Source organism: Pinus tabuliformis, chromosome 7, assembly GCF_031772625.1.
Source record: "Pinus tabuliformis cultivar Carrire ecotype Pingquan chromosome 7, CPIR1, whole genome shotgun sequence".
In the NCBI taxonomy this organism is placed as follows: Eukaryota; Viridiplantae; Streptophyta; class Pinopsida; order Pinales; family Pinaceae; genus Pinus; species Pinus tabuliformis.
The window spans coordinates 1,980,579,580-1,980,723,758 of NC_142293.1; the positions used below are offsets into that span (position 1 = coordinate 1,980,579,580).

Sequence of the window (144,179 nt, forward strand, 5' to 3'; positions counted from 1 at the left end):
CACGACAACTATTTTAATTATGTTTTGGAGCTTTGGGAGTGGGATTTAATGCATTTTAAGGGAGAGGATAATTATGGGAAGTAAGCAAAAGGTTATGGGCAATTATTTCTTTGGTAAATTTCTTCTCAAAATGGTGTTGTTCATGTCCCTTAGGTAAAATTCATGGCTTTTCAATGTTTTGCTTTTTCCATGTCTTTAGATTTAGTTTATCCGTGTGGTTTGGATAGTGTTCTAACCATAATGCTCTTCTTTTAGGAGGGTTGTAGTTAGAACACTGTATAATAGTTTTAAGTATAATAAACAATGGCATCCTCTAGTAGTTTGTACAATAGTGTTGAGGGTAGACTAGTATTTGTGGAGAGAAATGGTGCTCTAGGGTACACTAGTGCTCTCTTTTCCATATACTATCATAGGTGCACAAATACAAATTCACTCTTCTTTTTAACTGGATAAGCAGAAGATGACAACTTTGTAGATAAATATCTTTCGGATTAATCACATTTTCATGATTGAGTCGACATTTCAAACCAACTAATATGGTTCATCCTCAAGACAAGGTGGAAAAAATCATACCACCTTCATGAATAAATAGTAAGGATGCATCATTGTCCAGGGTTAAAACTAGCCATTGAAAACTAGCCATTGAGGACTAGCTGTTGAGAACTAGCCGTTTGAGATTAGGTAGCTAGAAATCCTAAAAGGGAATGATTAGTTATAAATTATATTTAATAAAATATTATAATTATGGTTATAAAATTGGTTTAGCAATATTAACAATAAAGTTAGGAAAAATAAAAAAGGGGAATAAGAATAAAAATAGTTGTTAGGATATAATATTAAATCATAATAAATTATAAGAAACATAGTTATATAATTAAATTAAAAAGGGGTGCGAAGAGGCTTTAAAAAAAAAAACCTTTTTTTTTAAGCCCTCTTCGTACTTAAAAAAAAAGGTTTTTTTTTTTTAAAGCCTCTTCGCACCCCTTTTTAGTTTAATTATATAACTATGTTTCTTATAATTTATTATGATTTAATATTATATCCTAACAACTATTTTTATTCTTATTCCCCTTATTAATTTTTCCTAACTTTATTATTAATATTGGTAAACCAATTTTATAACTATATTTATAATATTTTATTAAATATAATTTATAACTAATAAATATTAAATAATTCCCTTTTAGGATTTCTAGCTACCTAATCTCCAACGGCTAGTTTTAACCCTGCACAATGATTCATCCTTACTATTTATTCATGAAGATTGTATGATTTTTTCCACCTTGTCCGGAGGATGAACCACATTATTTGGTTCGAAACGTCAACCCAATACTGAAAATGTGATTAATCCGAAAGACATTTATCTACATTATGGATCACAAAAGTCTCAGATCTAACATGCAACTTTGTATTTTGCAGTGACAAGGATAACTATGTATTGGAGCTAGATCTTGAGCCCTTCAATGCATCCTTTCCTTGCCCAACATGACCATCTTCCATTGGTAACGAAGTTCATTTTTTGAACCAACATTTGTCTTCAATACTATTTCATGATAAAGAAAGTATGCAACCATTGTTGGATTTCCTTCGAGCACACGAATACCACAACCATGCTATTTTTATTTCCTTGGTTAATGTATTGCATCATTGTGTTTGATAGTTAATTCATTATTCTTATATGCACAATAAATCTCTATCAAATAGCAGAGAAGGATGGCATGACTGTTTTAGAGATATATAATATGAATTGATTAAAAATTCACAGGGCTATTTTGATTCTCATCTTTCTATTTCACTTATTTAGAGAAAACTATATATTCAAATACAAACTCAACTAAAATCAAACTAAAATTGAGAAGCCTTATTATGAATATGTTGCTCTCTCCACTACCTTGCAATGACATTGTTTTTCTAAATTATACTTGAATTTCATTGATAATAATATGGATTTATATACTGCTTTTAACACCAAAATGACATCATGGTAAACATACAAATATCCCATTAAATATGACCTAAATATGATTCAAAGAATCTCACCTTTAGCCTAAGCATGTAGCAGGGTAATTTATGAGGTGTGAAGTTTTATTAGAGGCATTGTTTGTTTATTTGTTTGGTTATAAAATGATCCAGATTTAAGCAGGAACACAATAAAGTACAAAAATAACCAGAAATACAAAGATGCAACAGAAATAATACTTCATTTCATTAATGTAAAATATTGAAATATGCTTACAAAGAGAAATGGAAATAAACTAGCTTGGGCGATGGTAGCTTGTCTTTGAGGAGAGATGTGGTGGCTACATGCCTTTGAAATCTGTTACAATGAGGCTCAAGGGCCTTTTTATTACTGAACAATAAGAGAAAACCCTAAGCAACCAAACCCTAACCCAAGGAGATGTAACACCAAGAGTTTATGGGCCCCATTGGGGTTAGTTGGACAACGAACTTCTTGAGGTCGTGACTTGGTCATATTATCTCTGTTTGACATGCATGATACCCTGTTGGAAAGATCTCTCTGAGGACTATGACAGAAAAGACAATTTTAATAAAAATTTGCTAGCAACAGATTGCCAAAAAAACGTCGTTTAGGGCCTAAAAACAACTCCTAAAGTTTAGGACCTGAAAAACTGCTAAAAATAGTAAACTGTGCTACAATTAAGGAAACTAAAAAACTAAAAGAGATAGTTGTGGGGGTCCAAGTGGGATAGGTGGGTAGCCACCAACATCCACTTGGATCAGAAAAGGGGTTGCTCTTGGTTTTATGTGACTTTCAATTTATCATATGTAGCATGTTTAGAAATGGGAAAGAATAATGTGTGATATGTATCTTGCATAAATTGATGCTGAATGAAAGGATACAAAGTTTAACCAAGCTACAGTATGCTTTGGTAAAGGTAGAGGAACATCTTAAAAATATTCCTAAGAATACACCATATACAAAGTTTAAACATAAGTAATATATGACTTTCTATTTTGCATATACGTTCTTCTTCTACCCAAGATATCACAACAAGAAAAATATTGATATTGTAGAAATTGTTTGAGGACCTCATTGAGGTTGATTTTTCTGATGTCCTACTTGATTGATACCTTCTCATGATAGGAAGACTTTAAATATGAATTAATATGTTCCTAAAACAAATCATATTCAAAGTTTATAGATATAACAGATAAAAACAAATGTCAATGCCTTCGTTTGATTGTTACTTGACTCTGGTGTGGACAACTTACAAGATGTGTGATTGGAAAAAGGATGGGGAGACAATGCAAAGCATATCTTGGATATGATTCATTTGTTGTTGGAGGTCCATCAGGCACCTGAGCCATCGACTTTGGAAATGTTTCTAGTAGGGATTCCTATGGTTTTTAATATTGTAATTCTTTTACCTCATGGTTGTTTTTATCACAAAATCTGACCTTGATAGGCTGTTGATCAAGCAAACTCTGAGTAACTCTTTCAAACCAATATTTTGGTTGAGGCTTAACCTCCTCAACCTGAGAGGGCTCTCTCACTAGGTTTAGGGTTTTTGATTAATGATTAAATGGCTAACTCTAGGAACAAAATGAACAAAAGCACAACTTGTTGGTTGGTTGAAACTATGATTAGCAAATATCTATTGGGCTATGGAGTCAAAATAGTCTTCAACAAAACAACATTATTAGCAAAACATGGAAGTCAAGGCACTTAGAGTTTAAATTTATGAATAAAATAGTAACACAGTGAAACAACACAGTTTACAAGCATGTGAAGGAAGTTAGAGATTTTTCCAATGAATTCTAAGTATCACAAGCTCATACCACTACAAATAAGTAATTGGACAAATCCATAAAGACATCAAACACATAAAATCTTTGTGAATCTTGAGTAGTCAAACTGATCTCTGCATTAAGTATGAAAAACATAGTTTCTTACAGTAACACAATCTTTCCTTTACTAATGAAATTCCCAACCCCAAGGAATTCGATTTTCAAGCTTAATATAGAACTTTACATCATTGGATACTATCATCCATCTTTGGAGGAATTCGAATTCCTAACTTAGACACCTATCTATTCAAAAACCAACTATTTAATTACAACTTGATAGCTAGCTGTCCTTTAAGAGTCCTAATACAACTAGGACTAAAACTCCTAAAACAAGCCTTCAACACCCTTTTCTAAAACTTTAATACACTTTTTAATCAGCTTCCAACCCTGTCCTCGAGTTTGATGATTACCAGATACTATTGCAAAACCTGTTTAATTATGCCTTAACTGCGCTAAAAATTAGGAAACAAAGTTCCTCTTTTTTAGGCCCTTAATTCTTTGTGTTTATCTTCAAACAGTTTCCTACTGGTGTATAGGTGTCATGCATTAATAATTTGTTGAAACATCATTTTCCACTTGTGCAAAAAGGAACTCAAGCATGTGGATGAAAACATGACTGTGCTTATGAAAATACTCTGTTTTCGTAGCACAACCTTCATTTTACCTATGAAGTACTCCTTGAAGCTTTGCTACCTGCACCCCTGCCATCTGAGAGTTCACACATGAGCCCATATCCATTATAAACTTCAAAATTTGGAACTGATCCAACATTCCCTTCACAATGCATCTATAAGAGCCAAATGATCATCTTCAGCAGTTTCGTAGTGCGCTACGAAACTGCTGTGTGTGCTCTTTTTCAGCACAACCTTCAAAAATTAGTGATTTGGGAGCTTTTTCCAAAATTTTTAGAAGACTGATGTATTAACAAAAAATAAAAATCACATCCCTTCATAAATGTTTTTCTTTGCAGCTGCCCTTCCTTTATATGCCAAAATTCTTTTATGTGCCAAAACTGTTTCAATACATCTCCTTCACTGCTTTTCTTCAACACCTTGTTTCATCATTGTTGTAGATCCCTTTTCTAGAGTAGTTAGTTGTATTTCCAGATCTTCAATTTTCCTCTTCAATCCCTTGTTTGTAGCTCTGAGCTGAGTATTAATTTTTCTCACAAATTTGGCTTCTTTGATTGCAGGGACAGTCCAGGTAAAGTATTGTTGTTCACTGCTAACTATTTCTGATTTGGGCACTCTTTCAGCCTCCCAGAGAGCCTTCATCCTTTTGAAGTTTGTCTTTTTAGCTACATGTTCTCTTGCTCTCGCCCTTAGCTTAGAAATCTCATTGTTGGCAGCTTCTAACCTTCTTTCCATGACTTCATAACTGGCCTTTTGCGTTTGAGTAGCAGGAACCGTATTTTTGTCTCCTTCAGGTCTTGAAGATGGTAATTCTAACTCTTCTTGAACAACCAAGGTTTCTTCTATTCTCTCCAATTCAACATTGGACTCCTGTAGCTTCTTGGATTGCTGGGTTAAAGGTTTTCTGGGTTTGAAAACAAAAGCTGCAACCTCATCCTTAAATTCCAGTTTTTTGGAGGATTTCACTTTCTTCGACTTCCTTAGATCAACTTCTGTCACATCTGCCTGCACCAAAGGGGATTCCGTAATGTCAATGGCCCTTAAGATATCACTTAAGTCACCCTTCAAGCTTGAACCTTCTCTTGAAATCACTATTTTCCCCTTTTCCTTTGCAATATGGCTCCTAGTAAGTCTCCTTTGAACTAGTTTGTTGGATGACTGTTCTGGTGTTTCTCCTTTAAGCTCAGATCTCTTTCCCTTGGCAGATTTAGGAGACTGTTCAGGTGTTTCTCCTTTAAGCTCAGATATCTTTCCCTTGGCAGATTTAGGAGTTTCAAGAATGACTGTTGGACTTTTAACTGTTGAGGTTTTGCTTGCTTGTTCTTTCACCTGCTTCCTTGGCTTTAATTTAGCAAACCTTTTTGCCTTGGTCATTGCAGATTTGCTAGCTTCTACTGATGAAGTTTCTTTGACCCCAGAGCTAGTACCTTCACCTTGATTTTCTATTCCAAAGTCACATACAAACAAAAACGAAGACCAATCTTTTTTGACCCTTTTGAGTTCATGTAACACTATCAATTTAATTAGGCCATGATGAAACAGGGAAGTCTCACACCCTTGGGATTTTAGCTGAATTTTATCTGCCATCTTAGCTATACTTTGAAATAAGAAGTAAGGAAAATCTAGAGAAATCATACCAGTAAAATGTAGAAGAAGTTTAAAATGATATGAATAGACCTTCTGATATCTGCCTTCACAGGTGAAATAATGCTGAATGTTGAAGAGCAGGTTGGTGTAGTTGTCCTTGATGTAGTCTTTGGGAACTGCTTTGGTTAAGTCGGTTTCTGAAAACTGTGGCTTCAGGAACACCTTGCATGGTTCCATGTTGAATCTAAAGTTCTTGAACCAGGCCTCTTGTCCCCTAGGAATTTCGGTCACCAACGCTATAACCTCTGGAGAAACTTGCATATCAAGCATTCCGACCTTTGTCTTTAAACCATCAAAATGAAGTGCAAACTCTTTGGTTACTTGGGTATGCCCTCCTTGCAATTTTTTACAAAACTTCCAGCACCCTACTTTCTTGAAGGCCTCTATAACTGCTTTGTCTCTGCTTAGGACTTCAGTGTTTTCTGGCTCGGTTCTCAAACAATGGCCAGACCTGTGGCATTTCTTCTCCTCTGTCATCTTTTCTTCTGAGTTCCTGTAACAAAATTGGCTTCTTTTGAAACTCAATTGATCAGCCTCACTTGAATGATGATCAGCCTCGCCTGAATGATGGATGAGGAAAACCTTGGTGAATAATTCCCAAAGTTTATTGTCGAAAACAACTTTGTTTCACAGGTTTGCATGCAAACTAAGATGATGAGACTAGCCAACTTCTTTGAATTTTGAAATTATCATTCATAAAGACCCCTAAATTCAAAATGATGAGTTTGGAGTGGTGGCATGCTTGTGGACTAACTTGTAATTGACACCTATTCATGAAAATTCTAATGGGTTTTTACCGGATTGATGTTTGACAAGACTGTTTTTACGAATCCGCGCTTTCGTAGCACGCTACGCATAGTTTCAGGACTAATTTCAAAGTTTTCAAATTTTCCTTGAGCTATGAGTTTCTAACAGGGCTGTGGGACTCATGAAACATAGGAAAGGGATGTTAGACTTTATTTGGACATAAAAGAAAAACTAAACCTTTGAGACATCTTAACCTAACACCTACCCACTAAAGCATAAGATGACTTGACACTCATCTAAGACCATGAAAAAGAAAAAGTAAACTCATGTTTTGGTGATAACTGTTGTTTTGGGCAAGCAAATGTTTTAGGAATGCTAAACAAGACATCAATGGATAGGTAAACACATTTTTTATAATTGCAATGTCCATTCCATGATATCCTCTCTTTATTGTTTGATTGTACTTTGAAAGTTTCTTTTGACTTTGTTTCATCTTTTAACTATGAAATTGAAAATACTTGGTATCATGTCCATTTAAACAACAAGCTAAGCTTGAAGATGAAATTAGTATTACACGATAATGATTGAAATCCTTTTAGCTGTTTTGTGTTATAAAATTTTCATGGCTATTAGAAAAGTTTATTTTCATTTTGTTATTTGAGCAAATGTTGTTTATATACTTTACCAATTTCATGCGTTAGAGAATGAAATCTTGTTCCAAATAAAATGACAAGGATGAGACATCACACCTAAGATTATTTGTTTTCACAAGTTATCTACAACTTGAGATTTTTAGCATGTAAATTAGTTGACATGATTGTGGTTAAGCTTTCCCTGAAGGTTGAATACTAAGTTACTAAGGTGTTATTTTCTATGGTGATGATTTATATGCTTTTTTTATACAGGTCATCTAGCCACATAGTGGTCACTATCGCTCAACTGAAGAAAAATTGTTCGAGTTTCTTGCTTTTATGGGGAAAAATGAATTTGACATTGTTGAAGTTAATGTATATGTCGTAAAAATCCTTTATAGTCTACTTTAGTTTATATTATAGTATTCATCGTCTTTCATGTCTTACAATATGCATTGTATCTTCTTTTGTTTTCAGAAAGGGAACTCATTATTGATGGTAAGAAGCAGGAATTGAAGAAAGAGGAGAACAATAACATTGGAGTGACAAATGCGAAAAGAGAGAGAGAAGAGAAGTGGTCTAGTGATACCGTTAGAGCCAATATATCACATAAGACACACATATAAAGACTGATGGTCAAATTTTCAGAGTTGGTAAATTCACCTGTAATGTATTGGCAACACAATGATAATGTTTTGAAGTGATGAAAAAATATTTCATCTGTAAATTGTAGTCCAACCAATATTAAGTTGAAAAATCATATTGTAATACTTAACATTTCATATAATATAATTTATGTGGTTGAAACTATTTATAGTTGCACTTGATATTGTTTTGTATTGTAATTAACATATGTAGCTTTGCATTTTCATATTAGATGAACATGCACATTGTATTACCTTTTTTAAATTTAGTCGCAAAATCGTATTATCAATTTATGTTGATTAATAATGAACACATAAAATCAATCTCAAACTACTAAATCATAAATAAAATGAATATACGACTAACTTAGTCGTTTATAAAGATTATTAATGAAAGTAAATGAAATGAATATAAACTACTAAATTAGTTTTTTATATGATGAATATGAAACTACCAAAAAAATATAAATGACTACTACAAATGATAAATTTGTGATTACAAATAACGACTAAATTTTTCATATATACGACTATTAGTAGCTAATTGACAATATCTTATAACATGACTAAAATTTAGTTATATTTATTTGGTTTCAAACAATGACTAAAATTTGCATATATATATATATATATATATATATATATATATATATATATATATAATATATATATATGTATTATAACATGATTAACATTTTGGTCATACCAACATTTTGGTCATATTTATTTGGTTATTAATTGGTTTTCTCGGGTGATCATATAGTAATATATTTTGTTATATATTTGGTCATTAATTATGGCAATTAATGACTTAATCAATGACTAAATTAATGACCAAATTAATGACTAAATATATTATTATACAATTAAATTGAGCCAACCAATTAATCACTAAGCTAGAAATGACTAAAAGTTGGGTGCGTTATAAGCTACGTTAAATTAGCTACTATTGGTCACCGACTGAAAAATGGTCGTTTATATGGAAATTTTAGTCATTTTTTTAGTAACTAATTAACAATTTTGTACTATTGATAAGTTGAGCAAGATAACTCATTTTGTAGCTATTAAATCCATTGATAAGGAAAGTGGTATTACTCATTTTTTTATAAAATAAATAGTGAGATTGCACAGTGTACCCAAGACGATCATCTCAGATAGGGATGCTAAGTTTAGATCTAAGTTTAGGGAGGTGTTGTTTGTTGGTTTTGGGACAGAGATAACCTTCAAAACAACGTACCATCCTTAAACATATGAGCAGACTAAATTAAGAGTTAACAAAGTGTTGGAAGATATGTTGAGAATGTATGTCATGCATCAACCTAAGAGTTGGGAATAGTTCCTACCACTGGTAGAATTTTCCTACAACAATGGGTACTAGGAATAATTAAAAATGAGTCCTTTTAAGGCTCTTTATGGAAAAAAATGCAATACACCTATAAGTTGGAATGATCTAGTGAACATGGTGCATATCAGGCCTAATATGTTGAAGGAAATGGAACATGAGGTAATCATTATCAGACAACAAATGGAAAGATCTCAAGATAGGAAAAAGAGCTACGCAGATAAACAAATAATGGACAAAGAATTACCAGTGGGGGAATATGTTTACCTTTGCGTCAAACCAAGGAAAGGTTTATTAAGATTAGATCTTGTGCTAAATTAGCACCAAGATTCTATGGGCCATTTCAGATTTTAGAAATAGTGGGGTCAATGGCATATAGATTGGCCTTGCCACCTATAGTGAAGGCACATGATGTTTTCCATATATATTTGATTAAAAAGTATATACATTATGTTAATCATGTTGTTGAATGATTGTGATACAGATGGAATATTGGGGAGAATTCCAACTAGGGCCACTATGTATTTTGGATTGGAGGTAGATCACACTCTAGAATCGAGTAATCGAATAGGTCAAGGTGCAATCGAGGCACTTTGGACTAGATGAAGCCACTAGGGAGATGGTTGAGAAAATGAGGGTATTTTTCCCATTTTTGTTTATTGTGTAAGTAACGTAAATGAATGTAGTAGCTATGCATATAAATCTCACTATTGAATTTTGTGTTCGGTTTAGAAAATTGTTGAATTTTGTGTTCGGTTTACCGAATTGTTGAATTTTTTGTTCAATATAGAGCATTGATGATTTGCGTTCGGGTATAGAACATCGAAGATGGTTTTCCTCTAAGGGGGTGGGATCTATAACAACCCTTTTGGCTACCCTCTTGTAATTGTTATATGAATTATACTTCATGTAAATATTTTGGAAATGTAAACACAATGAATGGCTAAGAGGAGTGGACACAAAATCAGAGTTTGGGGAGGAGTTGATTATGAATTGGTTAATTTAAGGTTGTTCATTTAATTGCCACCAATTTTTTTGACTAGGTTTAATGGCCTACATGGTAGGAAGGGAGGTGGATTATGGGCTTCCCGAATGGAGGACAAGCCCATACCACCTTTGTTTCCTCATGGGTTGTGTTGTGTGGTCAACATACAAGAGGAAACAAGGGGGTCAAAGGGGAAAGAAGAGTCAATGGGGAAGAACAGGGGAGACATGATTTGAATTGGCATTAAGACAACATTTGGGAAACACTCAAGGAGTGAAATACATGCAAGAACTACATGGTTGATATTCGAAAGGTTTAAAGACATGAGCTTGTGTTTTGTTGGTGCGTGTATGATGGGTTAGGCATACCGAATTATTAGTGAAATCGTGGGGCAGAAGAAGAACATTGGTGATCTAGGTGGATATTGGTGGCCACCTGCCAAGTCCACCTGGACCCCCACCATTGTTTCTCTCATCATTTTCAGTTTCCTTAGTTGTAGCACAACTTACTATTTTTAGCAGTTTTTCGGGTCCTGAACTTCCGGAGCCGTTTTGAGGCCCTAAATGATGTTTTTTTGGGAAATATGGGGGCAACATGGGTCCATGGACCGATGTTGCCCTTCCCAAACTTGTAGTGCTCGGATAGATATTTCTAACGAGCTATTATACGCGTCAAACGAAGATCGTATGCCAAGTTACGACCCTAGGAAGTTGATGTACCAACTTACCCAAAACGGGGCCCACAATTTGGCATTTCATCTTCTAGGGTTAGGTTTTGGGATGTGAAGGATTTTCCATTGTTTCTCAACAATAAATAGCCCTTCAAGCCTCATTTTAACACAGTTCAGAGGCATGTAGCTGCCACATCTCTTCTCAGAGATAAGCTCCCATCGCCCTAGCTGGTTTATTTCCATTACTATTTGTAAGCATATTTCAATATTTTACATTAATGAAATGAAGTATTATTTCCACTGCATCTCTGTGTTTATGGTTATGTTTGTAATTTGTTGCATTCCTGTTTAAATCTAGATCAGTGGTATCAGAGCGGTCTGATTTTTCTCTGTTTTTCTTTGCATGTCCCCAACAAGGTTGGGATATAAGGAGTTAGGGCTTGAACTGGTCAAACCTTTGCAAGACCAGCCTCGCAAATCCCGACAACCTCCCATGACAGATGAGAAGAAAGATGATCAGGTAGGAGATCCTATCAAAATCTTGCTTGAAGAAGCCCTTGAGCGACAAAGGAACACGATGATGGACAACTTTGCCCAGATCCTTCAGCGGCTACCCAGAAGCGACGCATCGGCTTCCAACAGCTACACTGGAAACGCCACGCCCTTTAAGGTACAAGTTAATTTTGAAATCCCCATATTTGAGGTTCAGATAGATGCAGATGCCGTAGATAAATGGTTAAATCTGCTAGAGGGTTATTTTTCCAGTTAATGAATTTTTGAGTCGGGAAAAGATTGTTTTCGCTCTTCTCAAAGCAACCCCCCATGTCAAGGACTGGTGGGAAACCTACTGCGAGCAGAAGAATGAAAGTACCAGCTCACTATTTTCAGCCTCACCCACCTGGAATTCATTCCGGGATGCCATCAAGGAGCAGTACTACCCTGTCGGAAGCTATGAGGATTAATACATAAATTGGACCACGCTGCGGCAGGGAAGGGACCAAGACATGCCGGAGTTCACTAATATTTCCCATACCCTTCGCACAAAGTTGGGTATCAAGGATTTAGAGCAACATTTGATACTCAAATACCGCGGCTACCTACACAAGTAAATCTAGGAAGAAATAGAATTCCTAAACATCTCCTTGCTCGGCACAACATACCGATATGCCGTCAAGGTCGGGCAGAAGTTTAAATAGAAGAAGCGAGACTTTGGATCTGCGAATCCAAAGCAAGCGAAAGGTGCCCCTAAACCATAGAACAAAGGACAAAGCCAAGGCAGGGCAACCCAAGACAACCCACCAAAGCTACAAGCAAAGAACAACACCATGAAGCCAAAAAAGGACACGGGAAAATGGTGTGAGTTCCATAAGAGCTCCACCCACAACACAAGTGAGTGTCGAGCCAAGTAGTCACTGGTGGCTGAGCTAAAGGTTTCAGAATTAGATGCATGTTCCAACTCCGAGTCAGAACCTAACAAGGGGAATGACAAAGGGAAGCAGATTATTAATGTGGAGCCCAACACCACCATTGCCGCCACGAAGATACAGAAGGAGGAACCCAACGATCCAGAGGAGGAGGAGCATCTCTTCCACTCCCAGATGTGGGTAAAGGGTTCCCCGCTACAGTTCATTGTTGATATCGGGAGCCAAAAGAACCTCATTTCGGCAGAGGTCGTGAAGCAGTTGGGCTTACCGACCACAGCACATCCACATCCGTACACCATCAGGTGGCTTCACCAAGGACGAGATCTTCGCGTGAGCCAGCAGTGTCGCCTTCCATACAACATCAAGCCCTTCACGGATGAGGTATTATGTGACATTGCTCCTCTTGAAGATTATTAGGACAACCATACTTGTGGAAGCGACATGTTGTGTATGAATCAAGGCCCCGTGCTGTTATTATTACATTGGGAAATAAGTTGTACAGGATACCAAAGGTAGCACCGCCTACCGCCATCTCTTTGATTATTGCAAAACAATGCAATAAGCTCATTTCCAAAACCAGGAAATTTGTTTTCTTGATGATACGCCCTCAAGGAAAGAAGAAGACAGTGGCCACAACCTTCAGACAGGGCCCCTCTGCACGACAACTACAAATGGACAAGGTCGTGGAGGAGTACGAGGACATCTTCACCTCCCCCGCAGGGGCTCCTCTGCACTGTCAGGTCAAGCACTCCATCGATCTGACCCTAGGTGCATCGCTACCCAATGGACCAATTTATCGGCGCTCCATTCTAGAGAACAATGAAATAAAGAGGCAGATGTTGGGTGTGGAGCCTGATTATCTTCTATATTCAAAGGTATCGCCACATAGGACCCCAGTTCGAAATGGGGGCGGCAACACCGCCCGTAAAATATTTGCTGCAGGGGGGGTCCACGGGGGGCAGCTGTGACCTTTGGGAGCCCCCCCCTGGCGGGGGGTTTCGGGGGAAGCGCCCCCGAAGCTAAAAACAACTGTAAAATTTCCTTGTAAAAGTATAGTAATTTCTAGTCAATCTGGGCCATTCATTAGGCGGATGATCTGACAGTAGAACTTATGTTTAGTTTAGGGTTTTTTGCCCTAGAAGGCAACCCCTCTCTTTGTATGAGGGTATTGTATTTGAGGCTGTGAGATAGATGTGTATTCTGTGAGCGAGAAATAGAGAGGTGAGACTGTGAGAGAAAACAGAGGATATTACAACGGATTTGTTGTAGGTTGTGTCTCTTCATTTTGCTGGATAATAGAAAGGAAGGACTGGCTGTTCGGGGTGGACGTAGCCCAAACTGGGTGAACCACATATATCTGTGTCTCTCTTGTTTTGTGTGTTTTCTGTGTTTATATTTCTGCAATATTTTATGTGTTCCATTGCTCCGTAATATATAATTTTCTAACAGCAGATTCAGGAGCTGCTGCAGAAAGGTCACATCCGTCTGAGTTCATTGCCTTGTGGGAGCCTGATTGTGTTGGTACAGAAGAAGGATGGGACTTGGAGACTCTATATTAACTATCGGATGCTGAACAAGATCACTGTTTGTAATAGGTACCTGATCCCGTGGATTGATGACCTCCTGGACCAACTAAAGGGGGAAAAATATTTCAGCAAGATTGATCTGAAGTCAAGATATCACCAGGTACCAATCGAACCCTCTGATGTGTGGAAGACTGCCTTCAAAGCCAAGGAGGGCCTTTTCAATGGTTGGTTATGCCTTTTGGATTGATGAATGCTCCTACAACCTTCATGAGGCTAATGGATGACATCTTGCGGCCATTCACCAACTCATTTGTAGTGGTATACTTGGATGACATTCTGATCTTCAGCCAGAGTTGGGAAGAGCACCTCCACCACATCCGACAGGTTCTCCAAACACTGCGACAACACAAGCTATGTGCCAATTTGGAGAAATGCACTTTTGGCATGACCCAGGTTCAGTATTTTGGATACATTATTGATGAACAGGGGGTGCATGTGGATCCATCCAAGATCCAAGTCATTGAGGATTGGCCATCTCCAACCACTCTGACAGAGCTCCGCAACTTTCTAGGTCTTGCCAACTTCTACCACAGGTTTGTGTTGGGGTTTTCTCATATCACTTGGCCCTTGAGTCAAGTCACCAAGGGAGGAGTGAAAGAAAAAATATTTTGGTCTGAATCTCAACAGAAGGCATTCATAGAGTTGAAAGATCGCCTCTGCATGGCACCAGTGCTCGTGTTACTAGATTTGCAACAACCATTTGAGGTCGAGACAGATGCCTCTGACTATGCTATTGGGGCAGTCCTTACTCAACACGGGCATCCAGTGGCATATCACAGTGAAACACTTTCAGAAACAGTCCGGAAGTATCCCACTTATGACAAAGAGATGTATTCCATTGTGCAGTCTTGCCGACAATGGAAGCATTACATTTTAGGGAGGGAAACGGTCATCCACACAGACCACCGACCCCTGCAGTTCATACAAACCCAAGGGAAATTGCAGAATGATCGCCATCAGAATTGGTCTACATACCTGCAACAGTTCCATTTGAATATCAAGTATAAGAAGAGCAGCACCAATAATTTCGCAGATTGCCTCAGTCGACCACCGATTGTGGCGTTAACCACCGTGCTCAAATCTTGTGGGCACGAGACTTCTGATTGGCCACTTCTCTATAAAAGCGACCCATAATTCGGCCACACATACCAGACACTCTTGGAGGGTTGGCATGTTCCATATTTTCACCTCCAGGATGCCCTGTTATGCCACCTGGGTCACCCTCGTGTTCCTTCAAGCGAGCGTGCCAAGATGATTTGGGAAGCACACTACAGTCGGGTTGCTGGGCATTTCAGGGTCAAGAAAATGGTGGCAGCATTGCAAAAGTATTTCTATTGGTCGAATCTTCGACAGGATGTCGGGGAGTACATCAGATCATGTACTGCATGCATTATTGCCAAACCGACCATCAAGAAGAAAGGCCTCTATACCCTGTTGCCTACCCCTAGTCGACCTTGGGAATCCATCTCCATGGATTACATGTCAGGCCTTCCTTCCACTAAGCATGGAAATGACTGTGTTTTTGTGGTCCTCGATAGGTTCTCGAAGATGGCCATTATGGCGGCCTGCAAGAAGAATATCACAGCAGAAGCCACTACTAAACTCTTCTTTGAACGAGTGTGGGTGCACTTTGGGATCCCACAGTCTATCATCTCAGATCAGGACAATCAGTTCCTCAGTACATTTTGGTCTAGTCTCTGGTCAATGTTGGACACCAAACTCACTAAGTCCACAACCTTCCATCCTCAAACTGATGGCCAGACAGAGGTTGTCAATAGGATGATTGTACACATTTTGTGCATGTACAACCCAAAGCATCCACAAACATGGGACGAGAGCCTCCCCTATGTTCAACACAACTACAACTGAGCTCTTCATAGCTCGACTGGCCACAACCCTTTTCAGGTGGGCTTGGGATTCCAGCCACTATGCCCCATTGATGTGGCCATGCCACTTGCAAATACTCACACAGATTCGGCTCATGTCCAGTCCGAAACAGACAAGGCAACCAGCTTCCTTGAGCACATCCAACATATTTGCCAGTAGGTCTCAGCATTTTCAGTTTCCTTAGTTGTAGCACAACTTACAATTTTTAGCAGTTTTTCGGGTCCTGAACTTTCGGAGCCGTTTTGAGGCACTAAACAACGTTTTTTGGGAAATTTGGGGGCAACATGGGTCCATGGACCCATGTGTTTCCCTTCCCAAAGTCGTAGTGCTCGGATAGATCTTTCTAACGAGCTATTGTACGTGTCAAACAGAGATCATATGCCAAAGTTACGACCCCGGGAAGTTGATGTACCAACTTACCCAAAGCGGGGCCCACAATTTGGCATTTCATCTTCTAGGCTTAGGTTTTGGGATGTGAAGGGTTTTACATTGTTTCTCAACAATAAATAGGCGTTCGAGCCTCATTGTAACACAGTTCAGAGGCATGTAGCCGCCACATCTCTTCTTAGAGATAAGCTACCATCGCCCTAGCTGGTTTATTTCCATTACTGTTTGTAAGCATATTTCAATATTTTACATTAATGAAATGAAGTATTATTTCCATTGGATCTCTGTGTTTATGGTTATCTTTGTAATTTGTTGCGTTGCTGTTTAAATCTGGATCAATTGGACACAAGCATTGGTGCAGGAGTGGGATAATTTTGAGGAGCGTAGTTGAAGAGAAGAGAATAAGTAGGTGGAGGCATTGTGCAATCTGGAATCTTGCAGGTTGGATCAGGTGGAACATAGTGTGCTCTAGATCCTTGGTTAGAAAAGGGAAAACCATGTGTTTTTCTGATATCTGTGGGGTTAGAAGATAGAGTTTTGGTGGACTATAGATTCCTAGTTGAATAAGTGGAGACACTTGGGGTGTAATATTGTACTAAGTAGGTGGAGATGGGGTGGTCTCTAGATTCTTATGTGATCATATTGATTGGAATTAGTTTAAATTCCCTTGAGAACTTACTCCTTGGACTCTGAATCTGGATCGGGGGTGGTCAACAATAAGAAATATTACAATGCAGTTTGCCTATGGATGGGTGGAGAGTGGAAGTACCTCCCTCAATTGCCAATCATTAAGCTATAAAAATAAGTGTGTTCACTTGTATTTATATTGCATATGAGTATGGAATGATGTTATGATGGTATATAACAATGGTTGTATCAACATTGTCAATGTAGAAATTGTGTTATTCCTCTCTTTCTTTAATGAGATGTATATGTGACTATTCTCATGGGTTGAGGGGTTTGGAGACCCTTGGGTTTGTTAATACTTTTCTAGTTACAAAGCTAAGTTATAATGTGTGGATTCCATTGTTGGCATGGCCAAGGTTGATTATTGGTTAATTCCATTCACATATTGTATGCTTCAGTGCATGTTTTATCATCAAGTATGATGGTATTGTGTTGCACCCATCATGGGGTGTGGTGTGCTATTGTTTTGCTTAAACTACAAAGTAATGTTAACCACTGCTTGGCTTGTCTAGTGCTTGGTAAAGACATGTTTATAATATTTATTGGACTGGATTATGTCCATGGCAATGTTTAAATGCTGATATGGAAATGAGGGACACATTTCTGTAAGGAACAATGTTTTGAGAAACATTAGGCTCCAAGGAAGCTTGGGAAAGTCCCTAAAATCCTTAAGTTCCTAAGACGTGTGTCGTAGGGCAATGAGCTCGTGTTTAGGATGAATGAGCTTGATTAAACAATAAAGGAAAATCATGGAATTTGTAAGGGTGCAAAGTTAGTAGGCAAGTGAGATGGGAAAATCTTCGTTACCTATTGTGGCATATTTACATCATGTTGCACTGGGGTTGCCAAGAGGTATTAGTGAAGCGGGGCATAATCAATAGAAGGATGTAGAAATTAGACCATAGATTTGAAATTTCTCATGAAGTTTTAATCAAAATCACAAGACTCAAATCTACTATAATGCTCTAAGGAAATTAATTCACAATTTAGAACAAAAATCTCAGACATGCAAGAAGAAATAACACACATGCAACAAGTATTTTTATATGGGGAAAGTAATCTGCTAAAAACCCAATGCCTGCTTGCATTAATCAAATGAATAGAGATGTATTATAATTGTTTTGCTCAACTGAGCACACCCTGCAAGTGCATAACCTATCTCTTTTTTCACTAAAGGCCTCTGACCCAAACTTAGTCAAAATTTTCCTCTTCTTGAGCTCCTATTTCCTTGCGTTGTTCCTTGAGGAATTAGACCCTTATTATTTAGGAAATTTCTCAAATTGAATTGTGCAATTCCTTAGGCTAATCATCTAACTGCATGCAACACGTGTACACTAAAGACTAGTCTACAACTAATGTTACACTGCCTTGGAATCTCCACCAAGCCAGGGGAACTCGAATTCTTTGCATGCACTAGCTATTTTGGGTTGATTGATCAGTTAACTGGATGATCACTGAGTTTGACTGAAGTCCCACTACACAAATTGACGCTCCACTAGTTCCTCCAATAGATGAAACTAGTTTAGCTGAAAACAACCTTAAATAGTTGAGCTTGATTACTGCGAATTAGCAATCACACATGATTAACTGAACTCTAACTCCTCCAACTCGAATTTTCTGAGTGAATTGGGTGACACAACCCATGTCACACAAGTTAACATCATCCAAGTTCTCTGTTGATGTGGAAATTCAAAATTTTTCAATTTAATCAAGGCAAAATCAAATTGAGAATTTCTTGCTGCATTTTTCAACGCTCCCTCTCAGCAAGAAAGGGATTATCAACCACCCATATCTTGCACCTGTGGAACTTGAACTTCCCTCTTGACAAGGCCTTTGTTAAAATATCATCATCTTGTTCCTCTGTCAGAATGTACTATAACAACATTATCCACCTCTGCACACAATCTTGCAAATAGTGATACTAGATATCTATATGCTTGGATCGATCGTAAAAAATAAGATTTTTAGAGAGCTTGATGAAACTTTGATTATCATAGTAGATCACAGTTGGATTGATTACCTGACAAAACAATCCAACGAGTATCTTTCTCATCCATATCACCTCACATGATGCTTAACTTGCAACCATGTATTCTGCTTCTGTCGAGCTAAGCACCACAGATATTTGCTTCCTGTTGTACTAGGAAACTACTGTGGAACCAATACTAAAAATTCCACCTCATGTCTTTCGGTCTAATGGACTCCCCACCCAATCTGCACATGTGAAGCCAGATAACTTCACTCCCTATGTCCATTTGTACCATATTCCAAGCTAGGTAGTGCCTCTGAGGTACCGTAGAACATGCTTAGCTACCTTCCAAAATAATTTGGTTGGCCTAAACGTAGCTTGGCTCAGTTGGTTGACTGCATAACACATATCTGGGCGTATGTTCACAAGATACATGAGTGAACCCACTAGCTACTGATATATGGCAGCATCCACTTTCTCACCTGAAGTGGCATCCTCCTTACTCCAGTTGGTCTCTAGAGGTGTCTCCATGGGTTTGCAACTTCTATATGGAACCTCTGAAGTATCTTATTAGCATACTTGCTCTGAGAGATAAATAGTTCCCCATCGCCTTGCCATACTTCCAATCCAAGGAAGTAGTGCATGAGACCCATGTCCTTCATTTCAAACTGTCTTGCAAGGTCCTCCTTACAAGATCTGATCAACTACTCATCACAAGTTAAAATCAAATCATCAACATATAAGACAATAATCAACAATTTACCTTCTACCAAGATATGATGGAGGTTTGCATTTGCTTCAATTTTTGTGAAGTCCAAACCAGTGAGATAGTTATCGATCCTAGTGTACCAAGTATAGGGTGCTTGCTTGGCATTAGGGGAATTTTGAGGTCTAAAATGGGCCTCATAAGGAAATTATAAAATAATAGTGGAAATAATAAAATAAGATTACATTACATCATCAAAATTTAGAGGGAAAAAAGAAAAAACTAATTTTCCAACTCGTATTTTCAACTTATCTCCCTAATGGTTTACTCAAATTTCGAGTGGGAACACTCGTTGGATGTAGAATTTGATTCCTCATCTAAGATTACCCATGATTCATACTTTTGATGGACCCTGCTACAAAAAAATTAGAAATACGTGAAAAACATTATTTCAATCACGTTTTTTCATGTATTTCTCATTTTTCGTGTAACAGGGTTTATTGAAGTATTCAACATGGGTACTCCTTGGATGAGGAATTAAACTTTGCATCCAACGAGTACTCCCACTTGAAATTTGAGTAAAACCATAGGGATATAAGTTGAAAATACAAGTTCAAAAATTAGTATTACTATTTTATTATTTTTTAATCTTTTTTACTTTTTTACCCCAAAAATGGTGAATCATCCCCCATGGTTGGTATCATCATCTTGAATCTTATTGGTTCTTATAAAGTTTATTTTGGTTGTACATTTTTCTTACGACACCCATTTTAGGCCTCAAAATTTCTCTATGGATTGTACAACACTCATTTGAGTTTGCACACATGAGACTCCCGATAAAAATTCTTGAAGCCTTTTTTATGCTCGATATGCACCTCCTCTTCAATAACTTCATTGAGGAATGTTGTTTTCACATCCATTTGGCGGATCTGTTACACAAAATTTTGGCATTTTCCCTGTACTCCCCGTTCCTTGATCCTGGAGGACCTCTACAGTGAACCCCGCATGCTTTGCCTTCATGAAGAAACTCTCATTATGTCCCTCTTCATGAGCAGATCATTTCCCTTTTGCACCATTTCCCCTGAAACTTCTGTTTTTCCCAGTTCACAAGACCGACACTAATGGCCTTTGTCTCCCCCACAACGATGTGCAAAGATTAGCACTATTCCCCACGTCGACTGGTGTGACTGAGCTGTGTTCCAGTCGCGTCGGTCCTGTTATGGAGTTTTTTTTAAATTAGAGCCAAATATTCTAGCTCTAGAAGCTCTCTTACGGAAGTATGGTAAATGGTTTGGCCAAATGGGGTTGAGGATGACAGTTTGGGCTCCTTTTCCCTATAATGATGGAACTACCTCAAGGGAAAAGTCCTTCTCCCATGAGAAGAGGATCCATCTCCCATCCATATTTCCTATATAAACCTCCCTTCTTCCCAAGCACAAACTAGTCACAGTTAGAGTTTTGGCTGAATGTGAGTATACTATTTTGGATTAGACAAGAAAGCTATTACTAGTTGTAGCCATCTAGCTGTGTGAGGGAGAAGTGCGTTTGGTTTCAAGTGAAGCCTAAAGGGAAGAGCCTTTAAACTATTGTTGTTTGAAGCCATCATGGAGTGTTAGCAGAAGTGTGTGGGAACCCGATCTTGTCAGAGGAAGACTGCAACATAAAGACGAATGGTTGTAATCTCTCTTTGATATTAATATATGCAACTATAGATTGATTTCGTACATGTTTTGTAATATTACATATTCGCGTCTTAATGCTTCTTGACTCATTAAGTAGGTTGAATTTCAATTTATCTATGATTGTGTTTGTGTGTTGTTGTTGTTTACTTGTTTCAGGAGCCTGAAGAAGGAAGCGAGAGATTGCTGGGACGAGTACGCGAGGACATCATCAAGCAGGATAAGTGGCCAAGAGGTAGGCCCTCTTGATTTATTCTAACCTAAGGAAATCTTCCATAGAATGTATCTGTTGTGACTAGACCCATTATCAGGCTAGAGGAATTCGTTCGTGTCTGCATAAAAGAAGAAAATTCACCTGTTGAAAAAAAACTGGATGCTATAATCAAAGGTAAGGAAACACTAGGAGATAGAGTGGAAACCATAGAAAGAAAATCTCCTTGGGATGGACAACCATCCAATACAGCAAGAAATCCAAATTTCCGGAAAAACCAGAAACTGAACATTGGAAAGATTGGCCCAAATCAAAACATTAGACCTCCTTTTCAGGAAAATTATGTAGAAGATTCTAGTTCTGAAGAGCCACCAGAAGACACTCAGATAAATCTAATGGGACTCAACAATGAAGAAGAAAGTTTCCTAACTCAAGATGATCAAGAGGCCCATATTCTCAAACAATTTCAAACTCAGTCAGGAGAATCTTTTAACTTCAGGGAAGGAACATAGCTACCTATGAAGTACACATGCAATATAACTTAAGGAGTAGAAGAATTGATGTTCCTGAAGCCAACAAACAGAAAGCTCCAAAACACCCTATCAAAGGTAAAACAGTTCCCCCACATGTACAAATTTTGTCTAGATCTAACAATAACCCCTCTAATCCAATAATTGAAGATGTTTCTGATAGTCAACAAAACAATAAACATTCTTCCACTCCTCCTCCCAAAGGAAATGTAGAAGAACCCCCAGAAGTTGATTTAGAAGAAACAGTTGGTCATAACCCAACTCCTAAAAAGGAGAAAAACACAGAAAATATGGAAAGTAAAGAGAATCCCACTCTCCGAAACACAAAAATTCAAACTGAAAAACCTTTCAATCTGGAAACTGAAGTAGGAAAAATAAAGATTGTTGTTCCACTGTCAAAATTAGCCAAACATGATGCCAACCGAAGTCAAATCAATAGATCATTGAACCTCACTGGAACTGAAGATTCTGTAAATGTTTTTGACGATCAACCAGAACTAATCTTTGGACCTGAAGTAAATGGTAAAAATTTAGAAGGATGTGTTCCTCCTTTCTATGTAAGCCTAAATATTCACGATAAGACCCTTCATAATGCTATGTTTGATTTTGGGGCATCTCACAACTTAATGCCCAAGTTAGTAATGGAGAAATTGGATCTTGATATTACTAGGCCTTATAAAGATCTCTTTTCTTTTGATTCAAGTCAAGTGAGATGCTTAGGATTAATAAAAGACTTGTGTGTTTCTTTAGTTCAATACCCTGCCAAAACAATCTTGATGGATATAGTAGTAGCAGATATACCTCCAAAATATGGAATGTTATTATCCAGGTCCTGGGGTGCCAAGCTTCAAGGATCACTTCAATTGGACATGTCTTATGCTACTATTTCTATTTTCGGCCAACCTAAAAAGCTATACAGAGAGACTTTAATGAAATATGTAGTAAGTAGTCAGGAAAAACCACAAAATTTTCCTATCTACTCAGTACATTCAGATATGGATTCATTTATTTTGTACAATGCCGAAACCAATCCTGCCAACAATGAACAAGCTTTAGCAGTAGAACCAAAAGAAATTACAAAAGGAAAAACAAGTGTTCTGATTCAGGAAATCTCAGATACCAACAAAGAAAAACCAGATGAGAACAACAAACTAAATCCCCCTGCTAAACAAATTCCCATCACTCCTGACACTGATTATGTCCATGAGATTTTGTGGCACTTAGAATTTGATGGTTCAGTCAATAAATTAGGGGCAGGAGTAGGAATTTGGGTGCACAACTTAGAAAATGATCATGCTGAAGGCCATGCCTACAGACTAAATTTCAAGTGCACCAACAACATGGCAGAGTATGAAGCTCTTTTGCTAGGACTTAAACTTGTAAAAAGATTAGGAGCAATTAGGGTTTCCATCATAGGAGATTCAGAGTTAATCGTAAAACAAATCAATGGGAAGTATTCAACTAGGGATCCTAGATTAGGATACTATAGAGGAACAGTTGTAGAGATTCTTAATACTTTTTTGGAAACTCAGCTTATTGTAGTACCTAGGAAACACAACTTACATGCTCACAGTCTGGCCATGTTTTCCAGCACCTGTAAACTACCTTTCGAACCTAATCACCAGTTCACTGTTGAAATTAGGCACAGGCCAGCCATCCTTGACAATTTGAAGAACTGGCAAGTTTTCGAAAGTGATGAACAGATTAATAATTTTTTAACTTTAGATCAAGAATTTTCTCATAGTCATATAGATATGGATACAAAAATAGGTGATGTAGATGCCAACATTTTTGAAGAGAGTTCAATTCAAATGCTTCATCCCACAACTTTCACCAAGAAAGAAGTACAAGACCTAAAACAGATGGACCTTGATGAGATAAATGAAGAAGAAACAGAGGTCATTGAGTTAAAAGACAATCATCTGCCTAAGGGATTAACCCCTCTAGAAGACCTCTTTGATTCCAATGACATTCCTAAAAAACCAAAGATGGAACCATTGAAGGCAGATATTGAGGAATATAACTTAGGAATAGAAGACAATCCAAAGATGATCAAACTATCAAAGTCTTTACCACATGATCAGAAGATAAAATATGTTGAACTCATGAGAGAATTCCAGGATGTTTTTGCCTGGAGTTATGAGGATTTGAAATCTTATGATACCTCAATAATTCAGCATACCATACCTTTGAAGGAAGACCAAAAACTGTTTAAACAAAAACTCAGAAGAATCAACCCTGTATTACTACCACTGATTGAAAAAGAAATTAAACGTATGTATGAGGCAAGGATAATTGCACCTATAAGATTTTCAGAATGGGTATCAAATTTAGTACCTACTAGGAAGAAAACTGGTGAAATCAGAGTATGTGTAGACCTGAGAAATGTGAACAAGGTTTCTCTAAAGGATAATTACCCTTTACCCAAGATGGACCATATTTTGCAAAGGGTAGTAGGTTCTTCAAGAATTTCTTTGTTAGATGGATTTTCAGGGTATAACCAAATTCTAGTTCACCCTGATGATCAAGAAAAAACTTCCTTTATCACACCATGGGGCACATTTATGTATATTAAAATGCCTTTTGGACTTAAAAATGTAGGAGCTACTTTTCAGAGAGAAATGGACATTGCATTTGCTAAAGAGATTCATGATTTTCTTGTCATATATCTAGATGACTTAACTATTTTTTCTAAATCAGATAAGCAGCATTTAGATCATCTCAGACAGGTGTTTCTCAAATGCAGAAAGTATGGTATCTCTTTAAATCCCAAAAAGTATTTATTTGGCCTGGAAGAAGGTAAGCTCTTAGGTCACATTATCTCAAAGGATGGCATTCAGATTGATCCTGCCAGAATAGAAGCAATTTTGCAGATACCTCATCCTAGAAGTATCAAAGAACTTCAAGCTTTCTTAGGAAAGATAAACTTTTTGAGAAGATTCATATCTAATTTAGCATAACTAATTAGGTTACTCAATAATATGTTAAGAAAGGATTCAAGTATAAAATGGACAGTAGAAGCCAAACAAGCATTTGAAGAAATTAAAATGGCTTTGACCAGAACACCGGTCCTTACAAGTCCCCAATTTGACAGAGATTTCATAATTTTTTCTTTCGCCTCAGAGCACACTATCGTTTTGTTTTACTACAAAAGGATGACCAAGGATGTGAGAAACCCATAGCCTTTTTTAGTAAAGCACTAAGAGATGCATCACTGAACTACAAGATCATGGAAAAACAAGCATTTTCACTTGTTAAAGCAATTAAGGACTTTAGAGTTTATATATTATATTCTCATGTGATAGCCTATGTACCAAATGCTGTTGTCAAGGACATCCTGACTCAGGATGGAATTGAGGGCAAAAGGGGCAAATGGATTGCTACCATTTTAGAGTATGATATTGAAATAAAACCTACAAAATTGATAAAAGGACAGGGGTTGGCTAAACTCATGGCAGAAACAAATTGTCAAGCCTTGGACATAAATGAACTGGATGACGAATAGGAGATGGTGACTCCACAAATCAGCCAGGCCTTTTTAGATTCACCTTGGTATGCTGATATAATCTATGTGTTACAAAACCTGTAGGCTCCTCCAAGGTTATCCAGAACAAAAAATAGGTTTTTAAAGATGAAAGCTTTAAATTTTTGTATTTTAGATAATGCTCTTTTTTGGAAGAATCATGAAGGAATCTTATTAAATTGTTTGTTAAAAGATGAAGCTGACAAGGCACTACAAGAATTTCATGCAGGAGATTGTGGTGGACACCTCTACTGGAAATCAACTGCAGATAAGATCTTAAGGGCTGGTTTCTACTGGCCTACCTTATTTGCCGATGTAAAGAAATTTGTTACTTCATGCCATAAATCCAAATTTTTGAAGGCAAGAGAAAACTATTACCTTTACCCTTGAAACCAATCTCTACTGAAAAACCATTTCAACGATGGTGTCTTGACTTCATTGTAGAAATGCATCCTCCCTCCTCTGGCCAGCATAAATGGATTCTTACTGCCACTGATTATTTTACCAAATCGATAGAAGCTATCCCCTCCAGACAAGCCAATGACATTGTAATCATAGGTTTCCTAGAAACCAACATATTGTCCAGATTTGGCTGCCCTACTAAAATCATAACTAATAATGCTACAGCTTTTTAATCAAGAAATATGATCAGTTTTTGCAACAAGTACCATGTTACCCTAGGCCATTCCACAGCCTATTATCCACAAGGGAATGATTTAGCTGAGTCTTCCAACAAAAGCCTCATTAATATCATTAAGAAACTATTGGAAGAAAATAAAAAGACTTGGCATAAGAAACTGATAAATGCACTATGGGCAGACAGATTGACAACTAAAAAATCCATTGGCACCAGTCCTTATGAGTTAGTGTATGGTATGGAGGCTGTATTTCCTTCATCATTAGGAGTTCCTGTTATGAAATTACTTCAAGAAGATCAAGTGGAACCTAATGATATCCAAAGGAGAATAAATCAGACCATCAATTTACAGTAGGCCAGAGAGGAAGTGTATCAGAGATCCCAAATATGGCAGGAAAAGCTCAAAAAGATATTTGATAGAAGAACTAAAGTAGAAGATTTCCACCCTGGAGACAAAGTGCTGAGATGGGATTCTAGAAGAGAGGACAAGGGGAAACATGGGAAGTTTGACTTCCTATGGAAAGGTCCATACATTATCCAAGCTCTACAAGGAAACAATACATATTATTTGAAGAACTTGGATGGTACAACATCAAAAGAAGGACCAGTCAATGGTCGAATGATAAAACATTACTTTGATCCTACCTATTAAGCTCACCATGATGACTAACTTGTACATACTATATCCTTGGTAATGTCACAGTTTTGATTGGACAATGACTTTGGAGTTGCATCCCGAAGAGAAGGCCCTAAGCTTCAGAAGTATCACTATCATATATACAATGAAGCAACAGGAAAAAGAAGATTGCAGAGCATAGTCAAAGTCACTCAGAGGCCATTTGATCTACTGTTCTTGACTTTCCACCAGGGAAAGCCATCCCCAAGTGGAGCCATTGTTAGGCCCCTATACCAATAGGTGTCATATGCCATGATTGACTTGATGAGCTATGTAATATGTTCATACCTTTTCTTGTTGCAAAGGTTTTCCATATTTTCAAAAAATCAAAAAATTTAAAAAATGTAAAGAGGGTTTACCCTAAAAGAAAAATCAAAGGGTAAAAAAAAATAAAGATGGTCAAAAAATGAAAGAAAATGAACCCAAAACAAAAAAGACCAGGAAAGTGTGCAAGTCTAAATGCCACTACTTTTTCATTTTGTGTAATAAACAATTGTGTGCAGCTTGTCACTTATGCCACAATTCATGAATAGTCAAACTTTTTAAACTTGGCTAATTCATTTTTCAATTTCATGTTGTAGACCAAACAGTGTAATCTTGGCAGATAAGTAGATAGGTAGAGTAAATAAAAGGAGCTCAATAGTTTGATCTGATCCCTTGGATGTAATAAGTGTAGACTTAGGTAGGCTTACCATGTAAAAGAAAAGGAAGATTTGACAAGGGTTTGCCAGTCTAAGTGCACCCAAATAAAGAAGGAAAAAATGCTAGGTTAAAGTAGGTAGGGTAGGTAGATGATGTTGCAGAATGATACATGTGATGAATAATGTCTCTAAATGTGTTAATCTTTTATTTTTCATTGCAAGACCAAGGCATACACTACATTAAAGACATCGCAAGCAAAGCAAAGTCATGATGATTAACTCCCCTTCTCATTTTCCCTAATTATTCACTAATTTCCCTAAGCACTAAGGTATTTGCTAAATTGGAGGGGTTCAGAGCATTTCTCTGACTTCTGGAGGGACTGGACCCTCACCCCAATAATTTAAAAAGCCTAAGTACTTAGAATCATACATAAAACATTCATTCACTTTCATAAGTCTTTTTACACAATATCACAGAAAAACCCCTTTTTCCACATTTAAGCCTAAGTAAAATACACAATAGTAATGTTTTACTTGGTGCTTTTCATTACATTGTCATATTAACTATTAACCTATGTATTATATAAATCCCAAAAATTTCACCCTTTCCCATAATATGTAAATATATATAAAAACCCCGAAACATTAATATCCTGCCCCATTGGTTAATTATAACCATAAGTATGTTTTAACAGGGATTAACTAGTTAACCCGTAACTAGTTAATATCCCAATCCTTCGCTGCATTAATTGGGATTAATTAACCCTCACGGTTAATTAAGAACCCCCCAACCAATCATATAACCCCTGATCTGATTAATCAAATTCTTAAATGTGTCGGGCCCTCTCACATTAAACCTCGTCCGATCGCGCCTCCCGTCTGTCGTCTGATCACGCTTCCCCCATCCAACGGTCATTATCCATATCGTGCCCCCCTTGGTGACAACGTGTTAACATGCGATCACCAAGCGGTTTCCACCCCGTACCTCCGCCACGCATCAAGTGACTAGTGGAATTGCTAGCTCCCGACCGAATACCGCCCGACCCCAAAAGCGGTGCGACACCATACCACTTACCACCCTCCGCATATGACAAAATGTCTTTTCCCACACACGTCATCCACTTGAATAACAAAAAAACCCCCGCCAACTTTGACTTTGTTAAATAAAATCGACGAAATTTCATTTTCATTGTTTCATACGACAAACTGTGTTCCCATGAAAAGAATGTCCAAGTCAACTGTACAAGCTTTCCAACTGCCACCTGGTTAAGAGACTCGCAACGACGCAACCCGAAACCTGTTAGGCATCCTATCATTGCACTGTTTACTTCCCCAACACAGGTATTTATATAATTTCTGCCGAAACCCTGCAAGTTTTGGTTTTACATTGTAAATTCCACAGAGAAAGGCCAAATTCAGTTCTAATTCAGTCTGTGTTTTTCCATATAAGTCCCCACACCTGCTGTTTTGCCCATTTTTTACAGAAAACCCAAATTCCTTTCTGAATCCACAAGAACCAGAAATGGAAACCCCCGCTGTTTTGAATGTCGCACCAATCAATGCCCCTCATAAGGACCAAGACTATCTGCCTCTTGCAGATAAAGACTTCCAAATAAAAGACCTATCCACTGACCAGAATCACCTTAAGGCCTTTTTCCAAGCCAGAGACAACTACCTAAATGGCTCAGACATCCTGGGACTGTGGGAATCCAACCTTCCCAGATATTTTCTCCCCTCAGTCCATGTTTTCCCTGATATAATTCATCAATGTTGTGCCAATTATGATCCTAACCGAAGAGTTGTTATGTCCCCAAGTCAAACAGTCTTATTCCCCATAACAGCTGCATCCATTAATGAAATGTTGCAATTTTCCCCTGGTCAAGCTCTCACTCCCCTTTCTATGGGATATTTACTTGAGAAATCCACTGGACTATCACAATCAGAACTTATTCGCCTTTGTCAGACCTTCATGTTAGAAAAACATCAGCCCAAAGGCCCACCCCATATGAACGGACCTTCTTCATAGATATGGGAAGACTTATAGTGGATATGATATCTTTAGTTATGGGATTTAACACTAGTGAATATGTTGATGAGGTAACCCTAGTGTTATTGTCAATTTTTACTCCTGGACAACCCCCTGCTGTTAAATATGACTATGCCTCCTATATTGCCAATAAAATTCATGACCAATTCTTGAGACTGGACAATAAAGGAGTCTTCAAATACACCACTTTCATCTATCATCTTATGTTGTATTATCAATTAGACAACTTCCCTTTCCATGTCAAGAAACTTGACACAAAAGGAAATCCAAGGTCTGTTATCTTTTGGAGTCCCATTTTCCATAAATCCCTTGAGACCCCTTACACCTACAATGAGTTCATTGATCTATTTGTGCATCCAGCAACCACCTTATTAACAGGTGTTTCCCCTCCTAGGATCAGTGGTGATATAAAGAAGATCCTCCAACTCTCCAAGCAGTACATAATAGGTGATTGGTACCTATACAGGAAACATACATAAATCAGGATTTATGGGTGTGAGCTCTGCCCTTTTAAACTACCCAAGTACATTCCAATGAGACTGTTTGCATTGGAATACTTCAGGCAAATGATAAATTCAGACTTAGTTCATTTCTATAATGCCAAGAAGAAAACTCATCTTAGAATCAAGAATTAGTTAGGCCCTTTTGTCTGCGACACTAGGGAAGCATGGAGAGAAGCATAAATAATTTTAGAAGATCATCTTAAGTTACAAAAGAGTTTTGGGTGGATACCTTATGACCCTAATAGCTTTATATGTGATAGAAGAATGAAGAACGGATTGTCACCATACATTCACCATAGGATTCCAGAGATTGAACAATTTGCAAACATGGATGAATGGAGGGAAGGGACCCTAGTAGAAAATGATAGTGAACAGGTCAATTTTGAGAATGCTATGAGAGATCTTGAGAAAACACTTGACCTGGATTATTTTGGGTAGGTACAAATATCAGGAATTGGTGCATCTATTGCTGGAACCTCTCAACAACCTTCACAGGAAACCAGCATACCAGCCACAGGAACAACAAAAGGCAAGGAATTAGAAACCACATAACAATCTACAATGTTTAAGCAGCCTAAAACTTCCAAAGAACAGGCCCAAATACATACTTCTCCCACTCAAGGTAATGTGGGAGAACCTCCAGTTTTGCAAACTCCTCTAAACGAGGAAAGAAACAAAAAGAGATACAGGGAAACAACTACCCCTACCAGTGGACCTTCAAGACAGCCTGGAACAAAAAGGCAAAGACTAAATCCCCTTTCAAAGGAGGAATTTGTTGAAGAGACTATAGATAGTCAGAGAGAAGAAAGGGTAGTTAGCCAACAAACTTTTCCATTGGGAGGAACATCCACTAGCTCACAGAGACAGGAGCTAGAAAGGCAACAAAGTGCAGAGGTATCATCTTTCAGGCCACCAGGGTAAGATGCCTTAGACGCCAAGAAAACATTTACAGAAATAAAAGCCAGGAATGATCCATTGACGCTTCAAATTTACAATCAATATTTGAAAATGGCCCACACAAATCAATAGAGATTAATGTCAGCCTATGACATTAAAGAGGGAAAAATGATAATGAGCTACTTCAAGCCTAAGGTACAACAACCTCAATCAACAACATATTAGCTCAGAACAAATTTTGAAGTCATGGAAAAGGATATTCATCCTATGGACCAGATTGAATTGCATAAACAAATTGGAGAAATGATTTATTCAACCTTGAATGGTAAGGCAATGATGGCCCATAGGCTACAAAATTCTTTGGATAATACAACTACCCAACTACACTTGGAAAAAGCCTCATCCCAAGCTAAAGATAACAGAATAAAGTCTTTAGAAGAAATTATTATTGGATTGGGACATGATCCAAAATATGTGAAGGGTGTAGAAGCAGTAATCAAAAAGAAAGATGAAGATATTGCTGCCTTGAGGAAGCAGCTAAAGCTGCCTCCTTCAAGGCATCCACAGACTGATGAGATCCTGAAGCAAAAATATGAAGAAGAGCTGATGGATTTACTCTTAAAACTTAATGAACGATTGAATGAGATAGAGCAAGCATTAGAAAAATTATTGAAGGATAAGCAGAAGGAGTCGACCTCTCAGCCTCCTGATGTAATATCAGTAGTTTCTATAGCAGTCCCTTCTACACTTGGGATAGCACTAGCACCAAACATCCTAGCAGCCACAGTAGAAGTGGTCACAGGTATAGCAGGAACAGTAGGACTAGCACAGGGCAGCAGTGCCATATTGAGCACAGAGGAATTAATAAAGTCAATGGAGGACATGAGACTACAAGTTTCAGAGCTAAAACAGGTAAAAGAACAGTTTGCTAAGCTGGAACAAAGCTATGATCTCTCAAAGATAAATGTTGCAGAAAAAACAAGAGAGATTAAAGGATTGGAAAATAAAGTGAAATCATTAGAAAAGGATCTTACTTTTGACAAACCTCTGGTAGAAATTAAGAAAATTCTTTGGGCCAACATCACTCAATCCATAAATGATGTTTGGCCATCCATCCAAGTAATTTTTTAGCAGATTGATCTAGTAAAGGTAGCCCAAGAAGAAATCCAAAGGACAAAAGCAGAATTAGGAAGAATGCCTGAGGAAGCCAACAGGCTCATACATTTTTTGAATACTAAGAATAAGGAACAACTGGAAGAACTTGGCATTAAAGATAGAACAGAAACCATTTTAGAAGTCAAAAGGGTACTAACCAAAAGAACTTTGATGCAAAATTTAGAAAGAAGATGCCATGACATGCAGGCAGAGATCAATGCTTTTATGGAGAAATTTTCCATTTTGCATAATAAAGGGCTACCCAATCCTTTAGTGATTAATGACAGATTAATGAGGCATAAAGATTATGTGGATAAATTGAATCAATATGCAGGCAATCAAGCAAGTTCATCAACAAGTGTATCAGGAATAAAAGCACTCCCTACAGGCAGAGTTCTCTATGATAGCCTAGAGAACTTATTCTATGTCGAGCATGAACTGAAGCACTTGTTCCCAATTCAGCCTACATTCTTCAGGTATACAGAAACAGATGAAACCCTTCGAAAACTCCAGAAAACCAGAATACCACAGCCACAATGGTGGGAAGAAATGCTTGAAATTTTGTAATTTATCTTTGGTAAAAGGTAAATTTTGATTTTTACTACAGTTAATGAGGATAAAGAGGATGAACAAAGATCAAATAGGTAAAGAGTATCAGATCTTTGGTTTGTTGTCCCTATTCTCAAGAATAGGGACAACAAACCATTCGATTGCCTTATCTGTCATTTACGAGGTCTTCTGGCCCTATTTTCTTGAAAAATATGATTAGTCATCTCAGTTTATATCTGACTTGGTTATGAGATATTTCATCTTAAAGTTTTTTTTATAAATACACCCCCATTCGGAGTATTGGGTGTGGATTCTTTGACATTGCTGTAAAACTGATTATTTTGGAATAAAAAGTGTTGTTGGACAAATTTTTCATGGCTGGTTGGATGAAGGATTGATGTAAAGGACCTTTCACAGGATTCATGTGTTGAACATCAAACAAATAAGTATCTCATATCTCATGTGTTAATTTTTTCTGGTTTATTATATTCATTATGTTCCATATCTGAATATTAAAACGAAAAAGAATAATTCAGAAAGTGCTTAAGTGCAATCCGTCTTCAATCATTTTTGTTCTCAATGTTTTCTTATAAACTAACATAAACAATGAATTCTCAATTGCTCCTGTTTCCTAGTTTATTCATTTTAATCATTTAGTAAAGAATTCTTAATTGCTCTTTATTGATGGTTATTCATATTCTACTCTCATAAAGTTGTTAAAGGATTCTTAATTGCCCTTTAACCCTTTAAGTCCATCCCATCTTTTTAAGTCGCTATTTGCTCCTTGTTTAGCTATCTTGCCCTATGAAGCCATCCTTTATTGAGAAACCAAATCCAGTTGAGCCATTTTCCCTGACTCCATTAGCCCAATGGACTAAACTATTCATTTCCACCCCTCTGCTATTGAACTTCACCACCAAATTCAAACAAAACCCCAAAGCTCTAATAACTAGCCTAATATCTTCCAAAACAAAGCTAAACCTTAAAAAGAGAGCCCTCTCTGGATACATATTGGCTAGATTCTATATCTAAAATATTGGTTTGTGGTTACCTCGGACACCTTTCCTCTTTTTACAACTTCTAGGAAAGTCTGAGTGATAATAGGGGCACTTAGTTTCAGGCACACCTAGTGCCTCATCACTATACCATAATCCTATATGGGCATCAGGCGTCAAGCCTACATCAGGTCTATTCATCATGAACATGACTTCCCAGTAGGCTGTTACTTCAGTCCCGGTTCAACCCACTGTTCTGAATACTCTTGTATCATCGATCCCAATTACATGTCAGACACAACTGAAAATTTCAAAGATTGTCTCTATCAGTTCTTCTGTCCCATTAGTCAGTGGCCAGATTGTGCCACCACCTAGGGGACAAAACCCAAATGTCTCCATAGCGTCAGGTGCCACTAATGTGAGTGTCTCACAAGCTCACATGCTTGGTATAAACCAACCCCTTTCTGGTATTGTTTATAACCCTACTGACCCTATTGGATCAAGCAATGTCTAGTATCAACAAGTTTAGAATCTCATTGGTCCGTCTGGATCGAGCAATGTTCAGTATCAGCAGCCCTATGGGGCTCAAGTCCAATACCAAAATCCTTACGTTCCATATGGTTCTCAAGGATTGGTTAATCAACCTTACACCCTCCAATCTGGGCAGTACATCTAGCCTAGCTACGACCAAATTCAGTTCGGTAATTTCTCGGGTACTATTCAAGTACCCTTGGAACAGTAAGGAAATCCTTTACAACAACCATGGCAACCTTTGTTAGCGCAAGGGCAACCTTTGTTGCAGCAAGGGCTCTCTGCGCAACAACAAGGGAAAATTATCCCGCAGTAAGGTCTCTTGCAACAACCGCAAGGCCAATCCTTATAGCAGTTGTAGTAAGCCACGTAGCAGTAGATGTAATATGATCCGCATAACTCTCAACCCATACCCTTGCAGGGCCAACCTCTGTAACCCCAGGGACAAATTTTACAACTGCAAGGTCAACCCTTGCAATAGAAAAACCAACCAAGGCAACAACAACCCTTGTATAAATATCAACAAGGTCAACCCTTGCAGGGGCAAGGTTAAGGTCAAGTCTTGTAGCAATAGGCCTAGAATACTCTTGTCCTAGGTCAACAGGTTCATAATGTTGTCGGCCAAGGGCACCAGGTACAAAACCCGTATGTCCAAGGGAAACAAGTGTATCAACCTTATGCCCAAGGACTACAAGTCCAAAACCCTCTTGTTTAGGGACAACAAGTTCATCAGCCCTATGTTTCAGGACACCAGGTCCCATATCCATATGGCCAAAATCCCCCACTATGGAGCCAAAATCCTTACTAGCAGCGATGGGTTCCTCCCTATGGGCCCGCTTATCGACCTCCCATGCCTTTTAACACTCAATTACCTTTCTTGGCTACACTTGAGTTTCCAGATGTATTGAGCCTTACGAATGATCCGATCCTTCATTTGTCGTACTGGCCTCTGGTGTCATCCAAGATACCAAGTGATTTCCTAAAATTTGATGGAAAATCTACAGAAGATCCTTAGGCCCATGTGATGACATATAACCTCTGGTGCTCGTCGAACTCATACGTGGATGATTCCATTCGTCTTCGTCTTTTCCAATGAACCCTCACAAGTACTGCAGTGAAATGGTACATCGAGCTACCTCAAAGTACTTTCCATGACTTCAATTCATTAGCCATGGCTTTCCTCATGCACTTTCCACTGTCAGTTCACTATGAAACTATCACCTATTTTCTCACATCACTTAAGAAAGACACTGTGATGTACATCTTTGATCATATCCATGAATGGAGATGTAGGCGTTGCCTAATCAAATTCGAGATAGCTGATCAGTTTCTCACTGAATGGTTTACCAAATCATTCGTAGCCCCAATTACTCAGGATATAGATATGGGTGGATGCGTCACTGAAGAGCAAGCCATTGCCCGTGCCCAGTACTTGGATCTAGTTTACTTTCATTCTAGCACTTTATATGAGTTGTTACCCAATGCTCCGTGGCCATCAACGGATCCTGCAACATCAAAGTCACCAGTTGTTCCTCTCGTCAATGGAGTTATTGGTTCAATATCCCAGACCCCTACTAAAACTTCTTCCAAACAAAAGCCGATCTCGAATGCTGCTCCTAATATTTCATCTTAGAATCTTCCCGGCCCTAGTAAAACCTCAAAGGTCCATGTTGTCCAGTCTACCGCAACAGACAATCCTCAAAAGGAAAGAAGAAAGGTAAAGGCAAAGCTAAAGCCGATGCTCCGAAACAGGGTCCTCCCAAAACGTTTGCTGGCAAATATTTGCAATAGAAACCTAAGTATCCCTACCTCATTTGCGAGGAGGATCACTACACTAAGGATTTTCTTCGACGATCCAAAGTTAGTTGCCTGCTCAAAGGGACCCCTGTTGTCCTTAAAGAGCCATTTTTGTCTCAGTAGACCCAAATGGTAGACCAACCCCGATTTTCTTCCTCTGCATCTCAATTGTTCATGGTGAGCACGCCCATTAATGTGGACACCCGATTGAAAGATTATCAAACTCCAACTTTGGCAGCTGGGAAAGAAAAAGAAGTTGCACCTTCTTCTTCTACCCTGAGTTTTGGCCCTCTGCAAATCGAGCGCCCTAACCCTGATTCTGCTACACGGCCACCCTCTTGAGGTGTGCTGCGGAAATCCTCGTATAATCCCAATGCTCGAGCCGCTCAACACTAAAATATTTTTGAGGATTTGTCTCAGGAACTATTAGCCATGTCGGCTCTCAAGGTACTCCAAAGCTGCCCATCGTAGTGGAAATCTTTGTTGTTAGCTATCGGGAGCATCAATCCCACCATTTCTAATTTGATATGTTTCGATTTGGAGAACCATGTTCCATGGCTCCCTCATCAAATTACCTTTCTTATTTAGGTAATCATCAACGAGAAGACCATCCATCGCACCCTCATCAATGAAGGTGCTTCCACCTGCATCATGTCAATTTCATGTTGGAAGGCTATTGGTTCCCCTACACTGAACCAGTCTCTGAACACTTTGGAAGCTTTTGATGGGCGCGATTCATGACCCTTCGATGTCTTACCTAACCTTGCCATTGTTGGCTTGTTGGGGCCTAACCCAAGTTCGAAGTTAATTAGCAAAACAAATCCCTGTACTACTGGCCCTTTCAGCAACAGTACACGGAGCGCACACTGAGGTATCACTTGAAGTAGTGTGGGAGGGTGCTAGAACCAAGTTTCCGCACCCTAAAGATGTCTGATGAGTTTGACTGGTCCACTGTTTGTCCCTGCACGCAGGTGTCTTCACGCATCTTCCGTTCCTCGCGACCTGATACCCTGCCTTTGCGCAGCCCTAATCAGGGGGTTGTGCCACATTTTGCACTATTACCTGAGATCTTATTTATCTTCCAGTATCAATTAATCACCTTCACCTACTTAAATGTCTTAAGTTATACTTAACAATATACAACATTCATACAGGTTCGCATAGTAAATAAGCAGTATACTCATAAATTATATTAAATCATACATTAAACCAGAGAAAGATACACAAAATTATAGCAAAACTTCTCTTTACTGATTCTTCCAATGATTACAGACTCTACTTGCCATGCCCAATCAGCTGCAGTGGTTCGTGCACTGAGTTGCAAACTACTAGGCCTCTGCGCACATAGTTGTAGAGCCTTCTCCTAATCTATGACCCACAGACACACTTTACACTTTGACTCAATCACTTAGACTTCTCCTCCTGTCATCTCTCTGTTCTGCTGACGTTGTTTTGACAGCAAGGCTGGTGAAAGGGTACCAACCTAAGGAGGGCACACCTGTAATTCCTGCAACTATGCTCTGAGAGCCCCCAACACAATATGGTTCTACTGCATGAAAGCTTGGAGAGCCTCAGAGGTGACATCACGCACTATCTCGTCGATGTCGTGCAAATCACCCTTGGTTAGAGTGATCGGGTCAATAGATAACTTTGATGCCTTGAACTTCTTATGCGACCCTACCCGCTCTGTTGGGTGTTGGTACTTCAACTGCATTGACACAGTTTGTGGGTCCGCGCCTCCCTATTCTATTTCTGCTTCCTCTACTTCCTACCCCTGCGAAGGCGTTGTTTGGCCCTTGCTCACCTTCACGGCTGCCTCCCGTGCTATTGCTGCTACTTGTTCCTGCTCATGTGCTGTCTATGCAACATCCCACGCTGCCCGCACTTCTACTACTGCTGCTTCCTTCCTTCGCTTTTCGGCCAACTGTGCAATGCGCGGCTTGGCCTCGTCTTTCTTTCTTTGTGCTACCGACTTCTTGATCTCCACAACATCTGGGGCACGCCACTCTAGCGGCCATGCCTCTAGTACATTAAAAATGATGTCGTCTGTAGCTACGAAGGGTAGCTTTATCCATTGTTTGGTCAGATCCTTGCACACTCTGATATAAATGTTGTGGATGTCTGCTTTGAATTCCACAAAACTCTACAAGCTGTTGTAGACAGTGGGCGACAACCGCGACTTGCGGTTGATCTCCATTCTAAGGTTCATCTCCATGAGCACCCAGAATATTTTATTGTCGCGGATCCTCTTGGCATTGTTTGTGGCCTAGAGCGAAGCATACTTCGCAGCCTCTTGGAGGTACCTGTCAATTATGGGGAATTGACTATCCTCTAGTAATCCATTGCCATGAGCACTATGGACAGAAGAAGCCATGCATAGTGGAACATTTTGCTCTGTTCCTGGGCTTCACGACAATTATCTAAAAACTCCTTCCAAAGGAACTTAGACCAGTTAAACTGGACCCCCTTAGAGCACTGCTCAGCCAGTACAACCACCGACACGGGTACTTCGTCTGCACGACACTTGTGCATAACCTTACCAGCCAAGATTTAGGTCGCCACGCGTAATACTTTGTCCTTGATGCTGGAGATGGCATAGCCCCTCTTCTTCTTTTCCAGCTTGTACTTTTTCTTCATGGCCTCTGTGACCGCCAAGTCACTGCTCTTTCCTTCCAATATGACTGCGGGGTCCTCTCCTTTGCATGGGAGCAGGGAGATATGGTGAATCAAGTCTGCCATGATGGGGATGGGCTCCTCCAGCCACAAACACCCATCATGCACCAAGAATAGCAGCTGCCTGATGACGAAAATGGTTATTGGGGCACAGTGGAAATGCGGCACCCAGAGCAGGTTCAGTAGCCCAACCTTTTCCACTCCGCACAACCACTTTTGTGGCTCTAGTTCTGTAACCCCTGCCGCGGTGTTCTGCTTGGGCTTCATGAGGTGCTTGGTCTCAAGGTGAGGGAACTTCTCGTGGTCAGCAAGGTCCCAATCTTCGAATTTTAGGCTCCGTACCTGTCATAGGTGCGTGCCCTAAAAAATAATGTTGTCTGGGAGGAGATGGGTATGGAGCGAGCTCTTGGTCTCGTCCAGGTCCTTGGGCACTTTAACCTTCCCTCTTCGTGGGGGGACATAGGTGGGAAACTTTGTCGGGGGGTTCACAGGCTAAGTTTCCTCCTCCATGCCTTCATCCTCATCTTTTGCGATGATTAGGTCCTCCAGGTCTTCCTCTTCTTCATCGGTCTCTATGGTGACGACTTTCCCCTTCTCCTCTATTGACAGCTTAGTGCGCAGTGGGTTCCATAGGGACACACGTACAGAAATCATTGCTTGTTTGTTCTTCTTGGGTCTTGGTGTGCACAGTGATTTCGGGATTTCTTCCATAATCGTGGCGTCTTCTGGAGCATCCCCCACAGTCAGGACCTGCGCAGCGTCTTCGGCGGTCATTTCGGTTATGTCCATAATGTCTGGAGTTGTTGCCATTGTGTTAGTCCAGGAATCTAGCACTCTCAAACTCAGGGGTTCAATCAACGCTCAACTCACAACAATTAAGGCTTTGCTCAATGTTTCAATTCACAAATGAACAAGTGTTGTTTGCTGGGAAACCCTTTGTATTTTATAGCACTTTTTGAATTTGAATTCGATTGTTCCCCCCAAATCCAGTTCATTAATGCTCCCTTGGCGTTATATTTTTCCAAATCTTGCCCATAAATCGCGTCTTGAATTCCTGCCGCCCGCTCCATTTGACCTCAAGTCGAGCATCCCATCATGAATAGTGACTTCAATGGTCACTTTTTGGCCAACCTGCGTGGCAGCACTGCCCCACGTGCACGGTCGTGGACCTTGTGACTCTTTGTTTTTGAACGCAGCTCCAACATCGTGCTGCTCCCGGGAAGAGTAGTTTATAGTCCTGCCCTTCCTTTCAACTGCGTGGAGCACTAAGACTATAATTCTCGTAGGTAGTCTGGTGGTCGCACCACCCGGGTATGGTTTCCTCTGGTCATCCATCATTCTCCCTGGGAAATACCCAACTTTCTCTGTTACTGTTAGCGTCGCGTACCTTATCATCTGCAGTGTGCCACCTGGGTTACTTTGCTTAGTAATATGCGGTTGAAGCCAAGGCATTAAACTGATCAATCCGCGACAACAATCCTCAAACTTGTCAGCGTGATCATGCACATCCAGTCTTATCATCCTGGTCTTTTTATCGAGGAAATCTTCCCTTATTTTGTCCTCCAACTTCTTGAGTTCCACGTCCATCAGAGTGCTTTTCTTTCTTAATCATACCCTTTCTTTTTCAAGTTCCTGGAGACTAGAGTTTCCCAGTTGGATTTCTTCTTCCAGGGTTCCGTGAATCGCTGTATCTACCAGTGCTAGTATGTGTGGTCCAACATTTCCTTGTATTATAGCATTTACAGTGGTTCCTTGATACTTGAGCCCTAGGGGTGCCTACGGGGTTAGGTGCTTGCATGTGATCCTATAAGCCCATAGAACCGCTGGTACACGCAGGTCCCAGTTAGTCCACTTCGTATTGTGGTCCTTGTTCATCGCTTTCGTATACTTGGTTAAAGGCTTCTGTGTGGATATCCTTTTGTGCACCTAGTCTTTCCATACTTCATGGTCCCAGCCGGAGGGATTGCTCGTGCCATTGTCTTGCCCGCACCTGCTTACCGATCGTGTCTCCTACCTCTAGTACTATGCGCATTCCGGCAAGTTTCGCACCATATTCTTGTATCCACCTGGAAAGGTGGGTGTGCGGGCCATTTTGTCTATCATACTTGTCTTTTAACCACATCTAAGGCTTCCCAATTCATAGGCACATCATCCTTTGGCAGTCGCGCTAGTCCTCAAAACTCTTCTGGTGCGTACCCCACCACCTTGCAGGCATAGCGCACAGTACCCATTTTAGAGTGTCGAAACGTTGTTGTTCTGGCACTTCTCTCTCAAAGTTGTTCAGGAACTCCTCCACTTCACCTAACCCATCATACATAGGCAGATCTCTTCTCTCTGTTGTTACATAGCGCAACGATCTCGTCATCATGTTACAATTGAGCGTGGTTACCTCGTGTAACCGGTTCTGCCATTGTTCTCTCTCTTTGTCAGAATCTGATATACAGGAGCTTTCACACTTCCATGCGATTTGGCCATCCATGGTTGGATTTACCCAGTCTTTCTCTCACGCATTTATCTTGTAGATGTAGTCTAGATCATCGTCGCTGTCGTAGTCATGCACGGGCTCCATGTAGCACGATCCTTCCGTAGGGTCTAAAGGTACCACCACGCGTAGTGAATTTTTCTCAAAAATCATCTTGTGCTTCTTTATATTTATCACTCCATTCATGTCAGTGGCCCAATCTATTCCCAGTAGCACAAGGTAGGGATTGTTGTCATCAACAATCTCTATCACTTCAAAATCTGCTAGCGCACTTACTCCTTCAACATCTACTGTGATTCCTTGTAGCCTCCCCATAGGTAGGATATTTTTTTGGTTTACCATTCGTAGTTGGATAGGATACCATTGTAGCGTAGGCCTTCCCATTCGCTCCCATGTTTGTTTTGGCAGGAAATTCGTGTCCGATCCTAGATCTAGAATCACTTGATCCATCTCATATTCCCCTATCTGCACGGTCAATCTCATCTCCCTTCCTGTTCGCATCATGTGCTTCCTGAGCTTCCGGACTACGTGTGGTTCTCTTAGCGCGGTCCCAGTGCATCTAGTTATGAGTTCTTGCAACCCCTTTATAGCCTTGCTGTCGCACAGTAGCTTCATGCATGTTTCTAAGAATGTAGTGAGCATCGATGGGTTCATTTCCGGCTCTAGTCTGTCTTTACTTCTTGAAGTGGAGGCATCCACAAAGCTCTTCTTAGCTTCCATGAAGGTCTCCTTAGTGCGCTCCAAATCAAAATTTGGTTCCTTTGTTGGAGCCTTACGAACCTAGGTACTTTCTTCAGGCTACTTGCCTTTGTCATCCCTTATCATAATAGCACTCGAGAGCACAATATTTACATTAGGGTCTTCCTCGCGCGGCTCAGACCTCATCATTTGCAGGTTCTGAGTCGGGAGAGGCTGGAGTGCTCCTTTATCGCACAACCTCGCTATCAGTGTGGGACAATCCTCCATCTCATGATCAAACTGCGTACAATATAAGCATGATGGTCTCATTTGATTTGTACATTTGCGGGCATAATGCCCCAGCCCTCCACAATTGTAACATATCAGCTGTCCGTGACATCTCCCTAGTCCCATTCCACCTCAGCCTTGTTCGCGCCCCTGAATTCCAATGCGCACCATTCCTACATTTTGATCGAGGGGCCGTGTTTTGGCCTGAACTCTTTAGGTAGGAGTCTGATCCATCATCAATTCATAACTTCTACAAGTGTGCTCATCATGGCCTACTGACCTGCAGAAATTATAGAACAATTGTTGGGAACTCTGCATATACTTCTATAGTAGATGGCAGTGATCTGTATCATGTTTTCCTCCTATCTGACAAATAACCCACCATAATGCAGGCACGATGCTTGGTCCTGATTGTGCCTCTGTCTTAATGGCATTGGTCCTCCTCCCGCAAGGTAATTCGTGAACACCAGGAAATGGTCCTTGTCGTGCCCCTATCCCTTGCACTTTATGCACCATACCTTGTCACACACTTCTGGATGAGATGTCCTGTCTTGTTTCAAACTCTACATCTCAAGGCACAATTTTTTCAACTGCGTATGAATCTGTTGGACTCCCAGGTTAGGATCTTGTATCAAAGTATTGTGCAATCTCATTGTGACCTCCAAAGCCTCACCCTGAGTGGTTAGCCTTTGTTGTGACAGCCCGTTCCATAGACGCAACGTTAACGATGCTACAAACCATTCGCGGTGTTGCCCATCTGTTAATGTCATGTTCGCTTCACAAATTGTGCACTTCAGTCTTTGATCGAAATCCCACGGGGTTTCACCTGGTAGCATTTTGATTTCCTTGAATCCAATAATCAACTGTGCCTCCGATTTTGGCTTGCTAAATTCCTTGTTTAGCGCAGCTTGGATATCCGCTATCCTCGCATTTGGATTGTCATTGGAATGCTTAATGTACTAGGTTAGAGCAGGATCCTGTAGAGCACTTACCAACATTTCCTTCTTTATATTTTCGTTTATGACATTGTGTGCTTCCCATATAAGTTTTATCACGAACCAAAACTAGTCCGCATCTTCATTCCCTACTCCCTTGAACATTGGAAGCTTTATTGCACTGGGCATACTGCTTCGCGGTGGTGGTGGAGGTGGTATGGGTGAAGTCAGGGGTGAAGATGGTGAAATCGGTGGTGGTGTGGGTGGGGGTGGTATGTGTTATCACTGTAAAACTTCCTTAAAAAATTTGGACAACTTACATGGTTTCTCAATTCTTGTATCAGTCATGGTCAAGCCATGGTCAAGTTATTTTTATGTTTTAAAGTCTAAGTCATAGGGTTAGAGTCTCATGTCCATCTTCAAATAAAGTTTGATAGCCTCATTCCATGTCCTAGAAGCCTCACCATGTGTTTAGAAGACATATCTCACATAATTTCAGAGAAATTTTGTACGAATCCACGTTTTCGTAGCGCAGACAGTGTAAAAATCCTGTTTTGCGCTACGAAATCAGTGTTTTCGCAGCGCGCTGTGAAACCCCTGTAGCAGCCTGTTTCAACAGAAAAAACTGTTTTACTAGGTAACTTCCAGAAGCTTTCCAGAGCAGCTGAGAACTCAATTTTGCAAACTGAAAGAGGCTTTTCTTCATAACATGTTGAATTAAAAAAACCTCTTTCAGTTTCTTCAATTCCATTCTGAGGTGGGAGAAATGTGTGGTTAAACTTGCGCTACTAAAACTACTGTAGCTGCCTATTTTGCTGTAGCTGCCTATTTTGATGTAGTTAACCAATTTTGAGGGACAAAAGGGAAACCTTTTTTGAAAGGGAGTTTCTGAAGAATGATCATTTGCACAATGCAAGCATCCAGCAAGAGAAAAACGGGCAAAGGAAAAGCATATATGAACCATAAGCCATTTGTTATAAAAGTGATCACAGCTACTATTGTTCATCATACTTCAGGCAGCGTTGAAGAGGTTTTATTTTCACAGGGATGCATGAACAAGGTCTACAGCACATGAAGAACATGGCACTTCAATACATTTTTGTGCAATCAAAGAAGATCCTTGTGGAGACCAAAAGCAAAAAAGGAGAGACATTTTTGAACTCCAAACTTCATCAGTCAACTTATCAGTCAAACTGTCTTCTTGTTTTTACCAGTCAACGTCTAGAAGAGTTTCTGAGCAGTTGAAAACTTATCTCTGAAAAGTGAAAGAGGTTTTCATTCCTAAGATACTAAAGTGCAAAAACCTCTTCCACTTTCTTCAAATTGATTATGATCTGGGAGAAAAGGGTGACCAAAGTTGCGCTACGAAACTGTTGTAGGTGCAGTTTTTCATCTCCTGTTTGACAACTGTTTTTCAAAGACTTATTCTGGGCAGCTGGAGTAGTGTTTCAAAAAAAAGAAGAGGTTTTTGTTCAGCATGAATTGTTTCACAAAAACCTCCTTCAGTTTTTCCAAATACATTTTTTACGAGAAGTTATGACCTCTGTCCCAAGACCTATTTTTCAGCCAGAACAGAGCAAGGGACAGTTTCCTGTTTGACACGTGTTTTTCAAGGATAGATTCTGAACAGTTGGAGGAATGTTTTAAAAAACCAGGAGAGGTTTTTGTTCTAGACAACATGGGATACAAAAAACTCCTTCATTTTCGTAAAATGTGTCATGGATGAGGAGATAAAGGCTCTGTCCCACGTGCCATTTTCAAGGGTTCTAAACCTAAAAACAAGGAAACATGTTCCCTAATTTCTAGGGTTTGTCTTCAGCAGTCAGATGACCACGTGGGAGGCTTCATCAAATTCGACTTCATGGAGTGTTAGGTGTCAAAGAATGCTTTAAATGTTTAGATAAGGTTGTTTTAGTCATAATAAGGAGTTACACTCCTAGTTGTATTAGGTCACTAGCACTCCTAGTTAACAGCTAGTTCTAATTAATGGTTGGTTTTATGGTTAGAATAGGTGTCACTGATGGCAAATTCGAATTCTCTTGATGAGGGATGATGGAATCCTAATTGTAAATGCTTTATATAGAGCAGGAGGTCGAATTAGCAAAGGGTTGGAGAATTTTTGGCTCAGCTGCTGCTCTATGTGCAGACTGTGTATATTTTGAACCTAATGCAGATTTCTACTTAGACAACTCAAGATTCATGAAGAGTTCTTGTATGTTCTTGTTGTGATGGCATCTTCCAATACTTACATTGCAGTGGTGTTTACTTATGATACTCAGAATTCATCACTGATGCTCTGACTTCTTTCATAGATAAACTTACTATGTTTCACTATTTTGTATTGTCATTTCTACACTTGAACTCTATAATGCCTTGACTTCCATGCTAGGTAGAATGCTTTGGCTTCACTACTCAGGATTCATGAAGGATTTCTTATATTCAGAATGTGTGTTGTCCTTTCCTTAGTTTTGTTTACAGTTGCATAGGTGTACAATCACTCAGAATTCACTGATTGTGCTCTGACTTCCTGTGTGCACTTATGAGCTGTGGTTCCATATGTGTGTTGTGTTCTGAATATTCAAATGCTGAATGCCCTGACTTCATGTTAAGCTGATCTTGTTGTGGTACTGAAACATACTTTGACTCCATAGCCCAATGGTAGCCAGCCTTCATCTTTCAACCTATAAACATATACAATTACAAACCATAGAGTTAGCCATCTATTTATATCTTTAATCTAAATCATTAACCCTTTGAGAGAGCCCTCTCAGGCTGAGGAGGCTAAGCCTTAGCTAAAAGATTGGTTTGAAACAGTTACTTGAAGTCTTCCTGGTCTGCAGCCTTCCAGGGCTTGATTTTGAGATAACATTTTGGTGCGTCTGCCGGGAGTCTGAAGGTTATTCATTCCCGAAATCTATGGTTGAACTTCTGAAGGTAGCAGGAGCTCAGACATCTTTTTGAGGCTGCAAAACTACCTTGGCGACTCCACACATCAAATAAGAAATTTGAAGGTGACTCCACTGCTAGAAGATCAGTAGCTTGATGAAGTTTCAAGATGAATTCCACTGCAAGAATGAATGCCAGGTATGCTCCTATGAATCGGTCTCATATCCCTGGTTTTCCAAATCCTATGCCAAAGGTTGATTGGTCAGAGGATCTTCCGATATTCAAAGATGAAAAGAAAGACAATGCTGCTCTTCATTTGGTTAGGTTTCATATGCATGTACGCAGTCTTAAGGTTCACTTTCCTGAGGATTGTCTCATGAAGATGTTTATGACCACTTTAGAAGGAAAAGCATGGTCTTGGTATAAAAGTTTGGAAAATGGTTCATTATATTCTCTTGCTGATTTCCATGATGTGTTCTATGACATGTATAAAGAATGTCATCCTTCCTTATTGTTGCTCAAAGATTGTTGTAGACATTCTTTAAGTCTTATTCAGTACTTGGAGGATTGTTATGATGATGATGAATTTATGGATGAAGAAATTTTAGAGGCTCTTCATAACAATGCATTTCAGCACCAAGAAGAAAGTATAACATCTCATGAAATGCAGCATGAAGATCAGCAGGGGTTTACTTATGAAAATCATATTACATCCTCTGAGACTGATGTAGAGATGCAGCGGACTTCTCAGTCTTCGAATCATAATGAAGATGAAATACTGGAGGAAATTTCCTATGACCCTCAGGCGGAGGAAAAGGTTGTTCATTTTTGTGATTCCTTGCAGCAGCTTGCATCAAAGAATGATCTTTATAATGAAGAAAATTACATTGTTTGTGGGCATCATTTAGAAAGGCAGTTGGATAGCATATCAAATAAATTCGGTGTGGTTGAGGATCAGTTGTTTGAAGATATAGAATTCTATGAGAATCATCAAACTAACCATGTGTTTTTTGACCCTATAGCTGACTACATGGAAAAGATTTACTGTTCAGGCTTCCAATTATATGTTCATCTTGAAGAACAATTACACCTCATGCTTCCTTGGTTATTTCAGTATCTGGTTTATTTATGCTTCAAGCACAGTAAAGAGATCCAAGTTTCAGATCAGATTGATGATTGGCTTCATTGGAAGTTTCATGTTCCTTGAGCTACAATTGGAGAATGCAACTGATAAGGTAGGTAGGAATGTGCAAATAAGCTCAGGGTAGGTTGACTGAGCATCTGTTTCAGTAGGTGCAGTTGGAATTCTTCATTCAGAAATAATTAAAGGCTTGAGGAGCAAATTGGGCAGAAGTTCAAAGTTTTCTTCTAAAGGATGGATAGCGGCACTGGAGCTGCAGGTTCTTAGTGTACCACAAGGGCACACTATCCCAAGTGGAGCCACTGTTATCACTGTAAAACTTCCTTAAAAAATTTGGACAACTTACATGGTTTCTCAATTCTTGTATCAGTCATGGTCAAGCAATGGTCAAGTCATTTTTATGTTTTAAAGTCTAAGTCATAGGGTTAGAGTCTCATGTCCATCTTCAAATAAAGTTTGATAGCCTCATTCCATGTCCTAGAAGCCTCACCATGTGTTTAGAAGACATATCTCACATAATTTCAGAGAAATTTTGTACGAATCCACGTTTTCGTAGCGCAGACAGTGTAAAAATCCTGTTTTGCGCTACGAAATCAGTGTTTTCGCAGCGCGCTGTGAAACCCCTGTAGCAGCCTGTTTCAGCAGAAAAAACTGTTTTACTAGGTAACTTCCAGAAGCTTTCCAGAGCAGCTGAGAACTCAATTTTGCAAACTGAAAGAGGCTTTTCTTCCTAACATGTTGAATTACAAAAACCTCTTTCAGTTTCTTCAATTCCATTCTGAGGTGGGAGAAATGTGTGGTTAAACTTGCGCTACTAAAACTGCTGTAGCTGCCTATTTTGCTGTAGCTGCCTATTTTGATGTAGTTAACCAATTTTGAGGGACAAAAGGGAAACCTTTTTTGAAAGGGAGTTTCTGAAGAATGATCATTTGCACAATGCAAGCATCCAGCAAGAGAAAAACGGGCAAAGGAAAAGCATATATGAACCATAAGCCATTTGTTATAAAAGTGATCACAGCTACTATTGTTCATCATACTTCAGGCAGCGTTGAAGAGGTTTTATTTTCACAGGGATGCATGAACAAGGTCTACAGCACATGAAGAACATGGCACTTCAATACATTTTTGTTTAATCAAATAAGATCCTTGTGGAGACCAAAAGCAAAAAAGGAGAGACATTTTTGAACTCCAAACTTCATCAGTCAACTTATCAGTCAAACTGTCTTCTTGTTTTTACCAGTCAACGTCTAGAAGAGTTTCTGAGCAGTTGAAAACTTATCTCTGAAAAGTGAAAGAGGTTTTCATTCCTAAGATACTAAAGTGAAAAAACATCTTCCACTTTCTTCAAATTGATTATGAGCTGGGAGAAAAGGGTGACCAAAGTTGCGCTACGAAACTGCTGTAGGTGCAGTTTTTCATCTCCTGTTTGACAACTGTTTTTCAAAGACTTATTCTGGGCAGCTGGAGTAGTGTTTCAAAAAACAAAAATAGGTTTTTGTTCAGCATGAATTTTTTCACAAAAACCTCCTTCATTTTTTCCAAATACATTTTGTACGAGAAGTTATGGCCTCTGTCCCAAGACCTATTTTTCAGCCAGAACAGAGCAAGGGACAGTTTCCTGTTTGACACGTGTTTTTCAAGGACAGATTCTGAACAGCTGGAGGAATGTTTTAAAAAACCAGGAGAGGCTTTTGTTCTAGACAACATGGTATACAAAAACCTCCTTCAGTTTCGTAAAATGTGTCATGGATGAGGAGATAAAGGCTCTGTCCCACGTGCCATTTTCAAGGGTTCTAAACCTAAAAACAAGGAAACATGTTCCCTAATTTCTAGGGTTTGTCTTTAGCAGTCAGATGACCACGTGGGAGGCTTCATAAAATTCGACTTCATGGAGTGTTAGGTGTCAAAGAATGCTTTAAATGTTTATATAAGGTTGTTTTAGTCATAATAAGGAGTTACACTCCTAGTTGTATTAGGTCACTAGCACTCCTAGTTAACAGCTAGTTCTAATTAATGGTTGGTTTTATGGTTAGAATAGGTGTCACTGATGGAAAATTCGAATTCTCTTGATGAGGGATGATGGAATCCTAATTGTAAATGCTTTATATAGAGCAGGAGGTCGAATTAGCAAAGGGTTGGAGAATTTTTGGCTCAGCTGCTGCTCTATGTGCAGACTGTGTATATTTTTAACCTAATGCAGATTTCTACTTAGACAACTCAAGATTCATGAAGAGTTCTTGTATGTTCTTGTTGTGATGGCATCTTCCAATACTTACATTGCAGTGGTGTTTACTTATGATACTCAGAATTCATCATTGATGCTCTGACTTCTTTCATAGATAAACTTACTATGTTTCACTGTTTTGTATTGTCATTTCTACACTTGAACTCTATAATGCCTTGACTTCCATGCTAGGTAGAATGCTTTGGCTACACTACTCAGGATTCATGAAGGATTTCTTATATTCAGAATGTGTGTTGTCCTTTCCTTAGTTTTGTTTACAGTTGCATAGGTGTACAATCACTCAGAATTCACTGAGTGTGCTCTGACTTCCTGTGTGCACTTATGAGCTGTGGTTCCATATGTGTGTTGTGTTCTGAATATTCAAATGCTGAATGCCCTGACTTCATGTTAAGCTGATCTTGTTGTGGTACTGAAACATACTTTGACTCCATAGCCCAATGGTAGCCAGCCTTCATCTTTCAACCTATAAACATATACAATTACAAACCATAGAGTTAGCCATCTATTTATATCTTTAATCTAAATCATTAACCCTTTGAGAGAGCCCTCTCAGGCTGAGGAGGCTAAGCCTTAGCTAAAAGATTGGTTTGAAACAGTTACTTGAAGTCTTCCTGGTCTGCAGCCTTCCAGGGCTTGATTTTGAGATAACATTTTGGTGCGTCTGCCGGGAGTCTGAAGGTTATTCATTCCCGAAATCTATGGTTGAACTTCTGAAGGTAGCAGGAGCTCAGACATCTTTTTGAGGCTGCAAAACTACCTTGGCGACTCCACACATCAAATAAGAAATTTGAAGGTGACTCCACTGCTAGAAGATCAGTAGTTTGATGAAGTTTCAAGATGAATTCCACTGCAAGAATGAATGCCAGGTATGCTCCTATGAATCGGTCTCATATCCCTGGTTTTCCAAATCCTATGCCAAAGGTTGATTGGTCAGAGGATCTTCCGATATTCAAAGATGAAAAGAAAGACAATGCTGCTCTTCATTTGGTTAGGTTTCATATGCATGTACGCAGTCTTAAGGTTCACTTTCCTGAGGATTGTCTCATGAAGATGTTTATGACCACTTTAGAAGGAAAAGCATGGTCTTGGTATAAAAGTTTGGAAAATGGTTCATTATATTCTCTTGCTGATTTCCATGATGTGTTCTATGACATGTATAAAGAATGTCATCCTTCCTTATTGTTGCTCAAAGATTGCTGTAGACATTCTTTAAGTCTTATTCAGTACTTGGAGGATTGTTATGATGATGATGAATTTATGGATGAAGAAATTTTAGAGGCTCTTCATAACAATGCATTTCAGCACCAAGAAGAAAGTATAACATCTCATGAAATGCAGCATGAAGATCAGCAGGGGTTTACTTATGAAAATCATATTACATCCTCTGAGACTGATGTAGAGATGCAGCGGACTTCTCAGTCTTCGAATCATAATGAAGATGAAATACTGGAGGAAATTTCCTATGACCCTCAGGCGGAGGAAAAGGTTGTTCATTTTTGTGATTCCTTGCAGCAGCTTGCATCAAAGAATGATCTTTATAATGAAGAAAATTACATTGTTTGTGGGCATCATTTAGAAAGGCAGTTGGATAGCATATCAAATAAATTCGGTGTGGTTGAGGATCAGTTGTTTGAAGATATAGAATTCTATGAGAATCATCAAACTAACCATGTGTTTTTTGACCCTATAGCTGACTACATGGAAAAGATTTACTGTTCAGGCTTCCAATTATATGTTCATCTTGAAGAACAGTTACACCTCATGCTTCCTTGGTTATTTCAGTATCTGGTTTATTTATGCTTCAAGCACAGTAAGGAGATCCAAGTTTCAGATCAGATTGATGATTGGCTTCATTGGAAGTTTCATGTTCCTTGAGCTACAATTGGAGAATGCAGCTGATAGGGTAGGTAGGAATGTGCAAATAAGCTCAGGGTAGGTTGACTGAGCATCTGTTTCAGTAGGTGCAGTTGGAATTCTTCATTCAGAAATAATTAAAGGCTTGAGGAGCAAATTGGGCAGAAGTTCAAAGTTTTCTTCTAAAGGATGGATAGCTGCACTGGAGCTGCAGGTTCTTAGTGTACCACAAGGGCACACTATCCCAAGTGGAGCCACTGTTATCACTGTAAAACTTCCTTAAAAAATTTGGACAACTTACATGGTTTCTCAATTCTTGTATCAGTCATGGTCAAGCAATGGTCAAGTCATTTTTATGTTTTAAAGTCTAAGTCATAGGGTTAGAGTCTCATGTCCATCTTCAAATAAAGTTTGATAGCCTCATTCCATGTCCTAGAAGCCTCACCATGTGTTTAGAAGACATATCTCACATAATTTCAGAGAAATTTTGTACGAATCCACGTTTTCGTAGCACAGACAGTGTAAAAATCCTGTTTTGCGCTACGAAATCAGTGTTTTCGCAGCGCGCTGTGAAACCCCTGTAGCAGCCTGTTTCAGCAGAAAAAACTGTTTTACTAGGTAACTTCCAGAAGCTTTCCAGAGCAGCTGAGAACTCAATTTTGCAAACTGAAAGAGGCTTTTCTTCCTAACATGTTGAATTACAAAAACCTCTTTCAGTTTCTTCAATTCCATTCTGAGGTGGGAGAAATGTGTGGTTAAACTTGCGCTACTAAAACTGCTGTAGCTGCCTATTTTGCTGTAGCTGCCTATTTTGATGTAGTTAACCAATTTTGAGGGACAAAAGGGAAACCTTTTTTGAAAGGGAGTTTCTGAAGAATGATCATTTGCACAATGCAAGCATCCAGCAAGAGAAAAACGGGTAAAGGAAAAGCATATATGAACCATAAGCCATTTGTTATAAAAGTGATCACAACTACTATTGTTCATCATACTTCAGGCAGCGTTGAAGAGGTTTTATTTTCACAGGGATGCATGAACAAGGTCTACAGCACATGAAGAACATGGCACTTCAATACATTTTTGTGCAATCAAAGAAGATCCTTGTGGAGACCAAAAGCAAAAAAGGAGAGACATTTTTGAACTCCAAACTTCATCAGTCAACTTATCAGTCAAACTGTCTTCTTGTTTTTACCAGTCAACGTCTAGAAGCGTTTCTGAGCAGTTGAAAACTTATCTCTGAAAAGTGAAAGAGGTTTTCATTCCTAAGATACTAAAGTGAAAAAACCTCTTCCACTTTCTTCAAATTGATTATGAGCTGGGAGAAAAGGGTGACCAAAGTTGCGCTACGAAACTGCTGTAGGTGCAGTTTTTCATCTCCTGTTTGACAACTGTTTTTCAAAGACTTATTCTGGGCAGCTGGAGTAGTGTTTCAAAAAACCAAAATAGGTTTTTGTTCAGCATGAATTTTTTCACAAAAACCTCCTTCATTTTTTCCAAATAAATTTTGTACGAGAAGTTATGACCTCTGTCCCAAGACCTATTTTTCAGCCAGAACAGAGCAAGGGACAATTTCCTGTTTGACACGTGTTTTTCAAGGACAGATTCTGAACAGCTGGAGGAATGTTTTAAAAAACCAGGAGAGGTTTTTGTTCTAGAAAACATGGGATACAAAAACCTCCTTCAGTTTCATAAAATGTGTCATGGATGAGGAGATAAAGGCTCTGTCCCACGTGCCATTTTCAAGGGTTCTAAACCTAAAAACAAGGAAACATGTTCCCTAATTTCTAGGGTTTGTCTTCAGCAGTCAGATGACCACGTGGGAGGCTTCATCAAATTCGACTTCATGGAGTGTTCGGTGTCAAATAATGCTTTAAATGTTTAGATAAGGTTGTTTTAGTCATAATAAGGAGTTACACTCCTAGTTGTATTAGGTCACTAGCACTCCTAGTTAACAGCTAGTTCTAATTAATGGTTGGTTTTATGGTTAGAATAGGTGTCACTGATGGCAAATTCGAATTCTCTTGATGAGGGATGATGGAATCCTAATTGTAAATGCTTTATATAGAGCAGGAGGTCGAATTAGCAAAGGGTTGGAGAATTTTTGGCTCAGCTGCTGCTCTATGTGCAGACTGTGTATATTTTGAACCTAATGCAGATTTCTACTTAGACAACTCAAGATTCATGAAGAGTTCTTGTATGTTCTTGTTGTGATGGCATCTTCCAATACTTACATTGCAGTGGTGTTTACTTATGATACTCAGAATTCATCACTGATGCTCTGACTTCTTTCATAGATAAACTTACTATGTTTCACTGTTTTGTATTGTCATTTCTACACTTGAACTCTATAATGCCTTGACTTCCATGCTAGGTAGAATGCTTTGGCTTCACTACTCAGGATTCATGAAGGATTTCTTATATTCAGAATGTGTGTTGTCCTTTCCTTAGTTTTGTTTACAGTTGCATAGGTGTACAATCACTCAGAATTCACTGATTGTGCTCTGACTTCCTGTGTGCACTTATGAGCTGTGGTTCCATATGTGTGTTGTGTTCTGAATATTCAAATGCTGAATGCCCTGACTTCATGTTAAGCTGATCTTGTTGTGGTACTGAAACATACTTTGACTCCATAGCCCAATGGTAGCCAGCCTTCATCTTTCAACCTATAAACATATACAATTACAAACCATAGAGTTAGCCATCTATTTATATCTTTAATCTAAATCATTAACCCTTTGAGAGAGCCCTCTCAGGCTGAGGAGGCTAAGCCTTAGCTAAAAGATTGGTTTGAAACAGTTACTTGAAGTCTTCCTGGTCTGTAGCCTTCCAGGGCTTGATTTTGAGATAACAGTATGCACGGAATTCTCTGCCTTATTAGATTGATCGCACTTCTTGGTGAAACCTTCGCGAGATCTTCTTCGCCTCCTCGCGGAGGTGAAGTCAAGGGGCTAGTATCTAGTTTTGTGCTACCTTCATTTCTATAGATTCTCCCACTTCTCGTAGCCCCAAACATTAATTTATTCACATAACCCACTTTTCACACTGTAGCATTTTAATCCAATTGTTCAAAGATTTAATGTACTTACCTCGCGGTATCTTGAGCAAGCGTCGTTCTATCTCGCTATAGCTGACTGAAGTATATACCGCAAATTCGGTGATGAATCCTCCTATAATTCGATTGAGCCAATGATTGATAACATGTGCAATCTTATCTTCCGATGCTTCCTCTCTGCACCAATTCTAGAGTCCACACAATAGGTTTGTCGATTTTACACCTTCCTTGGCTATATTCTAGCTTCGTGATCCACTCGTACAAATCAGTAGGGAAGGATGCAAAGAAAATTTCATGGATCTCCATATACAAGTATAAATCTAACCACTCTTCTTTTGATAATCGCAAATTCCTGTTTTCTTGTGCCGCGAACTCGTGAATCTTTCTGTCCAACCACTCTTCAATTCCTTTCTTTGTCGGATTCCAGTGATACGACATCAGACATCTCTATGCAGATCCCGGTCCTGACAACAGAACCATTTGTTGGCTTGTTGGGGCCTGACCCAGGTTCGGAGTTAATTACCCAAACAAATCCCTGTACTACTAGCCCTTTCGGCAACAGTCCATAGAGCGCGGACTAAGGTCTCACCCGAAGTAGTATGGGAGGGTGCTAGAACCAAGTTTCCGCACCTTGGAGATGTCTGATGAGTTTGATTGGTCCATTGTTTGTCCTCCTCGAATGGAAATGTTCCGTACATCAAGCACTATGGTGCTCCCTATGAGAGTGTGGTGGAGGGTCTCTTCAAATATTCTGCGTTAATGGGAATTTTTCCACTCCCACCTCCTCATGTTGCCTCTGCCATCATTATCTCAGTCAAATTTGATCCCTGGGTCATACCTGCACCAGATCTTGTTGATACTTGGGGCAAGGTTATGCCGCTTAGACCCGCCGAAGTCAATTACGTGGAAATTGTTTTGGCTTCGAACACCACATCCTCTGATTCTCATATGTCGAAGGCCTCTCTCGATATGTACTCTCAATCCCCCTGGCTTGGCACTTTGGAATCATTTTATCGCTTAGCCGAGACCTTCCTCGCTGATGAAGGTATCATGGAAATCATGTTTCTCGAGGAACTACCATGGATCGATACTCATCATCGATCCTCATTCCTGCCTCGCTCGGTGGTTATGTCTACCACTTTCTAAGAGTCTTCTTCTCCATTTCCGCCACCGACCATTACTCATGAAGTATGGTTGGAAGGAAATCTGGGTAATATTTACCCAAACGATGCCGATTGACATTTCTATCAAACCCAGTGTCGTTGAACATGTTCATATTGGGGTATCTTTTTCTCTAAATGAGATCAAGACATATACTCGCTTATTTCAGGAATTCCATGATGTGTTTGCATGGTCTTACGAAAAAATGCCTGGCATTGATCCTAGTATTGTGGTACATGAAATACCAATGTATCCACATGCAAATCCCGTTCGCCAACGGCTTCGACCGGTGCACCCTAGGAAGGCCGCTGCTATTAAGGGTGAAGTCGAAAAGCTTCTCAAAGCTGGGTTCATTTATCCCATTCCCCTTATAGTCTGGGTGTCCAATATTGTCCTGATGACTAGAAAACAAGTCATTATCCACATTTGCGTGTATTATCGAGATCTTAATCGTGCCTATCCTAAAGACAACTACCCTACTCCCTTCATTGACCAAATCATTGATGAATGTGCCGGGAGCGAGATCTTTTCCTTTATGGATGGTTTTTCTGGTTATAACTAGATTAACATCGCATTGTCTGACCAAGAGAAGATAGCCTTTATCTGCCCATGGGGTACATTCACGTACAACAAGCTCCCTTTCGGCCTCAAAAATGCTGGAGCCACGTTTCAACAGGAAATGTCCTACGCGTTTCATGATATTTGCAACATTGTCCAGCCTTACTTGGATGACCTTCCCACCCATTCTCATAAGCGCCAAGATCACCCAAACCATCTTCAACATATTTTTCTATGCTGCAGACACTATAAAATTTGATTGAATCCAAACAAATGTGTTTTCTGTGTGGAATCAGGATGACTTCTTGGCTTCATCGTTTCCAAGGATGGTATTCACCTAGATCTGCTAAAAGTCGAGGCCATTGTAAATTTACCCTTCCATCTTCACTACACCAACTCTAGAGCCTACAACGAAAAGCCAACTTTCTCCGTCGTTTTATACCCAACTACGCCGGGCTAGCCACAAGATTTACCTAGTTGCTGAAACAAGGAATGCCCTTTGCGTGGGATAAGGTGGCCCAAAAATATTTTGATGATCTTAAGTTCGTCCTCATAAATGCTCCTCTATTGCTTCCACCGAACTATTATCGAGATTACTTCCTTTACCTAGCCGTAGCCCCTAGCACCATTGCTATGGTGTTGGTCCAAGATGATGATGAAGACAGCAAACATGTGATCTACTACCTTAGTCAGAATCTCCTCGACACTGAAACGCATTATGCACATGTCAAGAAGTTGTCTTTGGCTACCGTTTAGGCTATTCAATGGTTTTGGCACTATATCCTTTTACGTACGACTACAGTGGTTTCTGAATGCAACCCTATGACCTATATCCTGACTCGTTAGTTGCTAGGGGGCAAGTATTCTAAATGGATCGTTATCTTGCAAGAATTCGATTTGGTCTTCACTACAGCCAAATCTAAGAAGTAACTTATTTTTGATGAATTGATTTGTTCCCTTCCCTCAAAAGCTCTCCCTGTTGGTGTAGATGAACAGCTTCCGGATGAGACCCTTTTCCTGATTAGCACCCTTGATCCATGGTTCAGTGATATCATCGTGTATCTCCAAACCTCCATGTTTTGTTCCGCATTGACCAAGGATGATCGTCAAAGGATTCAACATCATTCCCAACCTTACCGTATTATTGGAGATACTTTATACCGTGTCAGTGTCGATTCTGTTCTTCGATGATGCCTCATGATTGAGGAAGCTGAAAGAGCTCTCAATGATTGCCACTCCGAGGCATGTGGTGGTCATATGTCTGGTTACGCTATAGCTCAAAAAATCCTTCATGTTGGTTATTTCTGGCCATCTATCTTCAAAGACTGCATTCTTATTATCTGCAAGTGTCACAAATGCCAAATTTACCAATGCAAGATGCGTGCCCCACCTGCTCACCTACACCCCATCATTACCGTTGGTCCCTTTGCCAAATGGGGCATTGATTATATGACATGTAACCTTGTTCGGCAAGGGGGCATGGCTATATTATCATCGCTATGGATTATTTTACCAAATGGGGTGAAGCGATGCCTACATATTCTGCAGATGGTAAGACGGTGACTCAATTCCTTTTTAACCATGTTATTTCCAGGTTCGACGTACCCCAAGCCATTGTCACCGACCATGGCTCCCATTTTAGAGATTACATGATGGCAGAACTGACATCTACATTGGGCTTGCGCCACGATGCCTCGACCCCATATTACCCTCAAGCCAATGGCCAAGTTGAAACCGTGAACAAGGTTTTGGTCACCATGCTTCAACGTACTATTGGGATGCACAAGTCAAATTGGCATCTCATGCTCTTTTCAGCTCTGTGGGCGTACCGAGCTTCAACTAAAGATGCAACTATTTTCACACAATTCCAGCTGGTCTATGGCCTGGAAGCAACATTGTCGATCGAATACAAGATTCCTTCACTCAAGTTCCTCATTGAACTCCTCCCCAAAACATCACCTCAAGAGGAACGCCTCTTATATTTAGAACGACTGGACGACACTCATTGTTTCGCTGCCTTGGTCATCGAAGCACAAAAGAAAAGGGTCAAATCCCATTTCAATCAGTCGATCTCCCATTGCACTTTCTATGAGGGTAATTTGGTCCTGCTATATGACCAAGCTAAATGATAAGCCGGGGTAGGCAAGTTTGAACATATGTGGCATGGGCCCTATATTGTAAAATGCTTCTTGCAGAAAGGAGCCTATGAGCTTATTGATTATGAAGGAAATCCTTTCGATAAGCCCCGAAACGGGTTTTACCTAAAAAAGTACTATGCTTAGGTCATCTTTCATGGTTACTTATGTACATTAGTGTGTGATTCATTTTTGTACAGCATGGTTTTGTGTGATAGTCTTCAAACAACTTTCCCGTTTACTATGCTTTTCTTGCTTTGCAGATGTCTGCAACTCCTCACGTTGGTTTCGCTAATGGTGCTTGTCGTAGTACCCATAACCTATCATCCATGGCATGGGTTATCTATGACCCTAACGGTGAGTTGATTGACCTTCAAGGTATCTGCCTGGGTCGTACAACCAACAACATTGTTGAATAAAGTGCAGTCATCGAACTATTGTCAGAAGCCATAGCTTTGGGCATCACAGAATTAGTTTTCAACCTGGATTCATAGCTTGTTTTCCTTCAACTCAACAGGCAATATTCCATCAGGAACCCTCAAATATTATGAATGTATCTCCGTATCCATCTATTGGAAAGACATTTTGATTATATTACATATCATCATATTCCTAGACGCATGAATACATTGACAGATGCATTAGCTAATTACGTGTTGGATAGACATTTATGAAACATGTAAAAGATAAGACAAACCATTTGTACCATAATAGACAGGAAAATACAACACATATGTGTGTGTGTGTGTGTGTGAATGTTTGATACATCAGAACCCCAAAAGATAATATGTGTGTCTATAAAAACATCAGCAGCTCGCATGCCTCATACATTCGTGGCGCGCAGGCCTTAAAAAATATGTAAATGTTGGACCTAGGAACTACTCAGCATGGTGGTCATCGTAGCATGAAACAACTCGTTCAACACAACTCAGCAGTCGGTGGATCCGATCTGAGACTCCCACTGTGTGCCTTTGGTACCGCTAAGGCATGTCTCCTATCTGAGCATACTTCGGGATACCGTGAGTAAACCCCTCAAGGTTCCTCGCGATCTCCTCCTTGTTTTCACTCCCTTCCGGATAAGGGGCGACAACATCAATAGGATGGGGGACGCGCCTGGTTATCGGGGACATCCCGGCTTGTCACTCTGGTCCAACATCTGCATAAACAAGAGAAATTTTATAAGCATGCATATACCCAAAAAAATTAAAAAATATCAAAATTAAAAATTTGATGTTTTTACCTTCTTCATCGAAGTCCTCTCCATCTAGTAAGGGCATATCTGGGTCTCCACGGAAATTAGTGCCGCTATACGACTAGTCCTCCATGACCACCTTCTCTCGTCATAGCTGTTGTAGCACTCATTGTCCATTGTTACTTAAATCTTATTTTCAGTTTATTATGAAATGAGAGAAAAATCGAAAACCTGAAAGAATGTTTGATTTTATATTTTTAAGGGCTTTGAAAGTAATAAACCCGCGAGAAGATCTCAGCCGTCCAATCAACAGGCCACAGATCCAATGACAATCGCATAATTAACTAGAATGGGTTCATTTCAGATATTAGATGCAACGATGTATTAAACACAGTTTAAATTTGTTGAAGTCCGGGTTAATCTCATCCATCCATCGGAAGAGGTGGGATCTGTCAAATATCGGGTCGCAATTTCAGATCGGAAAGTGATCAGTTTTCATCTTTTGACCGGACCCGATAAATTATCAAATCCTGTTTTATTTCCTATCAGGTCCGGAGACAGGGTCGGCAAAGTCATTGGGTATTGTCTTTAATATCAGACCCGATGAATTATTAAATACAGTTTATGTCCTATCGGGTCTGGAGATCAGGTCGGCAAAGTCATCGGGTTTAGTCCTTAATATCGGACCCGATGAATCATTAAATTCAATTTTATGCCATATTGGGTCTGGATATCGGGTCGACAAATCGTTGGGTTCAGTCTTTAAATGTCAGACATGATGAATTATCAAAAACAATTTTATGTCCTATCGAGCCCATAAGGGAGTCAAAGGCGCATTGAAAAGGTGTATGTGACATGTTTTATGAACCAGTGTTAATTATTTTTAAGTTCCGTGGGCTTGCGATCGTTTAAATGTCATACAAGTTCGACAATTGCAATCAAGTGATAGTTTGATAAGTCTTTTAAGGTGCGTTGTAGGGAAACAATGAGCACGAAGGTTAAACAGAGCTCTACCTCCGTAGTTGATCGTGACGTTAGCTCGACTGACTAGAATGTGTGTCCAGAAATTAGTGTAGGGGTTCAACCTCGTTGATGTTGTCACACACTCTTTAACCCCCATGGTGCTCCCAAAGCCTTCCGCCCTTCATCCACTGCTTCATTAAGGCTCAAGAAGTTTCGAACAGAGAACGGCCATAATCTTCTAAGTTCTGTTATTTCCTATTATTTTATGTTCTTTGAGGTGTTTTTTACCCTCTATGTAATATTCTGTAATAGTTTTTACTTAGACAGTTAGGGAAAAAGTTAAGTAGTTTGACAGCTTTGGAGACCACCAACTGTTTCATAATGTATAAAAAGAGGAAAATTTACAAAGAAAGGGTTCGAGCTTTGGAGAACCTGGGTACTAGGCCACTAAATTCCTGATACAACTGATTGATTAATGAAAGAATTAGAAGTTTTCCATACATTGTTGGGTATGATTTTGTGACTTCTCTGTTATGTGTCTTCTTATGTTTGCTTCCTTTAAGTATAGTAATGAAGCTGCATGTCTTTATTTACTTATTTAAATGAAGTTAAAATCCCTATACTTGAAGTTCACACCTCTGCAATTCTTCTAAGTTATAGATAATAGTTTCTGTGTAAGACAACATATTATTTATAACTTCTCTAAGTGTCACAGATAGTAGATCTTGTGTAAAACAACATATTGTCTATGACTAATTCATGTTTTCTTCATTCATCATTTATATTCAACAATCAAATGGAATTATGATATGTTTTGGTCACTTACGTATTGCAGGATAAAAACCAAGTCTTTCAGGTCTTTCATTTAAGGACATAACATACAATTAAGTGACAAGTAAGTGACAATAACTATTAACATTAATGTCTTAAGCACAATTTCTACACCACCACGAAATTGGTTTCTTAAGTTACAACAGTAGCCATGAGAAGAATGCAAATCAGTATGACATATGCTGACCCCCAGTGATCCTGGGCATTAAACGACTCCAACGGGCCATCCACGAATCGGGTCGCGCAGGAGGATTGACCTCAGTCAACTGATACTGGAATAGTGGAACTCGTTCCAGGAAAAAGGTCACAAGTACTGATTCGAAGCCAAATTGCTTCAAATTCCCCACCTTGGCCTTGAACAACTGGCGCTTGATGTTCATCCTCATGGCCTCTACCCAATTGAAGATCGTAGGAGTTGTGTAGTCAATAGCATAAAGGAACTTCGACTTGTTAGTCTCATGTTCCACCTGGGACCCCGCCACTCTGTTGATAGTCAACAGAAGCACCCTCAGTGTCAAATCCCTCACACTGGAAATCTCTATCTTCCCACTCTTAGATTTCAGGGCCTCAGGGCAGTGTTTGGCAAGCAAGGAAGTAATGCTTGCCCCGATCGGATGTGACCATACAAGTTCACTAGCTCACCTCTACGAGACAGTCCAGTGATGAAGTAGATATCTGAAGTTGTCAACTCCAGTTTCTGGTCCCCAATGACAAAAATCTCACGATTAATGTCCCAAAGGCTTATCAAGTATCGAAGCAACTTGAGATGCGCCCGCATCCCTAGTGTAAGGAAAAATTTGAGGAGCCCGCAAGCCCTCAAAGAATCCAGGCAATTTGGATCATTCAATGCCTGGGTGTCAACATCTTCATGTTCTCTTTCCTTCCAATCCATCATTTTCGACAATTTTTCTCCTGCAAAAGCCATCAATTTGAGTCAATTATCAATTTTGGCACATAAAATTCAAGTTTTAACGGTCAAATTTTGAGAAAAAATGGTTTTTACCTATCCACAGCGTCGGCATGCCTGTTTTAGAAATAGTCGCACCGGTCGGCACAGATGGTTATGAAAATCACCCTTGGCTGGTGCAATCCCGTGCTAAGAAATCACGCCGATCGAGGGAAATTTTTTTCTCAAAAACCTCCCTAAAAACACAAAAAGTGGCTAAAAACATAAATGAATGGCATGAAAATGGAGCTTAGGGCTTCGACTATTACCTGGAACTGATAGCTCACCGATTCACCTCCTAGATCTCCCGCAATCTACTTCGAAACAACTAGGGAAAAAGTGGGTAAAAATCCTTCACTGCAAAGGTAAAATGGTAAATGGTAAAAATATATTTACTTTTTCCCTTTTTATTCATTTTTTCATGAAAATATCAGGTTTTGTAAATATTTTTGACCTATTTTGCCTCAAGGACTCGAAAATACACTTTGCCTTACTTGTGCAGCAACAGGTGATTTATGTTTGACGACGATGATGAGTCACATTTTAGTTCTTTTCTCGACTCATTAAACTCATTTGAAAATATTGCCAAGTATTGTTTCCCTTTTTGACTCGTTAAAGAGAATAAAAATGGGTGGTCCTCTTTTAATGCTTTTCCGACCCTTTAAAAGCAAAAATATGGCCAAGCCCTTGTCGTTTTGAACTCATTAATGGATGTGAAACATCATGCGCCCAGTATAAGTTTACCCCTTTTTCGGGTTGGGAGGCACTATTTACGAAAAAGGTACTCCTTGACTGAAATGGTCAAGTGGTTCTCTCAAGTATTGTTTTCTACTTTTTTTGGGCTCGAGAGACACAAATGTACAAAAAGGGACCATGTGGAGTTTTCCTTTACGTGTCTTTTTCAAACTCTCTAAACATGAAAAAAGATACCGAGTTACACCTTTATTGGACTCGTTAAACTATTAAATGACATTGGATTCATCATCATGACGAACATGAGCTTCTCCTTCCTAGGGCTCGTTAAACTTACTAGGTCGGATTCATCCGAAGGATGAACTTACAATGCAAGCATATGATATCCCCTTCAAGCTTGCGATTGAAAAATAATTGGGGTACTTGCCAGAAATGGTGGGGGAAAAATTTGGAAATCTATCAGTCATGTTGGCAGCTCACTCTTGAACATGACACTCTTTGCTTTGTGTTGGGTTGGGACATCCTCCTTTGTATCATTGACCTTCCTGGTTTTGGGCCTTTCATTTTTGCCTTCCATTTGATCTTTGCCACATCATCATGACCACCGATCCTATGGATCCAAAAGCTTCCAAACTTCCAGTTGTGTGGCCGATATGTTCAAGAGTTGTCCTTCTGCAGTTAAACTTACCTCTGATTCTCTGTATCATCCAAAATCATTTTGAATCCTCTCGTCTTGCATTAATGATGTGGGATTCATTATGGCCCTCCTTCGACACGGTTGCTTTTCATCGACTTCAACTCATTATCCGGGAGTTGACTAAGAGACTCCCTTCCAATATGATGAATGCCAGTATTGCAACATGGATGATGCAACTCCTGGGCTACCAAATTTACTTATCAACCCGAGGTTCGTACAAACTTGGAGGTGATAGTGCTATATGCACAAGTAAAAGTGAAGGTCCTGCCTGTTGTCACTGTTCATCCGGCGAGAGACCCCAGGGTTCCAAGACAGACTTCTATAGAGTCAGAATAAGCTTGATTCTTTGATGGAAGAAGAGCAAATCTATTCTAAGAGAGCTACACTACTGCAGTAATGAGGAAAACAACATGTAATGCTAAATCACACCATATTCTAATTAACCATTTAAACGGTTGTGCTAAGAAGAATTGCTAAATCATCACTAACCTAATGTTGCTATCTAAGCTATAGAAGTAAAGAGCATCAAACCATACTAATGTGTAAGCAAGAAAACTAAACTAAATTTGTTTTCACTTTTTTGGTTTTTTAGGCAAAATCAAGTATGCAAATTAATTGTTCTTGTGGATGTGACAGGTGGATGGAAGGTGATTGAGGATGGATAAAAGGCTTATGGAGTGATTGGATGGTGTGGAAGGGTCCTAGGAGGCTTTTTGTGACTTCCTAGAGGTTCCCCATCAATTCAGCCTCAAAACAGGCCGTTTTAGGAAAACCTATAGGATGTACTAGAAACCTACAAGATGATCTTGTAGGAATTACATGAAACCTATAGGATACAGTTGAGAGCTAATTGTGAGGTGTTGGGAAGATTGGAAAAGGTGTGTGATGAGTGGGATGGGGTGTTAGAAGGTCTAGGAACACTCAAGAGTCAATATCCAAGATCAGAGGTGGCTAGATTCGCTCAATGTATCTAGGGGAATTTTAATGAAAAATGACTTTTTCTTACTTTTGGTATTAACAGTACCAATCATACCGTCAGTGGCATGAGACCCTAAAGGAGCTGCAATGATTTGATTTTGCTTAGGAAGATCGGGGATTTTCTCATGTAACGTACCTAACTGAGTATAAACTAAGTCAAGGTACTGTGCTTGAGCAATTACTTGCTCCTCAGTAACGACTCCGGCCTTAGCTACATCCTTAGTGATCTTTGGCAATAAAGATTTTACAAACCATTCAGCTAAGATCTGATCCGGAATAAAAACCTTCACTAAATGCCGTCGACGTCTCCATTCATGAATGTGATCTGAAATGTAAGTGGATGTCGACTGCTTTAATGAAGTTAGTAATTCCGTGCCATTGTCATATCTGACTGGCAACTGAAAATGAGTTAAAAACAAAGTAGCTAATTGACTAAAGTTATAAAAAGTGGCCCGCGGTAACTGAATGTACCACTTGGCTGCAAGACCAATTAGAGTGCGCTGGAAAAGCCTTAAACGGATTGAATCATTTGAAATGGAATTAGACGCACACCAAAGGTGATAAGTCATCACATGGTTCGACGGGTCATCTCCTGATTTGCCTTCAAACTTAGGAATATCACTAGGCAACTTATTCGGCATTGGCGGCCAAAACGGAAGATAGTTAATGGGATCGTTCGTTAGGCGCGACAAGTCAGGCAAGTCCAAAGTTGCAATAAACGGTAACTGACGATTAGGGTCCCTAAAACTCTGGGTCATGAGACCAGCCCCAGGAGGAGGATATCCAGGATAACTAGGAATTGGAATTGCATTTGGGATATTGTATCCTTCCGGAAAACCAGGATTAACCGGACCGTACTGGGGTTGTTGAGGTTGTTGATATGTATACCCAGGGTACGGTTGATACTGATAGACTGGCTGCTGCACAGCAGGACCGAATTGGTACTGTCCCTGGTACGGTTGATAAGTAAATTGTGGTTGAATTGTGACAACCGTACTTGAACCAGGTTGTCCTACAAGCATCTGAACCGAAGTTTGAATTGTGGATCCAGACTAAGGTAAAGATGTCTGAGGAGTTGATACAGGAACAGTAGAAACCGGAGCTGTCGATACTCCAAAAGTAGGTGGGGTTGATTGAACAGATGTTGCAGCAGTTGCAGCAGCCGTTTGAGGCGGAGTACAAGGCGTACTAGGCTTAGGCTGAGAAACTACCGAAGGTACAGAAGTTTGAATAGTAGACTGGACAGGTTGTTGGGGTGAACCAGAAACTAAGGGTTTTCCAGTTTGAGATGACAACTGTACATTCGGTTGCAAGACTTGTTGAGTTTGTGATGGATCCCACACTAAATTCATTCCGGGGTACGAACCCATAACAGGTTGAGAATATTGAGGACCATAACCGGGTTGAGGGTAGGGTTGATAATTCGGAGGTACATTTCCAGTTCCTTGAACATATGATTGACCGGAAGGTGGTTGGAAACCTTGGTTGGAGTACTAACCTTGGGGTTGATAACCTTGAGGCACGTACTGATACTGGGGTTGACCTTGAGGTACATATTGATACTGGGGTTGACCTTGAGGTACATATTGAGTCTGGGGTTGACCTTGAGGAACGTACTGTCCCGTAGGTATGTACTGTCCTTGAGGTTACCCCCTGGCGGTACCTTGAGGTTTCCCCCAAGGCGATACTTGAGGATTTTGAGGTTGCCCCCCAGGCGGTAACTGGCCACCTTGAGGTTGAGGATTAGGAATAGTACCTGACATCATGAGAATATCTTCTACACTCAACGACTTAGTACCATTATTTCCAGTTAATAACCCTTGTTCAATGGGTTGAGGAGACGCTCCCGCAAAAGTACCAGAAAGTGACTGATACCCAGAGGGAATAGAAGGACCGCCGTACAAAAAGAATTCTGGAGATTGAGAAAGCATGGACGACTGTCTTGACATATTTAATGGAGGATAGTAACCTCTAGGCGTTGGGTGATAAGGAATACGAGGTGGTGAAAAACTTAGTCCCGGGTTTTCAAAAAAATTAGTCAATGAGAGATACCAAGCATTGCTCCTAGGTGGACTGTAAAAAATTGATTCACGCTCCCTAAGTTCGATAACAGGTTGATTTTCAAGGATAGGGATGCCTACTTCTTCTTCCGGAGTAGCAAGTTCTTCAATAGCTATAAGTCCAGAAGGAAGATTTTGGGTAATTATTCTTTCTACCCTGGGTGAACCAGGACCACTAGAAGTTGGAGAGGTAAACCTCGATGTTGGAGTAGCAGCAAATTCACTTTCAGGTTTAGATATTTCAGGTTCCTCACCTATATCACTAGTAGATGAAAAGCTACCAGTAATTTCGGAAACAGACATTGATTTTGGATTATAATCTGCTACTAAAGCTTGAAAATCAGGATGTACCACTAAAGAAGACTCTCCTTCTTTAGGTGACCCAACTCTACTGTCTCTAGGGGTTACGAGGTCTCTTAACCCTTCAGGCTGGCTCGGTGAAAACTCAGGAGGTTGGCCCCGAAGTCTACGGGACTTCCTCGGTAATTCATCCACGATTAAAATTTTTAACTAATTCACACGAAAACAAAGTAAAATCTCAATGAAAACCACCTAAAGCCTCTAAAGAACCAAACAAATTTGAATCACATGCCTAAAGAATCTAGGAGATCAAACCACACACAAACAATAACTTTCCATACTGAAAACACTAGTTGGTGATGAAACCCAACGTCGCAGAGTTCAATACAGAAATGGCAGTTGGAATAGTTACCCCGGCAACCTGCTTAATGAATAGACTGGCACAAGTTCCTCCACTAAACCGTCTCGAGTGAAGAGAACCCCCCAGAAAATCCAAGTGAGTCTAGCCGACGTCTGCTCCAGGTACAGTGGGATCTTCCCACCACTGTCACCTTAGGAAGAATCCTATAGAATATGGTCACCAAGGTTACCAACGGAAACAAATATACCTGGGGGAACAGTCTACGATCCAATACGCACGCAAGGGCAGAGTAACAAGCTCAATCCCCTTGAAGGCTCCTTAACATAATTTACCAACAAGTGACCCCAGGCTCCTCGACAATGGTTAATCCGATGATCCAGATTTAAACAGGAACGCAACAAATTACAGAGATAACCATATACACAAAGATGCAGCGGAAATAATACTTCATTTCATTAATGGAAAAATACTGAAATATGCTTACAACCAGAAATGGAAATAAACCAGCTAGGGCGATGGTAGCTTATCTCTGAGAAGAGATGTGATGGCTACATGCCTCTGAACTGTATTACAATGAGGCTCGAAGGCCTATTTATTGTTGAGAAACAATGGAAAACCCTTAACATTCCAAAACCTAACCCTAGGAGATGAAACGCCAAACTGTGGGCCCCGTTTGGGGGTAAATTGGTACATCAACTTCCCGGGGTCGTAACTTTGGCATATGATCTCCGTTTGACGCGTACAATAGCTCATTAGAAAGATCTATCTGAGCACTATCATTGTTGGAACGGGCAACATTGGGCCATTCCATGGACCCATGTTTCCCCTGGATTCCCCAAAAAACGTCGTTTAGGGCCTCAAAACGGCTCCGGAAGTTCAGGACCCGAAAAACTGCTAAAAATAGTAAATTGTGCTACAATTAAGGAAACTGAAAATGCTGAGAAAGACAATGGTGGGGGTCCAGGTGGACTTGGCAGGTGGCCACCAATATCCACCTGGATCATCCGAGGTTTACCGTTGTTAATACGTGAATATCTAGTGTCGTTCCCAATGAGGAAGGATTGATTCCCACACTGGTTCGGACACGATCTTGTGCTTCTCCTTTAAGAGGAGCTTTCCGAGATCATAAATGCAACAATCGGATTTTTCTCCTACCGCAAGATACAGCTACTTGTTTGTTTTACTGTCTTGGAGAGTTAATTACTCCCTACTCCAAGACACTAGCCTAAGCTATGTTGGTGTATGAGAGCCCTAGAAAAAAATATATTACTAGATAGATTTTACTTTAAGCGTTATTTTTATTGGTTTTGTTTAAGTCAAGAGGTGCGGAGATGAAACTTGTGGTGTGAAGACTCGACTCGAAATCACTAAAAAATGCACTTAAGATGATTAAGCAATCTTTTCCCTTCAATGAACTTCTAGCTAGGAAAGAGTTTGAGAATGCAAATGCTTGTAAACACAAATATTTCTTAACAAACAAATTAAAAGAAGAGCTTTCTGTCTTTTCCAATGCACTCAAAACGAGACAATTAGTTATTTTCACAAAAATTTCCCTTTTCTTTCAAAACACTCAAATACTACAAAAACAAACTTTTTCCAAAAGAGATTTTTTATTTTTTATAAAACACTCAAAACTATGGAAATAACTAATATTGAGATCTATAAACTATAGAAAAAAAATCTATTTGAAGTCAAAGCTTACAACATGTCTTTTCCAAGGATGTTTTACTTAGCTATAAGCAAACTAAGGACTAATTTGTCCAGAATCACAAATCAGTCAAAAAACAACCAATTTTTGTTTTCTTTTCTAAAAATGAAATCCAAACTTTTAACACAAGCCTTTTCGAAGTTTCGCAAAGAGAAAACACAAGGTGGATTCCTCAACAAAGGTAGATTTTGCAAATGGTCAGACTCATAAGAAGGCTAGTAACAACCAAGGTGATCTAAGGCTTCTACAGCTTCTAAGCTCTGAGCTACTACAAGACCAAAATGAAAAACCAAGCCCGGCAACCAAAACTTCTAGGAATTTCACCTAAAACCCTAACACCAATGGAATTAACCTAAGAAAAGCTTCTGACAGGTTATATGCAGGTCTGGGCAGGGGATAATAACATCTAAACAAAAACTAAGCTGACTAACAGAGAAAATCTTAGGTTTTCCAAAATTTTGACAGGGTTCGCAGGCCCACAGTTCACACAGGTGCGGTACCGCTTTGTGCTAAAAGCAAAAGTGCGGATAGGTCCGCACCGTGTCGCAAGCCAAGGGTGCGGTCCTTTCCCAAAGTTAAGAAAAACAAAAAATAATCCTAGATCTACTAAATCTACCCAATTCCACACACAACAAGCCAAAAATAGAAACGAAAACACAGTTTCTCAGGCCAAAGTAAAAACAAGGAAAAAATCAAGTCCCCAGTATGGTCGCCATTTTGTCACACGGAATGAGTCGATCTTGCGGACAAGATTGACCTTCCTAGAATCTAATGATATCTAGTGACAAGCAAGCCAATAAAAAACTATCTTTCTCTAAATATGCAATATATAAAAAAAGGCAAACAAGTGTTTTAGGCCTACCTTGGGTCCAATGCAAGTTTGTGGAAGCCTCGCTCCTTTGATCCAAATGAGATCCCTTGTCGTGAATCTGCAAACACAAACAAGCAAACAAATTAAATAGCACCTGAAAAGCCAATATCATAAAGCATACTTAACATGATGATCAAGGAATTCATGAAACAAATGACATAAGACAATTTGTTGAGAAAAATGAATCTGATTGTATTAATTCAAATCAAAGAAGAACTTTAAAACCTATGCCTTGATGCTGTACAAGCTCCTCCCAGGGTCCAACAAGAAGTCTCCTCTACTTTGACAAGTTTCACTCTCTTCCCAGTGAAGCCAAAAAGGTATGTGATCTCTCCTCTCAAGCTTAACTAGGAAGTCTCAATTCCACCAACATTTACCCTAAAAAATGTTCAGTTTCTAACCTCCTTAGCAACCAGCCCAATGCCTTAATTTATAGTGCAATGGAGGGAAGTTACGAGGTCCTCCTTCAAAGGGATAAAGCCATCCTTCAAAGGGATAGCTCCTCTCATCAAGGGATTAGCTCCTTCTCTTTTGGGATGCATGAACCACCTAAGAGCGAACAATCCACGTCAAAATTCCTTCTAGAATCATCTAGAATTAACCCAAAGTGAGTTTTTTAGAATAAACTTGTGCCTTTTTTACTTTCAAAGGGGTCCGCACCCACTCCTTTAGGGATAGAGCGGGCAGGTCTGCAGGTAATGTGAACAGGGGGTGCGGGACCGCAGGCAACAGTGAGAGAAAGTGCGGAACCAGAGCTTTGTTGATTTTCAATGTCTTTCTCTCATTTTCAAAGCTTGACTTGAAGAGCTGAGGTCTGAGACTTGCTTAGGAGGACAGTACAAGTGATGATAGACCCATACTAATTGCAAATAGTCATGGTGATGATATTTTTGTGTAACACTTTGTTTTTCACTTGGTCGGCTGCCTTCTAGTCCTCATGATTTGGTTGTTTGCACTCCGAGCTGATGGAGGAATATTCGAATGGAAGGGTAGTAAATGAGGAGGATTTTCCTCCTATAATTCCTCTCCCTTGTCCCATTTGAGTTTTTACCAAGGTATTTGCCAAAATTCCTTTCTTTTATCCTTTAATCCTGCACTAAATGCACATTAGACCACAAAGCAAAATATCCAACTCTAACTCATCTCATAAACAAAATATAATCAAAAGTATGCAACAAGTTATGAGAATAGTTGGTTTGACTAAGCTAGGAGGTGAATTGAGGCCCATATAATTACCCAATGATGAGGCTCATCAAAGTACCTTAGAGCTTGCATGCCCTATTGGCAAGTTCTTTGCACTCAAGACAAGTTCACATCATTGGCTTTTGATCGAGTGATTTCACGGGTGTTCGAATCCAGTTCCTGTATTCACATTTGTGAATTGTGCTGATAGTACCTTGAGGGCCATTGTCATTATTGGTGGTTTCTCTCGTGCTTGTTAACAGTTTATATCATTGACTGGTAATTAAGTGACTTTCTAGCATGTTCGATGTCAACACATCTATTCGCATGCTAGGATCTGTAGTGTGATCGGGTATTGTTGGAGTGCAAGAGCCTGGACTCAGATCACACAAGTCCAGGTTGCGAAGTGGTGTGACATGGTTTATGATGATATGCATGTCCCTTTAATATGGCTAGCTATGACCAGACCATGAGTTATCATATGTGATCCTTCTCATTATTGGATGGTTGTGACCATACCTTGGTTTCATTATGATCCTCTTTGGTGGATCGTTGTGCCCATACCTGGATCCATTTACATGATCATTCTTTGGATGGCTGAGTCCATCCCACAATTCATGTGTCATTCAACAGAGATCTCATGTATATGTATTTGTACTTGTTTACAGGTTTTCTGATGATAGACCGATTCCCAGCACTGATTTATAAAGCATTTCATCCCTCACTCTAGCTCGACCTTCACGCTTTAGGGGGTATCTGTTACACAACATTTTTTTACTGTCCCTGTACTCCCCATTCCTTAATCCTGGAGGAACTCTATAGTGAACCCCATATGCTTTGCCTTCATGAATAAACTCCCATTATGTCCCTCTTCATGAGCAGATCATTTCCCTTTTGCACCATTTCCCCTTAAACTTCTGTTTTGCCCAGTTTACAATATCGACGCTAATGGCCTTTGTCTTCCCCGCGCCAATGTGCAGAGATTAGCACTATTCCCTACACCAAACGGTGCGATTGAGTTGTCTTCTAGTCACACTGGTCCTGTTATGGAAAGTTTTTTAAATTAGAGCCGAAGCTTCCAGCTCTAAAAGCTCTGTAACAAAAGTCTGGTAAATGGTTTAGCCGGATTGGGTTGAGGATGACAGTTTGGGCTCCTTTCCCCTATAATGATGGAACTACCTCAAGGGATAAGTCCTTCTCCCATGAGAAGAGGATCCATCTCCAATCCATATTTCCTATATAAACCTCCCTTCTTCCCAAGCACAAACTAGTCACAGTTAGAGTTTTGGCTTAATGCGAGTATATTATTTTGGATTAGACAAGCAATCAAGTTGTAACCATCTAGTTGTGTGAGGGAGAAGTGTGTTTGGTTTTGAGTGAAACCTAAAGGGAAGAGCCTTTAAACTATTTTTGTTTGAAGCCATCATGGAGTGCTAGCAGAAGTGTGTGGGAACCCGGTCTTGACAGAGGAAGACTGCAGTGTCAAGATGAATGGTTGTAATATCTCTTTAATATTAATATATGAAACTATTGATTGATTTCCTACATGTTTTGTAATATTACATATTCTTGTCTTAATGATTCTTGACTCATTAAGTAGGTTGAATTGAAATTTTTCTATTATTGTGTTTGTGTGTTGTTGTTGTTTACTTGTTTTAGAAGCTTGAAGAAGGAAGAGAGAGATTGCTAGGATGAGAAAGTGAGGACACCATCAAGCAGGATAAGCGAACAAGAGGTAGGCCCTCTTGATTGATTCTAACTTAAGGAAATATTCCATAGAATGTATCTATTGTGGCTAGACCCATTATTGGGCTAGAGGAATGCATTCGTGTCCGCACTTATAATTTTACTTCACCACAGGATCTTCCACCCCTTTTGTGCAACCAGAGCAAGAATTGATCTAATGGATGAGTACCTCATGACAAGAGAAAAGGTCTCCTCATAGACAATCCCCTCAACTTGAGAGTATCCCTTGGCCAAAAATATGGCCTTGTACTTTTCTATGCTTCCATCTACTCCATGCTTTACCTTGAAGATCCATATCGAACCCACAACTGATTTGTTTGCTAGTCTTGGGACTACTTCCCAAACACTATTCTTTACAATGGATTCGTATTCCTCCACCATTGTATCAACCCATATAGGTTTCTCTACTCCTTCCTCGAAGTAGGATGACTCATTATATACAAGCTTAGTCATCATAACCATGTAGCTAGTGTACCAATCTAGTGACCTTCTCTGCTTGTGCCGATTTGAAGGAACACCCACATTCTCCCTCGTATCTTGCATAAGTCTCTCAGCTTCCCTCGTCCTTTTCTTTCCTTCTCTGGATGTTTCTACTTTAATGGATGTCTCTACTCTCTACTCCACAACTTCTTGAGGCTCCTCCTTTGGAGCTAAAATCTCCTTGTTTGGTGGGATCCGAAGCTCCCTCTCAAGAGAGCACCACATCACTTTATCTTCATAAAATTTTACATCCCTTTGCACAATTGTCATTCTCAGAGGTGGAAAGTACACATGGTAGTTGTGGGGAGTTTTTGTGTGACCCATAAATACCCCCAATTTTGTTGTCAGTTCTAGTTTCTTCCTTGATTCTTTGGAGAAATGGCAGTAAATAGAGGCTCAAAAAATCTTGAAGTGTGACACATCCAAATTTATCCCTAAGAAATCTTCCTCCGGTGTAATCATGCCCAGAATCTGATGATGACTTTTATTATGAAAATAAATTGTTGTGTTGCATGCATCGGCCCACAAATGCAGAGGTAGGCCTTGATCATGCAACATCACTCTCGATTCTCCCACAATGCTATGATTCTTTCTCTCAACCACCCCATTATGTTGTGGGTTGTGGGTGCTGTCAACTCTTGTCAAATGCACTTTTTTGCACATGAATTTTTAAATTGATTCGACATGTACTCACCTCCATTATCGCTCCTAAGATCCTTCACCTTCTTTCTCATTTCTTTCCAGCTAATGCCTTGATTTTTATGAACTTGGAGAATGTATCATCCTTCTTCTGCATGAAGAATATCCAATACTTCCGTGAGAAGTCATCAACAAAAATGACAATATATTTGTGCCTAGCAGTGGAGGTTTTCGAGAAAGGTCCATAGACATCAAAGTGGATCCTTTCAAGGACTACATGTGCTTTGCTGTCTCAATCATGGAATGTGGATTTTGTGTACTTCCACAAAGTACATCCTTTTCATACATCCTTTTACTCAAGTACTCTTTTGGGAAGGCATGTGGTTATCTACTACATGATATTCAAAGCACCATGATGCAAATGGCCAAGTCTTGTATGCCAAAGTTCACCAACATCACGATTGTGCATCTTCTTCGCCTTTGTGATCAATGCAACACAATCCTCCACATATAGCTTGTACAGGTTCTTCACATGAACCCTAATCTGCTTCACCTGTCCCATGGTGATGTGTCTTAGGAATTCCCCTCCTTTGATGAAGATAACATTATAACCACGGTCTTCCAAAACTGCAATAGAGATGAGATTTTTCTTTAGTCCCAGAGTGAACATGACATCCTTGAGACTGAGGGGGGAGCTTGAATCCCTCTGAAAGGTGACTATACCAATCTTGGTCATGATATACATTCCATCACCACCCATCTTGATGTGCATCTACAAATATTTCTCCTCTAAGTGATTGAAAAGTCTCTACACCTTGTCATGTGGAATGATGCACCTGAGTCCAAGTACCACATGCTCCCCATCACTGTGTTGGCCATGCATGCAATGAGGGTAAAGTCAAGCTCAAATTGTGAAGCCAAAGCTTCACCTGCTACTCCTCCTGAGGTCTTCTTTATTGTCTTCATGTGTGGACACTTCATGGCATAGTGCCCAAATTCATGACAATGGAAGCATTTAATTTTTAACATCTTTCTTCTTGCCCCCTTGACTAGATTATGGTTTGGATTGGGATTTCTTCCCTTTTCCCTTCTTTACCTTTCCATCCAATGCAAAATTTTCTTCATCCTCACCCTTGGATGAAGTCCCATCCCTGGTATTCCGCCTTATTTCCTCCTGTACCAAATTAGACCATAAGCACTCCCAATTCAATATTTTATCCATCCCATTCACTGAATCTTGATAGTTATGCCAACTCTTGGGAAGGCCCATAAGGGCTAGGATTACGAAGTCATATTCAGGGACAATAACACTAACCTTTCTCAACTACTTTGGTATAGTGCCATTCTTCTACATCTTGATACTTCTAATTTTATCCTTAAGTGCCAGCTTCCTGTGGTCACTACTATTATCAGACAATTTTGTCAATGCTTTCCACATCACAAACAAAGTTTATTTTCCATGGATCAAGACAATATGATTCCTTACTTCATCCAAGATTATTCTCCTCGCCTTGGCTACATCTTTCTTCCACTGTGCAAGGTTCTGGACATCATCTATTGGTGGTCTTGGAATATCTGTCTTGACATATTCAAGCAATCCATTTTCATCCAATACTGCCTCCACGCGGTACTTCCATGTAACAAGATTTGAGGTGCCTTCTAAGGCATACTCTAGCCTTAGTCCATTGAAGGCCATCTTCTAAGCTCTGAATAAATCCTACTACATTGAACTTAAAATTCGAACCTCTAAGAAACAACTTCAAATTTCCTGCTATAATGTGAATCCAACTCTGGTACCATGTAGAAATTAGGTTGTATATTTGCAACTACTCATGAAGTTTCAATCAAAATCACAAGACACCAATCTACTCTACTGCTTATGAGGCCTGACACTGTTATTATTTCTTTGGGTAATAAGTTATATAGGATACTGGAGGTAGCCCCACCTACCACCATCTCTTTGATCTTTGCTAAGAAATGTAGTAAGATCATCTCCCAAAGTAGAAATTTGTTTTCTTTCTAATTCACTCAAGTAAGGGGAAGATCGTAGCCACATCCATGGCCCTGGGGAAGGGTTACTCCATGCAGTAGAAGTAGGTGGATACGGTCATGGAAGAATACAAGGACATCTTCTTCTCACCCACAGGGATACCCTTGCACTGTCAAGTCAAGCATTCGATTGATCCGACTCACGGAGCACCTCTACCCAACGAGCTGATATATCGCCGCTCCATTCTGGAAAATGAAGTGATCAAGTGGAAAATCCAGGATTTACTACAAAAATGGAACATTCTAACAAGTTCCTCACCTTGTGGGAGCCCGATTGTACTTGTACATAAGAAGGATGACAACTGGAGGCTTTGCATTGATTATCGAGCATTAAAAAAAAAAACTTCTAGGAACAAGTATCCAATCCCACAGATTGATGACCTTTTGAATCAACTCAAAGGGGCCAATCATTTCAGCAAGATCAATTTGAAGTTTGGTGGTGAGCACCAGTATTGTAGCAAGAATTTTGCAACTCCTAGGGCTACCAACTTTATTTCATCAACTCGAGGTTCGTACAAACTTGGAGGTGACAGTGTTGTATACATAATAGATGCAATGGTCTACTCTTATCACTGTTCAACTGGGGTGATAGACCACTAGGGTTTTTCAAACCAGTCTTCTATTGACTAGAAGGATTTTGACTACCAAATGGAAAAGGGAAAATTATTCTTAATGAAAAAAGGGAATGCAACCTACTCTAGGAAATGAAAGTGTTGAATTGGAAGGTTATATAAAGTGACATGAAATCATCTAGCTAAGCATCTACACATTTTTCTTGCAAAACAGAACTAACATAACCTTGTATATAACATCTAGTTATATGGACTAACAGAGCATGGAATTTTACCTAAGAACTACTATGATTGTTGCATGCATGTGCTAACTTAGAAATTACAGAAAAAGCCTTCTCAATTTTTAGTTTTATGAATGAAAATGCTAATTTAACCAATTTGTTCTTTGGCAGGGGAGATAGGTATGGGATGGAGTCAAGGGTATGGAATCCAAGTGGAAGCCTAAAAGCTCAGATGACCATTTCTTCTCAATTCGGGCTTAAAACAGACTACTACAGGGTTTCCTATTTCTACTACAGAATGCCCTATATTACTACAGGAAACAAGGTGAAAGCTTATAAGGAGGTAGGAAAGGTAAAATGAAGTGCGAGAAAGGTGTCTGATAGTGAAATAAGGCATAGAGGAGGTGCACACTACCCAAGGCTTAGTCTAAGGCTTCAAGATGGTTGGACTTGCTCAAGGAAAATGTTCGCTTTGCTCACAAAACAAGAATTCAGATTAGGGTTTGGTGGACTTTGTCAGCATAGGTGGAGAAGACTTGGATGAGGCAAATGAGATGAGGTCTCCCTGTAGATCAGAAGCTCCTGCAACAACATACACTATTTTCTTCATTTATGCGCAACTTCATTTATACATGGAAAAGATGAGTTGAATGTAGGAAAAGCAGAGTTATTAATAGCTAGTGGATAAGTTTATGAAAGGGTGTGCTTCTAGACCATAGAAAACTCAAGAGATAAAAATGACAATTGCATATACTTATAATGAATTTAGAGACAGTTATCTATTCAACAAGAAACCCTAGGTTGTGTAATGATCACACAATAAATTTGTTTTTGGGCTTTGTGAATGGAACCCTCAAACCATGATCCCTTAAGGGAGATGAGGCAAAGGTCACTATCACAAGCTTTTCTGAAGTGTTTACAACCACTACTGTACCACTTATCTATCTATCCACAAATGGAAGGAAACTAAGTAATCATCCAAATACTTGTAGATTAAACAAAATCACTCCAGTAGCTAACTATGAATGTAATCTAAGCATACATATACAAAAAGACGAACCTCTGCTACTAGGGTTGGGATCTAACCCAAGAGCTTCAGCCCTCTGATTCAAATCAATGCTGGATCAAGGGAATTTTTTCATTTTCATTAAACTTATCAAAAATACATAAGAGTTATAAGTCACAATGTCTTAGCTCGGAAATTCCTCTTGGCTACAAAAAAAAAAGTTGAATCCTAATGAGGCTCTAGGCCTTATTATTTATACAACTGAAGCTACCAACAACTTCCTTAAATTTAGGGAGGCTTGGTTCCCAACTCGAGATCAACTTGTCTTCAACTATCATTGGCTTGGCTGCTAATGACCTCGGTGGCTTGGCTGCTTGTAACTCTGAGTTGATGAGATCTCGTGGAGGAATATTCGAGTGAGTGAGGATTTAAGGAGGGATATCCAATCTCCTAAAATCCCTCTTGTTTGTCTACTTCAAGTTCCTGCACTTAAATTAGCCAAAATTGCTCCAAATCCTGTAATTAATGCACATTAGGCGACATGACATAGCATCTCATCTTTACCCTTCTCACAAAGTAAAATATAACAAAAAATGTAAAGAAATTTGAGAAAAGTTGATTTTAATAAGCTGGAGAGTGGAATTAAGGTCCATATAATTTACCTATTGATGAACCTCATCATTTCCCCCTATTGAAATTGTTGCTCATCCTCTGAGCAACTTAATCTATGTCCAAGTATTTCATTGCTCTTGTGGCCTCTGACATTCTAGGATTCTGTTTATGTATTCTCTTCTTGTGCATAAAATCATGCATGCTTCTCTATTTCCTCCCATTGCTTTCTTTCTTCTTCTTCCTTTCTTCCTTCTAACATACCCAAGAGAAATGGTGGACTGAGTTTCAAGCCAATCTATTTTATTTTGAGCCTCAACAATGCCCTCTTATACAATGGGGTCCTCTCTAGTGCATCCCTCATTCTTTTAGGGGAATGATACTCCCTGATCTTTAGGTTGTACAGTAAGGTGCCCCATCTCCTTTGGCATGTGTGCTGGATTTCATACCCTAGAAATCTCAAAGTGTCCTCAAAATGACTGACTCCTTGCTCTTGTGTAGCTAGGTATCTTGGTGCAAGCTGGGGATTATTGGAAATGAGGTTCTGGGTTCTAATGAAAGCCATGGAATTGATCTGTTATGCTCTAATGTAAATGGGCTCTTTATCTTCTCTTTCCAACACTCTATTTACTTCCTTAACCTTGGCATCCTCATGACTCAACCATGACGCCAAGGTCATTAGTTGTAAGTCCCCCAACTTTGGATTGGGATCCCACACATTCAAGTCTGTTAAGGCTACCTAGGTCATAGAGCTCAATGAACTTCCTATAGTCTTGGAAAGGCATAGTCCCTCATTGTGCTAGGGTATTTATCTGAAATTGCATCCATTGATCTTTTAGGTACAAGGCATATGATTTTGTTGGCATCCTGCACTGGAGTGCCTCCATAGAGAGGCTTTCCATAATGGCCAATTGACTCTCTTTTTCCTGTACCTGTCTCCTCAGCCATGTGTTCTCAGCCTCTACTCGATATTTCATAACTCTTTCCCTGTCTGTTATCTCACTCAACTCTCTGCCCATCTCTAGTAGCTTCTCTTCCATATGGCCCACATCCTCTACATTATTTGATTTAGAAATTTTCATCCAGCGATGTGTCCTTTCTCTCTCCTTCTCAAGCTCAAAGAATAGAGGGATGGAAAATTTTTTGTGGTATTACTCTGCCTCCCTCAATGAATCTATAATAAGAGATGAGATTGGGTTGTGGGCTAGGTTCCTGCATCTCTTGGAATTTTCCCTTTACTATCTTTGGAATATCTATCTCCTCCTGTACTTGTGTTGCTGCTTCCTTTCCTTTCCTTTGTCCCTGCTGTCCTTCCTACTGCTTTTTCTGTGTTTTCGATAGTGTTGAAAAAGTTTCATGTAGGACTGTCTAGGTTTCCTGTAGGAGGCTTTTCCCTTTTTTAAAAGGGGTGAAAGGTTCTTTGATTTGCTTTGCTAAGGTTGACCTAGTGACAGGCCTCCTAACATAGGTGATTGGCAACTTTGGGGAAGCCTGTTTTGATGTGCCCTCTTCACCTTTCATTTCTAGGGAGACTAGTTTTTCTTGTCCTTTCGGTGAGTCTTCAATGATGATAGCAACCTTGGTAGGTGTTTGTGGCTTCTGCTTTTTTCCTGTTGACTTTATGGGTGTGCTTAGGGCAGTCAAGGAAACATCTACCTCCCTCTCTGTGGATTCAGGAGGCACTGTTGGAGATTCCTCCCCTTCCTCAATATGTGTTTCAGGGCTTGCCTCATCCTCCTGTGCTTCTTCCCTAGTGTTCTTCTCTCCCTTTATTTTATTTGTCTCTGCCTCCTCTTCTTCCTCTGGGTCTTCCTCCTCTTCTTCAGGTTCTTCTTCCTCTTCTTCTTTTGGTTCTTCTTTCTCTTCTTCTTCTGGTTCTTCTTCCTCTTCCTCACCACTAGAGGTTGGGTCTCTTTCATACTCAATTTCTTCAATTACATCTTCCTTGTCCATGTCTATAAATGTGGACCATAGAATAGGGACTCTTAATTGGCTTAGGGCATCTTCTAGTATGAGATTTATTAGTCCATGATGTGCCAACTGTTGATGTTTTCCTTCTTGTACCTTGAAGCTCGTGTCTATTATTGATTGCAACAAGAAGTAGGGAACTCTAAGTCTTCTATTAGGGGGTAACTCTTCTCCAAATCTCAGCTCCTGGAGGAGTCCAAACTTGTAACCATAAACTATATTGATCCTTCCCTCACAAGAAATATATTTGAGAATGTGATAACTTACTTCATCCCAAGGATATGGAATGCTCTCCCTTCTAATCCCATTTTTGTCATCAATTGTCTCCTCATCTTCCAAGAAAAAATTATTCTTGGCTTAAGTGTTGCTAGCTTTATCCTATTTTTGCCATTGTAAACCAAGAGAAAGTGTAGTGATTCTTCTAATGCTTTCAAGGGTAATTGTTATTGAAAACCCTCTCAGCATAGAAGTAGCACCGACTCTAGCTTGAGGTGTGAGTGACACTGCAAATTCCTGAGCTACATCATCATCATATCCTCTAAGTATATCGAAGAATCCCAACTATTGATGCCTTATAAATATCTCTACCACAGGGGGATGGAGATGTATTCTAGATTTTCATATGGGCTCCCTTCTATTGAAACCTCTTGTCATTTTCTCTCTCTGTTAATATGGCTGTATGTAGTTTGGTGGCTTTAGCTTAAGATATTTCCCAGGTGACTGAGGGTTTAGAGTTTAGGAAGGTGAGGACTACAATTCTTCCTTTATCCCCAAATAATTTCTCCACACAATTTTGTCTATCTCTATGCACACTATAAGTACTAGAAAAAAATGAAAATTTATTTTCCTTTTCTCTTTTATAGCTATCAAGTCAAAACATAGAGGATATGGGCCACCGAAGTTTCACTGTAATGCCCTATTTGAGGATAATTATTTAATGGATGGGCCCTAGGCACCCCCTCGTAGATTTTTTGACAATTCCCACTGTTTCCTGTAGTTTTTTTTGCATTTCCTGTAGGTTCTCACTATAGGATGGCCAAGACTAGATTTCTTCTTCGATGGCTCCTCCAAGTGGTCCCATTTCTCTAAATCTCAAAATGTATGATGTATGCATGAAAGTTAGGGATTTTTTCTATTTATGGTCGATTCCTTGGAGCGGTGTGTTGACTGGCAGGGTACGTGATTTCTCCTTTTGGACCATTGGCCCATTATTAGTTATCATGTAGCCCTTTCTTGTAATCATCTTCCACTCCTATAAAACTTAACTCGACCACCTTTCAAACTTATTTCCTTTGATGTGACCTTCCCATGTGTCCTACTACCTAGAACAATTTTTGTTTTCGGCTGAGGGTGGCCAAGATAACTGGCCACCTTCAGCTTATAAAACCAAATTTTTCATATTCTTACAGTTTTATCATATTCGTACTTAGGAGAGAGTGTGGATGAGGTGCTATACCTATGGCTTCCTTTGCTCAGTTGATGCATGTTGGAGGGTGGCTCTGCTACGCTTCTTCTGGTTCAGGTACATATTCTCTTTTGATCTTGTTTTGTTGATTTCACCTGACTGATAGGATGCTCTTCTTTGTTGTGATGTGCAAGTGTTGTCCTCTTTTGTTGTTGTTGAGCTATGGATAGGTGCCATAGTGTCTATAGGGTAATGATACTCTTCCTCTGCATGGATATTGAAGTAGGAGCATGGAGGTTGTTGTTGTTATAATATAGCCTGCTACAGAGTTTCCTGTAGTATTACAAGAAATCTTGCAGCTGCCTCTTTATGAATTTTGTTTTTGTTTTTATTAGATGAGGAATAGGTGTGTGGTATGTGAGGTAGGCAACTAATGGTATGTCCCTTGGACTTTTCTTTGTTTTCCTTGTTTTTTCTCCTCTCTTTTTTTTATCTGATTGAATTTCTTAATGGACACATAGGGTGACATGGTCATGAGATGGTGTTGGTTGAGATGTGGTGAGATCAATGGCATCCTCTTTAAACCCAAAATAGGCATGCATTATTATTTCTCAATCAGGATTTCATTCTTGTAGATTTTCAGGAAATCTTGTAGTACTACAAGAAACTCCTGTAGTAACTACAAGAATTCCTGTGGAAAAAAAAATTGACTACATATTGGTTTTTTTATGGTTGGAGATGACAATGGATGCTGGAGGCATGGTGGTCAGGGAAGATATAATATGAATGAAGGATGAATGGATATTTGCTTGGATTTCTGCCCTATGAATTTGGTGTCCTTTATTTCCTTGAAAACCTGCAAAAACCACAAAATTTTATTAGTGGGCAGGTTTGAGGTTCCTACCATAACATTTTTGTGTTTTTCTTCTTCTTTTTTGAAAGACACCCAAGTCACGTCAAAGGATATTTTCAACTTGTTTGCCGTCCCTAGGCACCTCAAGGGATGTTTTCACCCAGGGATCTTTTATTTTATTTTTATTTTTTTCTTTCACTCTTGGGCTGCCTCAAGGAGTTTTTCAACCCAAAAGTGGGCCTTAGGTGCCTCATGGAGGTTTTCACCTAGGTCTCTTATTGTCTTCTTTTTTTCTTTTTTTTCTTTCATTCTAAATTCAACAATATTCAAGAATTCAATGAGGTGGAAGCTGAGACACCTCCAATCACCATCACTTCCTTACTGATACTATTGACGAACTCTTCCTTTGACAAAGGTCTTTTTGTAGTCTTTCAATCTATAACCATTGACAAGCAAGGCGATACCTTCTTCATCAATGATTCATATCTGAACAACACCATTGTCTTGGTACTTTTCTATCACATATGGGCCCAACCATCTGGTCATCAACTTGCCTTTGAAATCCTTGAACCTGGATTCATATAGTAGAGTCCAATCACCTTCCTGAAACATTTTGTCTTCGATATTTTTGTCATGCCAAACCTTTCTTTGTACTTGATTCACCTCTGTGTGTAGGAGGGCCTGCATCCTGAATTCATATAAGCCATTGAGTTGGAGCATCCTCTCTTGTTTCTCCCTTGTAACATCCAAATCCAACTGTGCTGCATTCTTAAAGTGTTGTTCTCATACTCAATGGAGAGCAAAGCCTTCTTCCCATAGACCAAATCATAAGGGGTGAAGCCAATGGTTGTCTTCCAAGTTGTATTATAGGCCCAAGTGGACTCCACTAGTCTATCAGCCCAATATTTCCTGCTGTTTCTCACCACCTTTGTGAGAATGCTTTCCAATGCTCTGTTGGTAACCTCTACTTGTCCATTGGCCTGAGGGTGGTAAGGAGTTGATTTCCTGTGCTTGATCTTATGTTGGCTTAACAAATTCTCAATCATGTGTGAGGTGAATTGAGTGCCCTGATCAATGACTAGCTCTCTAGGGTACCCAAACTTGTAAAACACATTCTCCCTCAAGAACTCAACCACTTTCTCTTCTGTGGCTACCTTGACAGCCTTGGTTTCAACCCACTTTGTCAAGTAATCAGTGCACACAATTATGTACTTTTTCTGTCCTGATGGTGGATCAATGGGCCCAATGAAATCCATGCCCCACTTGTCAAATGGCTCAAAAGTCACTTGAGGTTGCAAAGGCATTTCATCCTTGGGAGTAGGTTTCCCCATTCTTTGGTGTTGAAAATAGCAACAAGAAATGCTAAACATAGAAGTGTTAAAAATAGCATTGCTATAAATAGCATTTCGGGATACATTCCAATTTTAGTTAGTCCCTGAACTAAAATTGAGAATTAAAATTCGAATTTGATTTTAGCAGTTGTTTGAAAAATAATAAATTAATTCATCTTGAGTTAATTAGCTGGAGAAAATCAAACATGAAGTCAATGTGAAGACATGCAACAATTTTCCCTTTGATTGAGGAAGTTATCCCTTGATTAAGGAGATCAGGATGAGTTGTAATTAGTTAGCTCATTTAACTGAGTTAAGTCCAGTTAGATTAGTTCCAACAGTTTATTAAATTGATTGTGAGTTCAGTTAGTTAATGCATGCATGCATGTAACTACTGCACTTCAGATAACTGAATATTCTCTCATAAATAACTCATGCATGTCAGTGCATTCAAAGACCTAGTTGAGATCAAATGATGGGACAATGTACTATCAATTGCACGAATATTCCATTGAGGATATCTCTTACATGCAGAAGAAATTCATTCCTTGGAGATTGCGCAGTTACTTCTGAGTTTGGTGAGTTGTGTGAGAGGTGAATTCAAACAGGTGGCAGCCAAAGTACCCAGGAGAAATTGCACAAAGAAATAGGAGGCTTGGAGGACTGGAGGAAGGCATATGTTGTGTCTATTCAGTCTATGAGAAGCATTGAGCGATTGTACTGAGATATGGATAGCTTTTGAGCTAAAGATTTGTGTAATTCAAACATATTTCCACTTGTATGATAATATAGAGATCAGGTTTTTTAGCTGAGGCTTTCCCTAGAGTATTCTTCTATGTTCATGTGTGATTGATTTCTCATTCTCTGTTATACGTGTTCTATTTGATCATTCTCAAATCGATTAAGCTTCCGCAAGTTTTTTTGTAGAAGTAGATCAAGTATTTTTCTTTAGTATATTTCATTATTAGGTGATCTATAGTGGGAAATTCTACATGGTATCAGAGCAAAGGTGATCAAAGTGAAGAATAGTATACAAAGAAGGGAGAAGTTCGAAGTTTGAAGTTCCTGAATATAGAAATCAAATTCTTATCACATCTCAAATTTCACAATGGTGTTCAACAGTTTGAGACTCGAGTATGCCCTTGATGGCAACTCAAATTATATAGCCTAGAAGGATTGCATGGAAGCGGTATTAAAGGAAAATGGTTTGAAGGACTTCATTGATCAAGAAGTCCCCAAGCCAGCAGCTTCTAATGCCCAAGAATTGGCGGAATGGAAGAAATGTATGGCTAGAGCAAGGAGAATCCTTTTGGAGGGAGTTCGAGACCACATAGTCTCGAGTCTCCATGGGAAGGAGACACCATTTTCAATGTGGAAAACATTGAAGGATCTATATCAGAGCAATAGCGATCAGAGGAAGCTAGTGCTGAAAGACAAACTTCGGAAAATCAAGTGTGAAAAGGGTGACACGATCTCTACATATTTGAACAAGCTCACCACCTGCGGGAATGAGCTTGGAAGTGTAGGGATCATGAAATTCGATGATGACATGGTGAGTCTTGCTCTCCTCAGTCTTCCTAAGAGCTGGAATAACTACCAAGACTCGGTAAATGGAAGAGAGAAACTGTCAAATTGGGAACGACTTTGGTCGGATCTGATGCAAGAGGAGATAAGAAGTAGCACCAGATATGGATCTTCATCAAAGCAAGATGATGAAGAAAATATAGCCTTAGCAAGTAAGGTGAGGAAAGGGAAAGGGAAGGCATCCCATTCCAAATCTATTTCTTCCCATGGTGGGAAGAAGATTGACAAATTGAAAGTGAGATGCTTTCATTGTCATGAGGTGGGCCATTATGCTACGAATTGTCCATAAAAGAAATCCAAGAAGGGATCCTCAAAGGGATTAGATGGTGAGGCACTGGCCTCACAGTTCGAATTGGATTTCACCCTCATCGCATGTATGGTTTGATCGATGGTGGGGTGTGTTTGGTACCTGAATAGTGGAGCTTCATTCCACATGACCATGTTGAGGGATTAAATCCCCTAGGGTTTTGGGTCAACACCCTAGCAGAACGAGGGTTATCTACAGTTAAAAACAAGCATTCCACACAGCCATGATACTTAAATAAGAAAACTATGTGAAGAGAGGCGCACCTGGGGGTCCTTTGTTCGGGTAGATCCAGCGAGGGTCCAAACCCTCTTGGAGTTCCTTTCGATCCTTAGAACTGAAAAACAACCAATTCAAAGAAGCATAGCAATATATGGACCAATTATCATATAGAAATCAACTTCATAACATATTGAAAGGTAGTTAGTTATACAATTTAAATAGTTATTCATACGTAAACCATAACATTAATATCATATGCATGAAGAAGATTGATTTCGGGAACAAGACAAATGTTTCTTTATTGCAAATAAATAAAACAAAGCAAGGAATGATGTCACCTGAATCTTCCTCTCGCTGGCTCCAAGTGGAACTTTTATCTGGATCTGTCCAATCCCGAGTCTTCAAAAGGCTCCTTCCTTGACTCATACAAAGATATCTCAACTAGTGAAATAACATCAAAGCTCAAGGAAACAAGGGTTTCCTGTAATGGGGGCAGTGTTGGTAGCACGAGGATCTTTATACTTGATCAAGGATAATCTTAGTAGAGTAATTTTCTCTCTATTCTCTCCTCATTTAAGCCTTCCCACTGAAGCCTTTTTATACTTCTCCCAAAGTAGTTTTTTAGTTGGAAATTCATTGGGAACAGTTGGGCCATGGGCACCATGAATTTCGCCCGAAATTAAGGAGATTTAATTTTTTAAAGTTTTTTAAGACATATACGCGGGTTGGGTATACACAGACCCACGTACACACGCGTTTAGCTTAGGGAAATGTCGCATATAGGGAGTAAAACACTGTTTTTTAAGTATTTGGACCAGGTCTGGAAGGAGGGGTTGCTCTAGGCCATAAATGCAGCATCACAAACATCAAGAGTGAGATTTGGAGCTATAACAGATGCCCCCTAATATATGAGGTTAGAAGGGATACACGATGGCTGAAATGTATTAAGTACATGGAAAGGAAACCTGTCAAAAACTGAGAAGGATTTCACTAGAATTTAGCCGGCCAAGCCACAAAAGGAGATCATAAGGAAACACTATCTGAGGCGAGCATACCCATGCTTAGATAAAGTAAAGAATATCTGCATATCAAGTACAAGTGGATCCACTAAGTATACAAGTATAGGAGACTGGAAATACATAATGGATCATCTGATCACGATCGAACAAGTACATGTTTGAATCTCACATATAAAAATGTCAATGATGCTGAAGGATGAAGCTGATCACTGATATCAAATACTGATCTCAAAAGTACCAAATGAACATGATGGAATAAGATCATACTACAATTCAAACTCAGGTGCCAGCATATAAAATGTCACCATGAATGACTACAGCATATAAGGTGGAATGGTATCAACTAGCAGAAACAGGAGCAACTGTCAAGTGAACCAATGAATGCCGATGCAACCTGAGGTCTTCACCGACTGCCGTGGTACATTTCTACACAATGGGATTATGATCTGAAGTCGACCATGTGAGAAATCGTTTGATTACCGATCATTGATGTATACCATTAACAAACGCGAGACTACTCATCGATAATGATAATGAGAGTCAAGGTACCCAATACAATCTAACAAGTGTGAATAGATGAGCTGAAGTAGAACACCTGTAAGAATCTATCAATCAAGAGACAATGATGGTTTCCCACTGTCAATAATGAAGGATCTGCCACTGATGACTGCAAAACCCAATGTACTTCCAAATGAACTCTATACCTTTGCCCCAAAGTAATGAGTCGTAGTCGATGGGGAAATATCTGCTAGAAGGAAGGCATTAAGGCATCCTTCATCAATCTAGTGCGAGTGTAACTTGCAGGATAATAATGTGGAAGGAATCAGATGAAAAAGATATAGTAACCCGACTGAAGCATGTTTCCGACATACACAAGATATGGCTAGCACATGACAGAAACCCTCTGAACCAACCAATAATGAAAGCTGACACAGAGGCGAGGTATCCACCAATAGGGTCAAATGGAAACCAAGGTACTGCACGAATCCCAATGTGTGATAGTGTAAGCTGATGTCGAACACAAGGGAAACTACTCAGTTAAAGACCCATGATATTGATTGATGTTGAGCACAAGGTGACCTATTAATAACAAAAATAGGGCCAGGATGTGGCTCTAGGCCTGTCCTGAGAGCAATATGTCGTCGTCGATAAGGATAAGACCCGCCAACAAGAAGTTAATGGAGACCTTCTCAAACCGGCACGAGTAAAAGACCAATATAACTGATGTGATGATAGACAAGAAACTAACAACCAGGGATGGCCGACTGAAAAATGAGTCAAGAGACACTGCAGAGAGGCCGACTCAAGCTAACTTCCCTTGAACAAAAGCATGACTCAATGATGACTATGTGGTAGCATATGATGACTCTGTATAAGTTTTTCATGCAGGAGGCACGAACAAACTCTCCATATGATTGGAAGAGATAACCAATTGGAGGAGAACTGACTCAATAACAAGGTTAAGGCATACCTAAGTCAAACTAAATCCCACCCAAATGGAGGAGACTTTGTTTTGAGTGCTTTGTTCAAGGGCAACATGAATGACTCTAGCTGCCAACAATAAATGGAAATATTGTCCCATTCCCGCTCTTTTTGGAATATATAATTTTTTTTTTCTGTCTTTTTCTTTAAGCTAGAAAAAGAATAAAAGAATGCTCTAGTACAGTGGAAAGAATGAGTTTCGATGAAACATATGATCTAGTTCCTGGGATTGAAACAATCCTATGCTCAATGAAGGGAGGTGAAAATTGGTTGAAGACACTCAAAGGTATGTTCCTTCCACGGGTTATAACGTGTCGAGTTGCATAAGCTAAGGGATTGCAAGTTTGATTTTGCAAATGACATGGTCAAAAAGTGGCTTAAACACGAGTCTAAGTGAAGCCAACTCAAGGCCAAAACGTGCAAATGGTCAAAATGCAATGCAGCAGTACAACTCAACACGAAGGAGCATCTAGGGTAGAAGGCCAGAACGAAGTGAAGAAGCAAAGGGGAATGAGTCTTCATCGCATAAGTCATGGTGGGACTACAGAGGACTCCTGAACCTACTCAAATCGAAGCAACATGGGCAATAAATGTCAGTGAGGTGCTAACTACGATGCCCATGAAAAGGATGGCTCTACCATCATACCATGGTTTAAAAAATTAGCGAGTGAAGATGGTTTACAAACCATAACACGATGGGATTGACCCTATAGCAAGTGTATCGACAAATAGAGGCTAATATGCAAAATGCAACGAAAAAATGGCTTCCCTAACCTATATGCCAGTGAGAAAATGATACCTACCATGACGGGTCTACAATCATGGAACTGTCTCGAAACTATCGAAAAAGCATCCAAAATGTCCTGAAAAACAAACCATTCTCGACATTCCAAGCTCCCAGGTTAAAAGTTATATGAGACAAAACAAAATCAAGTTTTGAAAAAATTTGACATTTTCAAAGCTTATAAAATAGTTTTTTGGCTCACCATTGTTACCGTTTGAGTTGAGAGCACAAGGAGTGGAGAAAAGAAGCAAGATTTTCCATTTTTCGAATTCAACCATTCAAATCTTCCCAAAATCACTAGGTAACCCTTAAACTTGTCTTGCATTCATTTGTGATTGGTTTTAAGAATTTTAATCCAAGTTTCACTATTGAATTTATGTCAAAAATTCTATCGCGGCATATACTCGAGTTGGCTATATGTAACTTATGTATACGTAAGCTCTAGACGCGACTGTGTATGAAAGAGACCCACGTATATGCCGTTAAAACTTCAAAACAAAAAACTAACAATCCAAACTTGTTTTTTCCTCAGGATTCCAATCACTTGGAGGGAAAGAGAGCATGCCACAGTTGATGATGAGGTTATGAATGATCCACAGGCCTTGGATGCCTTAAGAGGATGCGGTTTGCTAAAATTCTTCAAAATGCCAAATATGAAGGCAAATACTCGCTTGCTCGAAATGCTCATTCACTACTAGAGCGTCGAGGATGACTCATTCATGATTGATCAAATTCCACTAAGGATAGAGATTGAGGATATCTATTTCATCACGGGCCTTTCTTGGAGGGGAGAGGTAGTACATTATACGAGCCGATCACGAGGTAGCCTCTCTATCGAGGACTATGTGAATATATATTTCCCTGGCCATCCAGAAAATATTGGAAGCCAAATTCCAATCAAGCACGAGGAGAGTTTATCATTGATGATCATCCTATTCACTATAGCCAGAGTGAATGGGTCAGCTTCCTTACACCAGGCTTCACGGATTGCCATGAGCTTGGCCGGTAGACTGTCTCACCACAGTATTTGATTGGTGTACTCCTCTTCTCACCAACTTGAAGAGCCAGCTATCATCTATCAAAAAGGGCCAGACCAAAAATTTTGGGTATGGGACTATTCTGTGGTCCTTCTTTTTTGAGAGGGTCCCAACGCTACACCATAGAGTGCCAGTTCCGATCAGTGGCCTGCGAGATCCACGGATGGCCAGGTGGGCTGATCTGATGAAATGACTGGGAGGCGGGGACGTACTGCGGACAACTTTTGACGATGATTTCTTCTCCTGGTGGGAGAAGCAGATCATCGCAGTGGATGATTACCCTTATATTGGCTTGGACTTCCGGGGACATCCAGATCTAGCATTACCACCAGCCACAACATGGGGCAATATAGGTAACAAATGTTTTTGATTTTATGATTTTTATGATTTTTTCAAATATAAAAATGAACTTGAAAAATATTTTTGGAGGATTCAAATGACTAATATGATGATCATGTTCCAGATATTGGGCCAGTATGACCAGATGGATTCCCATGGCATGGACATCGCAGCCGAGGTGCCAAAGAGGCAGCTGCCAATACAGAGCGACTCCTACACACAGTTCAACGACACTTGGTGAGATTAACTCATCGAGTACCGATGGAGGTTGTAGAGGATCTCCCTATAGACATGTAGCGTCACGTGGTTGGCATGCCATGAGACTGGGTTTGGACTCTTAGGCGTGTGGCCAAAGCAGTAGTCGCATACTTAGCTGCTCATCTTGAGCTGGGGCATTAGATGTACTAGACATGATTATGGGCATTTGAGTCCCAATTTTTGTATATTATTTTGGACACACTTATGTACACTCGGGATGTTTTATGATATATATATATATATATATATATATATATATATATATATATATATATATAGTTTCAACTTTTTGATGCTTTATTTTATTGTGATGAATGAATGATGTGCCAGCCTAATGCTTGATTAGTGATAGAATCTGCTAACCAATTATGAGATCTTGGAATGTGCAAATAATTAATGTAAGTAAATGATCTTTGCAACAACCTCACCCTTAAATACTGGCGATATAAGCAAGGATCTCTTACCCGATAAATGTTAGTCAATTGTGACACTATCAGTTGTGAATCAAGATAGACTACCAATGAATCGATTCCATAAGAAATAGCTTCGAATAGTAAATTAATGACGCCAATATACTAAGATATATTATTTGATGCGGGACCAATGCATACTCCCCTTGACACCATCAACTGACCAGTTGGATAGTAGATCACCCAAGTTGCGGGAGCAAGGTTTCGAGTGTGCCGACTAGCACCATTGGCGAATCCAAAATAGACCAAGTCATCCATCAACACCTGCCACAGCAGATCAAAAAGTGTTGATATAAAAAAACTCCCGATGAGATATGTACAAAAAATACAAAATGTACAAAGAAGCCATTGCCTAACTGCTACTTAAGCAAAGTACTTCTTAAGGTAAAGCTCGTTTCGAGGCTCTGCCAACTTGTTTCATTTAAAATTAACTAACTCATATGCCCCTTTTTCTAAAACTCGTTTAATTATAAAAGGACCGTACCACATAGGCTTGAACTTGCCTGCCCCCAAGGCATCCTTATCTTGGTCATAGACCAATACAATGTCACCTTCAAAAAAGACTCGAGGATGGATAGCTTCATCGTATTGAGTTTTAACCCTTTTCTTATGAGCCTCATTGATTGTTGCGACATCTCAACGCTACTCATCGAGATTTTCTAAATGAAGGAGGCTCTCTTCGAGACTAGAGGTCTCTGGAAGGAGCTCAATAGCTAGCTTAAGAGATGGAATTTCACATTCAACAGGAAAGATAGATTCCAGCCCGTAAACTAACTGAAAAGGTGTAAAACCTGTGGGAGTCTTTACTAAGGTTCGGTATACCCAAAGAGTTGGATACAACATAAGATGCCAATTGGACCGGTTTTTGTCGATCGTCCTTTGCAGGATCATCTTAAGGGTCTTGTTCACAGCCTCGACCTGTCCATTGGACTTAAGATAATATGGAGATGAGTGCTCCTGCTGGAAACCCAATTTAAGAGCCAATTCAAACATTAGTTGGTTATGGAAATGATTGCCATGGTAGTGACAATCTCTCTCGGGATACCGAACCTTGAGATAATCTGATTCAAAAGGAACAATGCTGCTATTTCACTATCGTTTTTATAAGTGGCCATGGCCTTAGCCCACTTCGTGAAGTAGTCTACGGCCACGATAATGTACTTGTGATTCGCTGCTGAAGGCAGATTACAAGTTGTAAAATCAATACCCCACTTAGTAAAAGGACCGACAGTGACAATGGGGAAAAGAGGGGCTGGATGCGCGTGTATCTTCTGAGTATAAAATTGATAGGGGTAACAGCGTTTGACTACTTCAACACAATTTTTTAAGAGCGAAGGCCAAAAGTAGCCAGCACACAAGATACGTTGGCTTGTAGCAAGCCCTGAAAGATGACCACCACAAGCTCCACTGTCGCAATCATTGAGCACTGACTCTGCTTCCTCTAAGGTTAAACAATGCCTAAGGATTGAATCAACCCCTCAGCGACATAATGTATCACCAATGATGACATAGTTCTTAGCTAGGTGACATAATTTTCGACGTTCATCATTAGAGAAAGTAGAGGGAAAATTCGAAGTCTAGAGATAGACAATGATATCTCCATACCAAGGGTCTAGTGAAGAGATGAGGAATAGATGTTCGTTGTGAAAACTTTCCTCATAAACAGTATCCTCTCCATAAGGCAGCTCGGAAATTAACTCTGCGAAAACCAAAGATTTCTTAGACTTGGTGGACAAGAACTCGAGATCGAATTCTTGTAAAATAACAATCCATTGATTGTATTTGCCCCCAATCACTCGCCAACTAGGGACAACAATCTCATCCTTGAAAATTTCTTCCTCATTAGTATTTATTCTGCCTTATTGCTCTTCTTTTATCATCATTCTTCAACCCTGATAATGGATCCCACTTGGGATTTGAAACGTTGGTACAAAAATGTTTATACTGTGGATTCTCCAGTCAATGATTCAAAAGATAAAAACCACAGATCTCTCAAATCCAAAATCTTATCCCTGTACGGAGGGGATACTTGGAGTGATATCCTTTCACTCGAAAGTTTTAGAGTGAGGATAAAAAGAAGAGCTGCAGATCTGGATTTTCTTAAAAACTGTAGGGACAACAATCTCATCCTTGAAAATTTCTTCCTCATTAGTATTTATTCTGCCTTATTGCTCTTCTTTTATCATCATTCTTCAACCCTGATGATGGATCCCACTTGGGATTTGAAATGTTGGTACAAAAAAGTTTATACTGTGGATTCTCCGGTCAATGATTCAAAAGATAAAAACCACAGATCTCTCAAATCCAAATTGGAACGGATTAACTGCCGCTAAGACAAAAGTTTTGCGTAGCAAGATATAATGGTAGAGCCTCTGGACAGCATGGACAGCTACCAAGGCCAACTTCTCAACAGGGGAATAGCGAAGTTCAGGACCTACCAAGCCTCGGCTCAAGTAATAAATCACATGCTCCATGAGAGCATCGTCTTCTTGAATGAGAACAAAAAAGCATATACAATGTTGTAAAATACACCCTAAAACACACAAATTAGATCGTTTAAGGCATGGTAAAATTTGGTAAAATTTTTAATTAAAAAAAAAAAAAAAGTGATATAAAGGCATATAAAAAGGCCATTTCAGAAAGATTGAAAAATGAATACTTCCAGTAAAAAATATACCTTGAAACAAAATTTAAGGTGAAGAGATGGGCTTTTGAGCAGGACATAACTTGAAGAGTTAATAAAATTAAAACCAGTTTCTGAAGAGTTGGGCTTTTGAGCAGCCCATAACTTGAAACGTTAATAAAATTAAAACCAGTTTCTGAAGAGCTGGGCTTTTGAGCAGGACATAACATGAAAAGTTAATAAAATTAAAAACCAGTTTCTGATGGGCGGGGAAGAAGGGGAAAAGGGCGGGGAAGAAGGGGAAAAGGGCGGGGAAGAAGGGGAAAAGGGCGGGGAAGAAGGGGAAAAGGGCGGGGAAGAAGGGGAAGCAAAGTAAAAAGAAAAGGTCAGTGAAGGTATAAGGAAGGTTGAAGGTCGAAGAGCCGCATACCCATGGTTGATTCTACAGCAGTGAAATATAAAAGGAAATCCCTACCATAATCCAGTGGACTCAAAAGTGGGGCAGAGACTAATGCCTTTTTCAAGGCATCGAACGACCGCTGCGCAAAGTTGTCCTATACGAATGGAACTCCTTTTCGCAACAAACGCATAAACCCATTAGTGATCTCGGCATAATTCACTATAAACCTTCTTAAGAAATTAGCCTTCCCTTGAAGACTTTGAAGTTGTCGAATTGAGGACGAGGGAGGCAACTGAATTATTGCCTCTACTTTGAAGGGATCAACTCGAATCCCTTCAGTTGACACAATGAACCCTAGCAACCGACCTGATGTAATCATGAAAACACATTTATTTGGATTCAACTAGATAAAAATGACATCATTCGAAAACCAATCAAAGGTCACTAGGATGATCGATTCTCTTTTGAGAACGAGCAGCTAAATCATCTAAGTATGCTTCGATGACATGCTTGATGTCGTGGAAAGCATATGACATGGCCCGCTAGAAGGTATCTCTAGCATTTTTAAGACCAAAAGGCATATTTTTGTATGCAAAGGTACCCTAGGTGTTAGTGTCAGCCTTTGAAGCCTTCCATCAGTGATCAAATATGCTCTTACAAAGTGGTCTCAGGGTGTCAAAGTCAAATTTTGTCATTTCAGTAAGTCTTCAAGTAAAATTTGGTTACTAGGTATTAGGTCTAGGGTTGTTTTCAGTCCTTCCAAAGTCTTCCAAGTATTGGTACATGTCACCATTCAGCTTAGTGTATCATCATTCAAAGAGCTTTCATCATCATTTCAGGTTCCAATGGGTCATTTTACACCTCGTTCGTGCTTCAGTTGTACTTGGGTAAGCCTCATTTCCCTCTCCTAGGGTTTTGTAGGTAATTTTTCTTGGATGGTCAAATCATCAACAAAACTTGTGTCCTGATGCTCATACACCTTCACCTATCCTTAATATACCTTATTAAATTCTTCCCATCACTCATATCCCTCAAATTCATCATTTTCCCACAAACCCTAGTTTATTGCTACAATTTGACAATTTTCTAGCTAGGCTTGTGTTTTGCCCTTTTGGACCCCTTCTTCTCACTCAATATTCGAAATTCCACTTTCCCCTGATTCCTAACATCCCTCCCTACTTCCTAAAATTTTCTCAATAATTTATAAGCCCCTTATCCCCTTCATTTCCCTTCATTTCCACAAATCCCCTATTCCACACATCAGGATATGTTTTATTCAAATGATGTTTTTGAGAAAGAGAAGATGCATTTGACAAAAGTGAGAGAGGTTTTTGTCCATAATTGAGCCATGAAGAAAAACCTCTTTCATTGTTTACACAGGTTTCATGGTTTGGGAGAAATGTCAAAAATACCTTTGCCTCAGGTGAGTTGCTGCACCTCTGGAGTGACCTTGGTAAAATCAAGTTTTCTCCTAGCTGGGATGACCAAATGACTTTCTTGATGAGTCAAATGATAATTAGACACAAATATATTTCCGATGAGCTATCATGAGCTCAATTTGGAGTTGAGGAAGACATTCAAAATTTTACTGCAACAACACTCTGCATTTAGGCAGTCTCATTCTGCACATTTTGACCAGTCTTGGGAGATTTGAATTTTGATAGGGCAAATGAGCTCCAAATTGAAAAATTAAAGATGTTCTGGAAAGTAGAATCGACAAGATTTCCAATGATATATTACACACCCAATTTGGACACCGGGAAGGCCTCCAAAACTGGTCTGCAAAATGTCACTACGCATTGGGAGCTTGGTGCTGCGCATCAGGTAGTTTTCTCCTGTGTTAATTTACACTGGAGCCGCATCAAAGAGGCGTTGCGCATTGGTGAGCAGGCGCTGAGCATTGGCCAATAAGACTTCAAAACCACCAAACTTCACCTCAAATCATTCTCATTTCTGCATTTTTGTTCCAATCAAGTAAGTAAACTCACTTTTGATCTCAAATAGGGTTTTTATGCTTTACTTATGGTTTTAGCCTCCTAAAACTCAAAACCCTAGTTGTCTTCTACCTAATTTCTCACCATTTCAAGCTCTTTTCACTTGTCTCCTTTTTCCCATTATCATTTGCTGTAAATTCACCTTTAAATCCCATCTTACTTAACCCATATCATCTTCCCCTATTTCCCTACAAAAATTAATCCCTTCACCAAGCTCTAAACCCCCTCACATCAAACCCTAGTTCCTTATAAACCTCACTTACCCTCTCATTTCATCTCACCATTGTTTTCCTTCTTATAAAATCTCTTCATACTCATATTTTCCTCACATAACTGTCCATCATTCATCAAATCATCCCAAAGAGACAAAAATGGAGCGAGACAGTGAGTTTGAATATGAGGAAGACACCCTAAGTGATAGCTCTAGAGAGAGGAATTTGCAGCAGAGAAAGCCTCACAAAGGTGGTAGAATCATCAGGGAGGAACCTATCAGCATGAGTGAACTACTTGCTTGCCCACTAGCCACCACATGTTTTAGATATCAGTCCTGTTTTGAGTTTTGTGAGATGGTTGAGAGGGTTAAATTTCACCATGAGCTAGCAAGACAGTTTGTGACAAACATGGATAACAATGTGGTACATCTTGCTAGGGTAACCTTCACTCTTTCACCCACTATCATTGCAGAGGCCACAGGAATTTTGGATGTAGGGGAGAAATGGAACAAAAGGCAAAATATCAGCAGGCAGCATTATGAGCCTTACATCAAGGCTAAGTACCATGGCAAGCTCAGCAGGGTGTTTCCTTTTAGATTCTTGGAGGACTGGTATGTTCCACTCATGAAACTTATCATCAAATACTTTACATGTGAGGGTAGGTTTTCCATACTTTATGCCTACCACATCATATTTCTCATGCATTTCACTAGGGTCAAAATGATGAGCATCCCTTACTTCATATGCAAAAACATAGAAAGGATGACAGTGATTGCAAAGAGGAAATCATATCCACAGCAACTCAATAGTATCTACCATTTCTCTGTCATCAAAATTATTGTTTTGCATCAACTTACTTAGTTGGGAATGCCATGGGAAACTTTCATTTCCCATGAGATGTTCAAGGGGCCTCAAATCTTTTCATCAGATCCCCAAGAATAAGGTGAGCCTTCAGGACAACAAAAGGTACCTGAAACTAAAACAAAGAATGTTCCTGTATTTTTCACCCATGAGAGAGGCATTAGGATGATCTTTGTAGCGGCCAAGCGAGTACTATCTCCACAAGAAGTGGAAGGGGTCTCGCCTTCATCTTCAGCACAGTAGGTACATGGGCAACAAGACAAAGGTAAAGCAAAGGCCATTGATGAGGAGCTCCATGACGATGTTGAGAGGGAATTCTCGCTTAAGGAGCATGATGATGATGTGCCACCTCATAACACTCAGGTAATTGATCTTGACAGCCCATCCTTAGCTCAAAACATGCTTTTGAAAGAGCAAAAGGATCATATTCATATGTTGAATGATAAAGTGGCTAGAGCTAGATATAGTATAAACTATCTAGAGCAAGAAAACAAACAGTTGGAGGATAAACAAACCCAAATGGAGTTAGAGATGCTAAAAATTCAAAGGCAAAGTAGTAAAGAGCATCCGGTTCTCTTGACTCTAGTTGAACAAGAGGTGGTAAATGATAGAGAGATATGGCTTGAAAGGGTAAATATCCACCTTGAGGGCCTTCTGAAGAAAGCAAATAGAGACAACAAGATGCTAAGGCATATGGCACATCATTATTTGACCTGAAATAGAGTATGCAACAAGAGGATCAAGCACCTTAAGGCAAGATTAAGGAGGGCCTTAAAAGGCAAAAAGAAGGATGAAAAGCTCAAAATTTTGGCTGATGTGACTTTAGCCCAACAAAGTAACCCATGATGCAACTTTGAGCCAAAATTGGGCAAATTTTGAGACAATTTTGTCATTTTCCAATTTTTGAATTAGAAACACAGAAAATTCCGGCTCGGTGGCACTGCGCATTGAATTGGTGCATCCTCTTGAAAAATGGCTTATATATTTGGATTCAACATCAAAAAATAAGAAAACCCAAAAATTTTCATCAATTTTGGAGAAGATCTTGGCCACCAAAAGGGCAAAAAACACTCAAAAAATGCCCTCACTGCCACTTTTTGGACCGACAAGAAGCAGTATTGGGAGAATTGATTTTTGAAGAGTCAAATAAACTCCAAATCATGAAATTTAAGATGTTCCATAAACTAGATAGATAGATCTTTCCAACAAGCTATCTTGGGCCTGATTTTCATGAGTGGAAGGCCTCCAAAAGCTTTCCTAAAGCGGCACTGCGCATCAGGCAAATTTTTGTCAATTTTGCCTAAAAGTCAAAGTTTGCCTAGTTTCTTCAATAGTTGACTTCTTCTTCTTGTCTTGGTAAAATTTGCATGGTAAATGATGTAACATGATGTAAAACACTTGATGGGGTAGATACATCAAAGAAAAGGTGATTTTAAATTGAATGTATTAGTTTCCTTAGTTTTAGAGGCAAGTTGTTCCACTGCCTATTTTCTTGTTCCTAGATTAGATGTTGTTGAAACAGTTCCTTGACTCATGGATTCGAGCCATGATGGATAGATCATATGTTTTTGAGGTCTATATGATGTCTTTTCTTAATCATTTGTAAAGGTTGGAATTTGGTGGAAGTGGTGGCACTCATTGAACATTTGTATCAACAGTTTGGCAAGGAATAAAACTAGGTTTCACAAATATTTTTGTCGGATTCTTGTGACAGTGAGTTTATGTATTGTTTCTTCTTTGTAATGAGTTTTTATTATTTTTTATATGTATCCAAATCCATCTTTATCTTCTAAAACTAAATGAATCAAGGTGAATGGAAAAAATACACTGTTGTGCTTTGTCTTGGGAATGCATTTGGTTTTCAATGTTTTCAACTATTTGAAGAGGATCATAGTTTCTTTATGCCCTCCTCAACTCCTCAGTTGTCTTTATCTACCATCTTAATCCATTTCTAGTACATAAACCCTTTTCTACCTCACCCCACAGAACATGATTGTATCCCTGAGTTGATTTCCCAGACCCAATCTTCCTTCTCCAATTGATCCAACAACCAAAACCTAAAAATCAAACAAAAAAACCCTAGAGTTACTATACCTAGCCTAAAATCTACATTAAATTCAGTCATCTAAAGCCCTAATTTCCAATATCCTAATTGGGATTGACAAGGAGAGAGCCCTCTCCTGACCTAGTAGGGCTAGCTACCAGGTTAAGCGTGGTTGTGGTTATCCTAGGATTACCTCCCTTCAGCGTGAGGTCGATCTAGGCTCTAACACCAGGGACATATAAAAGCTATCTTATGCTGATCTTCAGGATGGATAGAGATCTGATTATAACAGGAAAAGCCGTCCATGAAGGAGAAAATCTCATTACCCGCACATTCATTAATAATTTGATCAATAAATGGCGTGGGGTAATTATCTTTGGGACAAGCTTTGTTTATGTCTCTAAAATCAATGCATACTCAAATTGTTCCTTGCTTTTTATTTATAGGGACTGGATTAGAAACCCAATCCGTAAGAGGAATAGGGTATATAAAACTCGCCTTGAGTAGCTTCTCTACTTCAGCTTTAATAGTTGCTGCTTTCCTAGGATTAACCGGCCGAAGCTTCTGATGAATCGGCTTAGCATTTTCATACGTCTTGATCTCATGTTGAACTATGGATGGATCAATGCCAGGAATTTCTTCATAAGACCAAGCGAATACATCTCGAAACTCCTTAAAAAGGTCGGTGTAAATTTGAATTTCTTCAGGGGAACATTCGGCTCCGATGAAGAGATTCTCGATCACGTTAGGGTTCCTAGAGATGTTTATAGATATCATTTTTGAAATCACCGACATATTACCTTCAGCACGAAAGTGTGCTGGAGCCAAAGGATTTGATATCGTATAAACATCCCTAGTAAATAGCTTGGAGAACCTAGATTCTACTTCCTGCAACGGAGGGAGAAAATATGAACGATAGTGTAAGTCTTCCCAAGGTCGATCTACACCCATCATTACTTCTAGGATTGCTTCCTCGGATGGTAAAACCGTATCTAAGAAGTCCATAGCGGAGGTAGAATCAAGGGTCCAAGCTGGGGCCATGTTAGTGTCAGTCTTTACAGCGTTCCTCCAGTGATCAAACATGCTCTTACAAAGTGATTTTAATGTGTCAAGGTCAAATTTTGTCATTTCAGTGAGTCTTCAAGCAAAATTTGGTCACTAGGTATTGGGTCTAGGGTTTGATTTTACCCTTATCAAAGTTGTCCAAATTTCAGTCCATGTCATAGTTCATCTAAGTGTACCATCATTCAGAGAGTTGTCATTATCATGTCAAGTCCCACTGGGTCATTTTACACCTTGTTCATGCTTCAGTTGTGCCTAGGTAACGTCATTTCCCTCTCCTAGGGTTTTGAAGGCAATTTCTATTGGACGGCCAAATCATCGGAAAAACTTGTATCCAGATGTTCATACACCTTCCCTTATCCTTAAAGTACCTTATCAAACACTTCCCATCACTGAGATCCCCCAAATTCTTCATTTTCGCACAAACCCTAGTTTCTTGCTACAACCTGGCAATTTTCTAGGTTGGACCTATGTTTTGCCTTTTTGGACCCCTTCTCCTCACTCAATCTCTGAGATTACACTTTCCCATACTTCCTAACATCCCTCCCTACTTCCAAAAATTTCCTCAATAATTTAGAAACTCCCTATCCCCTTCATTTCGCTTCATTTCGACAAATCCCTTGTCCCACACATCGGGATAGGTTTCAATCAAATGCGATTTATGAGAAAATAAAGATGAATTTGGGAAAACTGAGAGAATTTTTTGTCCACAAAATGCCAAGGAAGAAAAACCTCCTTCACGTTTTATACAGGTGTTATGGTTTTGGAGAAATCTAAAAAATATAGTTGCCTCGGGAGAATTGATGCACCTCTGAAGTGACCTTGGGAAAATCAAATTTTCTCCTAGCTCAGTTGGAAAAATGACTTTCTTGATGAGTCAAATGATAACTAGACACAAAGAGATTTCCAATGAGCTACCATGATCTCAATTTGGAGTTGAGGAAGGCATTCAAAAGTTGACTGTAACAGCACTCTGCCTTTAGGCAGCCTCATTTGGCACATTTTGACCAGTCTTGGGAGATTCGATTTTTGACAGAGAAAATGAACTCCAAATTGAAACATTCTAGTTGGGTTAGAAATTAGACTCAAATACCTTTCCAAGGAGCTATCCTGCGCCTAATTTTGACACCGAGAAGGCCTCCAAAATTCACCTATAAAAGAGCGCGACGCACAGAGGGAGTGCGGCGCACTGGGAGAGATTTTCCAGTGTAAATTTACACTGGCGCGGCGCACATGGAAGGCGCAGCGCATATAGCCAGGAAAGCATGAAAATTATAAATTCACTCAAAAGTCTCCTAAATTCACATTGATACAAGTTTCAGCAGGTGATGTTCAGGAAAATATTCCACGAAGGGGATGGAATTCATATGACTTGTTTTCATGGATTACCTCCGAAGAACAGTATGTACATAATGCTTAGATTGCTTCCCAAAAGCTGCTACAACATAGTTATGAGGAAAATAGAAGAAGAATCATCTCAAAATTCTCCAGGATTTGATATCTTAGATTAATGGGGAAGGCCAATCCCAGATCCCACAAGATGGCCATCTTCAAAAGGAGGCAAAGGGTTCAAAGAGGTTGTAGATAATGTGCATAAGATGGGTCTCAAGTTTGGCATTTATGTCAAGCGTGGAATTAGTACTCAAAGCATTTAATGCTAATACTCCAATCATGGGATCCTAGGGTGTCCCTTATGAAGAAGGTGGGAAGATTTGGCATGCTAAAGACATTGGTCTAATCAATCAAACTTGCTACTGGATGCCTGCATGTTCATGAATGTTCAAACTAACCTAGGAGCTAGGAGGGTTTTCCTCAGATCATTATATACACAATATGTTGAATGGGGAGCTGATTTTGATCTTAAAAGAGCTTGATAATCCTATGGTGTACTCTCTCTCACCTGGAAGTGATGCTACACCACAAATGTCCATGCAAATAAACTCTTTTGTCAATATGTATCGAATAACAAATGATGATTGGGATAACTGGAGCGATGTAGAGTTCCACTTCGATGTGTCAAGAGATTTTGATAAATCTAATTTGATAGGAGCAAATGGTTTAAGGGGGAAGTCTTGGCCAGATTTAGACATGCTTCCACCTGGATGGTTAACTGACCTTGGTGTAAAAGAAGGTCCACATCGCTTTAGCAACCTTAATTTGGATGAACAAATAACTCAGTTGACTCTATGGGGGATGGAAAAGTCTAGACTCATGAGGAGGAGACCCAAATTGATTCACCAATAGATGTACATGCACCCAGGAGGCCTCATAGAGCTGGCAAAACATCTGTGAAGACCAACAGGCTGCCCAAAGAAGCCTAAATGAAAGGACACCTATTCAGCAGGAGATAGAGGCTGATTGAGAGGTTTGGCTCGAGAGGATCTACATCCACTTAGAGAAGCTATTGGAAAAAGAAAACAAGGACAGGGACATGCTCAGGCACATGAAAAATCACTATTGGGCACAAAACAAGGTTTGCAAGGCACGAATAAGGAATTTGAAGGCAAACCTAAGGAAGGCATCAAAAGGGAAAAAGAGGCAAAAGAGAAAGATCGGCTTCGAATCTTGGTTGAGGCTTCCTTGGCACATCATAGCACCCCATAGAGAACCTCCAGCCCAAATTTCAAGGAATTTGGGGAATTTTTGGTCGCATGGTAATTTTTTGGGCAAAAAACAGGGATTTTCTCCCTGTGCGCCGCACCACTGGAGCGACCCTAAAATTCTAGAGCTCCAAATGAGGAATGGTTTACATTTTTGGATTCAGCATGGAAAATCACGACTACTGGTGTACGGGCAAGAAATTTTGACAAGTTTTGGGTCTCCTAAAGGTCAAAAAACACCCAAAAATGGCCTCTTTGTCACTTTTTGGACACGCAGAAAGCAGTCTTGGGAGAATTAAGTTTTGGAGGGGCAAATGAGCTTCAAATTTAGAAATTCTAGTTGGGTTGGAAAGTAGACAGGACAAGATTTCCAACAAGCCCACTTGGGCACATTTTGGACACCTAAAAGTACCCCAAAACAGGCTCCAAAGTGGCGCGACACACAGGGAATTTGGCACGGCGCATAGGGGAAAAAACGACCAAATTGCTCCCGTTTCGTGAAATTTCGGGTCGCGACTTCTCCAAGTGGGCCCGGTCATTTACTCTTCAGTTTTTTGGTACCAAGGGTGCCTTTTAAAGAATTTTCTCTCCAGGTGGGCATTTATGTAAGTGGCAAAAGAATGCAAAGGGTCACCCCAGCCAAATGTCATGCTTGAGAGCGTTGCACCTATAGCTGATGGTTGGCTCTCCATCTCCTTTTTGATTTGATTTGAGTAACTTCCCAACCCCTGGGCGTTCCATCTCTTCTCTACACTTTCTATATATTGTAAGCAAGTTATTTGCAAAGGGTTGGTTGGCTTGTAACTTCTGGGAGACTGTGGGAAAGAAACTCTGTTTCTCCACTGTGTATTTTTTGACAGAGAATTAATGAAAGGCAACAGCTCTGTTTCATGATATTCTTATGGTTGTGAGTGTAGAAAATGTGTTCTTATGTTCCATATGTATCTTGTTATGTTTTATAATTCATTTCATGTTTCATTTCAGTGAAATTTTCTAAGTGAGATTAGGTAGAATTCAATTTATATTGCTCTGCCTGTGGGAAAATTTCATGTGCAGTGTTACTCTTTTGTTGAAAAGGATTCATGCGACCATGCCCTTTTCACTCTCTCCATCAATCTTTCCGTTCCACATCACCTTAAGCCGAAATTGCTGCGTTTTCTACCTACCTTGCCTTATGGAATAATCTGTGCCTTCATATTCGATTCTCTGTTCTTTGCTGAGCGCCAGTCCCATATGCATCCCAGAAGCTCGGTCATTCATAAAATTGTTTTCAAAATCCCTTTTCACTTACTAGCCTAAGGTAAATATTTCATTGTAAGTCATCTTAGACCCTTTTGCTTATCCATCCACTGAACGTGACTCGGAGAGAGCCCTCTCCTGCTCTGGTAGGGCTAGCTACCAGACTGAGCGTGGTTTGTGGTTACCCTAATTTTTTCCTTCTTCAGCCTAAGGCATATTTAGGTGCTAACATAGTGGCGACCATACTGGGGAACAAAATGGTTTACTTGTAGATTGTTTTTCCCCAGTACATATCTCAAGTTCAGAGCTGATTGTTGATGGTGAACAACGATCAGACATAAGAAGACGACTGAAATCATTCACCTGGCAACTCCATTCACTAAATAATCCATGCAATCAATCCTTCATGGTGACTCCACTGCAGAGGGATCAGTAGCTTTGAGATTTCTTAAGATGGATCGGATTACAAGAAGATACGCTCCCATGAGCCGAGATCACATCCCAGGTTTTCCAAATAAAATGCCCAAGGTAGATTGGTCAAAGAATTTTCCTGTGTTCAGAAATGTGGAAGGTAATGACGCTGCTCTTCATCTGGTGAAATTTCACATTCATGTGCATAAATTAAAGATCGATTTTCCTGAAGACTGTTTGATGAAAATGTTTATGGCTACTCTGGAAGACGAAGCCCGATCTTGGTATGAAAGTTTGCCACCTGCTTCCATTTATTGTCTAAAGGATTTTCATTCAATATTCTTCGAGAAGTATAAAGAATCTTATCCATCATTAAATCTAGTTCATGACTGTTGCAAACATGCTTCTACTTTTATTGAAAGCCTTGAAAAATATTATGATGATAATTTCATGGATGATGAGATCATGGAAGCCCTGTATGAAAATCCCTTTCAGCAGCGTAAAGACGATCATGAAAATTTGCAGCATAATCAAGATTGTAGTACGGTGGAAGATGAAAGAATTCTGCATCTTGACAATCAACATGAATTATATGAAATAGATCAGCAGGTTGAAGAGTTCCATATGGTTGAAGTTGATGAAAGAAAAAGTGTCGGTTCAGATCTGTCAATAGAAGAAGACGGCATGCAAGTAAGTTCAGTTCTAATTTCAGAATGTGATAATGTCAGGACAGCTATTTCAGTTCCAGATTCAGACTGTGATGACCAAGAATGCCTAGTACAGAATCCTATGAAAGAGAACTCTGCTGCTGAAATCATCTGGGATGAAGAAGAAAAAGTTTTGGATCCAAATGTTCTCAGTTCATTAGAATACAACCTTCATGAGGAGGTAATCCAGTCAGTGTATGAAAAACAAGATCAGAGCTTCATTCAATACATTCACACCACAGAAGATCAAAACATTCAGGATTTCCATTCAGATTCCTCTTCATATGTTTCATGTGTTGAAATGTTTTTCCAAGAAGATATCTGCTCATCTACCTGTTCAGAGTTTTTTGAAGCTCAGGAGCATAGTTTTACTGAAGCACATGATGAAGGAAGATCATAATTTGAAGCAAAGGACACCTTGTTTCTTCAGCAGGAAGAAAATCATCATGTTCTTCAGGATCCAATGGCAGATTTACTGCAGTTAGCCGTGAAGGTGATTATTGCAGTATTCAGTGATGAAGGAGATCAGGGTCAATTAGTTTTTTGGATGCCCAGTTACAAGTATCTATTGTTGACCAGAAGATCTGATCAGGAGAATCAATCAAGGAGGCATCTACTTGATTGGTTACATTGGAAGACACATTACACATGATTGTACATATTGCATTAGTACGCAGGTGGCTGTCATCTTGATTTGAAACCCTCGAATCTTGATGGACTGCTGCCATTGAACAAGCTTTGTAAATACTTGTTTTAGTTAAGTCAGTCATGAGTCATTTCCTTTTGCATAGAGTCAAGTTTTTCAGTCATTTCAGTTTGCATTGAGTAAGTTTCAGTCAAGTTTCAGTCAATAAATTGAGTCATGTTGGTTTGTCGGAATAATGGACTCCATAGCCCAATGGACGAAGGCACTGTCTGCTCACCCAAAGATCTGCAGTTCTTGGCACCTCCAAGGAGCTGCCATCCCTATTGGAGCCAATGTTAGTGTCAGTCTTTACAACCTTCCTCCAGTGATCAAACATTCTCTTACAAAGTGATTTTAATGTGTCAAGGTCAAATTTTGTCATTTCAGTGAGTCTTCAAGCAAAATTTGGTCACTAGGCATTGGGTCTAGGGTTTGATTTTACCCTTGTCAAAGTTGTCCAAATGTCGGTCCATGTCACAGTTCAGCTGAGTGTACCATCATTCAGAGAGTTTTCATTATCATGTCAAGTCCCACTGGGTCATTTTACACCTTGTTCATGCTTCAGTTGTGCCTAGGTAAGGTCATTTCCCTCTCCTAGGGTTTTGAAGGCAATTTCTCTTGGACGGCCAAATCATCGGAAAAACTTGTATCCAGATGTTCATACACCTTCCCCTATCCTTAAAGTACCTTATCAAACACTTCCCATCGCTGAGATCCCCCAAATTCTTCATTTTCGCACAAATCCTAGTTTCTTGCTACAACTTGGCAATTTTCTAGGTTGGACCTGTGTTTTGCCTTTTTGGACCCCTTCCCCTCACTCAATCTCTGAGATTACACTTTCCCCTACTTCCTAACATCCCTCCCTACTTCCAAAAATTTCCTCAATAATTTAGAAACTCCCTATCCCCTTCATTTCGCTTCATTTCGACAAATCCCTTGTCACACACATCGGGATAGGTTTCAATAAAATGCGATTTATGAGAAATAAAAGATGAATTTGGGAAAACTGAGAGCGGTTTTTGTCCAAAACATGCCAAGGAAGAAAAACCTCCTTCACTTTTTATACAGGTATTATGGTTTTGGAGAAATCGCAAAAATATAGTTTCCTCGGGAGAATTGATGCACCTCTGAAGTGACCTTGGAAAAATCAAATTTTCTCCTAGATCAGTTGGCCAAATGAATTTCTAGATGAGTCAAATGATAACTAGACACAAATATATTTCCAATGAGCTACCATGAGCTCAATTTGGAGTTGAGGAAGGCATTCAAAAGTTGACTGTAACAGCACTCTGCCTTTAGGTAGCCTCATTTGGCACATTTTGACCAGTCTTGGGATATTTGATTTTTGACAGGGAAAATGAACTCCAAATTGAAATATTCTAGTTGGGTTGCAAATTAGACTCAAATACCTTTCCAACGAGCTATCCTGAGCCCAATTTGGACACTGGGAAGGCCTCCAAAATTCACCTGGAAAAAAGCATGACGCACAGAGGGAGCGCGGCGCACTGGGAGAGATTTTCCAGTGTAAATTTACACTGGCGCGGCGCACATGGAAGGCGCAGCGCATATAGCCAGGAAAGCATGAAAATTATAAATTCACTCAAAAATCTCCTAAGTTCACATTGATACAAGTTTCAGAAGGTGATGTTCAGGAAGATATTCCACCAAGGGGATGGAATTCATATGACTCGTTTTCATGGATTACCTCCGAAGAACAGTATGTACAGAATGCTCAGATTGCTTCCCAAAAGCTGCTACAACATGGTTATGAGGAAAATAGAAGAAGGATAATCTCAAAATTCTCTAGGATTTGATATCTTAGATTAATGGGGAAGGCCAATCCCAGATCCCACAAGATGGCCATCTTCAAAAGGAGGCAAAGGGTTCAAAGAGGTTGTAGATAATGTGCATAAGATGGGTCTCAAGTTTGGCATTTATGTCAAGCATGGAATTAGTACTCAAAGCATTTGATGCTAATACTCCAATCATGGGATCCCAGGGTGTCCCTTATGAAGAAGGTGGGAAGATTTGGCATGCTAAAGACATTGGTCTAATCAATCAAACTTGCTACTGGATGCCTGCATGTTCATGAATGTTCAAACTAACCTAGGAGCTGGGAGGGCTTTCCTCATATCATTATATACACAATATGTTGAATGGGGAGTTGATTTTGATCTTAAAAGAGCTTGATAATCCTATGGTGTACTCTCTCTCACCTGGAAGTGACGCTACACCACAAATGGCCATGCAAATAAACTCTTTTGTCAATATGTATCGAATAACAAATGATGATTGGGATAACTGGAGCGAAGTAGAGTTCCACTTCCATGTGTCAAGAGATTTTGCTAAATCTAATTTGATAGGAGCAAATGGTTTAAGGGGGAAGTCTTGGCCAAATTTAGACATGCTTCCACCTAGATGGTTAACTGACCTTGGTGTAAAAGAAGGTCCACATTGCTTCAGCAACCGTAATTTGGATGAACAAATAACTCAGTTGACTCTATGGGGGATGGAAAAGTCTAGACTCATGAGGAGGAGACCCACAGTGATTCACCAATAGAGGTACATGCACCCAGGAGGCCTCATAGAGCTGGCAAAACATCTGTGAAGACCAATAGGCTGCCTAAAGAAGCCTAAATGAAAGGACACCTATTCAGCAGGAGATAGAGGCTAATTGAGAGGTTTGGCTCGAGAGGATCCACATCCACTTAGAGAAGTTGTTGACGAAAGCAAACAAAGACAGGGACATGCTCAGGCACATGAAAAATCACTATTGGGCACAAAACAAAGTTTGCAAGGCACGAATAAGGAATTTGAAGGCAAACCTAAGGAAGGCATCAAAAGGGAAAAAGAGGCAAAAGAGCAAGATCGGCTTCGAATCTTGGCTGAGGCTTCCTTGGCACATCATAGCACCCCATAGAGAACCTCCAGCCCAAATTTCAAGGAATTTGGGGAATTTTTGGTCGCATGGTAATTTTTTGGGCAAAAAACAGGGATTTTCTCCCTGTGCGCCGCGCCACTGGCGCGACCCTAAAATTCTAGAACTCCAAATGAGGAATGGTTTGCATTTTTGGATTCAGCATGGAAAATCACGACTACTGGTGTCCGAGAAAGAAATTTTGACAAGTTTTGGGTCTCCTAAAGGTTAAAAAACACCCAAAAATGGCCTCTCTGTCACTTTTTGGACACACAGAAAGAAGTCTTGGGAGAATGAAGTTTTGGAGGGGAAAATGAGCTTTAAATTCTGAAATTCCAGTTGGGTTGGAAAGTAGACAGGACAGGCTTTCCAACAAGCCCACTTGGGCACATTTTGGACACCTGCAAATGCCCCAAAATAGGCTCCAAATTGGCACGATGCACAGGGAATTTGGCGCGGTGCACAGGGGAAAAAACGACCAAATTGCTCCCGTTTCGCGAAATTTTGGGTCTCGACTTCTCCAAGTGAGCCTGGTCATTTACTCTTCGGTTTTTTGGTACCAAGGGTGCCTTTTAAAGAATTTTCTCTCCAGGTGGGCATCTATCCAAGTGGCAAAAGAATGCAAAGAGTCACCCCAGCTAAATGTCATGCTTGAGAGCGCTGCACCTGTAGCTGATGGTTGGCTCTCCATCTCCTTTTCGAAATGATTTGAGTAACTTCCCAACCCCTGGGCATTCCATATCTTCTCTACACTTTCTATATAATGTAAGCAAGTTATTTGCAAAGGGTTGGCTGGCTTGTAACTTCTGGGAGACTGTGGGAAAGAAACTCTGTTTCTGCACTGTGTATTTTTTGACAGGGAATTAATGAAAGGCAACGGCTTTGTTTCATGAGATTCTTGTGGTTGTGAGTGTAGAAAATGTGTTCTTATGTTCCATATGTATCTTGTTATGTTTCATAATTCATTTCATGTTTCATTTCAGTGAAATTTTCTAAGTGAGATTAGGTAGAATTCAATTTATATTGCTCTGCCTGTGGGAAAATTTCATGTGCAGTGTTACTCTTCTGTTGAAAAGGATTCATGCGACTATGCCCTTTTCACTCTCTCCAGAAATCTTTCCATTCCACGTCACCTTAAGCCGAAATTGTTGTGCTTTCCACCTACCTTGCCTCACGAAATAATTTGTGCCTTCATATTCGATTATCTGTTCTTTGATGAGCGCCAATCCCATATGCATCCCAGAAGCTCGGTCATTCATAAAATTGTTTTCAAAATCCCTTTTCACTTACTAGCCTAAGGTAAATATTGCATTGTAAGTCATCTCAGACCATTTTTCTTATCCATCCACTGAGCGTGACTTGGAGAGAGCCCTCTCCTGCTCTGATAGGGCTAGCTACCAGACTGAGCGTGGTTTGTGGTTACCGTAATTTTTGCCTTCTTTCAACCTAAGGCAGATTTAGGTGCTAACAGGCCACATCACCATCTAACTCCTCCTCAGAGAAAGGAGTAGAATGGTTGTCTGCAGAGTTGATGATAGACTAATATCTAAGTTCTGCTGTAGACATAAGAAATTCCATTCCACCAACTTGTCCTTCATCTAATGTGGTCATAGGTGAAGGCAAAGTCCAAGGGTCTGAAAAATAATGAGCTTGGAAGAACTCTTCCCGTGAAGACTCCTTGGATGACGAAATGACATTGATTCTAGAAATAGGAGAGGGAAAATCAAATGTACCCATCAATGAAGAATACATCCCAACTCCCAGATTTAGTAGGCAGATGAGGGTTATCCACTAAGGGAATAGTAGAATTTGAAGTTGCTCGAGGATCAGCTGGAGAGTAATCCAATTGATCAACCTTAACAATTTTCCCCTCATGAGGAAAGCAAATGACACGAAACAAAGTCGAAACGACAACATCCATCTTGTATACCCAGTTCCTTCCTAAGAGGAGATTGTAATCTAGGTTAGCATCAATGACTTCTACTTCGAGATTAATGACCTTTCCCCCAACACATATGGGAAAGGCTGGGATAATCCCATGTGGCTTATGAGAATGCATGTCAAATGCTATCATGAGGGTAGGTGAAGGAAAAACTGAAGGAAATCCAATGGCCTTCCAACATGACATCGACATGATGCACGTGGAAGCTCCCTCATCGATAACAGTTCGAAAAATGTTAATTTTCTGGTAGGTAGAATTTATTTGAAAATCCATATGATGAGGGAGTCGCTTTTTGACATTAAGCATGTCAAAAGTGAGCACTAAAGAATTATTTGGATCAACTTCCCCTATCGCCAAAAGCAAAGCACTTTGTTGAGCTGGACACAACTGGAGTTTCTCTAAAGCGGACATAGCACATGGACTCTGAGCCAGATCCTCAACAATGGAGTAATTCTAGGCGGTCCTAGCATTAAGATTGATAGTCGCGTGCTTAGCGGAACCTTTCGGTATTCGAGGCATAGTTTCGACAGAGGGTCGCTCAATATGAAGGTCGGTAGTTCCGGGAGTAGATTTGTCCTTGGATGTTTCAGTTTCACCGTAATCATGTGACCGAGTGGCCACATGGACGTTAGAACCCATCATGAAAACATTTGATGATTTATCCCCTTCCTGGTTGCCCCCTGCAGAGGTACCAGGATTTGAATTCGCGCCAGCAAGCATCTGCTGCCCTTGGGGAAAAGGGTTGGTTAACACAACTTGAGAGCTAGAAGTCCCTTGCTGCCCTAACAAGCGTTGAGCATCTTGAATTTTTGGGCAGAGATGAGTTAAATGGTCTCCACTGCATAGCTTGCATGGAAACTTGACTTTCTTTCTAGACTCATTTCCACCCCCACCAGCATTATTGCTAGGTTTATTTGCATCAGCCTTCCCATCTTGACTCTTTTTCTTACCTCGTCCTTTCTTCTTCCCATTGGAATTTTGATTTCCCTTGGGGTTAGAATATTGGACGGTGTTAACGGAAGAGGGTTGAGAAGGCGAAGGGTTAGACAATGTGACCTAATTGGTAGGAGCAGTTTGTAAAGATAACTACTACAATTGGCTCAACAGGTTCACCACATTGGTGTCTATGGATCCAACGATACCATCCACATGGGGACCTAGATTTGACTTGGCTATATCATCCTTAGTCCTAGGAGCATCAGGCAATATTTTCTGTAGAATCCCAGACTAAGAGTAAATCAATTATAACTGCTGGGCCCTAAAAATAGCTTGCTCTTTAGAATAGACTCCAAACAGAGAGATATCCTTAGAGATCTTAGGTTGTAAGGATTTCAAAAACCATTCGAGACGGTATTCAGGAGGAATTTTGGCTTTAATGAGCCTCTTTCTTCGTCTCCATTCCTGAATCTGATAAGAAATGTGAGTTGCCGTATCCTGACGGAAATTGGTCGGAAGTTCGGTTCCGGCATCATAGTGGATGGGAAACTGGAAATGATTTAGGAAAATGTTAGCCAAATTGATAAACAATGTAAAGTTACCCCCTGGAAACTCTATATACCACTTGGCCACATTGCCAGTTAAGGTGCATTGAAAAAGTCTCAACCTAACGAGTCATTGATGAGGGAGTTTGATGAGCACCACAAATGTAATGTGGTTACATGGTCGCCCGGGTCTTCACCACCCTTCCCCTCAAACTTTGGAATGCTCGAAGGGAGTTTGGTTGGGACCGAAGGCCAGGCCGAATTGTATCTAATTGGATCATTTTTTAATTTCGTGAGATCTGGAAAATTCAACGTTGCTAGAAAAGGAAGCCTAGGAGGACCTTGGGGATTCCACCTAGATTGGGCGGAGTTCCCAAAGTTCTAGAAATATTGGCCTGGATTTTGAAAGGCACCAGGCTACCCAAAGTAACTAGCAGAACCTGCTAAACCAAAAGGTGACCCTTGTGGTCCAGCAAAACTCGGAGTTTGACCAACTCCAACCGAAACACCTCCATAACCAGCGAAGCTCCTTCCTAAAGCATTATAAGGAGTCGATAACCCCTGATAAGGGTTCCAATCAAAAGCTAAAGGAGGAATACTTCGAAACGACCTAACTGTGGAGTATGGCCTATTCTCTTATTGGCCAGAAAAAGAATTCCAAGTTCCTATGCCACTAACTGCAGGATTAGTCCAACCTTGAAAGTGATTACTGCCTTGACCTGTAGAGGAGAAATGCATAGATCCTATTGTCGGGTTGGAATGTGGTATATGACCACTTCCAAAAGGAAAACCCTGAAATGAAGCTGACCCACCCATCATGGATGTGGAGGCACTAAATGGGACTGACGGAATACCCTCTGAATGGGTGCCAAAAGGGAAAAATCCATAACTAGATGCATTGGCTTAGGAATTCCCACTCGTAGAAGGAATGGAGGTAGACCCAACTAAGGATGTGCTAGCAAAGATCCAAATAAAAAGAGGGGATGGAAATAGTTCCTCCCCCTTGTACTAATGTTGGATTCTGCATGGTTGTAGCACTTGTGGTAGAAGTTGTGCTTCTAGTGGTGGTCATTGAAGGTAAGTGCATGATATGACCTGGACTTGACGGTCTATGCATCAGAGTCCCAACGTATTGTAATACATCTGGATGACTAGAGGGTAGAGGAGATTTCGGAGCTACTAATGAATCTGGGAGTTCTTCTACCTCAATGTTATCTTCCAATTGAAAGAGAACTCGAGAAAGAACTAGGGTGTTCCTCTCTAGTTCCGTGGAAGTACCAGTCCTACTTTGAACACTAATGCCCTTGGGTGGAAGATCAATCCCCGATGCGTCGGCTGCCATGGGATGCAACCCACTGGCAGTATTACCTCTGCGCCTTCTGGGAGAAGGCTCCAAACTTGGTGGTGAAAGACCACAAAGTTTTCGAGACTGTCTAGGTGATCGGTCAGCCACTTTGAATATTTTATTAAGATCTAAATACGACTCAAGAAAAAATGAAAGCTAGGCCAACTAAGAGCACAGAGCACACACTAAAAAGTCCCTAAAAGATGTCAGCCAATCAAACAAATTCCAAGTATTTCCACTCTGGGTGATGAGGACCGGACACCAAAATACAGGAAAGTGAAGTAAGGGGCCTTTTGAAGATAGTCTGGGATAGTGACGGCCTAGTCCTACCAGCAAAGGTAACAGAGGAAGTTACGCTGACCTCCTAACAACAGCCTGTGTCGGTGCAAGGCCCCAAGATTCACAAGGGTGCCCTCCAAAAGTACTGCTGAGAGTGATACAATTTCAACCTCAGGTGCCACAGGATTCCCCTCCGCAGCCACCTATGTAGATCCCTAGGATTAGCAACTAAGGTTACCAACTCATGTCAAAATCCAAGTGGAACAGTCTTGAGGTAAGATCTAACAAGTAGGAGAGGGGTTATCTCTCTTCCTTATCTTTAAAAACCCTCGTGCTTAACTCCCATATCCGGAGCTTTCCTAGTCTCCCTAACGCTATTGGATTTGCACTCTTTATTCATACTTCTATGTTTGACAGTTTAAAGTGGCCTTGGAGAGTTTTCTCTTCACTCGCCTAATCTAAGGCCCTAAATATCCTAAAAAATTTTGGTGTGTCTAGATTGACAATATAAAAAGTTCTAGTATATTTTAGTTAGTGCTTGCTTTTAAATGGTTGTTCTTAAGTCAAGGGATAAATAGAAATGAAACTTGTGGTGTTTTCTGACACAAAAGAAATTAATAAAAACCAAACCATATGCAAATGCAATCATTTTGTTCTTCGATGAAAAAAATTTCTACCAAGTTCTAAGGAAATTCTAAGAAAGCAATAAATTTCTCTTTTCTTTTCTTTTAACAAGCTTCACACTCACAAAAATTAACAAATCTATGGATGCCCTAAAAGATGCATAAACTATGCTAATGCAATGAGTATATTATGATGCGAAAACTTAAGACTACTCTAAAGGAAAGAATGAAATTAATTTGTTTATCACTTCTAATTAGCCACTTAAGATGTTTAGATAGAATATAAGTTCCCCTAACTTGGATTAAATCCCCTAGGGTTTTGGGTCAACACTCTAGTAGAGAGGGGGTTATCTATATTAAAAATACAAGCATTCCACACAGTCATGATACTTAAATAAGCAAACTAAATGAAGAGAGGTGCACATGGGGGTCCTTCGTTTAGGTAGATCCAGCTAGGGTCCAAACCCTCATGGAGTTCCTTTCAATCCTTAGACCTGCAAAACAACCAATTCAAAGAAGCATAGCAATATATGGACCAAGTATCATATAGAAATCAACTTCATAACATATTGAAAGGTAGTTAGTTATACAATTGAAACAATTATTCATACGTAAACCATAACATTAATATCATATGCATGAAGAAGATTGATTTTGGGAACAAGACAAATGTTTCTTTATTGTAGATAACTAAAACAAAGCAAGGAATGATGTCACCTGAATCTTCTCTTGCTGGCTCCAATCAAAACCGTCCTCTGGATCCGTCCAATCCCAAGTCTTCAAAAGGCTCCTTCCATGACTCATACAAAGATATCTCAACTAGTGAAATAACATCAAAGCTCAAGGAAACAAGGGTTTCCTATAATGGGGGGAATGTTGGAAGCACAAGGATCTTCAGACCTAATCAGGGATAATCTTAGCAGAGTAATTTTCTCTCTATTCTCTCCTCCTTTATGCCTTTCCACTGAAGCCTTTTTATACTTCTCCCAAAGTAGTTTTTTAGTTGGAAATTCATTGGGAACAGTTGGACCACGGGAACTAATAGGTAATCAACAGGTAAAACCCATGACTTTCGCCCGAAATTAAGGAGATTTAATTTTTTAAAGTGTTTTAAGACATATACGCGGGTTGGGTATACACAGACCCACATACACACGTGTTTAGCTCAGGGAAATGTCATGTATAGGGAGTAAAACACTGTTTTTAAGTATTTGGACCAGGTTTGGAAGGAAGGGTTGCCCTAGGCCATAAATGCAACATCACAAACATCAAGAGTGAGATTTGGAGCTATAATAGACCGACGGCAAGAATATTTTCAGTACCTTGGAGGAGAAGGACCTCTAGATGCGCATCGAGATGGGTGATGATGGAAAGTATCGTGTTTCAGGTGAAGGTACGGTTGTGTTTCAAAGGGAGCATGGAGATCCTCTCACCCTGATTGATGTAAAGTATGGTGTCGAGTCTGAAGAAGAATCTTGTGTCCATCGCTATGCTAGAAGAAAAAGGCTATGATGTAGTCTTCAGTGAAGAAAAGGCATTCCTGAGGCATATTGGCACTAGACAGACCAAGAGGATTGGGATTCGAGTAAAGAATCTCTACAAGATGAAGGTAGACAACTGTGCTGCATTGAGTTCCAAAGAAGAGTTGGTGCAGAGCCAAGATGTTGGTGAGCTATGGCATAGAAGATTGGGCCACTTGCACAATGGGGCCTTGAAGATCATGCAACAGATTTCTACTAGACTTCCCAAGGGAAAACTGGAGCAAGTGGATACATGTAAACGTTGTACCTTGTGTAAGTATGTGAAATCTTCCTTTCAGGATCGAGACAGTAGAGATGGAGAAATCCTGGAGCAAGTTCATATAGATGTGTGTGGACCATTCTTTACATCCTCCACCGCTAAACAAAGGTACTATGTTATTTTTATTGATGATTTTTCTCATAGATGTTGGATCTACTTTATGCAGAAGAAGGATAAATTCTTATCAAGGTTTTGTGAGTTCAAAGCCTTGGTAGAGAAAGAATCTGGAAAGAAAATAAGGGCCTTGCAAAGTGACTATGGTGGAGAGTATGTCTCCCAACAGTTTGTAGTATCCCTGTGACCTTTAGGCCCCTGAACACCATTCGTATGTCCCTCAGATCAGCGAAGGATCCTATCGACCCTAAGGATATGAAGGGCGTTTATATGATCCCTTGTTCCTGTGGGACCCCCTATATTGGGGAGACTGGTCGCTCCATTAATCAGAGGATTAGCGAGCACGTAGCGGATCTTAAGCATAGGAGAGCTAAGTCTTCCGCTTTGGCTGAACATGCTGAGAAAACCAATCATCATGTTTGTATTGAAGAGGCCAGTGTTATTGCTAAGGTTTCACATTTTCATCATCAAAAATTCAGGGAAGCGCTTGAGATTGAAAAGAGACCAAGCAATCTCAATAGAGAGGATGGTTGGAAAGTCAGTAGGTGTTGGGTCCCTGCCCTCTCCTCCTAGTCGTTTTTTCGTCCTCTTTGGTTTTTTTTTTCTTTTTTTTTCTTTTTTTTTTCTTTTTTTTTTCTGATTTATTTATTATTATTATTATTATTTTTTTTTTTTTTTTTTATTTTTTTTTTTTAATTAATTTAATTTTTATTTTTATTTTTATTATTATTATTATTATTATTTTTAACTAATTTATTTTTATATTTATTATTTTTATTTCATTTTTTATTTATTTTTCGATTTTTATTTTTATTTTAATTTTAATTTTTTGTTTATTTATTTATTAGTTTTTATTCGCGTGATATTTATTTATTGATTTATTTTTAAGTCCCTGATGTGATCTTCTTGTTATTTTAAGGTCCTTTGTGACTATTTTTCTATTTTAATACCTATTATTTTTATATATTGGCACCCATTTCAATTATTTTTTGTATAATTCTTATAAATTGGCACCCCTTCCTGTTATTTTTATTTTTATATTCTAAGGTCCTTCATATAACTAATTTTTCCTTTCAAATTATAATCAGCTTATATTTTTAACTAATTTCCTAACTAGTATAACATCCTTTGATTTTCTTTATTATATTCTATCTTATATGATCCTTCATACAACTTAATTAACTTTTATTTATTAATTAACATACAATTTTTAATAATACTTTTAAATAAAATTATTTTATATATTACTTTATATATTTTATTTAGGCATTTAACTTATTCATTTATTATAAGGTCATTTATTTAACTAATTTTCCTTTTAAATTATTAATTTAATAATTATTTCTTAAACCAATTACCCTCAATAATAATTTATTTATTTTATACTAATTAAACTAATATAATAATTTTGACCCTGGTCCTAGAGTCAAACTAGCCGTTAGGCAAGGTAGCTGTTGGAGGCTCCGCTCAGACTATTTAACATGATGAGCTAGATCTGTTTCTTCAACTTGTCCTGACGATGAACCACACTAGTTGGTTCGAAACGCGTCGACATATGGTATTCCATGTGATTTTCGCCAAAGAATTTTTCTCTAACTTGATATGGATCACAGAAGCCTGAACTCTATTAGTTTAAGGACTTCTACACAGTAGAAGGAATTAAACGGGAGTTAACGGCACCCCATAACCCACAGCATAATGGGGTGGCCAAAGGAAGAACAAATTGATTATGGGAGCAGCTCAGGTGATGTTGCATGACCAAAGCCTACCACTTCATTTATGGGCTGAGGCATGCAATACAAAAATATAATTGAAGAACAGAAGCTCGCATCATATACTGGGAATGAAGACACCAATGGAGGCCTTTTTCGGGAAGAGATGAGATGTGAGTCACTTTAGGATCTTTGGATCATCAGTTTATTGCCATGTGACCAAAGATGCCTAGAAGAAGCTAGATCCAACAGCTAAGTTGGGGATACTTGTGGGGTACACTGATACACCCCACAACTATCGGGTGTTCTTGCCTACCAGTCAGAGGACAGTGGTACAAGAGATCTAAAGTTCAACGAGCAGAAATCCATGTGAGTGTGACTTGAGAGGGAGCTCAAGTTGCACGCAGAGGAGGAAATTTTGGTTCCTCAGGAGCAGGAGCCTCACACTAATGCATAATAGCCGCATGCAAAGGATCCAGGAGTGGAGACATCCACTCATGCAGAGTCTTCCAGAGATGGGTAGAAACGCTCAAGGGAAGCTGACAGATTGGTGATGGATGCGAGAGAGAATGTGGGACAACCATTCTCTCAGCACAGACAAAGTAGATCACCTGAGCTGTACACTGGTTACATGGCCCTGGTTGGGGAGTGTGTAGAGACCGAACCTTCTTCCTTTGAGAAAGTAGTGCAGCAGCTAGTTTGGGTTGATGCAATGGTGGAGGAGTATGACTCCATCGTTTGGAACTGTGTTTGGGATGTTGTCCCAAGGACAGAGGACAAGTCAGTGGTGAGTTCCCGATGGCTTTACAAGGTAAAGCAAGCAGTTGATGGTAGTGTTGAGAAACATAAGGCAAGGTTTGTTGCCCGTGGTTTCTCACATGTCGAGGGGATTGACTACGATAATACTTTTGCTCCTATAGCAAGGTACTCATCTATAAGATTGATGTTGGCACTGTAAGCTCATATGGGTTGGAAGATCCATCAGATGGATGTGAAGACTGCATTCCTCAATGGGAAGATTGAGGAAGAGGTGTACATTGAGCAACCTAAAGGTTTTGAGACCTTCAACCGTGAGTTGCATGTGTGCCGACTCAAGAGAGCTTTGTATGGGCTGAAGCAAGCACCTCGTGCTTGGTACACCAGGATCGACAGCTATTTCACCAGGTTGGGCTTCACCAAGAGTGAAGAGGATACGAACCTTTACCACATCATGGTAGAAGGTAAGCCATTGATCATTGTTCTTTATGTTGATGATCTGATATTGACAGGTGATGATCAGTTGATCAAGTCTTGCAAGGAGGACCTTCCAAGAGAGTTCAAGATGAAATACATGGGTCTTATGCACTACTTTCTAGGCATGGAAGTGTGGCGGAAGGATGGGGAAGTGTTTGTGTCTCAAGGCAAGTATGCCAATGAGATACTCAGGTGATTCCACATAGAGAAGTGTAAGCCCATGTAGACTCCTCTAGCTAGTAACTGGAGGAAGGAGGATGCTACTTAAGGTGAGGTAGTAGCTGCTACTGTTTATCGGCAGCTTGTGGGTTCATTGATGTATCTAGTGAACAAACGACCAGATTTGTGCTTTGTGGTGAACCAGTTGAGTCAAGCTATGGTTCAGCCTACTAAGCTGTTTTGGAAGGAAACGAAGCATGTGCTGAGATACCTCAGAGGCACATCTCAGTATGGATTATGGTACAGACGGACAGAGGGAGTGAAGCTTCAGGGCTTCACAGATGCAGATTGGGCAGGGAGTCAATCAGACCGGAAGAGAACTTCAGGAGGAATATTCAACCTTGGTTCAGTTGTAGTTTCTTGGTACAGCAGGAAACAGAGGTTAGTTGTACTTAGCTCAACAGAGGCTGAATACATGACTGCCAGTTAGGCAGCATGTGAGGCCATTTGGATGCGGAAGATTCTAGTTGGATTGTTTGGTCAGAGGATGGATCCAACTGTGATCTATTGCGATAACCAGAGTTGTTTCAAACTCTCTGAGAATCCAGTATTTCATGACAGGTCCAATCACATTGATATCCGGTATCATCATCTTCTAGACTGTGTGGCGAAGAGGATCATGTTGTTGATGTATGTTTTGACCGATGAACAGGATGCAAATATTTTGACTAAGGCATTGTCAGAATTCAAGTTTGAGTTCCACAGAGCCAGGATTGGGGTGACAAATAATCCCTTTCTTGTTGAGAGGGAGTGTTGAATATAACAACAAGAAATGCTAAATATAGAAGTGTTATAAATAGCATTTCGGGATACATTCCAATTTTAGTTAGTCCCTAAACTAAAATTGAGAATTAAAATTCAAATTTGATTTTAGCATCTGTTTGAAAAATAATTAATTAATTCATCTTGAGTTAATTAGTTGGAGAAAATCACACATGAAGTCTATGTGAAGACATGCAACAATTTTCCCTTTAATTGAGGAAGTTATCCCTTGATTAAACAGATCAGGATGAGTTGTACTTTGAGTTGTAATTAGTTAGCTCAGTTAACTGAGTTAAGTCTAGTTAGATTTGTTCCAATAGTTTGTTGAACTGATTGTGAGTTCAGTTAGTTAATGCATGCATGCATGTAACTACTGCACTTCAGATAACTGAATATTCTCTCATAAATAACTCATGCATGTCAGTTCAGTCAAAGACCCAGTTGAGATCAGATGATGGGACAATGTACTATCAGTTGTAGGAATATCCCATTGAGGATATCTCTTGCATGCAAAAGGAATTCATTCCTTGGAGATTTCGTAATTACTTCTGAGTTTAGTGAGTTGTGCGAGAGGTGAATTCACACAGGTGGCAGCCAAAGGACCCAGGAGAAACTGCGCAAGGAAATAGGATGCTTGTAGGACTGGAGGAAGGCATATGTTGTGTCTATTCAATCTATGAGTAGCATTGAGGGATTGTACTGAGAGCTGGATAGATTATGAGTGTGTAATCCAGACATATTTCCACTTGTATGATAATACAGAGATTGGGGTTTTTAGGCGAGGCTTTCCCCAGAGTATTCTTCTGTGTTCATGTGTGATTGATTTCTCATTCTCTGTTATATGTGTTCTATTTGATCTTGCTCAAAATCGATTAAGCTTCCACAAGTTTGTTTGTAGAAGTAGATCAAGTAGTTTACTTTAGTATATTGCATTATCAGGAGATCTAAAATGGGAAATTCTACATTTGGCACCGGTCACATTGGCTGATATATCTTCTTGCATCTTGGTGGAGAGTGGGGCAATAGTATCCAGCTTGTAGTACCTTGAAGGTTGTCCTCTTGGCTGCAAATTGACCTCCACAAGGCCCATCATGATAGGCTAGAATGATGTCAAAAAATTCCTCCTCACTAACACATATTGTCATAATTTGATCTGGTCCTAGCTTGAAGAGATTTCCCCAAATCCAAGTGAACGGGGTTCTTTTCCTTATAATTCTTCTCTTTTCCTTAGAGGACATATTTGGAGGGAACCGTGTAGCTAATAAGTAGTAGGCTACGTCAACATACCATGGAGAGAGAACTTAAATAACAAATAAATTCTCATCTGGCAACTGGTCATCAACCATTCCTTCCTCACCTGTAGGAAAAGCCAAGTTAGACAACAAATCTGAAACTACATTTTCTCTACCAAGCTTATCAATAATAGTTAGATCAAGTTGTTGTAACAAAAGCAACCATCTAATAATTTAGGCATTCACATCAGGATTGTTCATCAAATATTTAATAGCAGCATGGTCAATATCTACAAAGGTCTATTAACCAATGATGTAATGTATAAATTTATTCAAGGAATGGAAAACAACTAGGAATCGGCATGGATGTGGAAAGGAAGAGCCCAATTTGGGCCTCGGAGTATAGGTGTAGTAGTCAACTTATCCTTTAGGGTTTCTATGGCTTCTTGGTAGCTTTCTGACCATGAAAATTTGGAGTCCTTGGCCAATAGTCCAAACAAAGGTGAGGCTACTTTGTTGAAGTCTTTTATGAATCTCCTATAGTATCCCACTAAACCTAAAAAACTTTGTAAATCCCTCTACTTCTGAGTAGGAACCCTCTTTATGATAGCAATTTTATTTGGGTCCACTTGCAGTCCCTGTAGTCATCAAGAACTCACACTTCTCAGGACTAAGGGATAAGCTTATTTCAATGCATTTGTTAAATAATTTTCCCAAGTTAGAGAGGGACTCTAGGAAATCACACCCATAAGGGGTGAAATCATCCATATAAATTTCCACAAAGTCATGGACTAGCTTTGCAAAGATGCTCAGGACTTCCCTCTAGAAAGTGGCAGGGGCATTGCATAATCCAAAAGGAAGAAACCTATAAGAAAAGGTACCCAAAGGATAGGTCAATGTGGTTTTATCTTGGTCCTCTGGGATGATTTGGATCTGATTGTAACCACTGAATCCATATAGGAAAGAGAAGAACTTATTTCCTCCCACACCATCTAATACTTGGTCAATGTAAGGTAGAGGCAAATGGTCCTTTTTTGTGGCTTTGTTTAGCTCTCTGTAGTCCACACAGATCCTCCACTTCCCATTTTGCTTTGGAACTAGAACCAAAGGAGATGCCCACTCACTATCTGAGATGGGGTAAATGAATCCTGTATCCAACAACTTCTACAGTCCTTCTTTGACTATATCCTTGAGGGATGGGTTCATTCTCCTCTGAGGTTAGTGCACTGCTTGCAACCTTCCTTGATGTAAATGTGGTGAGTACACATCGAAGGGTGCACTCCCCTCATCTCCTTGTAATTCCAGGCAAAGGCATTCAAATGCTTTCTTAGCATGTCACATAACTCCTCTTCCTAATGTGTAGAGAGAGAGGCCAGTTTGATTTTCAATGTACTTTCTAGACCAAATTCATTCATCTTGACATGAGTAGGACTTAAGTCGGCTAGGAAAAAATCATTCCAAGGGTTATGTTTAGCTTTCTTCACTAACTCCTCAAGAGACATGGTGTTGGGGGGTTGATATTGGAGGATTTTCTCAATCAGGTCACCTTCATCAGGTTTCCCCCCTCCTATAGTAGCATGTAAGGTACAGATTGGGGAAGAGTAGAATTCATCTTCCTCCTCCTCTTCTAACCATAAAGGTAAGCCATGCTCCAAAGATAGTTGAGAAGGAGGGTATAATAAAAATTGTTCAGACAAATGCCCATTTTTAATGGTCATATTCCTAGCCCTGTAACTTATGTAAGCATCAGTGGTGGCTAACCATGGCCTTCCAAGGATGAGAAGATAACCATTGAACTTGGTCTTAGGTTGGAGTACTAAGAAGTCATGAGGGTATTCCCATGAATCAATGGAGACCACCACACCCTCAACAACTCCCTCAGGAGCTACTATGGACCTGTCTGCAAGTTGCAAGACTATTTTGGTATTTCTTAATTATCCTTGGAGATTCAGTTTAAGCATAGTCTCCTTAGACATCACATTGATGGCAACCCCAGGATCGATCAAGGTATGGGGGACAATGATACCATTGATGTACACATCTACCAGAAGACTTCTAGGATTTAGATACTTCAGGAAAATCACCCGCCCCAACATTGAGTCAGACAATTTTCCAATGACATTAATGGTAGGGGTGTCTTTCTTTCGCTTCCCAGGATGTTTGAAGCATTTCTATTTTATTAAATTGTTGTATATGGGGACATCCTTGATAGCTTGGAGTTGCGGGATTTTAACACACAGGTTTTTCAATTCACCCAAAAGTTTGGTATCTTCTGGGGTGTGCTGGATAGGATGGATTAATCTCTCAGGAAAAGGAGGTGGATTCGCTTGAGGGACACTCTCCTCCTTTTCCTCTTCAAGCTCCTTAGGTGGAGATGGAGGTTGATTATCTGGGAGCACTCTTCCAGACCTGAGTTTTATTTCTTGAATTTCCATAGCATAGGCAGGGTAAGATGTTTCCCAACTGTAGACCTATTGTTCCTATCTATTTTTAGGTTCAGATTGGTTGAGAATGCATCTCAAGTTTTTTAGGTGGAGAAGGGTGAAGGAACTTTGGTCAAGATGGAGGTGGAGACAGTAAGGTTGGAGATTGGTTGTATGGGGGTCTCCACCCCTGGGATGGTGCATTACACTGAGGTTGTGGAGGATTATATGGTTGAAACAGTTGGTTGGTAGTTTGGGAATGGTATTGAGGTGAAAAAGACCAGGGAGAAGGTGTGGACCATGAAAGATGAGCATGAATGCACCAAGTGGGAATGAATGCATTCTGGTTAGGGTTGTAATATGAATAGGATGCCCCTTGCATGCCTTGCTGGTATGGTCGAGGTCCTTAAGGCCTCCTTTGGTTGATATAATAGAGTTGTTCAGTCACCCCTTAAGTTCCTTGATACACAGTTTTCAATATAGGTAGAGAATGGAACTTGTCTATGGAGTGGTTCTCCTCACAGACCAAGCATATCTCTATAATATTTAATGGACATTCATTCCTAGGATGCCTTCTAGTGCATCTAGGATAGAAGACAGCTAAGGCTCTTTCTGCTTCCTCCTGCTTCCTCTTGATATTCTGGTGCCTATTTCAGAGTAAGGGTATGTAACATTTCACTCTTGAATTCTTCCAACATGTTCCCAATTTCACTTTTTATGGATGTCTTGGACGAGGATGAACTGGCCAAAGCTTGACTAGCCCTACCCTTCTTTTGGGCTACCCCATAATGATTTTTGAAAAATTTCTTAATAGACGTCCCCTCCCGATAATAGGTTTAGGGTTTCTAGGAGATCTTTGTGATCCATCTAAGAAGGACTGCTTAAGTGATTCAGGATTGAGGGTGCACTTGGCCCTTTTGTAGCTGAGTTGGAACTTTTCCTCATAATCTTCCAAAGATTCATCATGTCCCAAGGTCATTCTAAAAATTTCGTCTTTGGTATCTTTGGACCTGCAATAGTCCTTATACTTATTGTTGAAGGCTTGTTGCATCTGAGCCTAGGTGGTGATGTTGTCCCCAAGTAAACCCATGAACCAGTGCAAGGCTTCATATTTGAGGGTGGATGGGAACAATTTCAACTTTTGGTCATCAGAGGTGTAACCATAAAGTTCTGCATATGACAACAAACTCAAACAAAAAGGTATCCGGGTTCTCTGAGGTCAAGACATGGAAGTGAGGAAGGGTGGAGGAGATTATGTTTTTCATCCTAGCATTTCCATTAGTTTCTTTGATTAGAAAAGCACCCTCAACTCTATTTTCAACTCCTTCTCCTTCTCTATCTTCAATCCCATTTCTATTTTAAGCCATGGTGTAGGTTGGTGGAATGGTCTCTTCTTCTTCCCCAACAGGCTCTTCAAAGATCTCTAGTTGTTTTCCTAATGGGTCCTCTAGCTCACAGCCACTGAAGAAGAGGGAAGGTTAGCTGTTAGATGCGATCAGGGTATTTGGAAAAAAAAAAATTGTAAGTTGTCTCTGCTCCTACGAGGCATGAAAGGATTGTTTTTTTTTATTAATATTATTTTTTATTATTATTATTCTTTTTTTTATTCTTTTTTTCTATTTTATTTAATTTAATTTTTATTTTTATTATTATTATTATTATTATTATTATTATTTTCAGGTTTTTTTTCCACAATTACTTGCAGAATGGAAAGAAGGCAAATATTTGCAACTATTTGTTGAATGTAACTACTTGCAGAATTGGAAAGAAAGCAAAGATTGCAACTATTTGATGGATGGAACTACTTGAAGAATTGGAAAGAAAGAAAAGAAAGCATAAACCACATCTACTTAGACACCTCCCTCACAATGACACCAAAAGGTGGTGAGCACAAGTATTGCAGCAAGAATGTTGCAACTCCTGGGGCTACTAACTTTACTTCATCAACTCGGGGTTCGTACAAACTTGGAGGTGACAGTGTTGTATACACAGTAGATGCAATGGTCTACTCTTGTCACTTTTCAACTGGGCGATAGACCACTAGGGTTTTTCAAACCAGTCTTCTATTGACTAGAAGGAGTTTGACTACCAAATGAAAAAGGGAAAATTATTCTTAATGAAAAAAGGGAATGTTGCCTATGCTAGGAAATGAAAGTGTTGAATTGGAAGGTGCTATAAAGTGACATGAATTATCTAGCTAAGCATCTACACATTTTTCTTGCAAAAGAGACCTAACATAAATTTGTATATGACATCTAGTTACATGGACTAACTGAGCATGGAATTTTACCTAATAACTACTGTGACTGCTGCATGCATGTGCTAACTTAGAAATTGCAGAAAAAGCCTTTTTGATTTTTAGTTTTATGAATGCAAATGCTAATTTAACCAATTTGTTCTTTAGCGAGGGAGACAGGTGTGGGATTGAGTCAAGGGTATGGAAGCCAAGTGGAGGCCTAAACTAAGCTCATATGACCATTTCTGCTTAATTCAGGCTTAAAACACGCTGCAACAAGGTTTCCTGTAGTATTATAGGATGTCCTAGTTCTACTACAGGATGCCCTATTTTAATACAGGAAACATGACGAAAGCTTATAAGGAGGTAGGAAAGGTAGAATGAAGTGTGGGAAAGGTTTCTAATGGGGAAATAAGGCATAGAGGAGGTGCACACTACCCAAATCTTAGTCTAAGGATTCAAGATGATTGGACTTGCTAAAGGAAAATGTCCACTTTGATCACAAAATAAGAATTTGGATTAGGGTTTGGTGGAATTTAGTAGCGTAGGTGGAGAATACTTGGATGAGGCAAATGAGATGAGGTCTCCCTATAGATCAAAATCTCATGCAACAACATACACTCTTTTCTTCATTTATACGCAACTTCGTTTATACATAACTTCATTTATACATGGAAAAGATGAGTTGAATGTAGGAAAAACAAAGTTATTAATAGATAATGGCTAAGTTTATGAATGGAAGTGCTTCTAAACCATAACAAACTCAAGAGATCAAAATGAAAATTGCATATACTTCTAAGGAATTTAGAGACAATGATCTATTCAACAAGAAATCCTAAGTTATGCAATGATCACACAATAAATATGTTTTTGGGCTGTGTGAATGGAACCCTCAACCCATGATCCCATAAGGGAGATGAGGCAAATGCCACTATCACAAGATTTTCTGAAGTGTTTACTATCACTACTGTACCACTGATCTATCTATCCATAAATGGAAGCAAACTAAGTAATCATCCAAATACTTGCAGCATAAACAAAACCAAAACCACTTCAACAACTAACTATGAATGTAATCTAAGCATACATGTACAAAAAGAGGAATGTTATGAAACCAGCTCACAAAAATATAGGAAAGAAAGATCAACACCTTAGAAATCAGCCTCTTCGAGGGGGCAACCTCCTTCACATTACACCAATGAAAAATTCTTGGATGATACAAATGACAAGACCTCCTTTTATATATAGGTGTCTAAGGGGTCATAATATATTCAGAGACGACATAACAATAATAATGTAAGGGCACAACAAAAACAATAGTGGGCTTCTATGGGGCACAATAATAACAATATGGGAACTACATGGGCACAACAATAAAATAAGGGGGTTTCACTAATAACAATAAGGGTTTACACTAGTAGTATAGGTACCTAACATGCCCCTCTCCTTCAAAAAGTGTTGTCCTCAACACTCGAGTAGTTCTGGATGTTTCTGTATAAAATTCTCATCCTCCCATGTGGAATCTTCAGCGGGTAAGTTCTTCCACTTGATGAGATACTCTGAAATTGATTGATTTCGTAGTTTTTGGGTTCTTGTTTCTGTGACTGTTTCAGGTTCCAAAATGATTTTTCTTCCTCGTCAAGTTCTGACAATATTGTTTGAACTAGTATCTTCTCGCCTATAACCTTCTTTAAGCATGAAACATGGAAAACTGGGTGCACTTGGGAAGATACAGGAAGCTCCAATTTGTATGCCATAGTACCAATCTTTTGTAACACCTTGTACGAACCATAGTACTTTGGCGATAATTTATTATCCTTCTTATCTTGTTTGAGGGAAATTTTTTTGTATGGTTGTAGTCGTAGAAATATCCAGTCACCTACATCAAAACTTCTTTCACTGCGATGTTGATCTAAATGTTGTTTCATTCTATTCTGTGCCAAAGTGAGGTTATCCTTTAAGAGTTTGAGAACTTGTTGTTGATGCTCGATGTGATCCTCCACTACTTGAACCTTAGAATTTTATTCTAAAGATGATGTGATGGATGGTGGATGATATCCATAAAGTTCCATAAATGGGGTTATATTTGCTATAGTATGGAAGGAAGTGTTATACCACCATTCAACTAGAGGAAACCACTTGACCCAATGTATTTGTTTATCAGATACAAAGCAATGAAGATATCCTTCCAAACATTTGTTCACCATCATAAGGAACCTTTGCTACTAGGGTTGGGCCCTAACCCAAGAGCTTCAATCCTCTGAAGTGCTGGATCAAGGGAATGCTTTTCATTTTCATTAAAATTATCAAAAATACATAAGTTATTAGTCATAATGTCTTAGCTCGAAAATGCCTCTTAGCTACAACAAAAAAAATTCGAATCCTAATGAGGCTCTAGGCCCTCTTATTTATACAACTGAAGATACCAACAAATTCCTTAAATTTAGGGAGGCTTGGCTCCCAACTCAAGATCTACTTGTCTTCAACTATCACTAACTTGGCTGCCAATGACCTTGGTGGCTTGGTTTCTTGTAACTCCGAGCTGATGAGATCTGGTGGAGGAATCTTCAAGTGAGTGAGGAGTTAAGTAGGGAGATCCAATCTCCTAAAATCCCTCTTTCTTGTCTACTTTGAGTTCCTGCACTTAAATTAGCCAAAATTGCTCCAAATCCTTCAATTAGTGCACATTAGGCCACATGACATAACATCTCATATTTACCCTTCTCACTAAGCAAAATACAACAAAACATGTAAATAAATGTGAGAAAAGTTGATTTAAATAATTTGGAGAGTGGCATTAAGGTCCATATAATTTACCTATTTGATGAGCCTCATCATCTGGCTATCACTAGGTTCCAATAGAGCACACAGATGTATGGAAGACCACCTTCAAAACTAAGGAAGGCATTTTTGAATGGTTGGTTATGCCCTTTGAGTTGAAAAATGCCCCTGCTACTTTTATGAGGCTAATGGATGACATTTTGTGGCCCTTAAACAACTTGTTCATGGTTTTTTATCTGGACGACATCCTCATCTTCAGCAAGAATTCGGAAGAACACTTGCAACACATTCAGCAGGTCCTGCAAACCCTTCGGCAACATAAACTGTGTGCCAACCTGGAGAAATGCACCTTTGGCAGGAGCCATGTCCAATATCTGGGTTATATCATAGATGAGCATGGCGTGCATGTGGATCTGACTAAGATCCAAGTCATTCAGGATTAGACAACCCCAACTACTCTAATACAGCTTCACAACTTTTTGGGCCTTGCAAATTTTTATCAAAGGTTCGTGTTGGGATTCTCCCATATCACTTGGTCTTTGAGTAAGATTTCCAAGGGCGGAGCAAAATAAAAGTTTCCTTGGCCTGAGTCCCAACAGATGGCATTTGTTGAGTTGAAGCGCCACCTCTGCTCTGAACAAGTACTCAGCCAGACCCGCAACATCCATTTGAAATTGAAACAGATGCCTTCGACTATGCTATTGGTGGAGTCGTCACCCAACACAGGCATTTAGTGGCCTATCATTGTGAGACACTTTTCAATACAATTAGCAAGTACCCCACTTATGATAAATAGATGTATTCCATAGTGCAGGCTTGCTGGAAAAGGAAGCATTAAATTTTGGGGAAGGAGACAATCATCCACACTAATCATCGACCTCCTCAGTTTATACAAACAAAAGGGAAGTTGCATAATGATCACTATCAGAAGTGGTATACATATCTGCAACAATTCCACTTTAGCATTAAATACAAAAAGGATAGCACCAATCATGTTGTAGACTGCCTCAGTTGACCCCCAGTTGCAACACTGACTATTGTTCTTAACTCTTGTTGCCACGAGACCTCTGGATCGCTGCAACTATACAAAAATGATCAAAAGTTCGACTCCACATGCCAAATTCTGGTAGATGGCAAGAAAGTTCCTGACTTTCACCTCCAAGATACATTATTATGCTACCTAGGCCACCTTTGTGTTCCTTTAAGCGAGCGTGCTAAGATGATTTCGGAGACGCACTACAGTCGGGTCACAAGACACTTTGGTGTGGACAAAATTGTGACTGTACTACAAAAGTGCTTTTATTAGCCAAAAATCCCACTGGATGTTGGGAAGTATATCAGATCATGCACTACCTAAGCCATTGCCAAGCCAACCATCAAGAAGCAAGGCCTATACACTCATCTTCCTACTCCCATCCAACCTTGGGAATCCATCTCCATGGACTATCTGTCTGGCCTCCCTTCTACCAAGCATGGTAATAATTGTTTATTTATGGTCATGGACAGATTTTCTAAGATGGCTATATTGGCGGCCCACAAGAAGAGTATCACAGTAGAGGGCACTGCCAAACTCTTCTTTGAACGAGTGTGGGTACATTTTAGGATCTCGCGGACCATTATGTAAGATCCGGATAGTAGGTTCCTAAGCACATTCTGGTCAAGCCTCTGGATACTATTGGACACCAAGCTCACCAAGTCAACTACATTCAATCCCCAGAGTAATGGCCAAACGAAGGTCAATAATAGGATGATAGTGCACATACTCGCATGTACAACTCCAAGCATACACGAACCTAGGATGAGAGTCTTCCCTATGTGCAACATAGTTATAACAGATCTCTCCATAGCTCGACTGGTTGCAGTCAGTTTCAAGTGGATCTAGGATTTCAACCATTGTCTGATTGATGTTTCCATGCCTCATGCGACTACACAAACAAAATACACACACGTAATGTCTAAGTTTGATAAAGAAACCAGATTTATTGAACGCATCCAACACATTCCCTAGAAGGTTCACAAAATCTTGGAGAATTAAAATTCCAAGTACATGCAACGACATGATCAACATCGAGTTCCACACAAGTTTCAGGTGGGCAATAAAGTTTTGGTGCATTTGCAGAAATAATTCCTTAACGAAGCCCATCAGAAGCTCATACGACTCTTATATGGGACTTACACCATTACCAAGGCTATGGGAGACAATGCTTTTTAGCTCAACATTCCCCCATTCCTTCGTATGGACCACCTTCGACCATACTTTCCACCATCACTAGACACATCAGACATTGCAGAACAACTCACACTAATAGAGTTAAACCAAAACTGCATGGAACATACCACAACTAATCAGATCATGGACACACATATCAAGAACACTCGTAAGCAGAAGATCCAACTATATCAGGTTGTCAAAGCTAGCCAACTCCTGCACCAAGGCAAGTGGCTCACCAGGGACCAAGTTTAGCAGAAATTTCCCCATCTCATGGAGGCACTCAACGCAATGGGGACCATTGCTTCCTAATGAGGGAGGACTGATCCAGGTGGATATTGGTGGCCATTTTCCTATTCCACTTGGACCCCCACCACTGTCTCTTTCAGTTTTTAATTTTCCTTAATTGTAGCATAGTTTACTATTTTTGGCTTTTTTTGGGTCTTGAACTTTCAGAGCCGTTTTGAGGCCCTAAACGATGTTTTTTGGGAAAAACAAGAAAACATCAATTTTTGACTCATGTTTGCATTCGAAAGTTGTAGTCCTCAGAGAGATATTTCTAACAAGGTATTGTGCACGTCAAACGAAGTTCAGATGCCAAAGTTACGACCCCGAGAAGTTAATGTACCAATTTACCCAAACGGGGTCCATTGTTTTGGTGCTTCATCTCCTAGGGTTAGGATTTTGGACATTTATGGTTTTCCAGTGTTTCTCAGTAATAAATAGGTTTTCAAGCCTCATTATAACATAGTTTAGAGGCATGTAAATCCCATATCTCTTCTCAGAGATAAGATACCATCGCTTGAGCTAGTTTATTTCCATTCTGTATGTAAGCACATTTCAGTTCTTTTATATTAATGAGATGAAGTTTTATTCCTGTTGCATCTCTATTTTTGTGTTTATATCTATATTCTATTGCATTCCTGCATAAGTCTGGATCAGATACATGGGGCTACAATAACAATAACAATAGCTAGCTACAATAACAATAAAGGGAATACACTAGTATTATGGGGACATAACATGCCCCTCTCCTTCAGAAAAGTGTTGTCCTCAATGCTTGAGTAGTTTTGGATTCTTCTATAGAAAATTCTCATCCTCCCATGTGCAACCTTTAGTGGGTAATTTCTTCCACTTAATGAGATACTATGAAATTAATTGATTCTGTAGCTGTCGGGTTCTTCTTTCTGTGACTGCGTTAGGCTCAAATATGATTTTTCCTTATTTTTCAAGTTCTGGAAACACTATTTGAACTAGGAGCTTAACACTAATAACCTTATTTAAGAATGAAACATGGAAGCTGGGTGTACTCAGGAAGATGTAGACAACTCCAATTTGTATTTCATAGTACCAATCTTTTGCAACGCCTTGTAAGGACCATAGTAATTGGGTAAGAATTTATTATCCTTCTTAGCCTTCTTGAGGGACATTTATTTGTATGGTTGTATCCATAAAAATACCTAGTCAACTAAATCAAAGCTTATTTCACTGTGATGCTGATATGCCTATTGTTTCATTCGGTTTTGCGCTAGAGTGAGGTTATCCTTTAAGAGTTGGAGAACTTGTTGTTGATGCTCGATGTGATCTTCCACTGCTTGAGCCTTAGAATTTTCTCTTAAATATGATGTGTTTGATGGTGGATGATATCCATAAAGTTCCATAAATGAGATCATTTTTACTGCAGTATGGAAGGAAATGTTATACCACCATTCAACTAGAGGTAACCACTTGACCCATTGTGTTTGTTTATCATATACAAAGCAACAAAGATATCCTTCAAAAATATTTTTTTCTATCTTAGTTTTCCCATCAGATTGAGGATGATAAGATGAGCTATGAGCTGATTGAGTACCAAGAAAAGAAAATAATTTTGCCCAAAAATTTCTATTGAAAATGGGATCTTTGTCACTTACAGTAACTTTTGGGTTTCCATGTAGCTTTTAAATTATTTCCATAAATGCACTAGCAATTGTATTGGCTTTAAAAGGATGAGATAATGCACAAAAGTTTTCATACTTGGTAAGTATATCAATTACCACCATGATGACACTCTTTCCTCCAGACTTGGGTAAACCTGTGATAAAACCCTTTGAGACCTCCTCCCAACGCTCTCTTGGAATGGCTACAAGTTGTAATAGACTCGAGGTCTTAATTGTCTCAACTTTATTTTGTTGGTAAACCAAACATTATGCCACAAACTTATGAATATCAGATTTAAGGCCATCCCAAAGAAATTCCTTCTTGGCCTTGTGGTAATTTTTTAAAAATCTGAATTTCCCTCCTAAGGGGGAGGTGTGCAATTCCAAAAGAATCTTTTGCTTGAGTTGGGAATTCTTACAAAGATATAAGTGATAGTTGTACCATAATGAATACTTTTTCCAACTAAATGTATCAAATGTACTGGGATCTCGCTGCAACTTTTGAATGAGTGTCCACACCTCTTCATCATTCTTCCATTCATCCCTTTCTTCAGTTATCTAATTACATTGGATAATAGAAATGGCACAAAGCAATGTTTCCACATCCTCATCCTTTCTTGAGAGGGCAACTGCAACAAAATTTTTCTTCCCTTTTTTGTAGATTATTTCAAAGTCATAACCCAACATCTTTGTGACCCATTTTTTCCGCTCTTTTGAAAATAATCTTTGTTCCAAAAATTATTTAAGACTATGATGATTTGTTTTTACCTTGAAGTGTCTTCCCATTAGGTAAGGTATCCATTTCTTTAGATACTGGGCCTAACACACCTCAAACTCCGCCTCAAACTGCTGCGACTACTGCAACTTCTGTTCAACCTACCACACCTGTTTCTGGAGTATCTGTAGCTTCGGTTTCTACTATCCCTGCATCAGTGAAAATTCCTCAAGTTTCTGCGCCACAGTTAGGACCTACAATTCAGACTTCGGTCCAGATGCCTGCATGACAAGCTGGTCCAAGTACGATTGCCACAAGTCAACTGCAATTCACCTATCAACTATACCAGGGACAGTATCAATTCAGTCCTACTGTACAAAACCCAGTTTATCACTATCAACCGTATCCTGGCTATACTTATCAACAGCCTCAACAACCCCAGTTTGGTCCGGTTAATCCTGGTTTTCTAGGGGGTTATAACATTCCTAATGCAAATCCAATTCTAGGTTATCCTGGATATCCTCCTCCTGGAACTAGTCTCATTACTCAAGGTTTTCGTGACCCTAACCGTCAATTACCATTTATTGCAACTTTGGATTTACCTGATTTGTCGCGCCTTACGAACGATCTGATTTACTATCTTCCGTATTGGCTACCAATGCCTAGTAAGTTGCCCAATGATATCCCAAAATTCGAGGGTAAGTCAGGAGAGGATCCGTCAAATCACGTTATGACTTATCACCTCTAGTGTGCATCTAATTCAATCATTTATGATTCAATTCGATTGCGTCTTTTTCAATGAACTCTTATTGGTCTTGCCGCCAAATGGTACATTGAGTTACCACGAGGCTCTTTTAATAATTTCAATCAGTTAGCCATTGCTTTCTTAACTCATTTTAAGTTTCCTGTCAGATACAAAAATGGCACGGAACTGTTAACTTCACTGAAACAATCCACGTCCACATATATTTCTGATCATATTCATGAATAGCTGCGTAGAAGGCGTTTAGTGAAAGTTTTCATTCCGGATCAAATTTTAGTGGAATGGTTCATTAAATCATTGTTACCCAAAATCACTGAAGATGTAGCTAAGGGAGGAGTTGTCACTGAAGAGCAAGTCATTTCTCAGGCTCAGTACCTTGACCTCGTCTATACACAGTCAGGTACTTTACATGAAAAAATCCCTGATCTTCCAAAACACGTTCAAACAATTGCAACTCCTTCAGGGTCTCATGCCACTGATGGTATGATTGGTTCAGTTATTACTAAAAGTAAGAAGAAATCTTCAAAGAATTCTTCTCCTATAATAACTTTACCTGATTCCCCGAAAGGAGATTCTTCTGCTGAATTTTCTGCCGACATCCATGTCGTAGAATCATCTATGGCCAAATCAAAATCTGGTAGTAAAAAGAAGGGGAAGAAGAAAAACAAACAAAATTCAAAAGATAAAACGGATAAAAATGAATCTACTGACGAAAAACGGAAACCTCGCTATCCTTGTTTCATTTGCGATGAGGATCATTTTACCAAAGAATGCCCACATTGAGTAGAGGTTTCGAAATTTGTTAAAGGTTCTCAAACGTCTGCTATCTTGAAGGATCCTTTTCCTACTCAAGATAGTAAGATGATTGGTTCTTCCTCGAATGCCTCAGAAGAACCCATTATGATGATGTCTCATGTCAGGATTGCGATGTGATCGCAATATTATGGTAGTAAAAATCCTGTTGGTGGTAAAGAAGCAGAATCTTCTAATTCAAACACATCAACTACACCTCCTCCTGGTTCTGGTCCACTACAGATCGAGAAACCAAACCCTGACTTAGTAATCAAACCACCTGCTAAAGGTATACTTCGTAAATCAGCTTTCAATCCACATGCGAGAGCTGCTCAGAATTACAACATTGTTGAAGACTTAGCTATATCCCCTTCAGCAATGTCGGCTTTGGAAGTACTGCAATTGTGCCCAGCATAGCATAAATTACTATTGTCTGCTATAGGAGTTGTCGATATTCAGGATTCGAACCTAATAATCTTCGATTTAGAGAATAGTACACCCCACCTACCTCATCAAATGGCTTTCCAGATTCCAGTTTTAGTCAAAAACAGACCTTGCTTTCGGACTGTGATTGATGAAGGGGCGTCTATGTGTATTATGTCAATCTAGTGTTGGAAATCGCTTGGTTCTCCCACACTCAATTAGTCTCCGATAATTCTAAAGGCTTTTGATGGTTGCAGGTTCCATCCTTTTGGTATTTTGTAGGATTTACCTATAGGAGTAGAAGGCAAAGCTGTAAATCTAGATGTGGAAGTGGTTGATGCCCCTCTAGATTACAACCTTCTCCTGGGTCGCAGTTGGTCTTATGCTATGACTGCTATTGTTTCATCGGTCTTTCGGCTTATCAAGTTTCCTCACAATGGAAAGATCGTTATGATAGACCAGCTGACTTATTTCTCATCCGACCCATCCTCTACAGATAGTATTCAGCACATCGGTAAAATGATTATCCCTTACAAAGATGTTGGTGTAGGTTTGATTAAAGATTTTGGTTTACTAGGAAATTTTTCCTTCCCTCCTCCCAACGCATCGCCTTCTATTGCAAATATTCGTATGATTTCATCGAATACTATTACTTTTGATGATCCTTGGATCGTACCTTCCAATTCTGAGGTGGATTCATTTGATGGCGCGATGCCTTTGAGTCCCTTTGAAATTGCATATCAGGCTGTACAGTCATTTTCTGATTCTTGCTCAACCAAAACTGATCCAATGAATGTGGTCCGTGGGGAATCACTTTCGATATCAACCTCAGCTACAACAACATTTTCTGATCCTATTCATACTGATGAGCAGATTCGTGAACTTTTGTCTGTTGATGATTTACCATGGGAAGATCTTCATCACCGATCTTCATTTTTACCTGAGCTTGATCATTTTGAAAATGATTTTTCTTCTATTTTTACTACTGACTATGTCAAAGAACCACAGAATCCATTGCAACATTCTGATTCTGACATTTCAAATAAGCCAGGAATTATTGAGAACATTCATATAGGTGCTTCCTTCACGGACGATGAAATCCAAACTTATAAAGTCCTATCTCAAGAATTTCGTGACGTGTTTGCCTGGTCATATGAAGAAATATCGAGAATTGATCCATCAATTATTGTCCATGAAATTAAAACTTACCCAGATGCTAAACCTTTCTGGAAAAGCTTATGTTAGATACATCCGAGAAAAGCTGCTGCTATCAAAGCCAAAGTTGAGAAATTACTTCACGCAGGTTTCATTATCCAATTCCTTTAACCGATTGGGTATCAAATATTTTTCCTATCAACAAAAAACAAGGAACGATAAGAATATCTATCGACTATAGGGATATTAATCGAGCTTTTCCTAAAGACAATTAGCCAACCCCCTATATCGATCAAATTATTGATGATTTTGCCGACAATGAAATGTTCTCCTTTATGGATGGTTTTTACGGTTACAATCAAATCAACATCCTCCCTACTGATCAACCTAAAACAGCTTCATTTGTCCATGAGGGACATTTTCTTATTGCAAATTACCCTTTGGATTGAAGAACGTTGGAGCAACTTTTCAAAGGGCTATGTCGTACGCATTTCATGACATCAAGCACATTGTGCAGCCTTATCTCGATGATTTACTTGCCCATTCATCGTGTATATTTGATCATCTCACTCATTTACGCGCTATCTTTATGAGATGTAGGCATTATCGAATTAGGCTGAATCCACACAAATGTGTATTCTGTGTATAAATGGGTCGCTTACTGGGATTTGTCGTTTCAAAAGCTGGCATTCGTGTCGATCCCTCGAAGGTTGAAGCTATTGTCATTCTACCTCCTCCTTCAACTCTTCGCCAACTCCAAAGTTTTCAAGGGAAAGCAAACTTTTTACGTCATTTCATTCCTAACTACGCCGATATAACGAAAGGTTTTACCAGGTTGTTAAAACAAAATATTCCATTCTTTTGGGATGAGATCGTCGATAAATCTTTTGATGCACATAAACACGCATTAACCCATGCACTGTTACTGCATCCTCCCAATTACAACTAGGATTACTTTTTGTATCTCGTCGCTTCTCATTCCACCATTGGTATGGTTTTAGTTCAGGAAGATGAATTCAACAATGAACATGTGATTTACTATCTTAGTTGAAATCTGCATCCGACTAAGCTTAAATATTCGCATGTGGAGAAATTGGCCTTGGCAGCTGTCCAAGCTGTCCAAAGATTTCATCACTACATCTTATTACGCAAAACCACGGTAATTTCTGACTGTAACCCTATGATGTATATCTTGACTAAACAATTGCTAGGGGGCAAGTATTCCAAATGGATAGTTATCCTACAAGAATTTGACTTGGAATTTGAAAAATCCAAGGCAAAGAAATCTTTGGTTTTTTCCGAACTGATGTGTGATTTCCCGCGTACTAATACTGAAACTGTGGCAGAGCAGCCCATTATGGATGAATCCTTGTTTCTTATCAGTACTCTTGATCCTTGGTATGGAGATATTATTTTTTATCTCCAAACCCAATCTTTTCGACCTGAAATCTCACGGTCTCAGTGACGGAAAATATGTTTCCAATCCCAACAATACAATATTATTGGTGATACACTTTATCGTCGTGGAGCAGATTCTGTTTTCCGACATTGTCTAACTCATGAAGAAGCTGAAAAGGTTATGAATGACTGTCATTCTGGAGCATGTGGCGGTCATATGTCTGGGCATGCCACAACCCAAAATATATTGCGTGCTAGTTATTTCTGGCCATCCTTATTCAAAGATTGTATTTATGCAATCTGGAAATGCCACAATTGTCAAATATTTGATCGTAAAATGCATGCTCCACCTGCTCCTCTTCACCCTATAATTTCTATCGGTCCTTTCACAAAGTGGGGTATTGACTTTATTACATGTAACCCTCACTCGGCCGGGGGGCATGCGTATATTATCCTAGTCGTAGATTATTTTACTAAGTGGGTCGAGGCGATGCCTACATTTTCGGCAGACGGCAAGACTGCTCCAACTTTCATATTCAATCATATAATTGCTAGGTTCGTGTTCCTCAAGCTATTATTACTGATCATGGAAATCACTTTCGAAATATCATGATGACTGGACTGACAGATCAACTTGGCTTGTGCCACAATAGTTCTACTCCATATTACTTGTAGGCTAATGGTCTGGTTGAGGCTATCAATAAAGCTTTAGTCACTATGATCAAACGAATCATTGGTATTCATAAGTCAAATTGGCATACCATGCTATTTTCAACACTTTGGGCATATCGGACCTCAGTGAAAACATCGACTGGTTTCACTCCTTTTCAACTGGTCTACAGTTTGGAAGCAATGTTACCTATTGAGTGCGAAATTCCGTCATTACAATTAGCCATAGAATTACTCCCAACTACTTTTGAAGAAGATAAACGTTTTTTGTACTTAGCTCAGCTAGATGAGAATCGACGCACTACTGCAATAGCAAACGAGACTCATGTGAAACAAATGAAAGCTTAGTACGACAGAAGTGTTACACCTCGTAATTTTTCAGAAGGAGACCTAGTTTTACTATATGATCAAGTGAACAATAAGCTAGGGGCTGGAAAATTTGTACCTATGTGGCATGGTCCTTACATTGTTAAGCAAAAGCTGACAAAAGGGGCTTATGAATTGATAGATTTTGACAGTGTCTCTTTGGGTAAACCCAGAAATGGACTTTATCTAAAGAGATATTATGCTTAAATTCTGTGTGGAGATTTTTTGTTAGATTAGTTTCTTTACAGCTGGTGTGTTTTAGATTAGAAAAGTGTGCCTAGTTTAGAGAGTGCTCTTATCACTATTCCTGCTTATCTTGATTTTACTCTTGATATTGCAGATGTCGACGTCTCTTCAAACATACATTGGTTTTGCTGATGGTGCTTGTCGTAGTACATGGAACATTTCTTCCGCAACTTGGGTTATCTATTCACCCTCTAATGAGTTAGTGTCTATGCATGGGGTAAGCCTCGGTCAAACAACGAATAACATTGTAGAGTATAGTGCAGTGATTGAGTTATTATCTGAATCCATCTCATTCGGCATTTAGAGTTTGATTGTTAGGTTGGATTCTAAACTCGTTGTATTACAGCTTAACAGGGTTTATGCCATTAGAAATCCAATGTTATTAAGGTTATTTTTGAGAGTTCGTCTCTTGGAACGTGAATTTGATTACATTGAATATCAGCATATTCCAAGGCATTTAAATACATTAGCAGATGTAATTGCTTCTAGTATGATAAATAGACATTTGCAATAATCAAAACAGTAAATTTAATAACATTCGATAACATGTTACACGAGATAGCCGGTAATAATGATATATCATAGAATAGAAGTGTGTTTCAAAATATACATCGTCTTCGATCATAGGTTGAAAAACACCTTATGATCAGCAAAAATGATAATACAAAAAGACAAAAATGTCGTGAGTCTACAAAATCGATCATCCTATCCCTGGTGATGATCACAATAAGAAACTACTGTTGAGGCCACCCTACATAGGAACCTCTTAAAAGGTCCTGGGACCCCAATCACATATCTCTGTAACCTAAGTGGAATATCATCTATATCAGTCTCTGGAATATCTAGTGTCAAGTGCTCTAGATGATGCTCCAAGTCGGTCAGGATATCTGCTGATTGGTCCTGTGGGGCTGGTGCTGCTGCAGCTGGGTGTCTCTTCTCCCAAGGCTGGAGAGCGGCTGGTCGTCATGGACCCACATCTACATTTAAACTTTTGATTGTTAGTTTTGGACAATTTAAAATAAATAAAAATTAAAACTTAGAAATTGTTGAAAATGGTTTTTACTTGAATCATCCCATTGCTCTCCTAGTGGAAGAATCATGTTTGGATCACCGCGGTAATCCATCTCAGTGTATGGAAAGTCCTGAATCACAAAAATTTGGTTGTTCAACCAACGAAAATATTCAAGTGGAAATCGAACAACATCTATGCCCTCAGCGTGACGGGCCATCAAAGCAACCCAACGAACCATTCTAGGCTCTCGAGGAAGACCAACATCAACAGGAATATGCTGCAGGGCTAACATGGGGATCCTCTCTAGAGCAAAGGTGACTACGATAAATCCATATCCAAAGTTTTTCAGCTATCCATTCTTTTCTCTGTTTAGTTGGCTTTTCACATTTGCCAACACAACCTCGTAGCAGTTGTATATGGTGCCTCGAAAACAGCCTAGAGCCATCTGCATCTGGGATCTAGTAGCCACATGCAATGCTACACTCCCGCATAGTCTGGTAACGGTGAATGCAATAACTTTAAGCTCAGGATGGATAATAGTTTTAATATCAATCCGTTTATCCTTGGGGTCTACTTGATCATTGCAAAACTCCAATCAGAGGCTAGCGGCAGACTAGCCACCTGCCCTAGTCCCGAAAAGAGATAATTGTTCGCCCCTCTTAGACAAACCAGTCAAAAAGTATATGTCCTCCAATTCGATTTCGAGCCGGTGGCCACCAACCACAAAGCACTGGTCCTGTGTGTTCCATCTGTCTACCAGCCATGTCAAGAGGTCTACTTGGGCCATCATGCTCGGTATGGCCGAGAACTTACAGTCTGCATGCTCTCAATGCCTGCAATGTGGGCATATGATTTATTACGGCATTATCTACATCCTCGTGCTCGCGTTCTCACCAAATAATCATTTTGAATGTCCTACAATGCATAAAAAGACATATTAGAACAAGCTTGTTCGAAAAAATTTGGGCAAAAATGGAGAAATTTAAGTTTTAAAATTCATTGCGCGAGGTCCGCACCTGCTGCTTACAAACAGTGCGTAGGTCCGCACAGTTTGTGAGAAATAGGTGCGGACCCATGACTTTTTTCTTTATAAAAAAAGTCGGGGTCCGCAGGGCCCGCATGTTGCACCTGCGGACCCCCGCGAGTGATTTTTTAAACCTATTTTTCCTTTAAAAATCAAATTTAAAGCCTAAAAACAAAATGTAAATGGATGAAATGTAAGTTAAGGAGGACGTGGATTACCTGGAGCTGACGGTTTTCAATTCCGACAGACGGATTTTCCAAAATCTTCACAAGAACTTTTTTACCCAAAAGCTCTCACTTCTCACTCTGAACTCAAATGGTAAAAATGAAGTTAGAAAAGCCATTTTTATAAGTTTTTTCAAATAAATGAATTTTTAATTTATTTATTTTTCACTTTAAAAAGGTAAATTTTTAAAAACATTTTTATTTATCTTAAACAGGTATGTGTAATTTTTTGAGTTTTTGTGCAGAATATTGGATTTTTCGGGAAAATTGATCATTTTTCAACAAAGAGCATACTTTTATCACTTTTTCGGACTCTTTCAAAAATTTACGAAAAAGCAAAACATTGGAGTCCTCTTTAAGCCCTTTTCAGACTCTCGAAAATTGAAAAGATTACTGAGCACTTGATTGTTCAAACTCGTTAAAATAAATGAATAATCATCCCTTCAGTATAAGTTTACCCCTTTTACGGACTGAAATGGACTATTTACAAAAAAGGTATACATTGACTAATTACGGTCAATAGAGTCCTCTTTAAACTCTTTTCAGACTCGATAAACATGAAAAGATTGTCGAGCGCTTGTCCTTTCCAGCTCGTTAAAGTATTGGAAATGTCATCCCTCCTGTATTATTTTATCCTTTTTCGGACCTAAGGGATTATTTTACGAAAAAGTACCCCCATGGAGTTTTCTTAAGTTTTTCTTCTGACTCCCTAAAATTGAAAAACACCGAGTTTTTCCTATACTAGACTCGTTAAAATTTAACAGTAAAGGACCTGTTCAATTTTAAACAGGAACGAACCACTCCTTCTTAGGGTTCGAATTTGAAACTAAGTTGGACTCATTCGAAGGATGAGCTTATAAACAAGCAAATGTTATCCTCCTCAAGCTTGTCAAAAATAAAGAGGTACTTGCCAGAAATGCTGGTGGAAAAGAGAGAAAAATGAACCTGTTTGTTAGACTTTGCTTTTTAGAAAATCCGTTAACCACTCTTGAACACGACACTTTTTGTTCACCTGGGTTGGGAAAATCCTTTTCCTAACAATTAATCAAACCACATTGAAAGTCTTCAGCTGGTTTCTAGGTATTAGCTTTGGGTCAATTGTCACCAAGCCATCTGCAGTGTCGTTATGTGTTCAAGATAACAGTTCAAACAAACCATTCATCTACAAGATATCAGTCATCCATTTTGACCATCCCTAAGTCAGTCCTTGCCAATATATTTCTTCAAAATTTGATCTATGATTTCGTGTTGTGGGCTTGCCTATGACGGATCGCTTTCTATCGAATTCAACTCATTATCTAGGAAGTTGATCTAGAAACCTTCAGTACCTTGAAATTTGCATGCCCTAATGGCAGGTTTCTCGCCTTAAATGATAGGTTGCATCATTGACCTTCGATTGAATGATTCTCTGACATGTTCGACTTCAGCTCATTTATTCACATTTCATGGATTGTACTGAGTACTTTGAGAGCCATTGACATTACTGGTGGTTTCTCTCACACTTGTTAACAATCCACATCATTGACTGGTAATCAAGTGGTTTCTACCATGTTCGACTTCGACACATTCATTCACATGGATAGAATCGTACTAGTTCGGGAAGCGGAAATCAAGACCCTGGATCTAGTTTCTACCATCCAGGCTGCGAGGAATTTTGTTATTCATTATACAGTGGACTATTTATAGACAGATGTCTGCGTCCATATTGTGTCTACACATGTCTATACTCTTAATGTATTACAAAATCATTCCTGTATCAGAACAGTTTAGTCAGTTTTCTAGTCAGTTTTGATCTGAGTATGGGAATGCTTACCTCAGCGATGATATGTCTATATATATGTGTGTGTGTGTGTATTTTGCATTGAAGTTTTTTACAGGTTCCGACTGGGGTGTCCACAAGATGATCCTTGAAATGATAAAGTACTTTACTCTTCATACATGACAGAATCTATC

The 144,179-nt window shown here is 39.6% G+C and overlaps 2 pseudogenes; both read left to right on the forward strand.

The window, feature by feature from the left end:
* The first annotated feature begins 23,170 nt into the window (after positions 1-23,170).
* LOC149256412 (uncharacterized) lies at positions 23,171-102,814 on the forward strand (annotated as a pseudogene).
* A 3,176-nt stretch (positions 102,815-105,990) lies between these two features.
* Positions 105,991-108,772, forward strand: LOC149256413 (alpha-galactosidase 1-like; annotated as a pseudogene).
* The last annotated feature ends 35,407 nt before the right edge of the window (positions 108,773-144,179 follow it).